The 144,179-nt window shown below is 28.1% G+C and overlaps 6 protein-coding genes and 1 long non-coding RNA gene across 8 annotated transcripts; 6 read left to right on the top strand and 1 right to left on the bottom strand.

Moving 5' to 3' along the window:
- Positions 1 to 723: 723 nt before the first annotated feature.
- On the top strand, positions 724 to 1,116 carry LOC136088383 (jerky protein-like). The gene has a single exon (XM_065812089.1). It carries the CDS (start codon positions 724 to 726, stop codon positions 1,114 to 1,116), a length of 393 nt encoding a protein of 130 aa, XP_065668161.1.
- A 5,459-nt stretch (positions 1,117 to 6,575) lies between these two features.
- Positions 6,576 to 7,441, top strand: LOC136088382 (uncharacterized). The gene is made up of 3 exons (XM_065812088.1): positions 6,576 to 6,792; positions 6,872 to 7,144; positions 7,194 to 7,441. The coding sequence occupies exons 1-3, from the start codon at positions 6,576 to 6,578 to the stop codon at positions 7,439 to 7,441; spliced, it is 738 nt and encodes a 245-aa protein (XP_065668160.1).
- An 8,000-nt stretch (positions 7,442 to 15,441) lies between these two features.
- LOC124805922 (histone-lysine N-methyltransferase SETMAR-like) lies at positions 15,442 to 15,864 on the top strand. Its single transcript, XM_065812087.1, has one exon. It carries the CDS (start codon positions 15,442 to 15,444, stop codon positions 15,862 to 15,864), a length of 423 nt encoding a protein of 140 aa, XP_065668159.1.
- Positions 15,865 to 20,354: 4,490 nt separating this feature from the next.
- On the top strand, positions 20,355 to 41,799 carry LOC100206042 (mitochondrial carnitine/acylcarnitine carrier protein). The gene is made up of 11 exons (XM_065814566.1): positions 20,355 to 20,532; positions 26,033 to 26,113; positions 26,279 to 26,406; positions 27,355 to 27,445; positions 27,596 to 27,719; positions 30,654 to 30,726; positions 31,573 to 31,610; positions 40,136 to 40,204; positions 40,435 to 40,481; positions 41,332 to 41,406; positions 41,493 to 41,799. Exons 1-11 carry the CDS (start codon positions 20,413 to 20,415, stop codon positions 41,553 to 41,555), a joined length of 909 nt encoding a protein of 302 aa, XP_065670638.1. The 5' UTR covers positions 20,355 to 20,412; the 3' UTR covers positions 41,556 to 41,799.
- Positions 41,800 to 50,461: 8,662 nt separating this feature from the next.
- Positions 50,462 to 106,994, bottom strand: LOC100201160 (plasma membrane calcium-transporting ATPase 3). Its single transcript, XM_065814565.1, has 9 exons — positions 106,858 to 106,994; positions 82,648 to 84,068; positions 80,700 to 81,123; positions 67,355 to 67,443; positions 64,588 to 64,767; positions 64,175 to 64,369; positions 52,512 to 52,703; positions 52,005 to 52,421; positions 50,462 to 50,992 (listed from the first exon to the last, which is right to left on the bottom strand). Exons 2-9 carry the CDS (start codon positions 84,055 to 84,057, stop codon positions 50,819 to 50,821), a joined length of 3,081 nt encoding a protein of 1,026 aa, XP_065670637.1. The 5' UTR covers positions 84,058 to 84,068; positions 106,858 to 106,994; the 3' UTR covers positions 50,462 to 50,818.
- Positions 106,995 to 112,972: 5,978 nt separating this feature from the next.
- On the top strand, positions 112,973 to 116,472 carry LOC136089040 (uncharacterized). 2 transcript variants are annotated; one of them, XR_010642735.1, is made up of 6 exons: positions 112,973 to 113,130; positions 113,843 to 113,900; positions 114,817 to 114,915; positions 115,568 to 115,724; positions 116,030 to 116,092; positions 116,178 to 116,472. It is a non-coding gene; the product is annotated as an uncharacterized LOC136089040 (long non-coding RNA). The 2 variants fall into 2 exon arrangements; XR_010642734.1 differs by having other exon boundaries at positions 113,843 to 114,115.
- Positions 116,473 to 123,601: 7,129 nt separating this feature from the next.
- On the top strand, positions 123,602 to 125,451 carry LOC124808092 (putative ascorbate peroxidase). The gene is made up of 2 exons (XM_065812387.1): positions 123,602 to 123,735; positions 124,246 to 125,451. Exon 2 carries the CDS (start codon positions 124,266 to 124,268, stop codon positions 125,319 to 125,321), a length of 1,056 nt encoding a protein of 351 aa, XP_065668459.1. The 5' UTR covers positions 123,602 to 123,735; positions 124,246 to 124,265; the 3' UTR covers positions 125,322 to 125,451.
- The last annotated feature ends 18,728 nt before the right edge of the window (positions 125,452 to 144,179 follow it).

The following is a 144,179-nucleotide window of genomic DNA, read 5'->3' as shown; positions in this document are numbered from 1 at the left end:
AAAAAAAGTTGTCTGAAACTTATTTAAGAAAGGACTTAAGGCAGTCCTGCTACTCCAGAAGGTGCTGCTGTGGTGGCAAAAAAATAAAGCCCGCAACTAAAAAAAAAGTTTAAAACTTTATTTTGACAATTAAAAGTTTTTTTGCTACAGTAGTCTCTCGCTTAATTGCGCACCCAATTAGTTGCGCATCCCAGTTAATTGCGCGTTTAGGCCCAAAATATTTCTGTTTCAATTTTTTACTGAGTTTTTTGTTGAAAGTGTAATTAGATTAGAAAACGTAATTATTATTTTTCTGTGTTAAGTTAAAAACTAGTTTTATCATAAATATTTTGAGATAATGATTTTATCAGAATGTAAATAGATAAATAATTCGAATTCGAATTCGAATCGTAAAAAATGATAAACCTTGTTTTAAAAAGATAATAATAAGTTTTCACGATTTATCAGTCAAGTCTCATTGAAAAAACTTTAATAAAAAAACTTCATTTTAAATTTAGCCGCCTATTCACAGTTCTCTTATTCCAACTTTTTTATCCTTACTTCTTACGACTAAAGGCAAAGGAAAAAGATTATCAGAAGATCAACGAGTCAAAATTATAGCTAAACTTAAAAAAAAGTGATGCGCTAAGCAAACGAGCGATTGCAAGAGAATATAATGTAACTGAAAATTCAATTCGATCTCTCTGGAATAATCGAGATTAAATAGAAAAAAGAAGTTTACTAATGACAGAAGAAGCCAGAAAAAAAATGTTTCGATTATCGTCTGTAAAATTTGAAGCAATAGAAAATGAGCTATATATTTGGATTGATGCATTGCGTCGTTCGAAGATTGAAGTGCCTCCATCGTTAGCAATTATGAAAGCAAAAGAAATAGCTCAAAAATTAAATATAAAAGAAGAAGAATTTAAAGCTTCTTGGCAATGGCTCGCAAGCTTTCGTCGGCGTCGAGGCTTAAAATCAATGCATCTCTTTGGTGAAGTTGACAAAGATGATCCTGTTCTTCTTCAGCAACTCGAGGACCTTTACTCAGTTATTAAAATGTACAGACCCGAAAATGTATATAATATGGACGAAACTGGACTTTGTTTCGCTTACTGCCTAGATATTCTCTGTTAATGCCTACTGAAAGCTTAGTAACTACAAGAGGTAAAAAAAAAATCTAAAGAAAGAGTGACTTTATTTGTTTGCTCCAACGCAACAGGATCTCACAAAATACCCTGTTCTATGATTGGAAAAGAAAAATGCATGGATGGATGTCTCTATATGTTGGAAATGGTTCAATGAAGTCTTTTATCCTGAAGTTAAATGCAAAACTGGCTTGCCTGTTCTTTTATTATTAGGCAATGCACCTGGACATTTTGAGACGTTTGAGCAAAATCTTTAAAAGTTGTTTTCTTCCCTCCAAATTGCACAAGTTCGAAGCAACCATATGATATGGGGATTATTGCGGCTCTCAAGAAGCGATATAAATATCTATATCTCTCAGACGTATTGTCATATTACAGCCTCGATGTAAACACAAAGGAATGTCTGAAAGAAAGTAGCCTTTGTGCAAAAGAGGTGCAGCAGGAGTTGAATACGGGAAGCCCGCATTTGGCTTGGAAATCAATTCAACCTTCATCTTTCAAAAATTGCTTCGACAAGGCAGTATTATTTCAGATTTCCAGTCCCGTTAACACTGAACTATGCTTTGAGGAGGCTGACTTTGCATCTTTTAATATGCTCTTGCTGCTGAACGAAATTGAAGGAATAGGGTATGTGATCAGTTTGGAAGATATCAGCAATTTTGAATCAATTGACTGTGAAGGTTCTCCAACGTATATTGAAGCAATCAAGGAAGATGTTGAAGATTGTTTGTCTCTTGAAGAAAATAATGATAATGCAGTTGCCATGGATAACAATTCTGATGAAGAAGAAGCTAATAATGATGAGATAGACGATGGTACAGACTTCTTAGGTGTTGAACTTATACATTTATCTCTGATCGATAATGGCAAGCAATTAAAATGTCAAAAAGCTAAAGCAATTTTAAAAGACGACAACGATAAATTAATGAATAGCTACGAACAACTATCATCAAACACACGGTCAGTAATTATGAAAATTAAACGAGAAAAGCTGCAGAATGTATATCAGCCTACAATTCATGACTTTTTCCGTCACGCATAATATATTTCTTAAAAAAGATTTGTTTATATAGTTAATAATTTTCTTCTTTGCACACACCTAGTTAATTGCGCACCGCAGTGCCTGTTTTAATTTGCGCAATTAAGCGAGAGACTACTGTACTTTTATTTTTTACTATAAATATATCATATATTTATAGTAAAAAACGGCTGCAGCATATATTATATGCTGCAGCCGTTTTTCAAAACACCTTAAATGCTTATTACGTATTTCGAGAAAAACGCAATTAAAAAAATATATTTTATGAGAAACTCTTGGTAAAACGTGTTTTGAAACGAATAAGTTTTATGAATTTTTTTAGAACTCTTTGAAAATATGTATTCATTGACGTTTGTAGACATCTAAACTGGCTTATTTTGTAAAAAAGTCAAAATTGATTTTTTTTACCCACAGGCGTTTTGAGGAAGGGCTGCAGTATGGATGATAGTACAAATACGTTGAAATGAGATAATTTGACGCAAAATTAAAAAACTCTTAACAAAAGCCACTAAACCAAAAAATAAAAAGTTATTGCACTAAGTATAGTGTATTGGTGTTTGAGAAGAAACACTACATAAATCATTTTTTAATTTTAATATGAACTAATTTTTGCGTATGTGACGTCACTTTGTTGCAAAAAACTAAAAAAACAAACTAGAAATAAGATTTTATTAAAATTTTAAAAAAAAACTCTTTCTATTAAAGATATGGAATGTATTTTTATGGGATATATTCTAATAAAGACAAAAACTATTTATTTATTAATAATTAAACATTAATAAAAATGTAATATTACATTGTCTTATCCTGATATATATCTGTACCAGTTTTATTAAAATTAATCAAAAAATGTAAGGTAAATGCAAAAGGAAACTTGACGCATAAAGGTTTATTTTGCCACAAACCGACGTCAATACGCAAAATTTTTTGGCTTAACTCTTAGATTAGCGTTTAACATTATTCTTTAGTTTTAATCATTATCATAAGAATGAACTTTTTTTTATGACTATGTTTTAGTGGTCTAAGATCTTCTTAGTTTTATTTGTATAGTGTTACGTACAAAGGTCTGTAAGTGTAAACGTCTTTAGCATATGTTGAGTTTGCAGGCATTATATGGAATAATTGCGTATCTATAAAATGAGAAAACTTTAAAATTTTATTTTAAATTTTAGAAATCTTTTTTGCTATTTTATTATATTTTTGCTATAAATATATAAGCAAGGTCTTAAACCCCCAAAACAACCCTGATGACAGCGCACTTAACCGCTGATCTATAATGAAATCCATTTAGCAGAAAAACAAACCTAATTATGAGCGGAAAAGGTGCGCAAGTTAATTTTTTTGCTCTTAAAGTTTTTTATCAGAACAAAATTATTATTGAAGTAAATAAGAAATAGGTATAGAAATAATATTTTTTTTTATTTTAAAAACCACAAACAAAAATATAATGACAGTATAAAGAATGCATTTTGTTTTAGAAAATGCTTGGTTTACTAACTTGTATGTATATTTTATATATTTTATATTTACTTGTTTTGCCTTATTTATTATATTTCATTTATGATGTTTGATATTTTATCTAATATAAACTATATTTATTATATTTTATTTATGATGTTTGATATTTTATCTAATATAAACTATATTTATTATATTTCATTTATGATGTTTGATATTTTATATAAACTATATTTATTATATTTCATTTATGATGTTTGATATTTTATATAAACTATATTTATTATATTTCATTTATGATGTTTGATATTTTATATAAACTATATTTATTAAATTTCATTTATGATGTTTGATATTTTATATAAACTATATTTATTATATTTCATTTATGATGTTTGATATTTTATATAAACTATATTTATTATATTTCATTTATGATGTTTGATATTTTATATAAACTATATTTATTATATTTCATTTATGATGTTTGATATTTTATCTAATATAAACTATATTTATTATATTTTATTTATGATGTTTGATATTTTATCTTATATAAACTATATTTATTATATTTTATTTATGATGTTTGATATTTTATCTAATATAAACTATATTTTTTATATTTCATTTATGATGTTTGATATTTTATATAAACTATATTTATTATATTTCATTTATGATGTTTGATATTTTATATAAACTATATTTATTATATTTCATTTATGATGTTTGATATTTTATCTAATATAAACTATATTTATTATATTTTATTTATGATGTTTGATATTTTATCTAATATAAACTATATTTTTTATATTTCATTTATGATGTTTGATATTTTATATAAACTATATTTATTATATTTCATTTATGATGTTTGATATTTTATATAAACTTTATTTATTATATTTCATTTATGATGTTTGATATTTTATATAAACTATATTTATTATATTTCATTTATGATGTTTAATATTTTATATAAACTATATTCATTATATTTCATTTATGATGTTTGATATTTTATATAAACTTTATTTATTATATTTCATTTATGATGTTTGATATTTTATATAAACTATATTTATTATATTTCATTTATGATGTTTGATATTTTATATAAACTATATTTATTATATTTCATTTATGATGTTTGATATTTTATATAAACTATATTTTAGATATTATTTTATATTTTTTAATAAAACTGTTTAATAAATTATCTGCATATTTATTTCAATAAAATAAAACTCTTATGATAAATTTACAATTTTAATGTCTTATTGTTTTTTAAACAATAAGACATTAAAAATGTAAATTTATCATAAAATTTTAAAGTATGGTAGTTAAAAAAACAGTTTCCCTTATGAAGAGGCGCTTCACAAAACTGGCACACATGGCAGGTTAAAGTTTTTTTCTAATGCGCAGCACATACACGGCACTGTCGTTGAGGTTTTACTTTTATGCCACCTGTAAAGATGTTGACTACTTAATATTTCTTTACATCCTTTGACAATCTTTTCTTAAAATAAATTCTTCTGGATGTAGCTGATGTACTTGATACAGAACGATTTTCATTATCCGGAGTAAATTCGCTTATCCATTTCTTTGTTATATCATGTAAAAAAATTTGAAGCAATAGAAAATCACCCTTGGCTTTCTACAATATCGGCAGAATGTATTATCGAAATCATTCGGACAGGTCTTTTTGATTACCAACATTGTAATAAAACTTGATATTTGCGATAAATTATCGGTAAAGACATCACTGTAATTATTCTTATAATAATTACTGCTTTATTGCAAATTTTTATTGTCATTTTGTGTAATTGTATAAATACTCAGATATTTTTTGTAAATATATTTATTTGTTACATTGGCCGATTATTCAGTGAGTTTATCTGAACAAACGTAATCTTTGTTGATTTCTCTACAAAGCTTTATTTTACGATAGATTCCGATATCGAGTGATATCGTGATATTTTACGATGGATTCCGATATATAGTGATATCGGAATCCATCGTAATTTATACAATTAAGGAAAATGACAATAAAAATTTGCAATAAAGCAGTAATTATTATAAGAATAATTACTATGTGGTTGTTTACGTGTTTCGTAATGTATAGCGTGGTGTCTGTTTAAAACAATTTTCAGAAGAATTATGTAACCTTGTATAAATCAGACAATAAAAAAACAAAACAAAAAAAAAAGGTGTATTCTTTGTCGAGTTAACATGCAACAGGCGCTAGAGCTTTATTCCTTTCTATAGTGGGTACAAGTTAGCCGATAAAAGTTCAAACTCATTGTTTTCACAAAGTTTAACTTCACTCTTTTTACAAAACTCAATCTCACTGAGGGAAGTTGAACTCACTTTTAACAGTGAAGTTGACTTTAGTTCAAAAGGTGGTGGCTGTACTTGTTGTGCACCAAAAAACTGTTTTAATAATTCTAAGCGTAATAAAAACTTATCATTTTATGTTATACCCGAGGAAAAAGTTTTAAGAAAGTTACGGTTAGCCAAAATTAGCAGAAAGACTTTATTCCTTCTTCGTCACACAGAGTTTGTTCAGCACACTTTCAAGAAAACAAAAAAACTTACATGAACAATGTTCCAACAATTATTCCAAAAGCAATTAAACTAACTGCTCCTGGAACCAAGGAAAAATTTTTCTTGGTTCATGCATAAAACTACACAAATACCTTATAGAAAAGAATTATCAACTCCTGTTTTGAGCTACAAAGAGAAATTAAAACAAGAAAATAAAATTCTTAAAGATCAAGTTGAGGACATTATAAAAGAAAAAGAGCAGTTAGTAAACACTCAAAAAGAAACTATATATAAGCTCGATGAAAAAATATCACAATTTGCAGTTGAAAGGTTTCAACATAACAAAGAACATTAAATTTTACACAGGTTTTGAAAATTATGAACTATTTAAAGTAGTCATGAAGTTTTTAGAACCAGAAATATATTCGCTTAATTATTGGGGTTCAATTTCTATTATCAGTGATGATTTAAGTGAAACTTCTTCATCTAAAACAAGAGGAAGATCACGTATATTAAATACTGAAGAGGAATTTTTCATGGTGCTAGTTCGACTACGTTGCGCCTTTCCAATAGAAGATTTAGCAATACGGTTTAATATTTCATTAAGTACTACCAGTAGGATATTAATTACTTGGTATGATTTTTTGCACATAAAGTTTAGATCAATTCCAATATGGCTAACAAAAAAATTTAGTTAGTGAAACAATGCCTAGTTGCTTTAAAAATGTATACCCTAATACTCGGGCAATTATAGACTGTACAGAGATTTTTACTGTGATGCTAACTAGTTATCGCACTCAATCAGCAATTTTCTCAAAATATAAACGTCATCACACAGCAAAGGGTTTGATTGGTATTGCTCCAAGTGGTGCAACTACATTCGTTTCTGATTTATATGCAGGAAGATCAAACGATAAACAGATAACAAATCACAGTGGCATACTAAAATTATTAGAAAAAGATGATAGTATGATTGGCAGATTGAGGTTTTGATATTGTAAATGACTTACCAAAAGGAATAAGTCTCAACATACCACCATTTCTTGAAGGCGATTTCCAACTTACATTGGAAAAAGAATTAGAAACAAGAAGAATTGTATCTGTACGAATTCATATTGAACGTGAAATTGCAAGTATCAAAAACTACAAAATATTACTATACACATTTCCACTTTCAATGGCTGCTGACATAAACAAAATATGGGTCATAGTTTGTTATTTAGTTACTTTTCTACAATCTCTAATAAAAGCTGATAGCAAATAATGTAACAAGACAAAATAAGAAAAGTTTTATAAATATTTTGTAAATTTTATTTTACTTTAAATATTTCTGTTGACATAAATTCGAAATAAAAATTTGTTAACTCTGGAAAAATAATTGTATTCCATAGTTCCGCATCATAATCTATTGTTTCGATGTGTAATGATTTTTCTGTCTACACAATAAAATCAATTGTTTTAGTTTCTGTTAGTGCCATAACGCCTTGACATTGATAATAATAGGGTTGCTTTATATTTAATTTTGGAGCACCATTGTTAAACTTCATATAAAAGTTTTTATCTTGACACGCTTCATCAATTATTAAATATTTTTTTGAAGAAGGACATTTCATTTCAAGTACTTTTTCAGTGTTAACTTCTCCATCAGGGCTACAACCCAACCAAGGGCATTTTGGGTTTATAAAAAACCCACATCGAGTAACACTTGACTTCGTTATGCTTTCATATAGTTTTATTGCTGTTTCTTAATTATCCTTTCCCCACATACAGCTTTCTCCTACTTTGATATTTTGAGTTTGTAAAGCTTTTTTTTAAATGGATGTTAGGTAAATTTTTTTTAATCTATTTATTACATTACCAAAATTTAAAGATATCAACCGTTTGCATATTTCTTGATACCATAATGTACTTTCAGATTGTTTAACTGTATTGACTTCAATATTTTCAGCTTCCTCAATGTTAACAATTAAATGCCACAAATGCTTTTTGTTCAGAGGTCAAACAACTAAAATCAATCATATTTTTTAACTTGTCAAATAGAGAAATAATAATCAATTTGTCATCTTTTTTACTTGAACGTTCTGAAATAACATTTTCTACAAATGTTAACTGAGACGAATTATAAAAGGAACATGCCTGAAAGTTATTATCACGAATTATTGAGGATATATATGTCCCCTGGCAGAGATTTTCTAAACCTTCACAGAGTGTTTGAAGTTGTAAAGTTGAAGTTTTGTAACAACTTGGTAATAAATGGTATTTACGTGTTCCTGAAACTAAAGGTCTTTTTTGGGTACTATTTTTGTCTTTAAAAGCATCAGCTTTTTCAAAATTTAAGTTTGAAGTTAAAATTGCTTCAGAGTTGGATGATTCACCTGGCACATGCCATATCTGTAAAACATCAGTACATGTTTCGATTTCTGGGACCACTTTAATGTCTAACTCTTTATAGTCAACTAGTTGATATAGTGATGCAGCAACATGCTTACAACAGCCCCCTCACCAGCTTTACAATGGCATTTAGCATAAAGTATTTCACCAGTAGACTGGCACAAGTGTATAAAAACTTTGTATTGTTTACCTTTCATAGAAGCAGCAACATTAGACTTTACAATAAATAAATTTATGGAAGCTTTTATATTTGCTTTAACACATACATTTTGACGTAATTTTCTTTACATAAACGATAGTCAAGAGTTTGGTGCTTATTGGCTCCTCTTTTACAATTATCAATATATATAGTATCATTAACAAGATATTTCTTGATAAAATTGTGAGATATATTTGGTATAAGTGAAATGTCTCTTGACCAAGTTGATATACTCTTGTTTATAGATTCTTCTTCGTCGACAGCAATAAGTTCATCATGCTTAAGTTCCCGAAAAACAGCTTTAGATGCCTGACAAGAGTTCTGAAATTAGCAGTAAAAGAACTCATCATTAAAATAATATTTAATTCCAAATGCTTTAATTGGATTGTTTTAGTTTAAATGAATACAACTAACACAATGCATTGTGCATTCACCAATTTATGGGAAAGGTCAATTTGAGTACCCGCAAAAAAAGTGTTAATAGTAGTATCCCTTCAAGCGTAAGCGACACGGAACCCTTGGCGGCCATAACAACCGAGGTAATGGCGAGAAAGAGCCGCGGCACTTTTTTAATAAGAAAATATGAACAAAAGCGTATGTAAATATCAAAAAAGCAAATATCTTTAAATTATGTAATGTTAAATCATAATAAAACTATAAGTTTTACAGTTTTACTTTCACTTGAAAATTGCGGTGAGGCAATATCTCCTTAATTTTGATCTTATTTTATAATCTCCTTAGTTTTAATCTATATTTCCGTTGTGTAAAGTTTTTTATTTCTTAAACAGTTTTAAAACTATTGTCAAATAATACGCCTGAGTGGGCGAGTGACTAGCTTGCAGAGTTTCTTAAGCAAAACGCTGTCGTACGAACCAACCACTTGAACCTTTTTTTTTCTTCTTTTTTTTTACCTTTTTTGATTTTTCTAAATACAAATTAAAACACTTTTGAATTTTTATAGATATTATATACATAACTATGTAAAGATCTTTTAACTATAACAAACGAAAAATAGAGAATTTTTAAAAATTAAACACCGAAAGAAATTTGTTGCACATGTCATGATAGAAATACTTATGTTATTAATGTGCTCAGGTAATTAGTTCTAATAAGCTGCGGATGGTCTGAAGAAATATTTTGGTCTGAAACTTAATAAAGAAAAATTTAATAATCCAGTTTTACTCCAGAAGGTGCTGCTGTAGAGACAAAAAACAAAAAAACGTAGCTAGAAAAAACTTTAAAATTTCAATTTAAACAATTAAAAATTATTTTTGCTATGCGTAAATCAATACTTATTTTTTTGCAATGTGTATATTTGGCCAGATTGAAAAAAATGAAAATGATTGTGTTAAGGGTCAAATTTTAACCCTCGCAAAACGACATTCAGTGTTTTAGTACGCTGTTATCAGCGTACTAAACCACTGAGCAATTGAAGTTATGAATATAAGAGAAAAACAAGCAATTTTTTAAACTTTTATACCGATTGCAATTAATCAACAATTTTCAAGCGGGTTCTCTTAATAAGCGCAGCTTTATTGCATAGCATCCAATATAACACAACATAGCAATAAACAAATGTGTTATAAACAAATGTAAAAAATCCACTTATATAACGTTTTATACAAGATCTTGAGTAATATAAGACAACTTTTCTATTAGTTACAAGTCTTTTTTGCCTAAACTGTTTTCTTTTGAATTTTTGTATTTATGTTATTGTATTTAAAAATATTGACAAGATTGAAAAAACACGAAACAAAATGTTTCTTTCAAGTGGATTATTTGAAACTTCGATTTTAGATTTGCCACTCTCTTGATAATTTTTAATTGCTAAAGTTACGCCATCTTCTTAGCTCCGCCATTTTAATAGCGTTACGTACAAACGTCTGTAAGTGTAAAAATCTTTAGCAAATGTTGAGTTTGCATGCGGTTTATAGACAATCGTGTATAATATATTAGAGGTGCACTAATGCCTACTTCGGGCCAATGCCGATTCGTACAGGCCAATATTGATACATCGGCATCAGCCATAAATTCAATTTTGTACTCTTTTCTTTACTACTGTCAATTTTAATGCTTGCTTATTTGCTAAAGTTTGCATAATGCTTAGTTGCTTTGGTCATTAATATTAATTTATTTTTAATTTTATTTCTAAGTTTAATTCCTAGAATATAGTTAGAAATTAATATATATATATATATATATATATATATATATATATATATATATATATATATATATATATATATATATAAAATGTTTAAAACCTTTCATTAGAGTCTTTCATAGGCCTCTAGGTATTACTAAAAAACTTAAACTTGAAAATGGTCCCCTAAATTCTCAAATAGGGTGTGAGGTAATCTAATCCAAGATTAAGATTTCCATGAGCGAAGAATGACCAGTAAAGAAACCTAGGATTTTCATTTTAAATTACTCTGAGCACTTTTAGTATCATCAAAATCCTCAAGACACCCCCCTTACAAAAAATCAGTTAGTGTGCAATTGTCACTAAAAAGTTTATTTTACTATCAAAACTTCTAACTTTTTTCACGATTTGTAACAGTTGCATAAATAGTGTACGTATTTTACTTTATGTATTTTAGGGGCTGCATAAATGAAACTTGTTTTTTAGTTAAGAATGGAACAAAACAATTTTTTTGAAAACTGTTGTTGCTTTTCCAAAGTAAGTTGTGGATAATTCAAAAAACATAAAGTTATAAACAATATGCTCTATACTCGTCAGTTAGGAGATGTTGATATCAAAAAACACCTTATCAACCTTAGGGTAATTATGTTTTTAAAAAGTACGCACACTGAAATACAATTTATATGATGACATACTTTATTAGGGGCCATCCATATATTACGTACGTCAAAATCTCCAGATTTTGACCCCCTCCTCCCCCTGTTGTAACTTAAACATTTTTCCATACATACATCCCCCCCTCTTGTGCGTATGTGCGCTTGATGGTCTTCCCCCCACCCCTCCCTACGGTGGCTCTCACCCCTCCCCCTTATATAAGTTTTATATGCTTGGTGGTCTAACCCTTCTCCCCAATTCCTTCACGTACGCAAATGTGATCACTTTTTTTTTGCTTTCATGGCCTTAACAGGCCATGAAACGCATTTGTTAAACCCTCCTATCCCCCCTTCCCATACACACTCGTACGTAAATTATCCAACTCTCTCTGCTCTCCCCCTCGGTGCATACATAATAATGGATAGCCCCTAACTAGTAACACTTTGAGATAAATCTGATTCAACAAAATAATAACTAAATTATTTCTACTTATTCAATTGTAATATTAATACTAACAACAATATATTTCAAACTTGTGAACATTTTTTTGTGAATAACAAGAACGACTTTATAAACAATGCTTTAAATGACACACTTTTAAGTGCTTTTTAAAGCATTACCTCAAAATAATTTTTTTTAAAGTTATCAAAATAATTGTTTAAAAAATTGTTTTTAGGTAATGCGACCTAGTGATAATAAAGTTTGGGGAGAAAATGGACTTTTTTCAAACAGGCTTAAAAGAAGTTTTGAAAAGGAAGAACAAATATGTGCTTTTTACTGGTATACCTTTGGTATTTATGGAGTTTTCTAAAATTATACTTTCATTCTTATCACCTTAATACAAAAAGGACAAAAATCTCCTACTTTAAGAGCATCACCAAAACATGTCGTCTTATCAAATGTATGTCAAAGCGATACAATGAAGTATTATCAATTGTTGAAACGCTGTGATTTACTCGTTTAAAACAAGAAAATGTTTTATCCAAAGTTGATGAAAACTACAATCTATGTACATAAACACAAACACAATGCAAACACATATATGCGATACCTGCTACTCCAGAGAAAGAATTTAAACCCAGGCGAAATTAATGTTTCGCATGAGGTTTTGAACTCTTGGAAGCAGTGAGAGTGTAATCGAAGTTTTTAATGCAAGTCCAATAAAATATAGATTAAAAAGGAAGTTCAAATATCTGAAAAGTGTTACCCAAAATAAATTAAAAAAGAACTATGTTTTCTTATAAAACTTTTTAAGAAAAAGTTTGCGGAAGCTGTGGCTCTTGGATAAGAGGAAGTACTTATCAACTTTCCTAACTGTAAAAATGGTGTTGAAATAAATAATCATCTCCAAGATAAAATTATTCGCGCTTAGAGAGTATATAAACAAATTGATTCCATGGGAAAGTTAGTTATCCTCTCATTATTATATCATACTAAGTATACCAAAAAGTATATAATGAATGCATTTGTTTGTACCAAACATCGTGTAGAAATAGTCAGAAAATGGAATGCATCTAATGAAGGGTTGGGAATTCCACATAAGAAAGTATTCATTTTTTCTAGACTTGATCAAACATGATGTGATACAATTTTATATTTACTTATAATTACAACTTCATATTTTCTTGAATTTTATATTTACAAGCAGTATTTTCCATGTTGCATGAAAAGATCAGCGGCAAAGAGAAAAAAATGGCGCATGCAACGTTGACGAAAATATTATGCTGATTCCATTTATGACTTGGAAATTGATGTAAAGGATGTATTTAACTATATAAAACATCAGATGAGAGATTCTAAACAGAAAAAGATAAAGGTTAAAGCTTTTAAGCAATTAAACAATAAAACTGCATTCAGGCTTAAAGATTTTGGTCAAAAAATTCATCCGGTTTGGTAGAAAGAGTTTCATTACTTCAAAGAGAGTACTTTGACAAGAAAGAAATGACTTTAGATGTGAATATATCATTTATGAAAATCGTGTTTACTTTAATGTATATGTGTGATCAGGGAAAAGGTGATGCTGTTTCATTAGCCACTGCAATTTTAGACCGATTCAAAATCGATCAACCATATATCAAGAAAGTATTTACAAAACCTGATAATTTCAGCTGCTTTCACGGAGATTATTTAGCTGAAGAAATGTAAAATATATGTAAAGATGGAGATATAGATTTGCTAAAAATATATATATTTATTAAACTTTATAACTTTTACTGAGAATTATATATATATATATATATATATATATATATATATATATATATATATATATATATATATATATATATATATATATATATATATATATATATATATATATATATATATATATATATATATATGTGTGTATACATATATATTATCTTTCACAACATTATTTTACAAAGTAATTCATTTAACAAAAGTATTTACAAGTATTTTTTATTGATTTTTTAAGAAATTGTGTATCAAAATATATTATATCGTTTTACGATTTAAAAGAAACATCCTTTTCTTTAAAGGATATTGCATTGATTTATTAAAGCGCCTCTCAGAAAGACTAAATATCATATATAGCTTACATTTAGTTGATGATGGAAACTTTGGTTCACTAATTTGTGTAAGATTTTTTTTTCAGGTTTAACTTGTTTTTAATAATTTTTTTTTGAAAATAGTTAGAATTTTGAAGTGTTATGTTTGAAGTGTCATTTGAAATATATTTAATATAATAATAATTAATATATGCATGTTAGCATTATAACGCTGAAACGACAACAAAGAAATAAACTGATTTGGAGTAAAGCTAAGTTTTCTCTTTAATCGTGGAAAATATTAAAACACTTAGAAATTCAAGAAGACGTTTTAAAGTGAAATATTTAACATTAAAAAGGTAAAACGAATTCTCAAAGTATAACTGCGGGTATCGACAACTTACTTATGGCCAATATACAATTAAATATTCTTTGCTTACTTCTTAGCATTGCTAACTTAAAAATTAATCAAACATATTTGTTATTAAGTTTAATAAGTTGTATCATTTATTTGATTATTTGTTTTTGTAGCTTCAAATTGACGATGCCAAACAAAAAGTCATATGAAAACTGTCGTATCAGGCAACCAAAAAAGTTCGTGCGGTTTATCCTAATTTCCTATTTCTAAGAAATGTATTAAGAAAACTGGTTGTGGTGGGGGATGATTTTGCATATAAATTAAAGCTTGTTTTATGGAGAATCAATCAGTGTGTTTCATAAGTTTTATTAGTGCGTTTTAAATTCAAAAGTCTTAAGTGGAGTATGGCTGTGTCAGATGCGATAATTCGCGCCTGTTTCTTTTATGAGTTCAAACTTGGAACCAAAGCTGCAGAAGCTTGTCGTAAGATAAGCGCTGCTTTTGGGGAAGGTACCATAGCAGAACGGACGGGTCAAAAGTGGTTTAAAAAGTTTTCTTCTGGAAATGAAAACCTTGAAGATGAATCACGATCTGGAAGACCATCCATTGTAAACAACGAGGATATCAAGCTGGCAATCGAGCAGGACTCCAGTCAAACATGTCAGGACCTTGCTTAAGATTTAATGTGAGTGATGAAACTATTCGTTTACATTTGCACCAACTTGGAAAACGTTGGAAGTTGAGCAAATGGGTACCTTATGAGTTGAGTGAAACAAATAAGCTACAGCGCTTAACCATTTGTTCTTTATTGCTTTCCCGCCACAATTTAGTGCCATTTTTTTTGACCGGATGTTGACGTGTGACGAAAAATGGATTATGTACTGCAACAAAAAACGAACATATCATTGGCTAGCAAGTAACAATCCAGTACCGATGACTCCTTAACCAAGCATTCACCAACAAGAGGTTTTACTGCGTGTATGGTGGACTATAGCAGGTATCGTTCACTATGAGTTGGACAAGTGGACAAACCATTACTGCTGAGATATACTCAGCCCAATTGGACAGAGTTTCGGTTGCTCTTTACCAAAAACAAGCAGCTTTGGCAAACAGAAAAGGTGTTGTATTCCACCAGGACAACGCCAGACCGCACACCGCAAAAGTTGCGCGGGAAACTCTAGCACGTTTACAATGGGATATTCTACATCACCCTCCGTATTCACCAGACCTTGCACCAAGCGACTATTACCTGTTTTTGGCCCTGAATAATCATATGAGGAATCGACAGTTTCGAAATAGAGAAGTACTCGAAAATGAGTTAATTCAATTTTTTAGCTACCAAACTCAAGACTTTTATAAAAATGGAATATACCAGCTTGTTTCACGATGGGAGAAAGTTATTCTTGCTGAAGGTGACTATTTTTCAGAATAAACTTTATTAAAACTGTTTTTATGTGTATTTATTTATGGATCTGCAAAACCGCACGAACTTTTTTGGTTGCCTGATAATTATCAAAGTGTTTGAGGAAAAAAACTTGCCTGAATAAAAAAAAAAGCTATGATGCATCAGAACAAGCTTTTTGTTACCTCTGCCGCACTAATATACGCACATAATGGTAGCCCAGAGTAAAATTAAAACAACAGCCCCTCTAATTAAAAGAGAAAAAATTTGAATCCATTTAAAAAAAAAAAGTTTTCCAGGTCATATAAACAATAAAAAAGCTATGTATCTGTTTTCACTCAGCAACTTTAATTTCTCATTAAAGTGTTAAATTTACATTCAAGAGCGATCTCCAAATGCAAAACTGAATGCTGAGGAACCAGTCGAAAAGGTGAAAATTCGCTGTCATGATTTTCTTCAAAGGGCAATAACCGAGCTTGAAAGAAAGTCGTTCAGAGAACAGATCAATTCACGACTTTTCGATTCCAGGTCCCATATTCAAAGCTACCTTTACTTCACCTAATGGGTACAAAAAGTCAAGAAATTTAAAACAAATACAAATAAGTTCGCATCATTGAATGGACTGAGTCTGAAATTTTTAAAGAAAAAGAAGTTTCTTAAAATAACGCTAAATTCTGGACAGCTTTCAAGGACTATGTGAAGATTTTGGACATCTCGCTTTCCACAACATTTCCTAATACTGTTTTGCCTGTCTATGTGTTCCTATTTTTAAATGTTTTGTTGAAAGGTTCTAATCACAGTCACCCATCCAGTCATGTCAAACTAAGTGCAAGGTGCTGTCATTCGTATAAAATCATATTTAATGGGTCGAATGATTTGTTGCAAAACCTTTAATATTGCTGAGTCTAGTGCCGAGGCTAGTAAGTCTGCAGCACCCCCTAAAACCTTCCATTAGGTATTACTAAAAAAAAAAAAAAAAAGCTCCTATAGTTTCCAAAAGGGACCCTAAATTTGCTGAGCGTTCTCCCTCACTTTCCCCCATTGGGGTGAGTGGGGTAGTCTAGCCACGGCTTTGTCTGAGTCAATGATCGCAAAAGTTGGAAATGATATATATGCAACTGATGCATGCAAGGTAGAAGATGATCTTCACTTGCTTACGCAACCTTGTTAAATTTATCAAAAAAGTTACTTTTTTAAAAGTATAAACTATTTAAATAGAGACTGTCCATTAATTACTTTGACAAAATAGGGGAGGGGGATAGGGTCTGAAATATTTTTGACAATTCGCGACGTTAGAATTATCTCGTTCTATTTTTGAGTTATGAAATAAAACACTTTAAAACAGAAAGACTTGTCACCGAAAAACCTAGCAGGAATGCTCCCTGCTTATCGTATATATCCTTATCATAGCGCGAAACCTAAAAATGGATAAGCGTTGTTCAAATTTGATAAATAAAGGGCAAAGTTTAATCTACTTTAATACGTGTAAATAGCAGCTTTAAAATATATTGAAATAAAGCGAGTATCTATATAACATTAATTTATTAATCTTTTGTTCGTTAAAATTCATAAAGTCAGTAAATAAGTTTTAATTTTTGCAACGTTATAATTTATAAAACTGTAACAATAATCTTACCTAAAAACTTTCAATAGATAAAATAATTCAATGTGATTTTGATTATTGTCTTTAAAAAAAATTAACAGCATAAGACCTATCCTTTTTCTCACACCTATCATAGGTGTGAGAAAAAGTATATTTCCAGATAGGAAACAGTGATTTTAAAAAGGAGAGTTAAAACATTTGTTAAGATGTGTAAGATTTTTGTTCTAATTTTAAATGCTTACTCGTCCTTATACTTAAGTGTCATTAGTTAGACGAAGTATTATGAACAAGTGGGTGCAGTAATATTATAAATTAATTTTAGAAGTTATGAATTTATTTTAAATATATACATATAATTTTATATACAAATCAATAAGTTTAAATTAGTTAAATCATATTAAAATTGATTTTAAATTTGTAACTAAGATTTAATCCAATTCTGTGAAAAAAGTTTTTCAACATGTGTTATATAATGATAAATCGAAATTTTGTATTAAATGAGGAAGTTCATTTTTAATAAAAATGCATATAAATATTTGTTTTTTATATTAACTTTTATATAATAAATGCATTTTATCATTTGAAAATTAACGATTTTGTTGTTTAATTATAATTTTGTATAATATACTTGTAGAATATACTTATGTAGAATATGTAAAATATACTTATGTAGAATATGTAGACTATATTTATAACAATCCCAGACTTTTTTAATTGTTCTTAGATTTTATTAATTTTCCCAGAATTGAAATTGATCATAATCATCATTACAATCATGATGGTGATGATGATGATCATGATCATGATCAGGATCATGTTTGCTATTTATTTAGATGATGATGATCATCATCATCAACAGGCTTTAGCTTTCCTCTTTTATGCTGTTTCTCTAATATAAACAATCTAGAGCATTTTTTTTCTTAACTAAAGTTCATTCATACAATATTAAGGCACTCTCGTTAAGTTTTCTTACTTCTACTACTACCATTTTCTCCTGAAGCTTCTAACTCTTGACATGCTGATACAAAATCATTTTAATCTTTTCTAATAAACATTGCTTGATACTACATTTATTTCTAATCTGTCTAAGAGTATACCTCCTTTTCTTGTCTTGCTAAAGTCACACCACACATCAATCTAGTCATCTTCTTTTTCAGCAAATACTACACCATGTAAATACTAAAGTTTATATAAATATGGAAGGATTTTGTATGCTAAATAAATAGTAAACATATGTTTATATCCATAATATGTATGCATAAAGCGCATCTTAAAAGCTTTTATTCCTTCTCTTCAATTTTAAGTGAAGCCTCGTTCTACTCCACCTTTTTCACCATCTTGAGCAATTGCTTTATTAAATATTAATCATTATTTTCATCTTTTTCTACAAGAACATCTCTCTTAAGAACAAATGCTCTTTTATTATTCCAAGAAGCCAATGTAAGGTTCTGTTGGATGTTAAGCTCTGTTATTCTAAGTTTACTAAATCTTATATCTTACCTCAGATATTAAGTTCTAGAGATTTTGGTAAGTTTTCAACAATGTCAATAACTAAAGTAAGTCATAACATTTAATCTCTAATTTATGACTTTTTACTTCTCCCCAAAATAAAGTAGAGTTATTTGCAAAGAAACCTTATTATAATTAAACTCTTGAATCTAATGGCTTTTCCTGCCTGTTAAACAGATTAACCCATTGTTAAACATCCAAATCACTCTGGCTTCCAATGTAAGAATACATCTTAAGTGAAAAAGATAATTTGGAGAATCGAAAGCTCTTGCCAATCGTCCATTATCTTTTGTGGCCCACATGACATTGCTCTTTAGAGATAATAATTATCTGTTTCAATTTAGATTGGGAGCTGATAACAAAGATATAGAAATGCATCTATAGACTTCAACTAGAGTTGCATGTTAAATCAAATAGGACCCAGAAATATCTGATAGAAATTTGCCAGTAGTTGATACAGACACAAATTAAGTCTTAGTAGATGAAATGTCTGATATAACAGGAGCAGAACAATCATGTTTTGAGGTACGTTTTGTAGGAGGTTCTGGTAGTAAAGTTAAATTCTGTTAAAAATTTCTGAGATTTTGTCCACTGGAACAAATGCTGGCTTCTGCAGATACTAATTTGAATTTTTGCAATGAATCCAGACTGGACATGACAGAATTACTCTGAAAAGTATACGGTGGCATTCAAGCAATGGTCGGTAAGCAAGGCAGGGTTCAGGGTAAAACACACAGTTTTTTTTCAAGCACAGCTTTTGTTAACTGCCTGTGCATCTTCTCAATATAATCATTAATGATCTCATTAATTGCAAAAAGTATAGTCGAATTTACTAAGTGCTCAGAAACTAGTTGACATGTTGACAATTTTCTTCAACCAAGATATATATATTATATATATATATATATATATATATATATATATATATATATATATATATATATATATATATATAAGTAAAAACACTTATCTAGGTTTATCTTCAACAAATATTTTCTCCATCAGTAGGTTCATCAGGAAGCTGAAAATATGTCCATTTCTACAAATTTAAAAATATATATATATATATTATATATATATATATATATATATATATATATATATATATATATATATATATATATATATATATATATATATATAGTAGTTTTAAAGTTGTGGAGACCTCTACTAAATTTTGAAACTATACTCTCTTACGTTAATGGAGTAGGTTAATTGTCTTATATATATAAATAACTTATACTATTAGTTATAGGATTTAATAACTATAAGAATGCAGAACATAAAAGTCCAAATTAATTTAATGCAATTGTTTTAATAAATAGTTTATTTTGACGTACCTCCTTTGATTAATTATTGTTAAGTATTAATAATAATTATAAAAAAATAATAATATATAAAAAAGGCAAATTTTGTAAATAAATGCTTTTAATATAGTTTTGTAGTGATACTGTTTAAATAATAGCATGGATAATGAAAAAATAAAGGAAGCTAAAGCTCCACCATCTGCCATTAAAAACTTTATAGCAGGTGGGGCTGGGGGAGTATGTTTGGTGATTACAGGTCAGCCATTGGACACAATAAAGGTATGAAAAAATTATTTTTTCTAGGTAATGATAATATTTATTCAAGATTATATTTGTTTAGTTGTTGTTTTTTTTACAATATTTAATTTATAAGAGTTTTTTTAAATATACAAATTTTATCTACAACTACGTTGAGAGTATTAAGAAAACAAAAATTAAAATAAATATTATTGATAGGATGAAACTTTAAGTAATCTCTTTAGGCTACAAAGGATTTTTAACTTTTTTTTTATAACAATCAATTGCTTCAAGCGGAAGTACCTTAATTAGACCATAAAACTATAATGTGCAAAGTTTGAAAGTTGCAATTCTTCTCGATTCTATCTTATCTTAATTTAATTTAATTACATATATTTTTTTATGAAACAAACTAGAATAAGTTATAAAAGTGTTCAATTAACCGAAAACTTATTTGTAAAATGTAAATGTTGAAAGCATTCAGTTAGGGGAACACTTTTTATTTTGGAATATTTAAATTATCTTTTAATGTCGTTTATGTGATGTTTATTCAGAAAATATTAGGTCATAAAAAAAAAAGCATTTAACCACAACTGAGAATTTTTTAAAGAAACAAATCGTTTTTAAAAGCAGTTTTAATTTTAAAATTGAATTAAATATGGCTTTGAATTAAATATGATTTTTAAAATTTAAATTCGGTTTTGAAGAAATATAAAATAGTAAAATGTTGAATGTAAAATTTAGTTTCAAATGAATGTAAAATAGTTTTGCAATTTTTATTAAAGAAGTTTTTTTCTAATCGTCTGCTAACGAAATAAAAAACTTTTTTTTTTTACAAAAAGAGAGAAAGAGCTTTTGTTTAAGAGAATTCTTTTCTCAAATATATTTTTTGTTTCTTATTAATTCAATATCGTGTAAAGTTCTTTTGATGTAATATGTTTAATATCTTATTGGTAACTGATAAAATTTATCTATAAATTGTTTAAAATCTTTATTAAAAGTACTACATTAAATACTAGGACTGTTCGCTTTTGCTTTCTTTCCAAAAAAGTGGAAATTTTTTAAATAATCCATGTTTTTATAATGAAAAATAAATTATTTCAATTATACAATTTATGTGACATAAAAAAAAGTTAAGTTTAATGAGTTTCCAACTTTCCAGGAAGTGGAAATAGATTGAATTTAATCTATTTCCAATTTCCGGAAATTGGAAATAGATCATTTTTTTTAAGTTTTTACACTGTAATAAAATTATAATTTTACTATTAATTAAATTCGACCTACTTCCCTACACTGTCCAATCACTTTCCATTGGAAAGTCATTAAAAAAAATTTATTTAATTCATACCTATTTTATCAATTTCTGACCACCCTGAGCTTATTAAGACCTGTCCCAGTTTATTAATTTCAAAAAAAAAAAAAACTTTAATTTAAAATTAAGAACTGTTTGTTAAATGAGCTGCCTTGGTTACGCAAAGACATTACCCAAGGATAAGTATCTATTATAACTAGGACATATAAATAGAAGGACTTTTAACGCACTGATCAAAGTAATTGGTGCCTTTGATCTTTAGGTCAAAGGCACCAATTACTGAAAATCTATGCAGGTTTGAATTTTTAGCATCATTTTTTGAAATAATTTTCAAGTAAACTGACATTTAGCCAACATTTTTGCTTCGCAAACTTCTTTTAGTAAACATTTTATTACCCGTAAAGCACTAACTTTTATAAAATATAAATGCATTTTATGTAATTAAGAATGTCTTGTGAATATTTTAATTGATTTGAAAGCTTTGTTTAATAATAAGTTATTTGTAAAAAAAACTTAGGCGTCAAAAATAAAATTTTTTTAAAAATGCAATATGTAATATACTAAAATGAATATTGTAAAGTAAAAAGAATTTTCTACGTGTTGTAGGTCATATCATAGATCATTTATAGATTGAAATAGAAATTTTTAGCAACTATTACTCCCTACATTCATATTTTGTTAATCTCTTAAGGATTAAAACTTCACTTTTTTGATGGAAATCAAATAGTTTTTTGTCTCACAACTTTATTTTGATATTTTTCGGTATTTGAATTTAATTTACAAGTAGAGTTCTAGAATAATCATATGATTTAAAAACTTTTTGTTGTATAGTTGTAGAAGAGTTATACAAGTGTGATTGAATATATTAACCACAATACTTTACATAATAAAGTTTTATTTAATTGGATAGATGAGACAGTTATCATTTCGATGTATAATTGTATAAAAATATTTCCACCGGACTCAAATAATTCTTATTGTTTGGCTATTATAATTTATAACAATTGCTAGCGCGCATATCTTGACTTTTAAACAATCAATTAAACATCCATCTATTAATACGTCCTTGATTATACTTATAACGGAACTATTTGCACACTTAAAGCTAAAAATGGTTTATTGTTAATTTTAAAAAATAAATATTTTTATTACCGTTGATGAATTAAAATATTTTTTTTATTATTTAATTAAATAAAATTTAATTATTTATTTAATTTTAAAGAATTCTTATTTTAATGCCAAAAATTATAAAATAAACTGGTATTTTGAAAATACAAGCATTTTTTTTTTTTTTACCATTTTCTCTTTTTAAATCAAATTCAAAATAAATATACTTCAGATGCCAGTTAAACTATGATCTCACTTTCTAGAATTTATTAGAGTAATAGAATAAAATAGTGAAACCTTAGTTAAACAATAGTCAATAGAAGTTATCTCGGGATAACTTCTATTAACTAAGGAATAACTTCTATTGACTATGCTTCAATCAGTAAATTTTTTTGTACTTACTTTGATTATGTGGTTATGATATTTTTAAACAATAAGATCGTTTTGTCTAAATATTTTATTTCCCAACCAGGGAAAACTTTTATTGCCTATATTATAATAAACTATTTTTTAAAAAGTAATCTTATAAGTAAAGAAAATAAAAAAAGATCATTTAAATTTTTTTTTAACTTTTCAATGAGAAGTGATTGGAAAGTGAAGGGAAGTAAGGTCAAACTTAATTAATAGTGATATTATAAATATAATTTATTATGTAAAAATCTAAAAAAAGTGATTAATTTTTAAATACTTTCCACTTTCCACTGGAAATTGGAAATAGAATTCAATCCATTTCCACATCCTGGAAAGTTAGAAGTTTTTTTTTTGTTTTTTTTTTGTCTTCAAACAATAAAGTATAGTTAAATAAATATTATCCTATATAAATACATTTAATTTACGAACACTTTCCAAATCAGAGGAAACTACTTTCCGAAACTGGTTAAAAAGCGAAATCGAACACCCCTATTAAATATGTAAAAATTAAAATAAATAAATAAATTGTGATAAACAAACAAAAGATTTTGTTAAGTATAAGATTGTTTTAAGAAATAAATTATAAGGAAATATAATCTTTTTCAAATACCAAATTTAAATTCTAATAATAATTTTTGTTAAATTAGTTTAAATAATTTTTAGCACAGTTTAAAGTCAAATTTAATTACAACGCAATACTTAAAAATACTTTCAAAATATCATCAGTTTTCAGGTTCATGTAACAAATAAGATCTTAATTTGAAAGATTTGAAAAATAAAATAAAAGAAATAACGTAAAATAATTAAAATATTAAAGATTGAAAATTGAAGAAAAACATCAAATAAACAGAAGAACTAATCGCAAAGTTAAAAGAATAAAAATGTTTGTGATTAATTCGAAAATAAAAAACTTTAATTCATTAAAAGATACAAAAAATTTTTTTTAAGTTTTAATAATTTATGTTGTATGGATTGTTTAGACAGTCGTGTATTTTTGTGTATTGTTTATAATGTCGTGTGTTTTTGTGTATTTTTTTATATTGTTGTGTATTTTTATGTTTTGTTTATACTGTTGGGTAATCTTGTGCATCGTTTATATTGACGTGTACACTTGTGTTTTGTTTATGTTGACGTGTATTTTTTTGTCGACTTGTTGCTAATTATTTTTATTATTGTTGCTTTTTATGTTTGTTGCTATTATTCAAAGTTATTTCTTATTTTTTGTCTCATCATAATATTTAAAAATATCCTTTTTTTTTTTTTCTTTCTTCTCCATTATTTTTATCATCCTTTTGATCTATCATGTCAGTTTATTCACTTATGCCATTTTTTTGTGTTATTTGTCTTGCTTTTTAACATTTTTTTCTTTTTATTTTGTTTAATTTTATTTTGGTCGCTATCTATACTACTTTTTTTTTGCTTTATTTGTTTATTTTATTAAGGTGTCACTCCAATGACTAGTTTTTAACTATATGAGTGACACCAAACCTAATTTTGTGAAATTATAAATCACTTTGTAATTATTTCAATCTTATGGTTAAATAAATGGATTAAAAAAAAAAAGATAATTACAACACATTAAAGGAAAAGGATTTTAAAGTAATTGTAAATTGCTTTTTTTTATTTTTCAATACTTTGTTGTTGCAAAAATGAGCGCGTATTTTTTGATAAAAGTAAGCGCTCAATTTAAGTGAAAAACCTAATTGCAATATCTAATTAAAAACATGTTGATATATAATATATATCAACATGTTCTTAATCTGAAGGTAGAAAAGTAAATGTTATCAATAGCTACAATACTACTTTTACTTACGCAAATTATTTCTAGTCTACATTTAGCCCTATTATGAAAAATGACTAGAATATGGGTGAAATCCCCCGAATGCGAAAATTTTTATAAAATATATCGTAAAATACAGCGACATCATAAAATTCTCTTTATTTTTTGTTTTTTAAAGACATTAACTTTTTTTTATTACTGCAATAATATTAATTACCGCAATAAATCATTACAATAAAATAAAAATAAATTTTTAATTTTATTTGAGTTTGTTTCATTAGTAAATAGCACTTATATTGATGTATTCGTGTACCCTTATCAAGCACCATATTTTTGCCACTCATCTAGATAAATTTAATGAGAACACAGAAAACATTTTTAATTTAACACTTAAAAGAACAACAGAATACAGAAGCTTACTTATGAACATAATTGTCATTTAAACTTTTGTAACAAATATTTTTACATAATCGTTATTGAAAAGTTGATGTGGTTTTTTTGAAAATTAATGACTTCTTTTATCTTACCACTTATAGAATATTTTCATAGTCCAAAAATGATAAAACATCGCTTAACCAAAATTGCTTACTGCTTACATAAATCGCTCCACGCATAACACTTTAAAACAAAGCCTGATATATATATATATATATATATATATATATATATATATATATATATATATATATATATATATATATATGAGACTTGGTCAGGAAGACTTTTAACATGTTTTCAAAATTTAAAAGAATTTTAAAAAGAAAAGAAATTTTCATGAAAAAGAAAATAAAACGAACTTAACTAAAACATAGAAAATAAGAAATTTAAATTAAAATTCTTTGGATAGATTTGATAAAATTGATCAGATGAACTAAGTAATTTTTAATTTTGTATATTAGTTTTTTTTTTTTTTTTTTCTTATTATGAATTAGGTGAGGTTGCAGACACAAGTTAAAGGTTCAAATGTATACACTGGGACATGGGACTGTGCTAAAAAAACCATTCAAAAAGAGGTAATTATAACCCATTTAAAAAAAGAAATATTTTAAATTTATTCATTGTAATTAATTTTTATTAAGTTAAGTTTATTAAGTTTTTATATATATATATAAGTTTTTTAAATTTTTATTAAGTTAAGTTTATTAAGTTTTATTAAATTAAGTTAAAAAACTATATAGGGATTTCGGGGCTTATACAAAGGCATGGCTACACCACTTATTGGAGTTACTCCAATTTATGCAATTTGCTTTTTCGGATTTGGCATTGGTAAAAAGTTACAAACAACTGACCCTAACCAAGAATTGAGGTAAGATTTTGTGGTATTCTTTGTAACATTTTTAATGCTTTAAATCAGGGATGCGGAGTCCCAAAAAGGACTCCGGATTTGAAAGTCACAAAAAGGTTACTTCATACTAGTTTTTGGTATCCAGGAGCTCTAAAAATATAAATAAGTTTATGAACTACTGTTGGGAAAAAAATTAAGACTTTTAGGTTAGAGGAACAATCATTTTTTGAACCCGGAGTCCGTAGGTATAATGGCAGCAAGGACTCCGGGACTTCATGAATTCCGGGCTTAAAAACAATAAGTTTCAAGTCATTAAATCTCATGAATTTTTTTCTTATAGCAGATCATAAGTCAACAAACATGTTTAGAGCTTCTGGACACTACAGACTTGGAAAAAGTAGAGATATAAAGCTGGAGTCCTTTTGGGACTCCGCATCCCTGGTTTAAATATTTTATCATAATGACCATAATTATTATAATGATAATCATAATCAAGGAGATTAAACTTCCCTTAGTAGCTTATTAAGTAACTTGTTTTTATTTCTTATATTAATTTTTATTTCTGTTTTAAGCTGTAACCCTGTATATTTGACTTGAAATTTACTTTCTTAAAAACAAGCTGATGTTTATTTAAAAATTATTTTTATTTATTTTTAATTGATGCTAATCTTTTTTGTTAGGTGGTGTTTTATGTTTTGTTTTTGTCTTTATCTTTTTTTGCAAAATTGCTTATATTAAACCTCTTAGACCACCCATTAAATGAGTGTTTTAGGCCATCTAGTGCAGTTAGAAAAATAGAAATACTTTATATAATATAAATAAACAGTTGAATGCAGTTAAAAATAACAATAAACCTATTCAAATAGTTTGTCATTTTTAGCAATGACTCTCTTATTCAAATTATATAAAACTTTATTTATATTTTAAAAGTTTTAAAAATATTTTAGATTTGTATATTTTTTAATTTAGCCTTCTGCAAATATTTAATGCTGGTTTACTGTCAGGTGTTTTCACCACAGTTATAATGACACCAGGAGAAAGGATAAAATGTCTATTACAGGTGGATTTAATTATTTTTTTAAAATGTAATATTTAATATCAAATTCAAAAAATAGAGTGAAATAATGAACATTAGCAATTGTTAATGAATCAATAATTAGATATGAAGGAATTATGTTGTTTTAATACATACCAGCTGTTTTACTTATAGATTCAATCTGGAGATCCTAAAAATTCAAAGTACAATGGAGCTTGGGACTGTGCAAAAAAAGTTTATAAAGAAGAGGGTCTGTTTCGCGGAATTTACAGGGGAACTGGTGCTACATTACTGCGAGGTAATATTCACACAGGCACACACACATATATATACACACATATGAATGCAATATAAGATACACACGGTTGTCATCATTCTGAAATAGGTAGCTGCAGAGCTTTAAGACAAGCATCGACTTGAGGCCATAAACAGGCAAAGGAGTGCTGCTACATTAACTGAGGGTTTGGGTTAAGGCATCAATAAATTATTTCATGGTTCTTCACAATTTTATAAATATTTCAAAAGTAATAACTATTTGAAAGAATAAGATTAACAAAAAATAGAAAACAAAAACTACTTACTCAAAATAAATTACTAAAAACACTTTTAAAAGTTTCAAAATGATTTTTTATGTTTCGCTGAAATATAGTTTAATAGAATATATATAACTATTATGTTTATTATAGTTTTCATTTTTTTTATTGTGCCTTTAACAACACCAATAATATGATATTTTTTATTATTAAATGCTTAATATTAATAGTATAATAATATCATATTATTGGTCCTAAACTCTGAAATGCAAACCTTGTTAAACAAGGTCACATAATTAAATTTTAGCTAATTATAAATTTGCAATAATATAAGATATAGGATTTAGAAAAAAGTTTTAAAATCATTTTGTTGGAAAATACAAAAAAGATGTGTAGTTTGCAAAAAGACACATTAGTCGTATGTTTTAGTGCGATAGTACAATGCAATGTTTATTGAACAATGTTTATTAAACAACTATTTAAAAGTGTTTCAAATTTCAATTGCTTATGTCTAAAAACTGAAAAAAAGACAATTAAATAGATATAGACAGAAAAAAATCAAAAAGCTTCAGAAATTAGTTGATTTTCCAGATTTATGAGTATACTGTAAATCTTTTTCACCTCAGTCCCCCCCCCCCCCCATCATGCTTTAATAGTAAGAGACTATCCTTGGGGGCATGCCCTTGATGGCATCATTCAAAGTCCAATATATCTTGATGGAAACTCTTGCCTTGTTCTTCTAAGTAAGCTTCTGTATTCTGTTGTTCTTTTAAGTGTTAAATTAAAAATATTTTCTGTGTTTTCATTGAATTTATCTAGATGAATCACAAAAATATAGTGCTTGATAAGGGTACACCAATGCATCAGCATCAAAATCAATGCTGATTGTTTTGAGAATGTCTTTTTTTTTACTTAGGTATTTGAATTTCCTATTTAAACATAAAATAGTGCCATAAATAACTTAAATGCAATGTATAAGCCTTAATTATTATGTAGACATATGTGCAGCCACTACATCTGATAATGTCGTATGGGCTTTACTGTCATAGTAATTTTAATCATATGATTGACATACCAGTAGACTTACCATTAAGTTGAACACAGCTGTTTGATCTTATTTTTTAAAGTCATTTCCTTGTCATAAAGAAGAGGTTCCTTTTAAAATTCATAAAGAAGGTACAGTTTCCTTTACAAATTTAAATTAAACAAAGCACAGTACAAAGTAGATGATGGTTTAGAATTTCTGAAAAGATTAATCTTTTTATCATTGACTATAGATAAGAACTCTTAAGGCACAAAGCATGTAATAATAGGTGACTTTTCACTCTTCATTACATGCTTTTTTTATAGATACTCTATCTATTTGAACCATAAAAACCAGTTAAGTATATTTGAGTTACTCTATTATACTCATTGGCATTTACAACAATACTCTGTGCCTCCAAAAGTCTTGTAGTATGATCCAGTAAAAAGTGTAGTCAGTTTGTTTATAGGATAGTATTATTTATAGGATAGCATTGTAGTCAGTTAGTTTATAGGATGGCAATGTTTATAAGATAGCATTGATCTTTTGCCACTCAAACATTGTTGTATGCTGGGTAATGATTGTATTCCTTTTCATCAACTTTGTTTTTCATTACTTGAAAAAATGTCTTTGTCAAATTACAATCCAAAATAAGTGCTAAATCTTAATCAGTAGACATATAAGATGGAGATATAGTATCCATCAATTTTTCTGCTATTTTGACTTTTTTAGATTAATTTTTTTTTCACAAATTTGATTTTAGTTGCAAAAAATTGATGTTTATCTGAGTATTGATTCATTATTGATCCATTTCAGCAACTTTTCTATACTTAAATCTCAAAGGAAGAATAATTAAATTCTAAAGTAGGGCTATTAAGAAGAGTGCTAAATGTTGTTGGAGTAGCAAGTGGAACATATGCAGAAGGTAATCAGAATCAAACTATTTTCTACTATTTTCTGTTTTTTAGTTGAAGCTGAAACAGACAGCTTAAGCAAGGAATTCTTTTTCAACTTTATCTTTATAAATTGTCCATACACATAACCAAATGCATATGTTGGATGAAACAACCTTTTGATGCCATTTGATGTAATAATAGCTCTTTGAATACAGTTATTCCTTAATTTTTAAATTGAAGTACATTATTCCTTAATTTACCGCTAACAAAAACTAAAATATTGATTCAAATGACTTGTGATTGGTTCAAATGACCTGTGATTGGTTTAAATGACCTCTGATTGGTTTAAATGACCTCTGATTGTTTGTGATTGGTTCAAATGGCCTGTGCTTTTATATTTGTATCACTACTTTTAATCAGTTCAGTTTTATATTTGTATCACTACTTTTAATCAGTTGTGATTGTTTTAAACATGTTTTCTTTTTTTATGATACTTATATTATGATAATTATGTACCTATTTTTATAAAAGCACTGCATAATATGTTTTTATGAAAGCACTGTATAATATGTTTTTATGAAAGCAATATATAATATGTTTTTATGAAAGCGCTGTATAATATGTTTTTATGAAAGCGCTGTATAATATGTTATAATTAAAGCACTGTATAATATGTTTTTAATTAATTTTTATGGGCTTACTGCAGAACTGTTTGGATATAATTTTAATGTTTCAAAATCAAATTTTTAAATTATTTTTTCTTTCTTTTATTTTTCCAGATGTACCTGCAAGTGGTGCTTATTTTATGGGATATGAAATGCTATTACGATATCTTGCTCCTGAAGGAGAAAGGTAATTTTTTTTCTTTTAATCGTGTTTACCTTAAATGTTTTAATTTTCTGAATTTCAAATTTTAAATTACTTGCTATAGTAAATTTTCTTACACCAATTAGCAAATAGCAAATAAAATTTCTAAGCAGTATCTAATCAGAAAGAATTTTTTTTTAATTTAATATTAATGGTTTTATAATTGTGCAGCTTTGACTTTAGCATAAGCTTTCCTAATGTTGTTTTTTAATTAAAATATGGCATGAACCAGTTGAAGAAATTTTTTATGCTTTTCTTGATGTTAATCTGTTTTGCAGATCAGGATTGAGAATTTTTTTATTGGCATGACATAAATATTTACTTGAATGATTTTAAAAGTTTAGAAAATCTTCTTACTAGTTCCCACTATTATCAGATTTTTTTTTTCTTAAGTTGCTTTCACTACAGCTAAGGAATCTCACCTGCCTCTCCCCTGTTTCTGTTTTTTTTTTGTTTAAAGTATACTTTTTTTAAAAAAAAACAAGAATAAACTTTTTTTTAATTGCTATTTTTAAAATTCATTTAAAAGAGAAACCAAAATTATCATTCATTCTGTAAAGAAAAAAATATATGTATGTATATATATATAAACTATGTCAAAATTTACCTGTATGCTTATGATGTAAATAAAGAGTCCTATCATTTTAGTGCACCTTATTAATAGGGGTGCTTATAGGGGTGCTTTAGTTGTAATAAGGGTGTTTGTTGAAATAGTAAAAGCTCTTTTTAAATATACATATTTAAAGTTTTTTTTATATACATATTTAAATATTTTTTCATAAACATTTACATATACAAATGCTTTTTTTTGAATCAGTATTTTTTTTATAGAGATAAACTAAGTGTATTACGCACACTAGCAGCTGGAGGTACGTAGGTCCTTTTTTGTAAATAGTTTAGTATGTATATTATATATATTTATAAATAGATATATATATATATATATATCAGGCCTTGTTACGAGATTTCGCTGCGTAGCGAAAACGCGTAACGCATTTTTAAGTAACTCAACTTAGCAAATATATTTTGCATCGCTAGAAGATATATTGCGTCACTAGCGTCTTTTCAAGTACATTGTAATTAAAGTTATTTTATTAACGCGTTAAAAATCATACAAACAGTTTTTTTTTTTTCTCACTATAACAAAAGTTACAAATAAAATCTAAGTTCTTATTTAAAAAATCATTTTTATTATTTTTTTCAAATATGAACTAAATTTTATTTTGAAAAAAAATACTTTTTTCATGAAACGTAAAATAATGTTTGTTTATTTTCTTATGATTTTACAGTTGGTTTTTGGTTATTTTATTAACTGTTAATAAATTTTGCCTTATTTAATTTGTGAACTCTTTTTAATAACGTTTTTAAACAATAAAGAGTTGTTTTTTTGTTATTTATCAGTTACCGATAACATATTCGTAATCATAATTTATTTCCATAAATTAAACGAACGTCTTTTAAACTTTACGTTATTGAATTAACAATAAAAAAATATCTTATTAATAAAATATTTACATCAAAATAAATCGTGCATTTTTTAAACTATTATGACTAAAAATAATTTTTATATTTAAAAGGAATTTATATATTTAATTCCTTAAGATAAAACTTAAAACACTTTATTTTTTTTAACTAATTTTTAACAACAACAAAAAAAATTATGAAACAAACTGTTTTTTTAACAAAAAATCTATTACTTTACAATTGCGGTTAAACGGTTTTACTAACGACTTTATTTCTTCTGAATAAACATTACGTTACGTCACCTTAACGACAATCAAAAGATAATTTAAATATTCTAAAAAATATAAGTTTTTGCGTAGCGCAAAACTGCTGAACGCGTAGGCAAATCGCCTTTTCGCAAGCAAAATGCGAGGTGCTGAACGCTTCTTAACAGGGCCTGATATATGTATATGTGTATATATATATATATATATATATATATATATATATATATATATATATATATATATATATATATATATATATATATATATATATATATACATACAAATATATTAGGATAGCCAGTCTTCCTTGTTAAGGCAGCACTTTTGTGCTCAAGTCTTTTTGCGCTCGCTTACACATCCAAAAAAACTTTAGCGAGCGCATAAAAAAGCGCTAGCCAAAAAAAGGGTTTTGTTTTTAGTTGCAACCGAACTTTTTTCTTTTTCAACTTTTATGAAAAATTGCTTTTTTAATAGTTTTTTTTTTAAATTATTTTATCTAGTATTTATTCAAAGCATTCTTTTTGCTGTTTTTATTTTAATTTAAATAGCTGAATAAAATGAGTTTTTTAAATCACTCAGGCTAACTTAAAAATGACCATCCTGTTAGCGCTTTTTCATGTGCTGGCATTAAATTCAAATGTAGAAGACTGGGGTAGCCTAGAATTTTTGAATTTGATATCACACACCCTTTTATTTCTAGCAGAAGCCAACTCTGACTTAAATCACCTTTGCCTTAGGGCTCTTGGTCGGGTAAAAGCTAGAGATGGTGTCTCAATAAAAATACTCATTTTAGGCAGGCATTAAATGTATCCAGCTACTATTTTGTGGGCAAAGACTTTATGGGTAAACAGATTCTATCTGTTGACCAGTTACACACCCCTTCTTCATCTATTAGGCTGGTATAAATGTATTTATAATACATTGTTTCCAGTTTAGGATGTAGAATGCTGGATCTTCTTGACTCATTGTATGGGTTTTGCATGTGTCTCTGTTTTTTATGACAAGTCATTCTATTATTTCCTAATGAGGGTACAGTTCTAAAAACTCAGTTTTATGGTTCTGAGGCTGGCTGGTAGTCAGGTTTCCTGAACTCTATTAGCTCTCAGAGAGGCTGGTTCCAATAACATCTATAAAGTATCAGAGTACTAACAGTGCCATGTTGCGCACGGATGGTGTTGCTGTTCATATTTTTGGTATGCATTGTCGAGGCTACATTCGGATTTTTTTACGGCTTAGGGTTTATTAATAGTTATAAGGCAATTGCTTGGACTATTAAATACTGTACTAAGTACTATTTGTGATTTGAGTCAAGTTCTTTAACAAATCCAAAAATGACTATTAAGTACCAAAAACTATAAAACACAAAAAACCATTGTCATCACCAAGTTCTCTAAATCTAACATTTACTAATATTCGTTGTCTTCAAAGTAACTTTTCTTCTGTTGAGTCTTCTCTTGCAAAGTTCACCAGATCTACTTGCACTTTGTAAAAATAATTTGAGTTCAGCTGTCTTATTTTGTCATATTTTTGTTTTAGTGTTGATGTTTTTTTTGTCTTATTTTTGGTCTGTCTTATTTTTGCTGTCTTATATTTGCTGTCTTATTTTTGGTCTTAGTGTTGATGGTTATCTTCCTTTAATTTTTAAAGACTCCAATAGTCACATGCTTGGCCTGGACATTTATATTTGCAAGTATTCACCCATTTGTCAAGAAACTAGGTTTGAATCCCTAGACTATCCTTTTATGTGCTTTATTATGTACACCACTTCACACTATCATCTTTCTCTTTGTTCTATATTGCTCTCCTTCATCTCAAGGTTGCACTCTTTGTGATGTTATTTCTGATCAACTTGACCAAGCCCTTTCTCTTTCTCCTTCAACCAGTATCATTGTTGTTGGTGACTTTAATGCTCATCATCACAGAATGGCCTGGCTCTAGTGCCAGTGACTCTTTTGTCTTTCTCAATCTCTAACTCAAATAGTCAACTCACTTTCCAGACAATCCGAATCATTGACCTTCTTTACTCGACCTATGTTTTGTTTCTGATCCTAGTCAGTACTCAGTTTCTCCACATTCATCTTTAGGTGTTTCTGACTAAGGTTTTATCTCTCTTAAACTATTATCTCATCTTTCTTCATCATTAAGATCCCCTTATCATTATACCTCTTACAACTACCTTAAAGGTGACTGGGACTCATTCCGTGATTTTCTTCATGATGGCCCTTGGGTAGAAATCTTTTGTCATCCAGCTGACAAATTGTGCTTATGTAACTTCTTGGATAGACTGACATGAAATCCAAGAAAAACCTTGGAAACCATTCTCCATGGGATTTATTTTCTCATTTTTCTGCTGCAATTTTGGTCAAAACCATTTATTCCATATCTATCCCCATAACAGATCATTTTCTTCAGAAAATAGATGTCTGTTTACTATTGCTAGAAACCATTGGAAAAAGGTTTTGTCTAATGTCAAAGCCCACTGTTTTCAGGTCACAAAGCCTTGTATTTCATCTCAAAAATTTGGCGCCAGAGAATTCTGAAGAATCTTTAACAGTGTTTATAATAAGAGAAAATCTGTTATTCCTCCTCTCTTGCATAGTTCAGATTTTGCTACCTCACCTAAAGACATTGTCGAATTGTTTGCTAAAAACTTTTCATCAATATCATCTTTTGATTCCACTAATCATATCTACTTGATATAGCTGACAAACAGGTTGATCCATTGCTTGACATTCATATCACTCCAGATTCTGTATGTAGAGTGATTTCTTGCTTAGACACTTCTACAGCTTTTGGTCTGAACAACATACCTGTTATAGTCTTGCAGAAGTGTTCTCCGGAGCTGTTGTCTATACTTTCAAAATTATTTAATTAGTGCTTATCAGTCTTGTTTTCCATCCTGCTGGAAAGCGACATCTGTTATCCCTATTTTCTAATGTAATAATGGTTGAAGGCTACCTGCTCTTGCAGCCAGTCTTCAACCATTATTACATCGTCGTAAATATTATAATGGGCGCCGCTTTAAAGAGTTAGCATCTCTTGTGCAATTTTCTAAATTTTTTACTTGTTACTTGTCATTTAATTAAGTCTCGTCCTTTTACTAAGTGCTCCAAAAATTCTTTTTCGGTTAGTTTTTTCCTTGAACATCAGTTCTTTGGAATTTGCTCCCTTCATCTTGTTTTACTGATTCATATAATTTGCTATCTTCTAAGTTGTCTGTTAATTGTTATCTTGCTTTATAAACTTTATCTTTTCTCTTCCAGTAACTTCCAACTCTAATAGTGATTAGTTGTAGCCCTGTTGGAAGATTAACTTGTTACTTCGCGCAGCAGCCTAGTTTGTCAAAGTTTGTGTTTCGGAGTTATAAAGAATTGTAACCTCATCTAAAGTCGCCTCCTCAACTGTAGTGGCCTTCTCAGTCTTGGAGAGATGAATATTTAAAAAAAAAAGAAGAGTTTTTTTGTTAATAACAACAGTTGCTATGAAAACATGAAAAAACTGTTTTTCATGGTTACAGGACCTAGGAGTCAAGGAAATTTAAAATGATTTGCTCAAATCAATTTATTTGACCCTTAAAATATCCTGACAAAGTTTCAACATCTTTTGAAAAAGATATCTCAAGATATTGTTTCTCAAAGATAAAAATAAAAAACAGTAAAACTCAGCTCTCAAACTTTACATATTGGTTTTACAATTTAAAAAAAAGTTCTATTTTTTTTAGCATTAAAATACAACTTTTTTTTATAAAGTTTGGTTTAATAATAGGTTTTAAGTTAGTTGCAAAACAATTTTAGACTAAATTTTGGACCAAAATGTTCTATTACAATGTTGAAATTATCGTTGCTAAGGTCATTGCTAAGATAGATAATTTGATTAGGGGGTTTATTAAAAAGAAGTAAAATAAATATATAAAAGTATAGAGTGTTCCCGTAGACATGTGACTTTGAAGATTTTGCCATTGTGAGAGGAAAAAACATAAACAAAGGCGATATAAAAAAAATTATTTGTGTAGTATTTTAAATAGATTTTAATTGCGAGCGTTTTTTTATTTATAAAACATAAAATATTATTTTTATTACATAATAATAATAATTTATATTACATAATATATGTTAAATATTGATATGGTTTCTTCTTGTGGAGTGTTTGGTTGCTCATTAACTAAAAAAAAAGCAACCAGATATCAGATTTTCCAGGCATCTTGGATTATCACCATTATTTTTTATAAATTATTTATTATACCATTATTAATTATGGCGAAGAGTTGCGGTCCCTTTCAAAGGAATGTAAAAGGAAATGGTTAGCTTCATTAAACAGAACTGAAGTATCTTAAAAACAGTTGTCAACAATTCGTTCAACTTTACTAGTTTTTGGAAAACACTTTACCAATGGTGAGTTACTGTATATACTGTGTATATAAGTCTTGAAAATAGGTTGTAGTTTAAGTTTACAATAAAATTACAAAACCTGCTCTTGTTACTTCTATATCTTTTATGTTGTGTTATTTACGTATTTTGTATTTTAGGAAAACCAGCAAAACTATTTGAAAAAGATTTTTCCAACACTTTATATGAGTAGAGAAGGAGGTTTAATGTCAATAAAACTAAAAGATGATTTAGAATTAAAAGTAGATAGATTAAAGTGATGTAAAAAAAGAAAAGCAATACAAAGTCCTCAAGTTATTGGTAATACAAAAAGTAAATTTGACAAAAGTACTTTTTCATTAATGAGTTATTAAGGGAACTGATATATTAAATTTCATTTTGTTTTACTTTAAAAAGTACGTATATCTTTTTTGTTTGTTATTGTTTTAGATATTGAAGAAGTTGAAATCAATTTATGCCAAGAAAGTTCATCAGAAGTCAGTAAAGAAAACATAGTTGATAGATTGAATGATGAAATCAGGATGTTTAATGAGAAATATGAATCTTATAATACTCGATCAAAATTAAAAAATTTTAAATGATGCAACAGAAGCATTGATTTATAAACAACTTTTTAAAAATAGTTCTAAAGCAGTCATATACTTCACTGGTTTACCAGATTATAACACCTTATGTGCTGTGGTTGAACTTGTGAAAGATAGTGCAATTATTCCATGTGCTCTAAATATTTTTGTCAGGTAGTTTTGTGTCTAATGAAACTTCGTTTGGGATCTGGAACATTTGATCTTGCACACCGTTTTTGTGTTTCAAAAACAACTGTCTCAAGATTGTTTCTTCACATGATCAATGTATTTTTTATTAAACTATCACCAATCCTTATATGGTCTGAACGGTCAGAAATAATAAAGACTAAACGGTCAGAAATAATAGAGATAAAATTACAAGTATTATTGATTGCTTTGAGTTATTTATTGATAAACCTAGTAACCTAACAGCAAGATGCTTAACATGGTCATCTTATAAACACAACATTGCAAAATATTTGATTAGTATAACTCCACAAGGTACAATAAGTTTTATTTCAAAAGGATGAAGAGGTCGATTAAGTGACAAAGTAATTACTGAAAATTGTGTTATTTGAATAAGCTGGTTTAGAATACATGTTGAGCGCGTTATTGGTACTTTGAGACAAAGTTTTTCAATTCTCAACAACAAAATACCAATTGACTATTTGTTTACTAAAGACAGAGAATCTCATACAACATTAGACAAAATTGTTCATTCTGCCTGTGCTTTATTTAACTTATGTCCATCTTTAGTAGCACTTAATTAGCATTTACTTTGAATAATAATTTGACTATATGTTATCATATTAATTTAATAAAGATATTTTTCTTAAAATGAATGTAAAACAACTCTATATAACTAAATATAATAAATACAAAAAAATAGAATATATATGTATAGTATATATATTTATGTAAAACTGTTAATGAAGTATAGAATTGTTGGCTTTCGTAGCATGTTTTTTTTTTTACTTTTAAAATGTTTATTTTTCATCTGCATTCTGGACAAAACCAATTGCCTTTTGGTATTTTTTTAATTTTCATACATTTCACATGGAGGCATCTGATTTTACAATGTTTATCAGTACAACTAATCGTATCATCGTCTTTTGAACTCATGTGACAGTAGCAAATCTTATCTTGAAATGATAAAACATTACTTTCAATGTGTTCAGGTTTACTATAAATCTTTGAAGTTAGTTCAGGAAGGATAACCCTTTTAAAAAACTCCTTCGATACATTAAGAATTTTTTCTATCAAATTTTCATTGTGAGGAATTCTAAGAATTAAAAAGTCCTTCACTGTCCATACAAAAGAATCACAGAGTTCATATTCAGTAACAAGAAGTTGAGTTTGAACTTAATAGTAATATGCATGGTGTTTTTTAAGTGATAGTTTGACCACTTTTTTAAGTGATAGTTCGACCACTTTTTTCTAAATAAAGATAACTAGTTTTTTTCATTTTCAACTGTATCTTGTACGTTGTTTTTAAGGTTGTATGGACATTTAATTTCTAGACAGATTTTTCCACAACAAGAACACTTAACAACACCATCTGGTGATGCACCCATATAACTAAAATCTGTATTAATAAATAAACCTGAGTCAAGAACTTTAAAGTTTTTGTGACATGCAGTCATAAGATTTATATATTTTTTATAGCAGTTTTTTTGTGAGAAATTCCCCAATCAATTGTGATGCTTCAAAATTTTTCAGAATAACATATCTTTTTAATAACAGACAGCGAAGGATTCTCAATATCAGAATGACACACATCTTTTATGACAGATGCAGTTGCTCGACCACACCAAATTTGGTGCCAACAACTAGAACTTGATTGTAATCATGTTAAGCTTTCTATTTTAACTACTTGCTCAATTGTTTAAGTTAAACTAGGATAAATAAATTCACAATAAGATTGCAACTCAATGTAATTAAGAAAAGAATATAAATCGCTCATTAAAGGTACTTTAAGATGATCAGATTTTGTAGAGTATGCATGAGCATATTCAGAGATTAGTTTTAAGATAGCTGCCTTTGATTTTGATTTATTAAGTTTATTAAAAATACACTTAGTTCTTGATGTGTTGGCTTTTCAACAGATTTCTTAATGGTAGAACAAACTAATGCAGAAGTGCTGCAATCATTTGGGTCATCTTCCAAACTTTTGTCTAATATTCGTTTTTTGGTTATGCTTGATCAAAAATCGATTTTACATAATCGTCTTGGTGTTAACTGTGCTGGAGAGTTTGGTGGTAGCCAATAAGATTTATAATCAGTTACTGTTTTAGATTCTCGCAAACAGTTTGTTTACATTTTTATCCTCTCATAATGGCAAAATTTTCAAATTCACGTGTCAATGGCAACACTCTATATATTTTTTAAAAGTACAGAAATTTCTCTTTAAAATTTAAAAAAAGTTTAATATTTTTCAAAAATTTTGGTTAACGCCCACTTAAGATATTATGAACGCCCACCTTATATATTATAAACAATTTCAATATCTGCAACTGTGTTGCTGGGTATTGAAATAGTTATATTTTTATACTTTTTTAATATAATAAATTTAATTTATTAAATATAAAGTGCTCAAGCCAATAAAATAACCTTTTGTTAATTTAGTTTTTACTTGATTAAATGATAATATAAAAATTATTATTGAATTATTTAAATAAACAAAATCATAGTTAAATATATTTTTATATTTACGTAGGTAGTGCTGGTATATTAAATTGGATTGTTGCAATTGGTCCTGATACATTAAAATCTCGTTTTCAAACAGGTTTTCGGTTTTTTACTTGTCAAATCTTAAATTAGATTTTAAACTATATTGATATAAAGATAAATTATTTTTTATTTTGCTTGCATTTATTAATAAAAATATATTTTTACAAAATATGCTTTTTTGCATCTACAAAACGTCAGTAGTAATAATTCTCTGAGAATAATTTAATTTTTAACTGTTGTGTGACCATGCTGTATATATAACTGAATATTTAATTGTTATTTTAGCTCCAGTAGGCCAATACACTGGAGTAGTTGATGTTTTTACGCAAATGGTATTTTTTTTTTTTTTTTTTTGAAATAAGATTTTTTTTACCAAACAAATGACAAAAAATATATATATATATATAAATTTGATAAATATAGTTTCATAATTTATACTTATAAATTTTTATTCTATATTAAATTATAATTATTAAATTTTAAACAAATTTATTCTTAACATGAATATTATCATTAAATGAAGCGATTTTGGATTATAAGATGACTCTTTAAAAAAATATTTTAGAGTTTAAAAGCTAAGGTTTTTATTTACGTAAATTCAAATTAATTTTAAATGATTTTAAGATTATAATGAAAAGTTTTTTTATTATATTTTGAATCTAACAAAGTTTTTTTTATTCCTTTGTCGTTAAGATTAAAACTTTTTTTCTGACCGATTAGTAGACACTAAATTTCTTGTCCTTTTATAAAGTCATCCATTTTTTCACGATAATTCACTTTGCTTCTGTTATCAGTTTTAAGGAATCTCTAAATGAAGAAACAAGTTGTGTTTGTTTCATAAATAAACTTTAGAAAATAAGTTTTGAGTAAATTAAACCTAACAAAACAAGTTTTTAAACCATGAAAATTAAATAAGGCATGACTTCTTTCATAGTTCTTAAGCCAATCCTTTACCAATAATTTTTTTTCTCTCCAAATTTTCGGGTTTTTTTTTCATAGATCTTTATGCACATCTTTTACAATTAATATTTTCTTAATAATGATGTTTTATACAACTAAATGATGGTTATTGAAATCAAATTCACTTTACGGTGTATGTAATAATATATTTGTTTTAATAAATGTGTGTGTTGGCTTTAAAACTTTTAATTAAAAAATGAAAAAAAATTATTTTTGTTATAGGTTCGTAAAGAAGGTTTTTCATCTCTGTTTAAAGGCTTGACACCAGTAATGCTAAGAGCTTTTCCGGCTAATGCGGTAATTTCTGTTGAATAAGCGTTTTTCTATTTTAATTTAATGATACAGCAAAGCATTTTAGGATTTATTTGTTCCGTTTTATTTAGGCTTGTTTTCTCGGGTACGAGGTTGCAATGAATGCGTTAAACAAAATTGTACCAAATTGGTAAAACTTTTTGATAAAAGTTTTTGTTCAGATCGTAGCCAAATTTTTTATTTTGATTCTATTATTATATTTATTATAAAATAAAATTTTCGAAACAAAATACATGAAGATGCAATCTAGTTTGGTAGATATGTTAAAATAAATTTCGATGTCACGTGCTACAGTAAAACCAAAGTTTTAGTAACTTTTTGTATTAAAACTGTTTAAATGTATTTTGAATAGTTCGAGTTAAAGTAATCATTTTTTATTCCTTGAGTTTATTTTGAATAATTTTTTTTTTACTATAGGTTTATTTATTTTTTGCAATTAAATTGACCAAATAAAGAATTAAATTAAGCTTTATACTGAAATTTGTTTATTTTGACTGTAAAAACTAATAGAAAAAAAATGCAATGCTTTCTGTTTAATGATTAATTTAATACTCTTTTCAGCTTTGTCTTGGTAATTACTTAATGATAATTACATACGCAACAAATTACTGATTTTTGGTTGTTGCTATGCATTTCCAGGGCTTAAAAACCTGTAATTATATTTTTCTTGAAACTGCAACATAAAAAAAAAAAAAAGCTTATAACCGCTGATAACCATCTTAATCGCTTAGGGTTTATAGAAAGGTTTTTAAAATCCATTTATTTATGTAGAAGAACGCGGCACAAATCTTAATTAAAAATAAGTTTTCCACTGTGCTCTCCTTTATAAATCACCGGGTCTTGACATGCGTGAATTCCAAGCAACAATTAAGTTTTAATTGTAGTTATCTAGTTCACATGCTCTTAGCGACCAAATGAAAATTAACATGCTTTCATATAGAGTTTGTGAATACTACCTAAAGTGTATGATGAATTATTAAGGGGGCTCACCCCCCTCAAAAATATTTCGACAACTTCCAAGATCATAAGATTTTTAGGGTATTCATTGGAAAGGATATTATAATAGTGTTTAAAAAAATATGTTATCATTTTTAAAAAATGTCAGCTGTTGCCATGGTTACAAATTCAAAATGGCGAAAGTCATAAATTCTTGAAATTTGGAAAGCTAATTTCCTTGGGTTGGTACACTATTTTTCAATGAAACTTTCTAACATTATTTATTTACATTAGATGCATGCAATAAACCAAAAAAAAGTGAAATATTATTTCGGGAAGAATGACTTTTTGAGTTTTTAAAAAATTAACAATATTTTTCTATATTTTCAACATAAAATTTAACTTTTGACAAGTTAATCACAGACTATATAAAATATTTAAACCATTCTTTTGGTTTATTGCATGAAACAATCTATTATGTGTGTTATGTGAAAATATCAGCTCAAAAGCTATAACAGAACCAAAGTTACCACATTTCCAAATTCTATTAAATTCGGAAAAAATGCAATCTGAGAAAATAAGCAAAACGTAAAACATTTTGAAAAAAGAGTTATAGTAAGATATTATATTTTAAAGCTTTTCAATTCTAAGCATAATAAAATTATTTGAAAAGGTGTTTTGATAATGGAAATTTATGCAGCATCTACATTAACTATAATTTTATATAAAAAGACTATATCACAAGAAAAACATTTTTTATCAAAAAAACGATATATAACTAAAAATAAGAAAACAGCATACCCAGAATAAAAAAACTAAATAAAATAAAAAACAACATCTTTAAAATTAACTTTAAAATAATCCTGCATTATAGGTTTTTCCTTCATTTTGCTTTTTTTTATCATCCTTTTTGTTTTTTTTGTCCTCTAATTTGACGACGACGGAGAACATTTTTAACTTTATTATGTTTTATTGAATTTTTAATCCTTTTGGTATTGATTTTATCACACCCAAGATTGGTATAAAATCCTGGAACAATATTTAGTCTTTCATACAAATTAATAACAGCTTTAGCTCCAATGTTAAAGTTAAAATGAAACAGTAAGTTGAAATGCAACTTACTGCTCCATTTAGCGATGAAAATCCTCGTCTTTGTCAGGTGCCTTCACATGATACAGGTATATCAAAAAAATTATTCTGTGGTTGATTTTTGGATAACTCTTTTAGTTCTTGAACTGCATCATCCATAGTTTGAGTGGCAATAAACTTAACACTTTTTTTTAACTTAAAAACAATCTTGTTATAGTTATTTGATGTAAATCGTGGTGGAAAATTCATAAGTGCATTAAAGCGATTAATACCAGCAAAGCCTTGCCCACTTCTACGCATTGAGTATACTATTCTGTAGTTTATATCAAACCCCTGTGACATAAATGGCAGTTTTTTTGATGTCCAAAATGAATGCTCCCATTAGCAAAAACATTTTACAGTCATTTTACTTGCTTATCCATGTTTTAAACTTTCACTTAGCTTTAAACATGAACTTTATTTACATTGAGGACAACCAAGAACTGAAATTAGGTTTGATAAATTAAACATATCCAAAATTCTATCTCCAGTAATACCATCATTTAAAGGCTGAGAAATAGCATGGCTTGACAGCTTAGTAAACGATCTTGTCTTTGGTAACTGGAGTACTTGGAATATAATTTAATAGTTCAGATTGCATGGACACGAACTGTTTTTTGCTTGTGTATTGATTTCCTTTAAATTTTCTTTTTTCTTTGAAAAATTAATACTTCACAGACTCAGATTAATCATATAAGATTAACTTTTAAGAAAAAGGTGTTGTAGATAAGTGAAAAAGAGAAAACAAAATTGTTGCTATGGACGTTGCTAAGAAGGTTATTTTTGACTATGACCAAATAATCAAGAAATAGACATACTTATGTGCTTTTTTTTGAAAATTTTAATTCAGAATCAGATTCCTCGTTAATTTTTACTCTTGAAACATGAAAAATCAAAAAATTCAAAAAAATTTTTTTTTTTGCTATTTTGACAGGGGTGAGCCCCCTTAATACAAATAATTTATAAAATAAAAAATTTGTATATTTACAAGAAACATTCACATAAATAATATACACTAAATAAAATACTAAACACAATCTTTAACATCATTTTTCTAAAGAAAAATGGTGTGTTCTTACACTACTCATCAAAGAGTCAGAAGTACACATTAATCGTCTTAATAAATATTAAAACGTTAACACTTAATATAATCTATGAAATAATTCACAAAACTTCCAAAAGTTTTTATTTTATGCTTCTTGCGCATTTGTACCAATAGAAAAATCCTTTCTATCTATAACTTGCCAACCATGGATCATAATGACATGCAGATTCTATAGCACATGATGCAAAAGATATATTTTACATACTTTTCAGCAGTCTTGTAACTGTTCTGTATGTTTTAATCGCTGTATATATTGCATGAATCAATCTGAAAGCTAGATGACAATGTACATAAAATAACAATTTTAATCCTTTATTCAAAACAAGTCTAAACTAAAAAATATTTGTATACACTTAAATAAAAATTGAACTGAGTTGTTTGAGTGTATTTCACATCTAGTATAAAGCTGATGACAAGACTGATTTCAGACTTCTGCAAACATCCTGCGACTACATATAATTCAATTGTTTACATCAAAAGAAAGTGAGAAAACAATTACATTAAGCACAAAACTTGCTTTTACGACCTAAGTACAAAGAATTTTTTTTTATTGATGCAGAACGATAAAAACTCCCCATATTTTCGCTCATTCGGCTTGGTAAAACCAAAATGCGTCTAAAATGAGATTTATGATCATAAATGAGCATACTATAAATCACAATCACAAAGTAGCCCTGAAATGCAGTGCTGTGTCATTTTTTGATATACTGCCTTTGAAAACGACGTTTAAAGCCCAATCCTGATAAAAACGCTATACTTGTTCCTCTGAGTAAGCTCTTATATTCTCCTTAAATTTATCAAGACAAGTGTCATGATGTGGACTTGAAGTGACACTTTGCATCCCGTTACATAGTGGATCATGAAGTGACACTTTGCATCCCGTTACATAGTTTTTTATGAGATTCTGAACCAAAGTAATATAGTTTTCAGCCTTATGATTACCCAGGAAGACGTGAACCTCTGCAAGAAAACTATTCTAGCCACGCTCTCCGTCCTGGTCTGGAGCTTGGCAAACTCGTCTCATTAGTCTGCATGCAAAAATGTTAGCTCTAATCTTAGTCTTAACAGCTTATAAAAAAAGTCTGAAGGAGGTAAAATGTCCCGACTCTTCAACAGCAAGTTGATGTGCAATGGATGATATGATGCATAAGCGCAATCTGAGGCTCAGTCAGCGGCTTTCACTTCAAATTGGTTATGCCAACAGAATTCCACACAATGTGGCTAGTCTTTTCTGTGATAGTGCAACTTAGTATAAAATAAACATTTTAGTTTAATAATATATCATATTATTCAAATGCTGTTGAGATAGAGCAACAGGCAATATCTATGACAGCCAATACAACAATTGTCTAATAATTTAATTGTAATTTTTTTTGTTATTTTTGTTTAATATTGTTTGAAAGTCAATCAGTTTAAGGTTGAATTTAAATTTTTTGACTGATGTAGACTCCAATACCGATTGCGGTAAAGTATTCCATCCAAAGACAACCCTGTTTGTAAAGAAGTGTCATCTTAAATAATTTTTCACAAACTCTGATTTAACACGATGTTTGTAACCTCTAATATTGGATGGTGGATCTGGTGTATTAATTGAATGCATTTGTATCTTGATTTTCTTCATATCAATAGATTCAAAACCTTTATATAACTTAAATTGTTGTATGTGGTATGTTAGATCACCTCCTAGTTTTCGAACTTCTAAAGTTGTTAAATCTGATATTTTTAATCTTTGATTATATCCCAGATGTCTTAATTCTGGTATCAATTTAGTGGCTCTTTTTTGAACTTTTTTAAGTTCTTTGATACCTTTTTAATAATAGGGATTCCAAGCTTGATTCCCAAATTCCAAATGAGGTCTAACGTACGTGCAACAAATCATTTTCATGAGGTATTTATCTTTATACCTAAAAGCATTATTTAATATTGCGAGCATATTGTTTGTCTTACTGGCAGCATTCCTTACTTTTCTTGCCCATATCAAATTCTTGGATATGTAAATACCTAAATCTTTTTCGTGAGTAGATTTTTCAATTTCTTTTAGTTCGCCATCATTTTTCATGAAATAAGAATATTTTTTATTACTTGCACCAAAATGGATTATTTTATATTTCTCAAAATTTGGACCCAGTTTCCATTTAACCGACCATTCATCAAATTTTCTTTATGTCATTTTAAAATGATTTTTAATTAACCTCGGTATAAATAGAAGCAATTATTTTATTATCATTGGCATACAAACGATATTTATGAAGAAGTAAATCTTGGTAAATCATTTATGAATACCAAGAAAAGAAGTGGGCTAAGTACAGAACCCTGCGGTACTCCACTTAACACATCAACCCATTTTGCCTTGCATTTTCCCATCACTACTTGTTGTTTCCTATTCGATAAAAATGATTCAATATATTTAAGAGGCATACCAGCAATGCCAGAAGCATAAACCTTTGCACAGAGTTTTATGTGCGATGCTTTGTCGATTTTTTTTCGAAAGCCGGTATACAAACCATCTATTGGAATACCGTTTATCAATCGCATCAAGAAATTCTACTCCTATCAATTGACGTCAGAGATACTGGTCTGTAATTTGTTGGTTTCAATTTACTCTCTTGTTTAAACATAGGCGTTACATTAGCTTTCTTCCAAATATCAGGTATAGTAATAAAGAGGATATGAAATTGATGAACTGCATTGTTTTAAAACAAAAGGATGTACTATATCAACTTGATTTTGAAATATCAAATGCCTTTAATCTTTTTCTATACCATTTTGTGTTATCTAGACAGCTTCTTATATCGTGTTTAATTGATATAACAATATTTCTGTTTACATCTTTATCTTCTATATATACAGAATGAAAATATTTATTAAACTCTTCAGCAATAGCTATTTGTTCTGTGACAATTTTTCTGTCACTGTTCTTTATCGATGTAATTTGGTTTTTTACCGATTTTTTTCTCATTAATATACGTTTAAAGTAACTTTGGATTTATTTTACAACTACTAATAATCTCCCTCTCAAATGACTTAATGCTTTCTTTTATCTTATTTGTGATTTCATTCTGTAAACAACTATATTGAGTTTTATTTGAATCATGTTCCTAATTTGTTGATTTATTCACCAACCATATTTTATTTTTAAACTTTATTTTTGATTTTAGAGCAGGAGTCACATTCTCTTCTTTTTTTTTTTTTTTTAGTTTTTAATTACAGGAGTTTTTAATTATAGGATTTTTAATTATAGGATAATTTTGAGTTTTTAATTATGGGAATAAATTCTTGTGACGCTTAATTGTAATTAAACAGAAACAAATCCTACTGTTCATTGATTAATTTGTCGTTAAATTCCTTAACCCAATCGACGTTGTCAGTATACTTTGAAAGTAATTTTTAATTACCTTTATGATACAATATTATAGAGTTCAAAAGGTCATTACCCTGATTAGATTCTTTTAGCATATACTTGCATTTAAATAAATGATGACCTTGTTTTGCATTACCTAAAGGAGATGAGTGAACAATAGAACAAACTTTTTCTTTATTATTAGTAGTAAGAAAATCAAAAATATTTTTTGATTCAAAGTTTGCTTTTTGTTAAGTTAGATTACTAACGCATTGATATAAGAAGCATTTTTCGAGACACTATCAATTTATTAGCTTGAGAATCACTCTCAGTAGGAGAGAATGGATAATTAATATCGGACCAATCAACCGTGTTATAGTTAAAATCACCGTTAAAATGAACGTCACAGTTTAATAATATGATTTGTTCTGATCGTTTATTGGCAATTTTTCTTAATTATAAGCTCTTTCTTGGTCGAAATTCTATTATTTTTTGTGAAAATTGATAGAAATGTTGTGTTTTGACCATTAATATGCACTAGAACAGGTTAGACCTAGGATCTATAGTAAATCAAGGCACTTTCTTAAAAACGTTTTAATTAAAATTAAGTTTACGTTGTTAAGCAGAATTGATCGAAAAGCTCTAAAATGGTGTTCTTTAGATTCACAATTAGTGGTTATAAAAAGTTTTGAAAATTATGTAAAAACGAAAAAAGTTGCTTTAAACATTATAAAAACTTGAAGCAAGAATAATTAAGGTCTCGTTTGACATAATTCACTGATAAAATAATCCAAATTCTATATATAACTACACCAAATAGTTAGTCGACGAAAAAGATACATCATTCCGACCATATTAAACCATCAGCTTTAGATTTATCGTTTATTTTAGTTAGTTGCACATCTACGAGCTACAAAGCTGCGATGTCTAGCCATCGAAATAGCAACAGACTTGTCCTTATGCTGTAGCTAGCTAAATAGCTATAATAGGTAACTAACGATATATCGTAGGAATATCAATAGCCACAAAACTGCCTTATCTAGATAGCAATACATCAGAATAAAATCGCAATGATATAAGATTAATTATTATCATAAGTATATTCATCCAATCCTAATAATCGAATTTTATTTAAGAAAAAGAAAACAACGCAAGAAAAATTATATAAAGCTAGCTATTCGCTAGCTCATTTCCCACCGGGTCTTCTAATATCAACTTATCATTTCCCACCGGGTTTTCTAATATCAACTTATCATTTCCCACCGGGTCTTCTAATATCAACTTATCATTTCCCACCGGGTCTTCTAATATCAACTTATCATTGAAATGTCATTACAAATGCATTTTAGAGAACTTTTCAGTTATTTTTTGACACATAGCTTTAATAAATTAGCGCGTACACAATGAGTATTAAAGTTATTTTCACTTATATGTTAACTACTTTGACTTTATTTAAGCTCATATGGTTGAATTTGTTCTGAATTACAACAGTTGTTTTATATCGTACACCTATTTTGCCACATAAATAGTCCTCTCAAAAGTATACGTTACAATGTATCATATACACATGTACATGATACATTCTAACATTGTAATAGAATTAATATAAATATAGTATCCCTTCTTTTTTATATGTAAACAATATGTAAAGAGACAATGCTATGAACCTTCTAAAATTATACATTTTGCAAAAATAAAATAAAAAATAACAATAATAAATAAATAAAAAAATGACAACAATAAAAAAATAATAATTACATACATCTGTATAATAGTATGAAATAACGTCAATAACTGTTATTGACGTTACTTAAAAATGATGTTTTTGAGTAACGTCAACTGTTGAATATAAACAGTCTGTTGACGTTATTCAAATTTTACCATAGATGCCTACACAGTTATTTTTTTATTGGACTAAATAATACCAACGCCGACAGAAGTGTTGTAAAACTGTAGCGTATCCTTTCTTTTTTTTTAATATGTAGAAAAATACATTAAAAAAAAAAATGTTTGTAAACAAATTTCTATTTGTTTACATACATTTTTTTTTTAAATCTATGTAAACAAATAGAAATTTCTATTATTTATATTCATTTAGATATAATATTTATTCAAATGATAAAATGACTTAAATATATAAAAATGCAATGTTCTTTTCTTTTTAATCTAATCTAAAAAATTTTCTTTTCAAAAAATTCAACCAAGACATTAAAGCAAAAAACAAAATCAATAATAATAATAATAACAATAATAACTTTAATAATATTAATAATAATAATAAACTGTAAACACCAACTGTTAACAAAGTAAAATACAAGTACAAAGTAAACATTTCAATAAAGTACAGAATACCAATCCGAATACAACAAATAGAACAATAAACACTTGAAACCTATCAAAATTTTAGCATAAAAAACAAATAAAAACTCGCCTAGTTAATGAATTCAAAAGTTGCCATCTAAAAAAAAACCTCATCCCATAAGCTCTTACTAAAATCGTAACCATCGTTTTTAAAAAAAAAACCCTAAACGTTTTTCTAACAAAAATATTCTTCACAAAACTCTAATTAATTTTCTAAAATATGTCCTCTATATAAAGTACATTAAACTGAAATAAATAATCTTATATACAAAATCATGTCAGTATAAATAATCATACTTCTGTATAAATAAAATGTCCAAATGTTAACAATGCGTATATTTCTATTGATATTTGAGTAAAAATATTATATGCATAAAAATATGTGAATAAATAAGTGCTTTTTAAAAACTTACGGATTTAAATAATATGCACGTGTAGATACCAAATGCGTATAAAAATATACGAGTACAAGTACACGTTCAATGATTCCCTATTAAAAAAGTTAAAAAAAAAGAAGAAGCATTGTATTACTTATGAAAAATTATTTTCTTTCTCTCTTTGAATTTTATCGCAGTTGGTATTGTCACAATTATCTGCCCCCACAGCAACTCACAAACACCAATAAATATACAACACACCCATTGATTCAAACTCAACGGTGAAGCTGAAAATGCCTGACCGCCAAATTGAACAATGAAGATCTAAACATTTTAAAATTTAATATAATTTTATATAATCAAATTCAAAATTATAAATCAAGTAAAACAAAAAAACAGCTTAATACGAATTTTCTTTAGTTGCAACTATGACACATATAAAAATGTTTGAGCCGTAAAAAAACGAATATAAAAATGTAAGTACGTAGAAACACGTAGAAATTAAAGAAATTCGTTGGATTGCAATATGGTTATTAACAATTGATATATAATACTATTTTTCACGTATAGACATTCCGTATACAGAATCTACTCTGAACAGCATTCAAAGTAACCCTGCAACATAAATTGTGAAAAATAAAACGATTTATTTTTTATTGCCATATCTCTATGACAGTATTATATTTTTAAACATATATACGTATAAACAGAAATACATTTATCACAGCAAAAAAAAGGAAAAAAAAAAACTGATATCAGACAGTACACAGATATACCAAATGTTAACTTCAAGTACTATAACAAACTATCAATAGCAGTTTAAGACAAAAAAAAATCAGAAGTTAAAGGTGCCAATCTTACCTACAATACTTTAGTTATTTAAAACATTTACAATGCTTACTTACAATGCTTGCTTACAATGCTTTTGTCATTTAAAACATTTACAATGCTTACTTAGCAAATAAATATTCTTATGTATCAATTTTAAATAAAATATGTTAAAAAAAAACACACACAAACAGACAATTCGAAAATAAAAATACATCCTTCTTTATTAAAAACTTATATTTATGCAAAAAACTTATATTTAAGCAAAAGTTTAGAAGTTAGCTTAAAAATGTACTTTAATTAAATGGTAATAAGAATAATTAAATAGTTTAAAACAATTAACAAGCTAATTAACTAATTATTCATTAAACTCTATGTTACATTTTTAGATTTATGCAATATTATGTAGGTTGCATATATGAAAAATATCTCAAAAACGTGTAAAGTAATTCTAATTTAGAGTATTGAATGCATTACTTATGATTAGTCATTAAAAAAAACAACTTACTTGAGCAATGAAAGTACCGACAACAATGAAAATAAACAGCTTGCTAGATAATATGTTTTTGAAAACATTGCGTTCACCATGAACCATCCTGGCATTGATCTCATTGAATATTTGCATCATAACAAAAACATTAAACAAAATAGTCAAATGTTGTGATGGGTACTTATTTTTGAAACCATTTGGAATTTCGAACAACACATGACCATAAAATATTAACACCAATATGACAATAAGCTGGTATAAACCATGACCAAGTATGAATCGAAACATAGAGCGAGAAATTAAAGGTTTAGTGCGACCGTAAGGTTTTCTTTCCAAAAGAGCATCTGTTGGATCTTCAGTTGCAAGAGCCAATGAAGCAAAAGAGTCCATAATCAAATTTACCCAAAGTAGTTGTATTGCACTGAGCGGACTTACCTTAAATAATACAATTTAACAAAAATTAATAATTTTATGAGAAACAAATATAACACAGAGAAATAAAAATGTAGGTAAATAAAAGCTTACAGAGAGCATTGTAGATCCAATAATAGAAACAAATATAGCAGTAAAATTTACAGTCAACTGAAACTGAATGAACTTGGAAATGCTATCATATACATTTCTTCCCCACATTACTGCCTTGACAATACTTTGAAAATTATCATCTGTAAGTATAATGTCAGAAGCTTCCTTTGCAACTTCTGTACCTTGAATTCCCTAGAACAAAGTAATCAAATTTATCTGTCCATGAATTCCCTGGAACAAAATAATCAATTTTATCTGTCCATGAATTCATTACACATTCCCAAAAAATCAGAAAATATATAAAAAAAACTTGTATACTATTTTGCATTTATTATATATATTTAATATATATGGATGGTTAAGCGCCAAACTAGCCTATACAACAAAGTTGAAAAAAATTGGTTTATATTAAAAAATGATTTCTTTGCAAACGCCAAAATACTATAATTAAATTTTTTAAGTGCACTGAACTGCAATTACTTTTAATTTTTTCAGTTTAGTTGCTTTTGTTAAAGGCTTTTAAACTTTGCGTCAAATTATCTCATTTCGTTGTATAGGCTGGTTTGGCGCTTAACCATCCATATATTCTTATATATATATACTTATATTTATTGTATTTAGTATATTATAAGTATTATAATTATAATATATTACAGGTATGTATTATATATATATATATATATGTATATATATATATATATATATATATATATATATATATATATATATATATATATATATATATATATATATATATATATGTATATATATATATATGTATATATATATATATATGTTTATATATATATATATATATATATATATATATGTATATATATATATATATATATATATATATATATATATATATATATATATATATATATATATATATATATATATATATATATGTATAATACATACCTGTAATATATATATATATATATATATATATATTATAATATATATATATATATATATGTATATATATATATGTATATATATATATATATATATGTATATATATATGTATGTATGTATGTATGTATGTATATATATATATATATATATATATATATATATATATATATATATATATATATATATATATATATATAGGCGATTCCGCAAGAAAGAGGAAAAAAAAAATATTATAGTGCATTTTTTTAACATTATATGCATGGTTGTTAATAATCATTTATACTTTTTTTCTTACATCATTGATTACGCTGTTTTATTTGTTGTTTTTAAGCATTAGATTTTTTGTTACGCCGTCAAAAAAAAAGAATTTTTTTTTGCATAAATTATGCGTAATCTTTTCCTTATTTTGAGCAACACTCATGAAAAAACCAGGATACACAACAATCTAAATAAAAAATTAGGACCATTACGATCACATTAGAAAAAAAAAATTTGAGTGATTAAAATTTTGAGATTTACCTTGTGCTCAAAGCCAAATAGTTTAGGAACAATTTGGGCATTTTTTTTGGGTATTTTGCCATTTGAGCACAAGGTAAACGTCAATATTTTTGTAATTTTTTTTGTAATCACATTTTTTTATATTTGCCCCAAATTTGGCTTGTGATTCACAATTTTTAGAGAATGCGTTGCAATGGGTGAAAGCCACTAATGACTGGTTGTCCAGTTTGCAAATTAGGACTCACATCTTAGTTAGTTAGTTAGAAGTTATCCAGCCCCAACAAAGCATTTATTGCTTTGTTGGGGCTGGATAACTTCGCCCAGAATTTTAGAGAAAAAGTTCATTTCTCCCCACTATCAATGAAGCATCTCAATGATTTAAATAAAAAGCTGTCAATAAGCATTCTCTACCATTGTCCTAACTTGACAGTTACCCTTGCCTCTTGACAACTACTTGTAGTTTTAAAAAAACTCTCCGACTCCAGTCTAAGTGTGCCAGTACGATGTCATTGATTAAATTTTGGCACACTCTATGCACAACTGAAAATTCCAGTTCTTTTAGAGACAGTTTGATAATATTTGGTGAGGTCTTCTGTTGAGTAGTGAGCGTCCTAAAACTTTATATAGATAGTTGTGGCAATAACTATCTACATCAAATTTTTCAATTTTGAGCACCTGTAGGCAGTTTCTTTTTGAGCAGCCATTTCAATCATTTGTTGACTACATGATTTTTGGACAGATTCTCTCAGTTCCTTAGAGATAACTATAGATTCTGGATTTAAGTAAAGAGCTTTCATATGGTCACACGCAATTGGCTGACTTATTAATAATTTACTTATTAAATTAAGTTGTAACATATTCTTGTTAATGTTAAACCCTCTTTCAACCACTGCTTGACCATGAAAAAGAGCCAACATCATTTTGATTAATTTGGACAGTGCCGGATAATCATCTAAACCACCAACCTTAGAAAAAAAGAACTCATCCAATCTATCATAAACTTTGTTGAAATTCATGAAAAGTTCCCTGTTTTTAGAGACAATCTTTTCTAAATATCTCTTGAATTTGGTATTTACCTCATCCCCACCTTTTGGGGTAACCCAATGCAATTGAATCAAGCTATCAACCAAATCACTTATCCTTTCTTATGCAATTTTTTCATTGCACATTATTTCTGGGTCAAAACATTTTACATACTGCACAATGACATATTTTAAAGGCAATTTTTCCACAAACTTACATGTCAACAACTGTAGAAAACATATGCAACTGTAGTTGAAAGCATAAACATCTTTTGAAGTGATTTCATCATTTGTTTTTTTTATTCTTTAGAGCAGTGCTGGTACCACACCCAATATCTGGCTTTTTTAAATAGTTTTTTCCTGTTGTAAAATGCAATTTGCAGAGGCTTTTTGCAGTTTTACATTGATCTAGAATATTAGCTATAATGAACTCTGACATTATGTCTTTTAATATTCGATAAAAGGTCGTCATATAAAAATGACATCGTAGGTTTAGCATATTGATATATGGTTAAAAAAGATTGCATACTATGAGTTATATGAGCAAAGAAACAAAACTTTGCTAAAATTAGAGGATCCTTAGTAGCAGATAAAACAATTTGGTAGCTCATGTACAAAGGCTGCTTACTCTTTGGTAGAGATTCCCAAAACCTACATATTTAACAAATGCTCTTCCAAATATTAATAGCTCTTAGCCACCTTTTCATCATCAACCACCTTTTCATCATCAAACAAACTTTCATCATCAAACTTTTCATCAACAGCCACCTTTTCATCATCAACCCATCGAGTACCACAAAAAGGAAGAGGAAATTGATTACTTTCAGTTAACAGTTAAGTCTTCCCGTCTGATAAGAGAATCATGGAGAAGTTTGTAAAGAGCCTGTAAAATCTTTTTAACACCCCAGTCTGTTTTATTTTCCCCAGTTTTGAATGATAGATGAAACGAATGAAAACCACAAGATCCAGTTGGAATTAGTTTGGTAATGTCATTTTCAGCATGATAGTTTTGTAACTCAGAGTAGAAGGCCCAATTTGCATTTGGGCCATCCATAGATACTTGAATAAGTTTGGTTTTATTCAAAGATTTTAAACCCAATAAAAAGTTATGCAAAAGATCCCTACTTCGACTATGTCCAATAAAGGTTGATTCTAGGTAACAAGTACAAACACTGTTTAAAACACTGCAGTAACAACTGAGTCAAGACTTTCATCAAAAGAAACAGCATAAAGTTTGACATCTATATCTCTAATAAGAACAGATTGAGAATGTGGAGCTATTCCAAAATTTATATAATATGAGCACTTGTCTTTTTGAAGAGAGAACTTTTCAGTTATAGCACTTTCAGGAAGCGTTGATTTAAACAAAATCGAAAGTCCATCACTAGAACGAAAAGAAAATGATGATAAAACATTTTCAAGTGTCCATCTGATCTCTGCATCAATAACCGAATCTGACACAACATACAAGTGAAAAGTGGAAACTTGAACTGTGTTTTCTGACAAAGTGGTTGCTACAATGTATATTTGACACATTGGTAAATGGTATACGTGTCATTTTTAAGTGAAGAAACAAACATTCACAATGCTTCTTTCCTGTTGAATGACTTTTTAACGCTCTCTGGCCCATATTAGACAATTCAATTATATTTCTTGGATGTGGAAAAATTACATTTTGCAGAGGTATTTGTATCCCCACACATTAACCAAGCTTTATATTCTGATATTAGTAACCACTGATCATCACTTTATTATTGTTGACACATTTTGATGAACTTTTTCTTAAGCCGCAAAGCTCTGGTAAGTTCCTCTTTTTTTTTTGTATTGTTAAATTTAAATTTTATATTAAAAAACATTTTTCTTACTTTACAGGAGGTTGCACCCCAAAATCTATGCGAAAGGAGGGTCTAGAATCATTTTAATATTAATTTTAAGTTACCACTTAACTGTAACTCGAAAAACATGTTTGGTTATATCCAGTCGATGGAAATAGAAGGCATTTAAATAAGTGTTTTTTTTTATCAAAGCTAAGAAATTTTTCTATATTTATTTAATATTATTCTCTATATATTGTCATTTCTTAAAAGTATTGAATACTGAAGCATGACATCATCACTTGGCGTTGCAGATATAATCTTTAAACTGATAAGAAAATGTAACAACCTTTTTAGTTTATTTTGAATTCAATTGTTGATGTTTTGAGTTTAATTAGTTCAAAAACTGCATTCGATTGAGGAGTGGGATGTGTTTAAAACATTCCATGGGTCTTGTGAAAAAATTTTTACATTAAGAGTGATTTTATCTTTAATAGACTGAGAATAAAGGTTTAATGGATAGAGCAAAAATGTTTATTATAAATTCCCTAAGACCATTATATATGCATGGAATCATTGGTTAATTGGTCTGATAGAGCGTCAAACTTTTGAACAAGTTTGCAACATAACTGAAAAATTGTAATTTTGGAACCGTCAGGAAGTCATTTGATGCTCTTAGAACAATAAAAAAACTTTTTGAGAATGGCTGTTTGCACTATTTAAATCTAATAAAGTTTAAGTTGTTCCATGTTTCAATTAATCAATCTGCAACAATTTAGTCTTCAATCTATCAAGTTGAACAAAAACTTAATGGATACCAATTTGACACTCAGTGACACTGTTATAGTCATCTCTTCTAGCCAGAGTATGTAATATTTGGTATGCTACCTTAAAATACTTTTTAAAATCCATGACATAGACAAACTTAAAAGCTTCATTTATTACATACAACCTACAACTCACTGATAAGTAAAAAATTTAATTTACACTTATTTTAGGATATGAAAATTTTAAAAAAACTTTCAATTTGTATTAGGGCCATTCATAGATACTTAGATCATTTTTGATAAGCCAAGACTTCCTATTTTTTTATTGAATTTTTTTAGTATATGGGCTGCGTAAGATGGGCTAAGAAAAATTGAATTTAAATTTATTTGAACTCAGTTTTTCTTATTATCTCAGACACATTAACCTGGTTTTCTAAAGTATTCCAAAATCTAACAATAATACCCATTGAACACTTTTGTATAACTTTGTTCAGACATTCTACAAACAAGACAACATAACATGGCTAATTCTTGATACTTTCAAGAAGTAATGAATTAAAATATGGGGCTAACCCATAATTAATCATATATATCCTTTCAATATTTCCTATTCTTCCTAATCTGAATCCTTTAGCCACTTTACTATCTGAAAACATATTAGTAATTCATTCATTCATATTAGCAGATGCATTGTTTGACAATCCTTACAAAACAGTTGCGTGAACCCACTTAATTTCAGATCTTGTTTGTCTTCATTGGAATTGACAACAAGTTCTAAAGTTTTTTGACCTACTGCCAGGGGTAGCATTGGTACGTGCCAGGGGTAGCATTGGTGTGTGCTAAGGTTAGCATTGGTGTAGTAGTAGAATTTTTATAAAAGGTTTGAAAAAGTGACTTTTAAATTTAACTAAGACATTCATTATGACTCTTAACTGCCTGAACTCCCATTTTTGACAAATTAAAAGTTTTACAACAGCTGCTACAACTAGCAACTTTATTGTTGTCTTAAAAGCACACCATAGTAGAGATATTTAAAAACTTATTTAAAAAAAAAAAGTCCATTAGAAATGGCTTGCATTTTCAAAACCAAGATACTTTGTACAATTGAATCAATGAAAAGAAGAACAGTACTAGTCTAATATTTTCATTTCAAGATAATCAATGTTTAAGCTTTAAACAGTTATAGTTTGGCAAAAATATATAGCAAAAATTAATGAAAGAAAGATGGACTAGTATTATTTTTGTAGTACATAGAGAGATCGACATAGGTTAAATGAAATTATGAAAAAAAGTGCAAATAACAAAAAATGGACTAGTACTATTCTTCTTCTCACCAATTTAATTTAAATCTAAATTTTGAAAACACCTTTAACAAAAAAACACCTTTCAACACCTTTCGAAAAAAAAAAAAAAATGAGGAAGGGGGTTTAACAGGCAGGTCATGGACTTTTGGTGTTCAAGAAAGATAACTTCCAGAGATGGTGCAAACTTTAAATTTTGTAATACTGATGCTGGTATGAAATAAGAATGTTTTATAAAAAATTACAGTGCTTGGATCCTTGGAACAGTATACACCTGAAGAAAAAACTTTTTTTTTGTAGTTTTTTTTGTATCATAAAATAGATTGAAATTCATCAGAAAAATAATTTATTTAAAAAAAATTTCTTATTATTTAAAAATGGCAATCAAGGAAAGTTTGAAGCCACTTCCATTTGAGGAGGCTGTCAACTTTACAAAATCATAACTTTTGAACTTTATATTTTTTTCCTAAATGAGAGCTTTACAGGTGAATTTTAGTCACGCTCATAATGGTTTTTGAGTTTTATTTTTTTAAATGTTATTAATGTCCCTTTCCATAACAAATATTTGAACATTGGGGCCTTAATTTTATGACAAATTTTAAATAATACCTTAATTACAATAAATAATGTTTATATTATAGGTTAAATATATCATTCTACTGTTTTGCATACTTCCTTGTGGTATACCGCAAAAAGATTTATTAATAGATAGTATGAACTTTTTTTTAAATCAGTAGTTAAAAAAATATTTTAAAAATTGATTAGTATTGCTCATATTGTTTCAAAATGCCAAACATTAGAAAACCTCATAATAGATAAATAGAGCCTAAGCCTACCTAATTTGTTTTTCAAAAAGATCAGGAATGACTGAAGTTAAAGAAGGAAGTGTGACATTGAACAGAATACATAAGTTCTTTTTAAAATCATTTGATTTGAACAATGAAAACTTTCTTAATGGCATATGTACTAAATATAACATTTGTGAAATTGCTCAAACTACAATTACTCCAGGATCAACATCTAAAAATAGAGGGAGAATCAAGTTGGGAAGAGTAAAGGTATCATAATCTGGAACAACAAAAATATCAAGTGCATAATTGTCATTGAATGAGGATTAACCTACCTTTGCACTCTCAAAACAAGAACATAAAATTTAACAGAAGAACTTGATAAAGATAAGGAGAACCTTTTATTCTTGATTTAATATTTCAAACTTGAAATTTAGAAATGTATATAAAATATTTGAAATATAAAAACTGAAAACATGAAAATATCTTTTGATGTTAAGATAGACGAGGTACCTAACTTCAATGCTCAAAAGTATTGAAAAGAAAATTTGAGGATTAGGGAACTAAAATCAAGGTCACAGCCTAAGGTAAAGCAATTCCTGTTAAACAGTCAAAAAAACTCTGCGCTTTTTCCAGTTAAAAAATCCTGATTTTCATAATAAATTCAAAAACACTTGTGAACTTAGTAATAGACAAGGAGCGAAAGTCTTTAGGGAAAGAGACATATTTTAAAGTAATGTAAGAGAGAAATAAAGTTAAAAGATTTTACTTAATTTCTTAGTTTTTAAATGATTATTTTGATGTTAAAGAAATAACTTTTGAAAAAGATAATTGATTTATTGTAAAAATATTAAAGGACTTGTTGTGACAGTAATAAAGGAGAAAGAATTTAAAAAAAAATACATTCTAAAGACAGGCATTGATGTTGAAAACGGATTTTTAAAAGTTTATTTAAATAAAGCGTGTACACGAAATAAATGTGAAAGTAGAAGAACTACTAAAAAAAGGTGCTCGATAATTTTTATTTAGTAAGTAATAATATTAATACACTAATATAAGAAAATAAAATGTTTAAGAAAATTAACTTATTCCTGTAAGCATTTAAATTTCAAACTTTTGCTTTGGTAGTACCCATAAGCTTGCGCACAGAACAACAATTAAAGCTACTTGATGCTTTTTTAAATGACATTTCTGCATATTTTTTATCTTTTTTATTTTCCATTTAATAATTGTGCATTACTTTTTTTACTCTCAATTCTGGGTAGCTTGGAGGATTTACTGTTTTGTGCACAACTTTTGCATCATTTTATTTATACTATTTAAAAGCTAGTTTACTATAATGAATTAAATGATGTCTACTATCATGTGATCTATCATGTGATCTATCATGTGGTCTATCATGTGATTTAATAAGAGGTAATGAATTAAATGATGTCTACTATCATGTGATCTATCATGTGATCTATCATGTGATCTATCATGTGATTTAATAAGAGGTAATGAATTAAATGATGTCTACTATCATGTGATTTAATAAGAGGTAATGAATTAAATGATGTCTACTATCATGTGATTTAATAAGAGGTAATGAATTAAATGATGTCTACTATCATGTGATTTAATAAGAGGTAATAATTAAATGATGTCTACTATCATGTGATTTAATAAGAGGTAATGAATTAAATGATGTCTACTATCATGTGATTTAATAAGAGGTAATGAATTAAATGATGTCTACTATCATGTGATTTAATAAGAGGTAATGAATTAAATGATGTCTACTATCATGTGATTTAATAAGAGGCAATGAATTAAATGATGTCTACTATCGTGTGATTTAATAAGAGGTAAAAGACACACTCTTTAACATATATTTTACCAGAAAGTTAGAATATATGATGCTGATTTTTTGTCACATATGCAAATAACTTGCCAAATCAAGGCTTTTTTTAGCTAACTTATTATGTTTTGTATATTTAGATGTATATACAGTGGTGGAAAAAATAATAAATACATTATCTAAACATTTAGAAAAATGCTTTTTATTCACAGCAAATGATGTTAACTGATATTAATTTTTATGTTTTTTATAAACTTTATTGTTAAAAATTACATTTTTTTTTTAAATTATAAAGTTTTTTTCAATTTTTCTCATGTTACTAACAATTTTGTTTAAAGTAGCCAGAAATTTACTGGAAAAAATAATAAATACGGTAATGATTAATCTTTTTGTTTTCTTTAATTTTCAACTGTTATTACTTTTCAAATATGTGTTTGACTTTAGTTATTATTAATACCTTGTAGGAAGAGGATTTGGAAGAGGTAATAGCCTCTTCCCCCATATTTATTTAAGAGGAGGGACACTTCTCTTGCCCTTCCCCTTCAAATTTCTAACCCTGACTGTTTAAGTCACTCCCCCCTCAAACGGATATGACCTTTCTACGCAACTCAATAATATTTTACTTTATATTTTGAAACATAGCATGTTTAATAAGTTTTCTTTGTATGTTCAGTTAATTATTTACAGTTTACTAATATATTATAATAATATCATTTCAGTTAATTAATTACAATTAGAGTAAAAAACATTGCTGAAGTTGAAGGTATTGCTTTTTACTATTAACCTGTAAGTATTTTAAATATTTAAGAATATGATATGGTGGTATTAGTATGTATATTAGTAAATTAATTCATAAAACAGTTTTAAGTTAGGATATTATGAATAGAAAGTCAATGTGACTTTCTATTCATAATATCCATAATGTCGTAAATATTCTGCATGAACAAATAAGAAATGGAGCACAGTTTAGTGGACAGATGAATCTAAATTTAATATCTTTGGATCACATAGTAAACAGTTTGTCCGCAGACCACTAAATAAAGAGTTTGACCCACTTTACACTAAAAAAACAGTTTAATTTGGTGGTGGAAGCATTATGGTGTGGGGATGTTTCTCGTCATCCGGTATTGGTCCTATCGATTTAATAACAGACACTACGAAAGCTAATATTTATACTAATATACTTGAAGAAATTATGCTTCCTTATGCTGAGGCTAACATGTCGCTACTCTGAATATTTCAACAAGATAACGATCCAAAACATACAGCTTCTATCACAAAGAGATGGTTCCAAAATAATGGTATGAGACAATTGGACTGGCCAGCATAATTGCCAGATTTAAATCCAATAGACAATTTATGGAAAATTGTAAAGAATGAGGTAGGAAAACAAAAGCCTTGGAACAAAAGGGATCTGTGGAAGGCTGTGAAGACATCATGGTACGCTATTCCAATATCAACATGCCATAAATTGGTCAACAGCATGCCCAAAAGACCAATCAAAGTGAAAAAAAATAAAGGACATGCAACAAAATATTAGGCAATTTTTGAAATATTGTATGAAGTGATTGATAAACCTTTTTCAGAAAAAAAGAAAAGTTTGTTTTTGTTCTTAATTGATTTTAATTATTTTTGTTGATTATTTATTTTATAACTATTGAATTTTCTTGATTTTTTCAAATATAGAATCAAATTAACCATTTCTGTATTTATTATTTTTTCCAGTAAATTTCCGGCTACTTTAAACAAAATTGTTAGTAACATGAGAAAAATTGAAAAAAACTATAATTTTTTTAAAAATATAACTTTTAACAATAAAGTTTCTAAAAACATAAAAATTAATATCAGTTAACATCAATTGCTGTGAATAAAACGCATTTTTCTAAATGTTTAGTGTACTTACTATTTTTTCCACCACTGTTTATAAAAGTATATTAAAAGTATATATATAAAATCTGCTTTTCCTCTATATTTGACAATATAATAGACATCACCAGGAATTCGCTGATGATCATACTACATGATGATCGTAAATATTGCTGATGATCCATATAAGTTTTATCACCTACTTTTGATTATTATTGAAATAACACATAAATTTTTTGAAATATAGCTGTCATACAACTTTCTGCAGCGAGTTTTTGCACCTTTTTTTCCAATATCAGCATGGCTGGGCACTTTTTGTGATTTGAAAGAATAAAGTTTATGCTTATTTCAAACTTTTAAAACAAAACTATGATAAAATCTGTATCTTTTTGTGCATTTCCTTAGTGAGAGAATTGGGTTAATCTTAAAAATGTTGGGCAGTTTTCCAAGTTAACCAGGTTATATCTTGAAAACCCTCCTTTCTTCAACTACCAGGTTTGCATTTGATCGATTATGTTTAAGAAACCATTGAAAAACACAACTTACAGTGTAAAGATGTATTTACAACTCTTTTGCCATTGAATTGTAGCCTCTGTTTGGATTTTCCAAATTATAAAAATACTTGTGCATAATTTTTTTATATCATAACAAGTATAACAAGTTTCCAAACCCTAACACAAAGTCTTAACTTATTTAAACCTGACTTAATTTTTTATGAAACTGCTGGTTACTTGAAATGTATCAATAAAAAAAGTTTCTAGTTTATTTAGAATTGAATCCACATAAAACTTTAACTAAAACAACATAAAAAAATTTTAAAAATATTTTATATTAAAACAAATGTACCATTGCAAATCCTACATCAGCTATTTTAAGAGCTGGAGCATCATTAGTACCATCCCCAGTAACAGCAACAACCTCACCAAAGTTGTTTAACTTACTATCAATCATTCCTTTTACTAAGTTGTATTTATCTTCTGGCGATGACCTTGCCATTACCCGAATTCTGGGCCATAAATCATCAATCAATTTTTGTTGAATCTATGGGTACAAACCAATGATTATGTGTTAGTACATATTTTATATAAAATCATTATTCATTTATCTGAAACAGAATAATTTTTTTCAATTCTGTTTTATAAATTTTTATAAATATTAAATTTTTATAAATATCTTTTTTTTTATAATATCTTTATAAGCTATTCATGCTATCTGATCGATTATTAAATTAGGCCAACTAATTAGTTCAATAGAATAACCTGTCCTTTTTCATCACGAATTTTTGAATTAAATTCTCTTCCTTCGATGACCAAAAAAGTGCTGTTTGGTTCGAGAATACCACATTTTAGTGCTATTGATTGAGCTGTACTTATGTTATCTCCTGTTATCATTCGAACAGTTATTCCTGCCTTTTGACATTTTTTGATAGCTGATGGAACCTTAAAAACAAATAAATATGAAAAGTTTTATTTTATTTTCCATTAAAAAAACTTGTACATAACCACATTATAATGTGATTATGATTTTTGCAGATTTATACAAAACTACTTTTAAATGTGATTATTTTTTTTAGCAGATATGTGTATTTATCTACATTATAATGTGATTATGTTTCGTTGCAGATTCATACATATCTGTTTACATTTTAACATAATTACATTTTTTTTGTAGATACCTACTTAACTGCCTACATTTTAATGTTATTATATTTTGTAGCACATTTGTACATACTGTCTGTATTTTAATATGATTTTTTATTTTGCAGATTTGTACATCACAGTTCAGAAATTTAAGCTTTAAGTTTAATCTCAGAGTAACCTGAGTTAATAAAAATAATAGGAGAGGCATATAGACACCTCATTTCTATACCTTAGAAAAATCTGGGAGATATCATGTTTTGAGGAAGTTAATATTGAATGTCTGCCAAAAGTCCTTTTTTCATATTTAAAAAAACTAAATATATAGACAGAAAAGTAAAGTATTTATCAAATGATAACCGTAAATTTATTAGCTTTCAAGGTTTGTGCTACATTTTGTACTCTAGAAAGTCATCAGAGAATGATTCTTTATAATGGGTTAGAAGCTTTGGTGAATACCTAAAAACTTGGTTCGGGTCTAATGAAATATTAAAAACTAGAAGAAGTGGTGTCAAGTTTGAGTCAAACATGAAGAAAGCCATTTACGAAAAAATTAAACTTCTTTTCCAACTTTTATGTTACTGAACCATTAAACTTTCAAGAAAAAAGACAAAGGTAATATCTATGTCACAGTGAGGAGCAATATTTTTTAAACTATATTTAAAAATATAAACATTTTGCTTTAAAAATTGTCTTTTTGAAAACATAAATATTATTATTATAAAACATAATATTATTATTATAAAATAGTATTTTCAATTATAAATATATGCATGTATATATAAATTGAATATTTATTTAGAATTTTTATTTAGATTTACTTATGTAGGCTCATGGAAAAAAAATATTCCTATGTATGGTATAACAGATCTTTTGAACTGCTTTTCGAAAAGCCAAGAGTATTTCAACCTTTGAATGATCACTATGAACTGTATTCATTTCTTGGACTTCTGGGAAAAAGATTGAAAAAATACAAAGGTTACCACGAAAAAACATTGGAAGAAAAAACCTATAGAGAAACTAAAGATTTTTTTTAAAGTTTTGGCAAATTTAAGTTGATAAAGTATTTTGAACTATACCCTCTCTTGAAAACAATGAGAAAGTCTCATAAGTTTGTTCATAGTTTATTATGGCCTTTAGCTATAAGTATGAACCAAACTATTGAGTTTTGATTCAAAGTTTCTTCAAAGTAACAAGGATATGCAAGACTATTACAGAGCCGCAATAATTGTATTCTTTAAACATTTTAAACAAAATTATTGATAAATATATTAACAACAAGTTAATATAGCTTTTATGTAAACAGCTCACAGTTACATAGAAGGTAAATGCTGTAACTGCACATCTGGAAGCATTTGGTAATGTGATTGAGCTCTTCCTTGGACAGGTTGATGAGCAGACATATGAATCTTCCCCTTACAATATGAAAAGTATAGTAAACAGGTTTGAAGTCTTGCAGTACAGCAAAAAATATAAGTAAAGAAGCAAAAGTGTTGCATAAGTCCTCAGTTCAAAGAATTTAAAAGCCATTGAACACAAATAATGTTAAAATATTACATCAAAAAAACTTGCAAAGTCGTTGAAACAATAAAATAAAGACAGTAAAAAAATACTGTTATATTAAATATGTTTTTAAAATACTTTATTTTGTATTTATTATGTAAAATTATTAAGCAACTATGCTTACAGTAGCTTACTATTACTCTACTGATTTATTATGTTCTACTAAACTATCACTATGTTTTTCTTTGTTTTTTTTTCATCTTCGCTTCTAACAAGGCTGCAAGCAACCACTATTAGAGTTGCGAGTTACTGGAAGAGAAAAGATTAAGATTGTAGAGCAAGATAACGATTGACAGATGACTTAAAAGATTGCAAATTATATGAATCAGGAAAGCAAGATGAAGGAAGCAAATTCCAAAGAATTATTGATTGAGGAAAAATACTAGAGGAATAAGAGTTTTTGGAGCATTTAGGAACAGTCACAGAAAAAAAATGAGACTTAATTGAATGATAAGAATGAATTTTAGCAGATGGCACAAGAGACGCTAGCTCTTTCAAGCAGTTCCCATTATAGTATTTGCAGAAAAGAGAAAGAGAAGCAACATTACAACGATGTGATAATGGTTGGAGGTTATATGGCAACCCCCATATAACCCCAGATATGGCAACAGTATTCATACAAAGCCGAATTTGAGATTTATAAAGATAGAGAATAGAATTCGAAGTAAGAAAGTGTCAAGCTCAATAAAGAGATGCAACCTTAGCAGATGCTAATTTTGCAACACAATTGATATGTGGTTTCGGTAAAAATGCGTATTTTAAATGAAATGATTTATTTTGAACAAACTCTGTTAAAGTTATACAATTACAACAGTTATATCAATACCTCTTTTCTAATAGGGTCCTCAATTCCAACAATTGCCATACATATCAAATCTGATAAAACACTTTCTTCATTTTTCCAATCTGGATTAACTAAAGTCAAAACAAAATAAACACAGATCATTTAAATGACTTTTTTACTGTATTGAAGAAAAATCACACAAAAATGTTGCTCTAAGTTTTTTTTTTTTTTTTAATGAAGAATTTTGTGTACTCTTTTTATTTACTTATTATAGGATTTATGAACAGTTGATATATTTTTATAAAAATTTTGAAAAAAATTAAAATTTTTACATCAACTTTATTTTTAAGACTTAAAAAAAACTTTGAACATTTAATTTTTTTTAAACAACTAGTTTTTAGAATAATACTAATAAAAATTTTAGGTGGATCATCATAAGTTTTTTTTAATAACAATGAAAAAATGTTGCATTAAATATTTTTTCCTTTGAAAAGATTTTTTATTTAAAAATGATATAAAAAGTTCATAAAACTAAAACTAAAGTTAAAAATATAAATACTGTGAAAATAACAACAATAAATAGATAACCAATTAAAACTTATTTTACCAACAGCTCTGTTTCACTTTATTTCACACTTGATAATCGTTGATTTAAAGTATGATTTAAATAAATTAAATAAACTTGGTTTTTTATTGTTATTTGAAGATTGTGATTCTGAATTCAATATTAACCACAGGCTGTTAATAAGATTTAAAAGCTGCAGATAAATCTTGTTGAAAATAACTTTTCATGAAAAGTAATGTAGATTATTGAAAGGTATTCAAATGAAAGAGGAACACTTTGCTTATTGTTTCAATAAAAAATTCAACTCTTTAACTCTGAAGCATGAGCCTTGATGAAGGCCATTGAGCAGCTCACATTTTACCTATGAAATAGCATATGTGTTCAGCAATTTTAAGATAAGCAAAAACTTGTTTTTTTTGGAACTTTTAAATTATCTTCTTTTAATATCGTTTGTGTGACATTTATTCAGAAAATATTATGTCGAAAAAAAATCCATATAACCGCCAATGTGATTTTTTTTGTAAAAGAAACAAATTATTATTATTTTGTTTTAAATTAAAATTAAGACTTTACATTAAATATAATTTTAAAAATTAAAAATATAAATTGCTGCTAAGATTAAACTTTATGGAGAAGGTGCTAAGATATTTCACCACCAAAAACTGAAATAAACAATAGGTCCATTGAAATGAAAAGCAGGAAAAATAAATTGCCTAAAATTGAGACAATTAATTTAAATATATTTTAGAATAGAATAAACTTTGTTTTTATTTGTAAATTTTTTTTGTATTCAATAAAATGATTGCGTTCAGCTTTATCAGTTCCAAAATAAACTAACTGCTCATATCCTGATATGTGGAATGATTGTTAGCAACTATCAAACAAAATATATCCTGATATGATTGTTGAATGATTGTCACCAACTATCAAACATAAAATAAACCCTGCAGATTTAAAATCTGATCAACTTTATTTCCAGGAATATCATATCTAGTCAAAGCTTTATGAGATAAGAGACAATAAAAACATGGATACTTTTTAAAAATTTAAAAATTATTATTTAAACCACATATCTACCACTACTATAACTACAACACTTCTTTAAGAACATTTCATTCAACATAAAATTCTGAATTAACTTTTTCTTCCTCCAAAAGAAATTTAATAGCTTTTAAGGACTCAATGGCTCCAACTGCTAAAAAAATACAATATTGTAGAGATACTATTTCTTGTAAAATAATCTATGCTTGCTGTTTAGTCTAGCATTGCAATAATTGATTTGTATGATTTTTAACTCGTTAATAAAATAACTTTAATTACAATGCGGTACTTGAAAAGATGCTAGTGACGCAATATAACTTCTAACAATACAAAATATATTTGCTGAGTTGAGTTTCTTAGAAATGCGTTATGTGTTTTCATTACGCAGCGAAATCTCATAACAAGGCCTGATATATATATATATATATATATATATATATATATATATATATATATATATATATATATATATATATATATATATATATATGTATATATATATGCATACATGCATATACACACACGCACAAATATATATATATATATTCAAATTTATTTAGTACCAAGATAATAAAGATGCATTTTATTGTCAATAGTTTTCAAATGAATATATCAGATTTTAAGAAATGTATTATAAGGTTCTCACTTAAATAGAGTTTATCTCATTAGCCAAAATGGCTAATGAGATAAACTCTTTAAGTGACTTTTAATAGACTTTTTAAGAATAATCTTATTGATTAAAATTATATCATGTTTCAAAGCATGACTAGAGCATAAGTCAAGTCAATTCTGGAGATCTTTATTTATGGTGCATATGACAATATCATCAGCATATAAAATATATATAGTGTGTGTATATATATATATATATATATATATATATATATATATATATATATATATATATATATGTATATATATATACATATATACACACACACACCTATAGTATCACTTACAGACATTTTAGTGTACCCGTTAATTTTTTGTCCCTGTAAGCATAGTTTTTTTGTAAAAAAAAAATGTCCCTGTAAGCAACTTTTATAAAGAACAAAAAGTACATACATCGACTATCAATTAGCCTGACTCGCAGCAGAGTGCTGCTACATTGACTGAGGGTTTGGTTTGGGTCAGCATCAAGGTCAGGCTTAGGGTTACGGCAAGGTTTAAATATAGTTATATTACTGTAATTAATCGTTTTTGTAAATAGATGAAAATAAAAATGAAATATAATATATAATAAATAAATAAAAATAACAAAAATGAATATAAAAAACACATTTTTATGATAAAAAAATAAATTTAAATATGTGTAAATAAAAATAAAATAATGATAAAAATTTAAAATAATTATACTTATGATAAAAATAGTATAGAAAAAGGAAAAACAAAAAAACAAAATGGGAACAAAAAAACATATCCCCGTAAGCGCCGACTAGGAATGGGTATAAATATATATATATATATATATATATATATATATATATATATATATATATATGAATATATATATATATATATATATATATATATATATATATATATATATATATATATATATATATGTATATATATATATATATATAGAACCCTTAGATGTTGTCCGAAAGTTTTTTCCATATCTTGTTGACAAAAAGTAAAAATTAAAATGCAAGACCGGAATTTTTTTTTTTTAATAATGATAGACTGCCTGCCCCAACCAAACCCTCAGTCGATGTAGCAGCACTCCCTTGCGAGTCAGGCTATTTGTCAGTCGATGTAGCAGCACTCCCTTGCGAGTCAGGCTATTTGTCAGTCGATGTAGCAGCACTCCCTTGCGAGTCAGGCTATAAGATAGTCGATGTAGCAACACTCCGCGCATGATTTACAGTAAAAAAAATAAAAATAAAAACATTTTATTAAAAAAAATAAAAATAAAAACATTTTATTAAAAAAAATAAAAATAAAAACATTTTATTAAAAAAAATAAAAATAAAAACATTGTTTATATTGTTAAAAACATTCAAAATGTTTTAAAAACATTCAGAATGTTTTTAAAAACATTCTGGTCAATTAAATTTGCGTTTTTGTGGTTTTTTTATATAACAATTAATTTGTAATTAAATTAATGGTTTTGACTTTCGTCCAACACGAAAATGTTATATATATATATATATATATATATATATATATATATATATATATATATATATATATATATATATATATATATATATATAAATATATATATTCATTATCTTAGTCAATTTTAGAAACTCTTGGATAGTAATGACTAAAAAGCTGAATTTTTCTTTTGAAATATTTTTTAGCTTTATAAGTTCCCATTTAGTTTTATAATAAATGATATAAGCTGAACACATATAATTTTTTTTAGCTTGTATATGAATTCTATAAAAAAATTAACAATATTAACTTTATAACAGACATGTCGTCAGCCGAGAACCAAGAGGCCGTATGTCCACTTTTCGTTTTTTTTGTGTTTATTATTAAAATATGCTCTTCAAGATAAAATCTGTGTTTGGGCTGATTCTAGACTCAAAAGTCATAAAAATTAGGTCTATATTAAAAGAACCAGAAGGCTGTATGTCCAAAAAATAAATAACTGTTATTATCAACTGGCCGTATATCCTTTGACCAATCATAAGACAAAACATGAGTTCTTTTCAGCTAAGAATTTGTTTTTGCCGCTAAAACTTCACTTATTAAATCAAAATTTGATGAAACTACTGAGGAAGTCTTTCAAAGGTACGAATATAACTTTTGAATACTCTAAGTTATGAAATTATGAATAGTTCAGACTGCTCCTTTCTTATGACTATTATATATTTAATATATTATTATTATTATTATTGTTGCTAAATAAATATATATATATATACACATATATATATAATATATATATATATATATATATATAAATATATATTTATATATGTATATATAAATATATATATGTATATATAAATATATACTTATATATGTATATATAAATATATACATATATATATATATATATATATATATATATAAATATATATAAATATATACTTATATATGTATATATAAATATATACATATATATATATATATATATATATATATATATATATATATATATATATATATATATATATATATATATATATATATATAATATATATATATATATATATATATATATATATATATATATATATATATATATATATATATATATATATATATATATATATATGTATATTAATTTTTATAATATTAATTTAGAAACTCAAAGGAACAAGATGTTGCAGACATTCAATTAAAACCTGCTATTCAGATCAACTTCTCTGAACCTCTCTCTGGGATTCAATCACAAAATTCTGATAAAAATGATGATTTACTTGTTCATACCACTTCAAAGGAAAATCCCAGAGAAAGTGTCAGAAAGCACAGAAGAACTGGAAAGGATCTTACACGCAAACGAAAACGAGACCCTAGCTCCTGGAAAAAAGAAATAAGAAAGACACTTAGATAGAGTGGTCAGCAGTACGTAGGCTCAAACAATAAAATACAAAGGGGGAAATTTATTAAAGATTGTAAGAGAGATCACAAAGTGTGTCGTTTCAAATGTAAAATAAAAATTAGTGTTACTGATCAAGAAACTTTGCACAAACAACACTGGATTTTGAATGATCAAGAAAAGCGTCTTTTCTACTCCCAAACTACAATCGTAGAAAACAAAAAAAGATGTCGTTTGGCTGAAAATCCAAAATTGAAAAAAAAAAGTTATTCATATTACTTTATTGTTTCTGACAAACTCATACGTGTTTGCAAAGAGTTTTATCTATGTACACTAGATATTGATGAAAAAAGAATTCGAAATCACCACTCAACAAAAAATAAAACAACAGGAACACCTCAACAGTATAAACGAGGTAAAGTACCTAGTCGAACTGTCCCAAATAGTATTAAAGATTCTGTAAGTAAACATATTCAAAGCATTCCCAGAATTGACAGTCACTACTGTCGCAAAAGTACAAACAAAGAGTACATTCAAGAAAATCTGAATATGACCATTTTGTATGAGAAATATTGTGAAAAATGTGTTTTAGACAATGTTGTTCCTGCAAAAAAAAGTATGTATAGAACAATATTTAACACAGAGTTTAATATTGAAGTTCATACATTAAAAAAAGATAGATGTGACAAATGTAAAAGTATGAAAATGAATCCTTCACCTAACTTAAATGAAAGAGCATTACATGAAATCCACACAAAAAACAAAGTTGAGACTAATGAAGAACGTAATCGTGATCGACTTGATAAAAGCAAATGTATTGTTTGCTTTGATATGGAAAAAGTGTTCAGCCTACCAACAGCAAATGTTTCTAACTTTTTTTACAAACGAAAGTTGACTGTTTTTCATTTGACTGCACAGTGCTCAATATCCAAAAAAAATTACGGTGCACTCTGGTCAGAGCTTACAAGTGGTCGTTCAGGAAATGATATAGCTAGTGCTGTTCTTGTTATACTAGATCAAATAGTTGCGGATGAACCTCTTGTTACTGAAATTTGCTTATGGAGCGACTCTTGTGTACCACAGAACCGAAATAGTTTTATGACGATTGCTTTAAAAATTTTCTTACAAAATCATCCACAAATTAAAACAGTCATTCAGAAATTTTGTGAGCCAGGACATAGTGTGATACAGGAAATAGACAGTTTGCATAGTATTATTGAAAGAAATATGGCAGTAGCTGAAGTGTACAGTCTGATTGGCCTTGTCAGAATACTAAAATACATTCCTCGAAAGAATCCAATCATGTTGATTCAAATTAAAGAAGAGCAGATGATGGACTTTCAATCTATTGCAAAGAATTATTCGTTGCTTAAAAATATTCCATATGCTAAAGTAAAGGTACTTAAATACTCAGCAGATAAGCCATTGAGTGTGGAATACAAGAATACGTTTGATTGTGAATATAAGGTGGAAAATATTGTCAACTTTAAAACACGAAACCAAAGTTCAGGTAACAAAATAATAAGAAATCATGAAACATTTTTGCAACCAAAGGTGCTTCCAAAAAAAATATATATATTGAAGGAAAAGGTAGAAGATCTAAAATCGATGATAAAGTTCATGCCTCTTCAAGACAATGAATATATGACATTAGTATTGCAATCATTTGGCTAGTGTTTTACTTTAACTATTGGACAATGTTCTTTGCTGCAATTTGCAGCTCTATTGACTTCTTTATTTTATGAACTTTTTATTATCTTTTTAATTTTGATCATATTGTATAAATTTTAATTTGAGGGTCGTTGTACTTAATTTTTAACTGTAACAGATTGTTTGGATCAGTCTTTAATTCATAGTAACTATTGCTACCACCTTAAAACATTTAAACAATTTTTTTTTTAATTTAAAATTCTGTAACTTTTATTGTACTATTAATCATTTGTGTTTGTGCCAATGTAACTGACCCTCATTAGCAAAATAAAATATGTTTGCAGTATTATTCAATTTTATGATCTCTAAAACTACATTATAGTTTTATAAATACTTTAAAGGGCTAACAAAGAGGTTAACTAAAAAAGCTAGTAAAGTAAGGTACGAAGTAGTAAAGTAAGGTACGAACCAGTAAAGAGGTTAAAAATAGAACCAGCAAAAGTCCCACCGAAAATTATAAACAATTTTTTTATATTTCACATTTAATGTCATCAAATAAAGCGCTTTCGGAAAGAAAAAAAAAGCATTTAAATTTTATAAACTTAATAAAAATGAAAACCAACAGGCTGCATGTCCATAACCAGGTTCAGTTTGCAACGTTTTTATTGTTAAACGACCCTTTCAAACAAGATTTTATCACTTCTATAGAAAATTAGACTTAATTTACTATTAGATCTAAAAATAGGAATAGTTTACATAAAGTACAACAGTCAGTATTTGTGCCCCAAAATTTGAATTTCGGATTACTTGGAACCACAAAAAGTGGACATATGGCCTCTTGGTTCTCGGCTGACGATGTGCTAAGGGGTGTTTTATAACAAGCACACAGTAAAATCTCTATAATGCAGCCAAGGTAGCAGCATAGATTTTTTGCCTACTGCTATTTGATAATTATTTTACAAAAAGGTGTCTTACAAAATTAAATTTTTAGTTAAATACATCAAGTGCTACTTAAAAGAAACAACTTTGATATTTCAAATTTGTTTTTGCCTTTCCAATCCATATTTTTGAATTACGTAATTACACACTGTATGATTGTATCATATCATTGTATGGTATGTACACAGTCCTGTATTACATGACTATAGCAACATAATATTTATTGGATGGGCAATAAAGCTTTCTATATGCTCTAATACAAAACCCTAAAGAGGTTACATGAAACTTTTTCTGTTGAAACATTTTTTTACAAAAATATCCTTGGTTTTTTGTGTGTAGCACTTTATATTAAATATTATTTACGAGTTATTTTAACATGTCTTTGAAATATTGCTAATTTTTTGTTCATTTTTAAAGATTATTAAAATATTATAAATAAAAACTTGAATAACATTTTTTGTATGTTTTCTACTAGAGATTTATTGTAGCCTAAGAAAAATTCATTTTTAAAAAGAGAAGTTTATTTTAGCCTAAAAAAAGTTCTTTAACCTAAGAAAAATTTTTTAACCTTTTTTTTTAACTTAAACCTTTAATCTTCTTCTTTAATCTAAGAAAAGTTTATTTTAGCCTATAAAAAATTTATTTTATAAGCTCATTTTAAAATATTTTTTGAATAATTAGTAGTCAATTTCTTAAACAGAAAGAACACAGTACACAGTACACAGTGACATAACTTATTTTGGAGTTAATATATAGTTTAAACACTAGGAAAATAAAACCTCCACTTTGGTGTGATAAAGAAGATCGCGAATTCTTGAAATGTGTCTCACAATGAAATTATTTGGTTTTAATAAAGAAAATAGAGTTATGAGAAAATGTATAACCTATAATAGTTAAAGAGGCATAAAAATAAAATTTTAAAAAATGAAACTAAGTGTTAAGCAGATACAAACTCTTTGAATTTTTTGTATTTTAGTTTTAATTATATCTAAAGTACTCAGAAACCAATATTTAAAAAATCACTGGCTGCGATTTACCAAATAAACAAAATCAGCGTCTGTTGGAATTGCAATATTTAGATGGGGTGACAAAAACAGCATGAAAACTAGTTAATGGAGCTGGCTAACAGAGGAATTTTAACAGTAAAAATTATTGGAGTGGTTAATAAACAGAGCCTAAACGGAAGGATTAGAATACAATTTACTTTCCTCTGTTTTATAACTGGCCATTAAGAGTTTTTTTCTTAATGGTCAAATTCTACGTTAATTTAACGGAGAGATGTGAATACGGCTGTTGAGAAATTTTAACAGACTGACACCTTAAGATTGGATACCTTTTAATACCTCTTTTTCTTCAACCATTTGACCACAAATAAAATATTTTCCCATTCACAAATCCTCCAATACAAATTCACCTTTTGCTATGTTCCACTCATAGTATCCATGGCCATTTTACATGGTTGAAAAGTAGAAAGGTGGATTTCATGATCATAGCAAACATTAAGTTGTTGTGAGAGACAGCAACTAAATGTTTCTTGTGCAAACACTTTCCCCATCCATAGTTAGACCAATGCAATCTCGGTCAATGCAAATCAGGATCAATGCTGAAGATCATTAATTGATGGTTTTGCAACCTCAAGACAGCTTAGGCATAACATTCATTGCCCATTTTGATCACACCATGATTTTGATTGTAAATGTTAAGTCCAAAAATATGGATGTTTATAACTTTAATTTTTTTAAATCTCACCTTAACACTAACAAAGGAAAACTTTCCTCTATTGAACTTTATTAGTGTTATTTCTTCATCACTTTGTCATTCACATATGCTGCTGATCTATAAACTGTTTGATACATTTTTTTGACATTTTTGGGAGCTTCAACCTTGGTGAAACTTTCAATCAGCTTTTGCACCAATAGATTTGCAATGTGGTTGAAATTTGGTTGCAATTGGTTGAAATTTGGTTGCAATTTGGTTGAAAGTCCAAGATTTGATGCTAGCTTGGCAACAATTTCCTAAGTCAATGCAAGTTTCACTTAAAAAACAAGTCAATCATTCTTGAGTGAGATTGAAGTTGCATAGATTTTATCATTTTAATATTTGAATCCTTTCAAATTTGAAAATCATATAGGTTGCAATTGCTATGCCAAATGTTGTAAATTAAAATATACTTCTTTTTTAGTTTATTATAGTACTCTTTTTGTTATTTTTCATTTATTTATTTTTACACTTTTATGTGACAAATCACATTATCAACATTATAAAAAATGAGCAAATATGTTGCATTGCAATTGCAACTTATAAAATTACTGAAAAATATTTAAAATCTTCAAAACTGGTGCTTTCAATTTTTTTATGTATTTCTATTAAAGAAATATGTGAAAATGGATCCTTGTTAGACAATTTATGCTGAGCACTCTCCTTTAATCAAAAAAATTTTTCTCTCATTCAAAAAAAAAGAACTAATTTTGAAGGTTTTCAATATATATCAGTAATTTCAGTTTTAATATTTTTCATATTCATTTCAGATCTCCGAAGATTTCGGGGATCTAAAAGTATAACTTATTACTAGAAAACATTTTAATTCAAAAACAACACACATATTAACATACAAAATTAAAGAATAAAGAAGTCACAGCACAAAACATGCTTTAATACTTTGTATGGACTCCTTAAACTTTAAGAACAATCTCTATTCTTGGTACAATGAGGTTCAAATCCATCCAATGCCTCTGAAAATACAGGGCTTTATGTTCTAGAGTTTAAGATTGAGTGAACTACAAATAAAATTAAATAAAAAAAAGTTACCTCCTCAACTGTAGTGGAGATTTTGAAGATTAAACTCAATTAAAAACAAACCGAAAATGCAGTAAACAATTGATTGTCATATGCAATACTTGCAGGAAAAAATCTCCACTCATAGTGGCACATTTACATATATCTTAGAATAAAAAGAAATGAGTAGTAGATCAATCAGATGCACAACAGTATAGAATAATTGTATAAAATTCGCTACATTTTAAAGGCTACAAAAATAACATTAGTAAGTAACATGGTAAGCAACATAGAGTTTAAAATATGCTAATGATGCTATTTTACTTTGAACAATGTAAATATCAAAGCTGTGTTAAAATTACATTTATTAGCGTTAAGTGTTTTTGTTACACAATAAAATCTCATAACATCGTCTGGTATTTCAGTACTTTAACTGTTGATTTTTAATCAATATTTTAAAATAACATTTGTATCCATTTAATTTTAATTTATCTTTACTAAGAATGTAAGAAAAGATAAATATAGAATTTAATATGTTTAACCATTATTAAACTCTTTTAAAATATTTGGGAGGTGCATTAAACATGGATTTTATTTGCAAATGAGCATTTTTCCGAACAATGTGCTGAACAGTCTTTAACTTTTTTGTACTAAAGTCCTGTTCATGCATGCATGAGTCACTTTATTGCAAGGAACCCAACTTAATTTCTACCGATACAACAACTAATTTGCTTTTTGACAGTAAAATTAGGTCATCAACGAGTAAAAAAAAACCTCTTAGTGTGTTTAAAAATTATATCATTTCAAGGAGAACAGAGTTTGATCAAATTTGTTATCTGCATAAAGCTTTTGAAGATAATACTAGAAGTAAAAAGAAATTTTAATTCTCCATGTATATTAAAAAAATTATTAATGGTGTACAACAAGGCTCTGTTATTGGACCAATTTAGGTTTGAATTTATATCAATGATCTTCCAGATAAATTAAAAAATAGCAAAGCTCTATGCTAATAATTGCAGACTTTTCCAGATAATCCGTAATAACAGTTATAACGATCTAGGTATGACATAAATCAGGATGACATAAATTTCATTTTAAACTGGTGCAATGTCTGGAGTGTGCAACTAAATATAGAAAAATGCAAAAATATGCATGTATTACACAAAATGTAACAAAAATATTTAAAAATATTACATCTCTGATTATCAATTGAGTACTGTAGAATATGAAAACAACCTTGGTGCCAAGTTGATAAATAATCTGAAATATGATTATCATATATCTGCATGTGTTTCTGAAGCAAATATAATCTTAGGTCCAATCAAACACACATTTTCATTTTTAAACACTGGTATGGTTAAATTTTTATATGTTTTTCTAGTACACCCTTATCTTGAATATGTGTCTTTTATTTGGAATTCATTTTTTTTTTAAAAGATTGAAAAAGTACAATATAAAGAAACAAGACTAATAACCAGGATACTCAGAGCTACTTTATGAGGAAGAATTAAAAAGAAGCGATTCTATTACTTTTTTGAAAATTTGTTAGTAATTTCTATCAGGTTAACATGGTATCTTCCTTAAGGAACTTTCAACGATCAACAGGACCAGCTGGAAGTGTCAATGAATATATCCATAATAAAAGATACATTTCCGAAAACAGTAGACACTATTAAAAGATATTGTTTTACCAATTAGGTCGTCCCAATTACATTACCCTTGGGTATAGTAAATCAAAAAGGACTTTAAACTCAAAGCACAGATTTTGAGGAAACAAATTCATGAAATTCTCAATTTTGAGATTAGTGAAGTTAAGATTAATATTCAGTTAAGATTAATATTCAGCAAAAGTCATTTATAAGCAAATAAACTATAAGATTGACAGAAAACAACCAGAATATGCTGGTAATATAATCCAGTATTACAATCCAGAAAATAAGAGCATTTGAAAATAAAAGTATATAAACAATATCACTCACAGGTTTATGATTTTCTTTCAACAGTTCACTCAACTTAATTGTGGTGTATTATCAACAACTCTAGTTGTTATACTTTTTAAAAAGCTACTTAAATGGAATTAGAGAAGAGAACCCTACCAAGCAGACAAAAAAAGTTGAGTAACTTTAAAGTTTTTTGTCATCTGTAATTCTTATTTACTTTTATTATTTTTTGTTTTTATAGAACATCACTATTTTAATGTTTTTGCTTTGAATTTACATTTTATTTACATGTAACCTAGCATTTTCTTGAGTATTTTCTAACAGTTTTAATACCTATATTTTCTATTATATTTCTCTAACGCCAAAGTTTCGTTACTGATTTTCAATTTAGTACTGAACAGCCAAATACTTTTGTTTACTAGTAGTATATAAGTCCAAAACTAGTCACCAAATCTTCTAATATGATACAATTTTAATATTTATATCTTATAAGCTTTTATAAAAATAAGACAAAATTTTTTTAACAAATAATCAAATCCTATCCTTAGAATGCCATTTGTGGACTTTTTAAACAAAGTAGTTATTAGCCTTAATAACAAAGTAGTTATTAGCCTTAAAAACAAAGTAGTTATTAGCCTTAATAAGATTATTTAAACTAAGATTAAAGTATTAAATTTTTGTTGTTGACTTTTCATATTTTTACAAAAATGTGAATCAGCAAAACTTAATGATGATATTTAAAAAATGCCAGTGTATTTTAAGTTCAAATTTTTGAAATTATTTATTGAGATAATTTCAAAAATTTTATTTCTTTTTACCTTATGCTATAAGATAAAAATTATAAAAAAGATATTGGTGATATGGTCTGGGCAATTACATAAGGAATGATCCTAATTTCAATCATAGAAGATATAAGAAAAACATCAAATATGGTTTATTTTTATATACATTTTATATAGCTTCAATTAAAATTCTTACCACCAATGGCAAAATCCCGATATGCAATGCAAATTATTCTCAATCCATTTGAAGCCATGGGTTCAATAACTGATTGGTTTAACTTATCAATATCAGCTTGACATAGAGCTTTTACATTTCCATCTTTATTAATTATTTGTGTACATTTTGCTAAGAGTATTTCAGCTGCTCCTTTTGAAAACAATCGCAAACCACCTCCTGGTTTTTCTATTACTGTTGACATTGATTTGCGATTCGAATTAAAAGTGTATACATGGACAAAATTATTCTCAGGAATTTGGTTACGATATTGTTCATATGTTTTACCAAGCTTCAAAACAAAACCAAGTAAGGCACATTCTGTTTTGTTTCCGATTTGCTCATGAAAACTGTCATCAGCAAAAGATAGTGCCACAGAAGAGGCAGTAGATGAAGTATTAGGTGGCTAAATTTAAAACAACTTGTGAATAAAAATTATGTGTGACACAATGTAAATATAGATGTAAAAATAAAAATGCTACCAAATATATTATTTCATTAATCACTGGGGATAAAACCAGCTATAACAATATTTTTAACTATTGATTGGTGTCACAGGCATAAAATGGGTGGACAGAGGTGACTTTAAAAAAAAAATTTTTTAAACATTTTAGTAGTAAAAAGTAATGAAATCTTACACTCAAGAATACAGAAAATATTAATAAACATGATCAAATTCATTCATTAAATTTTTCAAGCCTGTGATAACTTCATTTACGTTGTTTCCTGATTAGGATGACAAATACAGATTCTTGTTTGTGTCACTTTATGATGATAGTAATGGTTATGTGTTTAGTTGATTCATTCTTGTTAATAAACCACATTTTGGGTTTATTAAAAAGAATGAATCATTTGCATAGTTTACCATTCAAAACCTTAATTAGTAAGCTATGATAGAATACTGTCCATTTTTAACTCCAGTAATCTCACTTCAATAATGACTACATAACAAAAAAAAATACTAAACATAAAAACATCATTGTAATTTTGAAACAGATATAGATAATGCAGTTATGTTTATGTATTTTAAAAGGATACTAGATTAGCTATTTTAAGTCTAGATATTATGTTTCTAGTCTCTTACTGCTTAAAGATTGAACAGTGAAACAGACAAGAAACATACTAAATTTTAAAAATTTAGGGTACAAATTATTAAATACAACTACTTTAAAAATTAGAAAAAAATTTATTTAGTCTATTCTTATTTCTCTGACAGAGCTGATGAAAACTAGGTCAACAGCAATGAGTCAACAGTTTGACTTCTATGTCTTATAAAAAGTTAATTGTTACTAATTTTAATGAACAAAAAAAAGGTTTCAACAAAAGAAAACACTGAAACTATCATTAAAACTTATTAAGACAATAAATCAAGAGACAAAAAAAAACTACAATACTGAATAAATTATTTAGCTTCAAGGAAACAGATTCCTACAAAAAAGTGCTATTGATACTAACCAGACAAGTGGTTATGATAAGCAGTTTGAAATTATGTAAAGAATTATTTCTTGAATAAAATAAAACTTGAAAAAAACTTAAACAACTTTCAACTATTCAAATATTTAATTTCATTAGTGAACTATTAATGTTTGAACTTAATAACTTGATAACTATTTTAAAAATTAAACTTTATAAGTTTGGAATTTATCATTTAATATTTTCATACTTTTTTTATGCAACAATTACTAGCATGTCAGTATAAACGTCTCAGCTTATTTTAACCCTAGCCCCAGTTAAATTATAAAATTAGTCAAGGTTATTAGACAGGGATATCTGCCTTTTTGTGAAAGGATTTTAATGCTTTAAATGCATTAAAATCCTTTCACAAAAAGTTACTATTTATGATTTAAATTCAGCATGAGTTCACATTTCTGTAGAAAATAAAATTGAAAAGCTATACTTCTACAATAAAAAACAAAAATTAAGAAAATACCTTAATCCTTGATTCATAATTACTGTTTAATGAAACACACTGACAAAAGAGATCCAGAAATTCTTCTTTCAATATTTCGTGTTTTGGTATTTGTTTATAGTAAAAACCCTGGATATAACATTCTACAACAGTCATTCGGTTTGTTGTCAGTGTACCTGTTTTATCAGAACAAATTGTTGTAGCTCTTCCCATTGTTTCACATGCATTCAAATGACGGACCAAATTATTATCAACCAACATTTTTTTGACTGAATATGCTAGAGAAATAGTAACAGCAAGCGGCAAACCTTCAGGTATTGCAACTATCATTATGGTTACACCAAGAATAATAAAATGTAAGTAACTCATTAAATGGTTGTTACTCCAGTGTTCTTTTTTCTCATAATAGGTTTCGATACAAAAATGCAATATAAGAACACAGACTGTAACTATAGCAGCACAAATTCCGACCCAGCCTACCATAATAGTCAATTTTGCTAACTTATTTTGTAAAATAGACTTATCTTTTTCTCTATTATCTTTTTTCTGTTTATTATAATCTTTTTTACTCAATTGTTTTTCACTAGATTCCTGTTCTTTGGTAGCTCCTAGCAGAAGCATAATGCTACCTGATTTAGAGTTTACACCAACTGCAGTAATAATATACTTTCCAGTACCTTCCATGAGCCGTGTACCAGATAATAATGCTGGATTTTTTACACTTTTAGAAACCATTTGTGACTCACCTGTCAAAGAACTTTCATCAACTTTTAGATCATTTCCTTCCAACAAAATACCATCAGCAGGAACTATATCTCCATTATTTACTAAACATACATCTCCTACTAATAATTCTGAAAGTGAAAGCTTTACAACATTACCATCTCGAACAACACTAACAACATGTTCATTGTTTATCTTTTTATGTAGCTGCATAAACTGTTTTTCTTTCTGCCAATTATTTAATGCAGTTACAATTGTAACTATAGCAACAGCAAATAAAATTGCAAATCCTTCGATACATTCTTCCCTTAAATCTTTTATCGCAAAACTTATTATAAGGGAAATTAAAGCACAAAAAATCAAAATCTGTAAAACTTTGTCACTTAGTGCTTCCCATATATGTTTATATATAGACTTAAGTGGTTTTTGTTCAATTATATTTTTTCCAAACATTTTTTTACGTGTATTTAACTCTTCAGAGTTACTTATAATTCCATTAGTAGTAGAACTTTTTAAAGCTTTAACTAGGCCAAAATTGTCATTAAATCTTTCTCTAATGGCATCAAATACATCATTTTTGTTCATAAGATCCACCAATTCTTTACAGGTCACCTGATAATCAATTGATTCTTGAATGCTAACTTTATCATCATCATTATCGTTATCATCAATTCCATTTATTAAAGAAGTAAGTTCTTCATTAGCCATTTATTAAAAAACTAAAAATAGTATTCTAAATTTAATTCATTTCTTTTAAAACATAACTAAAAATATTAAAAAAACACATTAAAAAAATAATACAAACAAAAAATCAATTTAACAAAAAACATTCTTTTATAATATGAACAAGTAGATGATTATAAAAAAAAATGTAGTTTGTAAATGAAAATAATAGTTTAAAAAAAGTTTTTGTATGTTAACAATAAAAATACCTTTGTTGTAAATAATCTAAAAAAATGTGGAAAGCCAATTCCATAAATTTTATTATAATCCACTCACTACAAAGTAGATGTTTGAGAAAAGTATCACTTTTCTCTTGCCTTACAGTATAATTTACTGTAAACAAATTTTAAAAAAGAGAGTGATCTGTCAAAAATTATGGTCAATTACTATAAATTTTATTAGATCACTCAAACAAATTCTACATAAAATTTTTATTATTATCAAGGTAAAGGTCAGGCTTATACAAATGTTTTCTAGGTTATACTGATACTAAGTTAATGCTAAATGAAAATAGTGTTATGGGATTATTATTTAAAAGCCATTGTTAAAAGTCAATAAATAACACAATATATTTTGGCATATTTAACAGGGTATTTTAGAAGAAGACAAATTATTTAGAGCAAATAATAACAAACAATATTATAAATTACTTATGTTAATCTTCAGCTATTAAAAAAAAAAGACAACACTTTTGTACATTGTTTAAAATAATTGTAAAAGAAATGAGTAATATTTTAGTGGCAGAGTACTTATTTACTTTATTATACAAGGTCAACATTTTAGAGGTATAATAGTTCTTTACAAGCTCTACCAAGTGGTCTTGTCTATCATCTTTGTGTTTTAAAGTTATAAAAAGAAATTAACAACTATTTGATTTAAATGTTTACATTTGAAAAATTTGTATTTGCATAAAAAAATAAAGAAAACATAAAACAACAATACCAAAAAACAAGTTTTGTACATAAAACCTTTTCTGAGGTTGGCAAAGTTACAGAAAAGTTAATTAGACAACTACAAAACAAATGGATATTAAAAAATTGGAAAATTAACAAAAAGCAACAAAATTAGTACCACAATAAAAATAAAACAACAAATTAAATTGAATAATCTCAATTAGAACCATCTAATTGCTAAAACGAAAATGTAATATATGTGGTGTTAAACATTGAGTCACAAGAGTAATTACTAAAAATTCATATAGATTAAACTATTTTTATTTTTTTACATAAGTCTATTATCAAAAATGTTATTGAGTTTAAAAAAAAAAGATATAAAATCTCTCATTTTATATATAAAAAATCAAATCAAATTTTTTTACAGGATGAAGGCCCAAATCGATAAAAATATATATCATACTTCAAAGCAAAACTAAACCATAAGTCACATAGGTTCTGGAAACCTTTGACAGAGGGTGCACATAAGATAATATCATAAGGACTTAAAGAGCATCTTATGGGAGTTGTGTTAAGCTGAACACTAAGATTTTTAATACATATCTAAATAGCAGGGAAGATAGAACACCATCTTGTCATACTTCATTACCAATAGTAAATGTATTGGATAGTAAGCCAGCCCAAGAAATTTGAGCTGTTTGACCAATATACCAGACAATGAATAAGCATAAAGTCACATTACAGACAATTTCAGAGAGTTTCATAAACAATGTGTCAAAGCAAACTCTATCAAAAGCCTTATTGATACTTTTGCGTAAATTGCTCCCATTAACCATTTTAGAAAAGTATGGGCAAGAGCTAAAGCTTTCGTTTCCCGCTGAGGCCTGTTTATATATGTGCATTATATATATATCTATATATATATATATATATATATATATATATATATATATATATATATATATATATATATATATATATATATATATATATATATATATATATATATATATATATATATATATATATATATATATATATATATATATATATATATATATATATATATATGTATATATATATCAGGGATGCGGAGTCCCAAAAAGACTCCAGCTTTATATCTCTACTTTTTCCAAGTCTGTAGTGTCCAGAAGCTCTAAACATGTTTGTTGACTTATTATCTGCTATAATAAAAAAATTCATAAGATTTAATGACTTGAAACTTAATGTTTTTAGGCCCGGAGTCCTGGAGTCTTGGAGTCCTTGCCGCTATTATACCTAAGGACTTCGGGCTTAAAAAACGATTGTTCCAATAACCTAAAAGTCTTAATTTTTTTTCTATTAGTAGTACATAAAATTATTTATATTTTCAGAGCTCCTGGATACCAAAAACTAGAATATATATATATATATATATATATATATATATATATATATATATATATATATATATATATATATATATACATATATATATACATACATACATATATATATATATAAAAGAAACCAGTCTATATTACAAAAAGAATGTTCAAAAAATGAAGCAATAATATATAAGTATAAAAACTTATCATTTAGTTGTTAGTAAGGTGAAAAAAAAATTGTACTATATTTATATAATTACAATAGGTGATTAATTAATATACCTTTCAAAAAATAATTAATCTAAATTAACTTGTTTTTTAACTTTGCTTTTTCATATGGTGAAATTGTTTTAATAATTTAATTTTTTATTGAACAATTTTTTTCAATAAGTTATCTTACTGATCTTGAATTGTATTATTAATTTCCTTATTATATTTAGTTAATTTGATTAACATTCTTATTGTCACTATAACATCACTATAATTATTGTTAATATCATTAATATTTTTATATATTATTACATTTATTACTATTTACTAATACTATTATTAAAAACATTAGCGTTGTTATTTTGATTATTGATGTTGATATTGTTGTTGTTATTTTTATTGCTATTATTATTCAATAATCTATTGACTGTAATAATAATAACATTACAAAAATTTAATAAAAGTTTTATTAACACACTGTTGTTATTTCATTTTAATTATTTGATTTAATTATTTAATATTATGCCAAATTAATAATATTTTTTTCAGATTATATTTTAATAAATTTGCTGGTAATATTAGCAATTTTCAATGATATTAAAATTACAAAAAAACTAAACAAGAGTTAATATTAGATAAGTTAATAACAATTAAATTAATAAACTCTTGTTTAGTTTCTATTGTTATTATGTTATATTATTGTGAATTGCATAATTTACAATTATATAATTTGGCATATTTTATAATCGTAAAAATATTAGAACAACAAGTCCATGTTAAATTTTTAACTTTTTAATTTGAATATTAGAAAATTATGTTTATAAAAAAATCATTAGCAAGCACATATGTACTTACTAATGATTTTTTAAATCATTAGTAATTTTTCTAATATTCAAATTAAAAAACTGAAAAATTAAAATAGACTTGTTGTTCTATTATTTTCACGATGATTAAATATTATATAATTGTAAATTATGCAATTCAATTTTTTTAGTTTTATGTTTAGCGTAAGACCAATCACCGTTTATTTTTATTTAAAAAAAGCAACTAAACTGTACATATAAACAACTTTATATAAAGAATATAAAACAAATTAAAAATTTTGTTTAAACTGATACTCGAAATCAAACTGAAGTTTTTTTTAGGCATTGTTCGCTGTTATTTTTCTAATAAAAATAAAGTAAGAATATTGGTCTTATGTCAAACATAAAACTAATTATCTAGTTTTTTAAAAAAGTACACAAAAAACTAATACTGCGAATATCATTTTAATTATGTATAAAATTAATCGTTTAAAAATTCATTAGTAAAATAGTTTTGCTTTATTTTACTAGTTTTTTCGACTGCTAGGTCACCATTTTGAATCGCATAATTTTTAATTCTATAACTTCAATAGTTTGTGGTTGTCATAGTATTAAACTCAATACGATGACTGTGGTTCACTTAAGAATGTATCATTACAATATAATTGTCATATTATACATACTGTGCACTATGAAGCAAAAAGCTCAAAAAGTGACCATAAGTGGAATTTTTTTAATACACCATTTTCATTTTTTTTTTTTACAACTTATTAGAAAAAATATCAAATGATAAGAAAAATATATACTTTGGTTCTCTCATGTCCACTATCATAGTCAGAGAAGCATTTTTTTCTACGTAGTAGAAGGTAAAAAAAGTTCGCTAAAATTCGTGAACTTTTTATACTTTTCTAATTTTTTTTTTTTTTACTCATTTAGATGATTTTTTTATTTTTTTTTATCATGAAGCTTTATTTAGGCGTTCTTTTATCTTTTTCAAAAGTAAAAAACTTAAAATATTGAATATAGCTTTTGCCAAATGAGTAATTAAAAAATTAGGTGAAAATATAAATTTTCCGACAAATTTTGTTTTTGAAAATAATATATCTCAAAAGTTCCGCAGAGTTCCACCCTGAAATGACTTTTTATTCTAGTGGATGTTATCATGGATAACTAAAAAAAAAATCAGCTACCCCAAATTGCCCAAAATGGATTTACGGGCATAAGTATAAAAAATAATAATCTGTGTAAAATATTTTTCCTCCCACGATGAGGGGGTTGTAAACTGTGCGTGGTCATTACTTCTGAACGCCAAAAGATTTTTTTATGAAATTTGAATTCCATGGATAAAATTAAATTTTATTTTAAGTTTTGAAAACAATTATGTTTAAAATACTGTTCCCCCTCTCAAAGGGTTGGAGGGGGCCGTTATTTGGGTTCTTCATGTTCCCAAGCTCCAATAACCGTAATACTTTGTAACACATCCTCATTTGACAATAGTATTAAAATAAAAAAGTGGTTTATAACTAAAGTGGATAATTGTTGTTAATGTGTTTGTCCGCGTACATTCTTGATAAAGTGTGCACACTTTATCAAGAATGTTTATCTATATCTATAACTCAAATCGAATTTAGTAAATATCAAAAATCTATAGATGAATGCAAAAAACAATAGATGGGACATTTTACATTGAAAAAAAACTACAGATAAGAAAATTAATGTTTTTATAAATGTTGTTTAATTTTACTTGAAAAAGATTTGAATAAATAAACTTATATATTCAAACTTTTAAATTCTTTATTTTTCTTAATTTTTTTTCTTCTTTCTTCAAAAACTTATTATCCTCTTTAAACTTAAATTTGAAGAATTGCGTTCATCAAAACAATTTAATCAACATGTCGGAGAAAATGAATTCAAGATCAAAATCAAGAGTTGAATTTAAGACAAAATTTTCAATGAGAAAACATCTGACGTGTCCACTGACGTGTTTAAATGATGTAAGGCAGCACAAATAAAGATAATCCTAACTCTAATGCTGGCAGATTTGCAATTATTTTGACTTGTATTATATTTACAACCTTTGATAAATGCTTAAGATTTATATTTACATAAAACTACATAAAACCGTTGATAAATACTTAAGATACTTATATTTACAACATTTGATAAATACTCGAGAATAGTCTTAAAATATCGTAGAGCCGAGTTCAGTTTTAAAACAAGCAAAGACAAAGTTTTGATTGATTACTATATACGAGGTTATATATGATATTGTAGGCAAATGGTGCATGTGACTTCTTATACTTAGGTCATTAGAGAAGTTCAGTAGTTCATACAGCTGAGAATATTGAACGTGTGCAAGCCATTGTTGAAGAAAATCCGCATGCAACAAATGATATAATTGAAGCCTTGACATCGATTAATCGTTTTACAATCAACGAAATCATTCACGACGCACTTAAAAAAAGAAAATCAACATCACATTGGATACCCCACGAGTTAACCAATCAAAATCGCAAGAATAGAGCTGAGGCATGTAAGGAAAATTTAGCTCTTTTCAGAAACGGCCCATGTGACATTATTACAGGGGATGAGTTGTGGTTTTATTTGAGATAAGTTGGACACAAATCGGCTAACGCTAGTTGGGTCGGTGAAGGTGAAAGTCCAAGAACAATAGTAAGATGTGACAGTGTTCAGCTAGGAACACATGGAACAGTAGTTCCCTACCCGCCATACTCACCAGACTTAGCTCCATCCGATTATTGGCTATTCGACCTGATAAAAAAGTCTTGATGACAATACTGACGTCGAAAGTCAAAAAACTCGCACAGCGAAGCTATTTAAAAGTATACACGGCGATTTTTTTTGCCTTAAAAACTCCTAAGCCTTTATTTAAAGAAGTTTTTTTTTTCATCTGCGGCATGGTAAGAGCAAGACGTGTTTATCATAAAAATTTACAATATGGAAGTTACAATGATAAATGTTGAAAAACTAATAACCACCAAACTGGAAGAACAAAAAATAAGTATTCTTTGTGAAACTATCAACCTTTTAAAAAGACAGGAAAAGATATTTAGCGATATTGTGGCTGGATAGCTCAGTTGGTTAGAGCGTTAAACGGAAAGTTAAGACCCGGACTGTTGCACGATACGGGTTCAAATCCTGCCACCGCCAACTCAGGGCTTGAGTAGTACTTCTGTAGGCAAAAATGTTGGTCAATAACGGACGCTACTTTTGTATTAGTCTTAATGACTATTTGTGGCTGTTCCTATGCTAAGCCAACAATATCTTCGGATAAAAACATTGTATAGAAAAATATAGCATGAAAAATTCAAATAAAAAAAATAAAAATAATAAAAAAAAATAAGTGCTTATCTAGAAATAATAACAGATCGGCTTGACAAACTTGAAAACGAGTTCAATAAAAGCAAATTGAAGGTTATAATAATTGAAAAAGACATTAATGATATAAAGAAAAGTATCAACTTTCAGGAAGAAAATTTCTTTAAAAAAATTTCGGAGACTAACAGTCTGATGGCCATGGAAATTAACAATTTAAAAAAAAATATATTGACCTTGAAAATCGTTCACGCCGTAAAAACCTAAGGATTAATGGCTTAACTGAGCTGCCCATGGAATCTTGGAATGACTGTGCAAAGAAAGTTAAAGATCTATTTAGAAACAAACGGGGAATCTCTGAAGACGTAATCATTGAAAGAGCTCACCGCATTGGGAAAACTAATGAAGATAAATCTCCAAGAACTATAATTATTAAACTACTAGACTTTCAAAATAAAAATAAAACGCTATCTAAAAAACTCAAAGGAACCGAAATATTCATTAATGAAGACTATGCGAACAAAACGATGGAAATAAGAAAAAAGCTTTGGGAAGATGTTAAAAGATTTCGAAAGGAAGGTAAATTTGATATTATCAAATATGATAAAATATTCGTCAGAGATTTTCGTAAATAATTTTAATTTTAACTAAGTCGAGATATGTGAAATAGTTCTGTACATTTTTCCATGCTTTCTCTCTCTCTCTCTCTCTCTCTCTCTCTCTCTCTCTCTCTCTCTCTCTCTCTCTCTCTCTCTCTCTCTCTCTCTCTATATATATATATATATATATATATATATATATATATATATATATATATATATATATATATATATATATATATATATATATATATATATATATATATATATATATATATATATATATATATATATATATATATATTTATATATATATATATATATATATATATATATATATATATATATATATATATATATATATATATATATATATATATATATATATATATATATATATATATATATATATATATATATATATATATATATATATATATATATATATATATATGTTTGTGTGCCACAAAATTTGAAATCAATTTTTGAAAGCTTTTTTCTCAACCAATTTTGCTCAAATTTTGCACACTTAATCATTTTCGATGACAATACAAGGAAATGGAAAAATTTGACCAAAAAAAGTTAATTAAGTTAACAAAAATTTAATTTGTATTTCCCCATACATTTTATTTATTTGATATGAATTGCGTATTACGTCACAAAAATCATTGATTTGCAAATTATTTGCAGTTTCGAAGACATTATAGCGCAGCGATTCAAAACCTTTTGTTTTAAGTTATTAAGTAATAAGTCTTAAGTTATTAAGTTAAAAACCTATTGTTTTAAGTTATTAAGTTAATAAGTCTTAAGTTATTAAGTTAAAAAAGAAAAATTTAGTAAAAACAGTAATTTTTAAATTTAAAAAAAAAAAACAGTAATTTTTCCTTCTACAAAAGATAACAAAAAAAGAATTTCTAGGCCCAATAGAATTCTGCTTGCATAAAGACAATAAAACAAACAAAAGGGGAGGAGGGATCGCAACGTATATCCAAGATCATCATGTGTTTAAAGTAAGACAAGACCTCTCCATCTCTGACACTGATAGCGAAGTCTTTACTATTGAGATAACGGGTAATAAATCAAAAAGTATTATAATTTCCACTTGCTATAGACCTCCAGAAGGTGATATAACTAAATTTTCAAATTTTTTTAATGAAATCTTTCTTAAAATAAATGAACAGGGGAAAAAAATATTTTCTTTTTAAGGGATTTAAATATTAACAGTCTAAACCAGGGACGTGGTGGCCCAGTACGAGGGTACAAGGACTTGTACTATGCCCTTAATCTGGCTCAGGAAACTGGGCCCCCAATCCTCAAACAGAAAAAATTTATTTCAGTTCTATAAGTTTCTATCAGGGCATTTTTTACAACATTCAATTTAACTTGCTTTCACGTCGGTTTGTTTGTTTGTTTGCTTGTTCGTTTATTTGGTGTCCTCTCAAAACAAATAGTAGGTCAGCGGTAATAATAAAAGAAAGACCCTAAACTTTAGTTTAGCGTAAATAAAAGAAATCGTTAAAGAAAAGTAATTAAAAGTAACGTTTTAATACTTTACTTATAAATAGTAATTAAAAATAATAATTAATGTTTCTAAAGTAAATAAATAAAAAAAATATCTTATAAACGAAGAAATATAAAGAAGAAAGCTAAATATAAAAAAGAATCTGGAAACTGAATATGATCGATTGTCTTGCTCGAGAAAGAGAACGGAAATTTCGAGCAATGAATCAGCTGAACAACGAACATCTAGGCTAAAAAAAAGAAGAGAACGATATGTATGGCGGCTAAAACAAAAGAAGGTAGAGGCAGATGTATTGTTAAACTAAAAGAATACCGAAAACAACCATTTTAGTGAGGAACGATTAAACAATGTCTCCTCTTTATCTGAAATTAACCATCCCATCAATAAAAAAAGAGAAAATTGTTATTGAAAAGTTCAAAACAATAAATATATAAAGTCCATGAATTCATTTGCTTTACATTGATAAATATGCAGCGGACGACCAATAAAGATTATTCAGTGGCCCTACCAATGAAGATTATTTAGAAGTAACCAGATAGTTACTTCTAAATGATCTTCAAGGTAACGTTGTAAATGTCACTGAAAATGATCCAGCAAAATTTTTAGAGCTGAAAAATGCATAGACGATTGATAAAAAGCAATTTAATGTATTAGGGCCAAATCAGCCAACAAAACATTCAAGGTTATCTAAGTATCGCACTGAATCAGTTAAAATTAATGACATTGAAGTTGTGCAGAAAAAGTCATGGCTAACTTACTCTCTACTATTGCTTGTTTAAGCTTTGGATCAAGAGAGGACAGAATTTTTTTACGTGATGGGTTTGATAATTGGTCAAACTTACGTCACATCATAACAAAGCATTGCACCCAGAAAAACTATCAAAATGCTGCTGAAGCTATGGTCCATGCATTATCAGACTCCACAATTGATAAAATATTAAATATTGAAACCACGAGACATCTGAACAAGAAACGTAAAGAAGCGGAGAAACTACATCAATACCTAATACGAGTTATTGATGCTATTTGGTATTTGATCGCAGAGAGTATTTCTTTACGTAGAAATGAGGAATCCAATATTTATAATGACTCTGAAAAAAGTGAAATCTTTCAATGTGGCGCGGTTAAATTTCTTAAGTTTTTAAATTTACTCAGTCAGTATGATGAGGTGCTGAATGAAAAACTTTCAAATGTTCACAGTACTCAAAAACAATCTGCTGGAAGGGTTGCTAGAATTACGCCTCTTTCTAATATACACAAAACAAGCTAATTCATGCTATGACACAGATAGTCAAGAAGGGTATTTCAGAAGAGGTAAATAATTCAGTATTCTTTTCAACATCAGCTGATGGCAACAATGGTATTACACTATACAAGCAAACTTCTATTGTATTACGTTATGTTACGCTTGCTGCAGAAGAGGAACGTTTTAAAGGAACATCTGATTTCAATGGTTGAAACTGGAACAACAACTGGTCAAGGAAAAAAAGAAAAAATCAAAGATGAAATCAAATCAGTTAACGTAGATATTTAAAACTGTATAGGTATGTGTTTTGATGGTACAAGTAATATGCAAGGAATAAACAAAGGAGTTGTAACACATTTGAAGCAGTATTCTTTCATGGCAACAAATATTTATTGTGGATCTCATGGAACAAATCTGGTTATGAAAGTTTGTGCAAAATCTTCTGTTGTTTCTGTTCACTTTTTTGGAACAGAAAACAAGCCTGGTAATGTGCAGAAACTAAAGACTTTCTATACGGAAGCTCAAGGAAACGAAATAATATTTTTGAGAAGTGCAAATCTCTTCTTGAGGATGTGAATCAATCTATTGAACTGGCTGCTACCCAAAGGGTTCGTTTCAGTGCCTTACAAAAAATACTACCGACCAACTGCTGACACTATACCAGGCAGTAATCGATTGCCTCAAACAAATTTCAAATGACATGGAACTTAAAATGTATATTCGAAGTGAAGCACAAGGTCTTTTATCCCAATTTCAGTCATACGAAACAATTGTGACTTTATGTCTCTTCAAAGAAATTTTTACTATCTTGGGTCCCCTAAATAAAATTCTTCAAGAAACACTTGATTTTTTGTTTGCTATAATGTTTGTCGATGTATCACTGGAAAAGCTTCAAGTATCAAGAGACAGTGCTGACCAAAATGCTATTATATCTACTGTTAAAGTTGCAACTGAAGCTCAGCTTGAACAGCAAATATTTGATGAGAATAGGACTGGCAGAAAGAAACGACTGGACTTCGATGAAACAGAAGTTGAGCGACTTACTCAGGCTAAAGATCGGTGGTTGGCAGAAGTGTTTTATACTCTAGTGGATTCAGCACCTGCAATTCTTGTTGACAAATTTTCTTTACAGCTGAAATTTTTAGAAAGCATAGTTATCTTTTATTGAAGAATATGAGTGAAGATATTAGTCATAATTTTTATGACTCTAATTCACAAGAAAAAATTCAATCAGTGCTTGAAAAGTTCAAAATTGGTATCGGTTTAAATGAATTCACTACTGAAATGGTTGATTTTGTTAAAAGTACTTCACACTCGCCCCTCTTCTTGAAATTCGTACCTGCTTTTTAGGTGCCACCACGTCTCTGGTCTAAACTAAAAAGAAAATGCGGCTACTAAGCTCTTTTTTGATAATCTGTTTCAATTATGTATTCTTCCAATCATCAACAAACCTACTCGGATAACCCCAACCTCCGTCTCTGCTATAGACAATATATTAACAATTACATTTCTAGAAACTTCTTTAAAAGCAGGAATTATCAAAACCGATTTATCAGACCATTTTGCTATTTATTTTTCATTATCTCAAGATTTAAGAACCTATAACAATCTTAAAACTAAAATCTATAAAAGAAAAACCAATCAGTTCTCTATTAAAAATTTTAAAGACTCGCTATCGGTAGTAAATTGGGATGAAGTGTATCAAGAATTTAACCTTGGACTCACAAATTCCGCATACAATTTATTTATAAATATTTTTCTAGATCACTACAATAAACATTTCCCTGTTGAAGAGAAAGAAATAAACTTAAAGTATTTAAACTGCCCATGGATAACTAATGGGATTAGAAAATCATCAAAAACAAAGCAAAAACTCTATATCAAGTATTTAAAAACAGAAACGAAACTAACTTAACTACATACAAGGAATACAAAAATCTATTTGAAAAAATTAAAAAGAATTCAAAAAAAGTATATTATTCAAAACAACTACAAAAAAGCAAAAGTAATATCAAAAAAAGCTGGAACAAATTGAAAGAAATAATAGGTAAAAACTATACTAAATCAAATAATTTACCCGATAAAATTATCATTAATAAAACTGAATATATCGACAAAACTTCTATCGCTGAAAACTTCAATAGCTTTTTCGCAAACATAGGCCCTAATATGGCTTCAAAAATTCAATGCCCTGATATCTCCTTCGAAACTTATATCATAAACCAACATTTCTGTTTAAATATTTTCTCTGGACTAAACCATGAAGAACTATAAATTGCAAAAAACTCGCTTAAGACGAATAAGGCCCCTGGGATAGACAACATTTGTAGCTATATAGTTGTAAATGTGTTTCCGGAGATAAAACAACCAATCTTTGAAATATCTAAATCTTCAATTATTACAGGATCCGAACCGAATAAATTAAAAACAGCTAAGATAATACCAATATTAAAAACCGGTGATGCATTTACACTAAATAACTACAGACCTATCTCAGTGCTACCTGTATTTTCAAAACTTTTGGAGAGAGTAATATACAATAAACTGTATAAATATCAACCGAACCAAACATTCAACCGAACACCAATTCAACCGAATTTTTTCCAAAATAGCAAAAATAGATACCATACCAGAGGAACGGGAAACTTCAACGTACCTTTTAAAAAAACTAATCTCTCGCACTTTTCCATTTCGTACCGTGGTCCTTATCTAGATAACAAACTAATATAAAAAAATGCTCAACTAGAAAAATCGAATAACTTAAATACTCTGAAAACGTTATTAAAAGATCTTATTTTAAACACTAACAACTTTATGAATTTTTATTAACCCAATAACACTTAAAACTATGTATATAAACTAACTTTGCTCCGTAACCAATGTAAACTCTAATAACTTTAAAATAAATAAATAAATAATAGGCTTATTTATCAACACGTGAACGACTATATATTACCTATTTAGCAAATCGTGTACCTACTTATATTTATGAGTATTGAAATAAAATTAAAAAAATTAAAAACTTCTTTGTGTCTGCATTCTTTGTTTTTTGCATTTTGCATTTTTATTTTCATTCTGCCAAAACTGATAACATTTTTTTTTTTTTTTTTTTTAAATATCAACTTATTTTTTTGTATAGCGTAACTTTGTAATCTTTTTTTCTTTTTAAATTTTACTTACTCTGTAAAGATTCTATTATACTTTACGAATTTGTAACGATTAAAGAACAAAAAAATTAAAAAAAAAAAAAAAGAAATACGAAATTTGGTCCGAAACGTCCGCAATTTTTAATTTTTATGAAAAAAATTACCATCTTTAGCATTGAATTAGGGCTATAAATATAAACTTATGTATTTTTTTTTTTAATTTTTATTAAAGTGTAAATATATACCATGTGTTTTTTTTATAAAATTTGCTCTTTAAAAGTTATATAGATATTAGAATTTAATTTATTAAAAAAAAGTAATACAAAAACTAGAAATAATCAGCTGGATAGACTAAATGACGGTTTCTTTAACTATCAATGTTATTACTTATAAACAGTGGCGGATCAAGGGGGCGGGGCGGTTTAGGGGGACTATAGCCCCGGGCCCCACAATTTTAGGGGCCCATATTCAAAATAAATAATTTTTTATTAACTCTGAAAATTAAATCTTTTATTAACTTAAAAGAGCCAAAGTTAAATTTACTAAATTGTCTGAAAACAAAAGCACAAAAATAATATAACTGTCAACAAAAACGTTGCATTATATATTTTTTCCGTCTTTGACAACGATGGAGCGCAACTACTTCTACAAAAAAAATATTACTAGTTTGGTAGCAGCGCCTTATAGCAATAATTGAATGTAACTTTTGTACAAATTGCTACAAAAACAATTCCCTTCGGAAAATTATTAATGAATTGAATAATTATATTGTTATTGAAAATGCATTAACGATAGCAATTCTACAATTCTTTTGTACTTCCGCACAAAAGAGTTCTTGCGTGAATGCATTTAATAGCTGAAGCGCTAAATTCGTGAAAGAGAAAAAAAGAACAGTTTAACACTTTTCAGGTTATACAGTTACAATTAAAATGCTAAGAAAATATGAACGTGGAGCTTGTAAAAGAAGATTGAAGAAAGAGAGAGAGGAAATGGTAGCTAAACTTCCGAAAATGACAGATTTTTTTTCATCAAACCAAACTATTATGCAATTTCCACAAATTGTAGATAATAATAAAAACAATGAAAGAAAAGATAAAAACAATAACACGGAAAATGAGGTAGCCTACCAAGGTCCTTCGAATGAAATTCAAGAAGTTGAAAGTGTTGAATCTACAATGCATAACAATGAGCTTGACTCAGGTACTCCAATTTTTACTATCTTTAATGACATCTCTAACATCTGCTAAACAAACAATTTACTTTTTAGGCAGTTAATATTTTTATTCTATAAATTGTCACTTATTATTTTTTTATTAGGCTTATTTATTATGATTTTTTTTCCTAGCTACCATTCTACGCGAACACCCTGCTTTATGGCCATTACAATTAAAGGAAAATGAACGAATGAAGTATTTAAACAAGGGGTATATTTTTTTTGAAAATAAAGACTCTAATTTCGAATCTTCGAAGCGGATGTTCAAAAACCAGTACAGATATTATTCGGTTAAATATTTTCAAAAAGTGATGAATCTGAGACTGAAAACACATTGATTCCTCTGCATGTTTTAAATTGGATTGTTGAAACCGATATTATTGATGTATTTCCAAATGTTTATATAGCATATCGCTTGTTTCTAACTATTCCCATAACAAATTGCGAGGCTGAGAGATCATTCTCTACTCTTAAAAGAGTTAAGAACATGCACCGATCAACAATGGTCCATAGTCGTTTAAGTAATATAGCAAGATTAACTATTGAGTCAAAATTATTAGAAACTTTGGATTTCAGCGATGTGATTGCAGAGTTTGCGGGGAAGAAAAGCAGAAAAAAATCACTCAACTTAATTCAATAAAATAAATATAAAATTTGTATATAAATAAATATCAGTGATAGCGTTTTCAAGAAAATCCTTGTTTTACTCATTTTTGTCGTTGTTAATGGAACGGGGCCTCCTACTTTTAAATAGCCCCGGGCCCCGAAAAGTCTTAATCCGCCACTGCTTATAAAGATAAATTTCAATTGGATCTCAAATTCCAGTTTACAACTACATGTCTAAATTACAGTTAAATAGTAGTTTTAAGCATAGAAATCAATGTTTTTTTAATAAAATACATATATATTTACGACATCAGAAGGTATATGTTGTAAACTGGAATCCTAGATATACACATTATGAACCCATGTGTGAATTTTTAGATTATAAGATGCATCATGGATCGAGTCTATCCACGAGTTTGATAGTAGATTACTTTATCGCTAAAATGAGGGTTCAGAAACCATTTTGAACTTTTATTTTGAGAAAATTTGTCTACTTGGCGCGTAAAAATAAAATAAACTGTTTTCGTTACGTCCGTTTCCAAAAATCTCGTGAACTGTCACGGAGAAAACTGTCCGCTAAAGTAAACTGTCCGAGCGGACATTTTACTCCGGAGTAGAATGGAGTAAGTTGTCCGACCTAGAGAATAGTGTAATTTTATGAATTGCGGCTGAGCTTGTACCATCATTTTAAAAATTAATTTTAAAAATGGATGAACAGAATAATGCTGAAGAAAGAATGCTTGCTGACGTTAGTAACTATATATCTACATCTGTTTATCGCTATGACTGCACACCGAATGAAAAGCGGGCTATTCGACGAAGAGCAAGCAGGCATAGATTATAAACATTATGCATAGATTATATCATTTTGTATCTATGTTACTAGTAACATAGTTACAATATGATATATACTTTTATACACTGTTAAGAAAGTTACAAATATAGTCATTATGACAAATTATTTGTAACATTTGTGACACTGTATGTAAATTACAAATATAGTCGATATGACAAATAGAATATATGATAATTTTATATTCTATTTGTCAAATAGAATATATAATTATCATATATTCTATTTGACATATCGACTATATTTGTTATTATATTATATACAGTGTCAGTGTTACAGATCACTAAAGTATATAATATAATATATGTTAGTGATCTATTTTGCAGTGCACATATAACATTTTGTAATATATGATGGCATTATTGCTACCATTTTACATTACATGTTTTGTTATGTATTAGAGTATGTATGTCCCTAGTATATTAGCAATCAACAAAGTATGTCCACTGAATATTTGTATTAAGTTTACCTAGGTATACTAGGTTTCACACAAGTATATACCTAGTATACACACAGTACTTTCAAACTAAACATAGTAGATTCTTTTTACACAAAGTAAATACTTTGCTCACATTTACTAATACTTACAAGGATATTCAAAAAAGTTATAGCCCAAAAAGTTTATTTATGTATTATTGGAAGCAGTTCCAATAATGTAATGTAAAATGGTAGCAATAATGCCATCATATATTACAAAATGTTATACGTTCACTTCAATATAGATCACTAACATATATTATATTATATACTTTAGTGATCTGTAACACTGACACTGTATATAATATAATAACAAATATAGTCAATATGTCAAATAGAATAAATGATAATTATATATTGTATTTGACAAATAGAATATAATAAATAATATATACCATATGCTAGAATTTGTAATTTGCAAGTTACGCATAACATAGGTTAAAAGCTGTGAACATTGTCAGCACACAAATATGCGAAAATTCGAAAAAACTAGTCCAGAGCTTCATCCTATTAAAGTACAGTCACCATGGTTTCATATTGGAATTGATTTAGTAGGACAACTTCCTGAAACATCTGATGGAAATAAATATATTCTTACTATCTCTGATTATTGCACAAAGTGGGTAGCAGCATTTCCCCTAAAATCAAAATTAGCAAGCGGCGTTGCAATAGAATTGTATAAGGTAAATTTAAATATTATTATCTGATTGCATTTAAATAATTTTTTTGAAGATATAAGAATTTTTTAAATATTTCAGTTGTTCATGCAAATGGGTATACCAAAAGTTGTTACCTCTGACCAAGGCACAGAGTTTTACAACCAAATAAACAAGGAACTAATGTCTTTGTTAAATACGAAACATCATTTTACTACAGCCTATCATCTACAGGTTTAAAAATTTGAATTCAGTTTGTGTATAAGAGCTGTCTAGTTTTAAAATCTTGGATTTAATCATCTTGTGTTTTAGGCTAATGGTTTAGATGAGCGGTTCAATCAAACCATCCAGTTAGTGCTTGTAAAATTTTGCAATGATCACCACATTACATGGGATACTCATTTGGATGCTTGTATTTTTGCATACAATACATCAAGGCAAGAGTCTACAAAATACGCTCCCTTTGAGTTAATGTTCGGAAGGAAGCCTTACTGGTTTGTTAAAATATGATTATAGAACATTACTGTAACAGATTGATTTTTTTCAAGGTTTTTTCTTTCTTTTTTTATTTATTTCCGGCATGTTTAATAGAGTGTTGATATGCAAAATATTCTTTTTTCTTTCATCATAAATATATTTTGAAGTTTTACAATAATTGTTTATACTTTAGATCAAATCTGCTGCAAAAAGCTAAACAAAACATTGAAACGGCTCAAAAAAAGCAGAAAGAAAATTATAACAAGAAGCATGCAAATCCATTTGTTTATGCCATCGGGTCCAAAGTCCTTATCAAGGATTTTACGCAGAAAAAAAGGAAAGAAAGCAAATTAGATTTCAGATGGCTTGGACCTTTCTGTATCGTGAAAAATTTAGGGAAAGGATCATATCTCTTACAAGAGATAGCCACCTTGAAGGAGAAGAAAGTTAATGGTTCCCACATCAAACCATATAGAAGTGGAAGCAAAACCTTAACGCCAGAGGCTGATTCTTTTCAAAAATATCTACTTTTTTTTTTGTTTTTTTGTTATTCACCTCCTTAAGGCCGCGAAGGCCACTACAGATGAGGAGGCTACTTAATAGTGGTTATAACCCCCTCTCAACTTTATAACTCCGAAACACGAACCTTGACGAACAAGGCCACTGCGCGGAGAAACAAATTGAGCGTGGTACTACCAGGGACGTGGTGGGGATCGAACTCGGAACCTCTCGCTTATGAAGCGAGCGCTTTACCACTACACCACTACCGCATTATACTTACTTGTAGTAAGGTAAGTAGTACGATTGATAGTAGACATACAACTTCTGTTAATGTTCCATCAAATACTTATTCAGTTTCAACCATAAGCTCTTCTACAAGCAACGACAACAACCAAAATAAAACATCTCATGCATTTTTAACACCTAGTATCAAATCTATTCCAATTACAATGTCAATGCAACCCTCAAAATGCTTCTATGATGAGCATGATTATTGTAAACCAGCAAAGCAAAAATGTTATGAAACAAATGAATCCAATGATGATCACAACATTGAGATAAATTCAATTGAAGTAGAATCCTTCAAAATTGCATCCAAAGAAGGAGAGAACAAAGTATTGTGGATAAAAAATAGTTTATTTGAGTTGACGTTAGTGGAAAAAAATATTCTTCGGAGTGAGAACTCCGTAAGCTTATAAAGCTCTTGCTTTATAAGCAGGAGATCCAGGTTCGAAACGACCTCTGGACAAATTTTCGCGTCACGGTAAGGAAGGAGGCGTGAACTTCCTGGTTAAATGCACTTCCGCGGTGCTCTGTGATAAGACCGTTAGGACTTCTTGGGGCACCTAAAATAAAAATTTAAAAAAAAAAAAAAAAAAAAAAAGAACAAGTAGCTAACAGATAACATAATTTTTGCCTCACAAAATATTTTAAAGGCACAATCATTAATTTCTGGTTTTCAAGATCCAATCTTAGGATTAAATATGTCATTTGTTACTATAAGAAGTCCTTTTATCCAGATACTTCACGATGGATATGGGCACTGGTTTGCAATTAGCAATATAGGAACACGAAAATTAAATTAAGTTCATGGATATGACAGCTTGTTGCACTCATTGAGTTATCAAGGAGTGCAACAGGCTGTCATAAACACGAACTTCACAAGTGGCTGCTCTTTTAACATGTCCTGAAAAAAACATTGCCATAATTCTGCTGTTGAACATCCATAATAATGGATGTTCAACAGCAGAAAGGAGGGAATAATTGTGGCTTATTTGCTGTTGCTTTTGCTACAGCTTTAACTAAGCAGATACAACCAGAACATTGTTTGTTTAAGCAAAGTATAATGCGGGATTATTTATTAAAAAGCCTTTAAGAACAGGTTCTTCCCATGTTCCCAACTGTTAGTGTAAATGTATGAAGAGGCTGTGTTATTCGTATTGAGGTCATAGAAATTTTCTGTTCTTGTCGGATGCTTGCTGAAGGCAAAACGTCCTAGTTTGTCCTATCCGTCTGTCTAGGACAATTTACTCCGGAGTCAACTGTCCTGCGTTGGAGTAAACTATCCTACTTTTTTGCGGATTATTTACTTCGGACCACTCGAGCGATGTGTTTTAGCGTTTGTTCAAACGATGGTTTGAGAACTCGCGCATTATTCTGCGGCATAAAGAAAACTTTAACACTTTATATACTAAGCATAATATTATTATAATTAATATAGTAATATTATGCGTCATGTAACTTATACAAATAAACCTGAAGCTTGATAGTTCACAAGGTCATTTTTTTACCGGTTTATAAGTTTAATAGATAATTATGGGCATTATTTTGAACATTTATTAAAATTAAATTTAAAAAACTCATTTTTTTTTTTTTTTATAAAGAGGAAGTTCTACGAACTTTAATAACGACCTAAGTAACAGTTGACAAAAAATTCATGAATTTTGCTTTAACAATAATGCATTAGGTCATGAAAGATTAAATTTATTCAGTTTTGATAAGACCCAGCCGTAGACCCAGCATTGCTCTGTTTAAAAAGTTTCAAAAAAATTGGCTGACTATCAATGAAGCCAACTTTGCACCATGGATAGTTATTGGCTGACAAAACCATTTCGGCAACTGTTTAAAACATAGGTTGGTTCCTTCTTAATGTCTTTAGTGATGATTGCCTAGTTTCCGAAATTATCTACTGCTTAAAAATTCATTTATTAAGAAATCAGTTCAAGCTGAGGGTGAGCCAGAGGAAGTCTTGACTGAACTTTGTACTTTTGCTACTAACGTGTATGTACTATTATGGGTTGGATTCCCCGTGGCTTGCGATGCTCAGCAAATGAGCTTTTTTTATGTGATATTTAGATTCAGTATTAGTACCAATTTCACTGTTTTTGAACAAAGTTTCTAATAAGCTTACCGTTGCTGGGGCTCAGTCCCACCCAGTAAGACTTATTAAGCATTTAAAAATTAATAAAAATAAAAATCATAATATACTTAAACTTAAGCAAAAAGAATAATTTTAAAAACAATAAAATATTTCCGCAAATGAAAGAAAATTTCAACAAAGCTGAAAAGGAAAGAATAAAATCGATTTTACATGAATACGAGAAAGACAAAGTGTTTTGTTCAATCTGCGTCTAAGCTACCCTTATGAAAATGGGTCTCCAAAACGCCTGTTTCAATGAGTTTCGCATTGTAGAGGATGTAAAAATCTCAACATCACTGTGGCTATTTTGCCCCGCTCAATGGATCCTAAAAAAACCATTTATTATATCTATTACCAGTAACTATTCTGCCATAATCAACAGGCTATAGGACTTTGAAAATCAATTATTCAGCCAAGAATAAGTCAGAAGCAGCAAGTTATCTTGAACCCTTCCGTAAGTTCGACGAATTTTTTTAATTGTAAATTTTGCGCATGATCTTCACGAAAATTGAGGATGTTAATACAGCACTCCGAGGTAAATATTGTTTTTCTTTAATAGCGATTTTTTCAAAATTTGCTACAACTCCAGTGGATTACTAGCACCAGTTTTACTATGTATCTCTGGATTGTACTATAAAGAGATTTGAGACCCAATTTGAACCTACAGAATCCACCGAACATTTAATAAATGTTAAAAAAATTTATCATTGGTCAGTGCTTGGATGTAGGATTTGTTAAGACTATTTACAAAGATGACTTTAACGATTATGGAAGGCTAAAACTCCATTGGAAAATATTTGTGGATCATCTCAAACTATAGAATATTTAACTAAACGAATTTAAATCAGCATGCTGGTAAACCACGATGGTGTTCTTTTTTAATTAATTTCACTGATTCGAGTTTGTAAAGTTGGTAAAAATTTTGTTTTTATGCCTGTCATCTCATGTGCGCGTAAGTGCTCTTTTTCTCGTCTTCGTAGGCTAAAGATCTTTTTTGCGTTCTACGATACCTTATTGCAATGATTGCAAATGAATTTTGAAAGTTTTTATGTCTATTAAAAAGACTTGATACATATTATTATAGATTTTCAACTCCCACCAAATTTTTCCATCCGGAAAAAGTAAAACTCTATGCCAATGATTAAAGCCTTATTTCTCAGTAGGGTATATTAAATATTCATTGTGTAGTGTTACAGTTATAAAGTGCCCAGTTGTGAAACCATAGTTAGAGAGAAACCAGATCAGTTAAACACCAGACTGCTCAATTAACTTAACATTAGTTAGGCAGTACTAGCTCAAGGAACAGAGTTTAGACCGGCAGAAAAACCGGCAGAAAGACCGGCAGAGTTTAGTTTTAGAGTTTAGACCGGCAGAAAAAAGCGTAGAAGTTCTCTTGCATTGATATCACTTGAACTTGCTGTTGCCATCAAGTCTATGTTTTTTAAACACAAACGCCGTCATGAGTACTTTTAATCAATCTATTGCAAAAAATAAATCTGAAATGCAGAAACTGATTATTGAGCACAATAGGAAGCGCATTCGAGAAAAAAAATTATGGTCGCATAGGTAACTTGTTGACTCTGTTGAACTTTTATAAATTAAATTTGATCATATTTAAATTGCTTCAAAGACATATCACACCATAAAAGATGGTTGTGATTTTATTATGAATATACTTTCTACGTTGTTGTAATTTTATAACAAAAATACTTTTAAAGTGTGCGATGTATTGCAGGAGTTTGAAAAATGTTCAAAAGTGTTCAAAAATCCACACAACTGGATTTTCAAATATTTTTTTTAATCTTTTCGGTAGATGTTTATAAATGCATATAAAAATTTTAAATCAAAATGTTTTTCAAAAATCTATTTAGGTTGAACAATGCGCATTTTGTTTTTAGTCATATTCTTTTTTACAATCTTAATCCAATTTTTTGTTGCTTCATTTTTTTAGTTTGTTTAGAGAAGCTTAAAAATCTTAGTGAATTAAATTAAAAAGCTTAAAAACCTTCTGACTGAAATTTTTTAATACTTAAGTAGCCAAGTTTATTTTGATGTATGGTTTAGTCGCCTGTATTTAAAGCGAAACTTGTTAAATCAATTTCGTTAAGTAGACTGACCACTTCTTAAGTGGTTTGACCACTACCTAAGTAGTCTGACTATAATCTAGTATAAAAATATTTATAAATTTTTAAATATAATAAAAATAATTAAAAATAAGATAACTTTTAAAATTCATTCAGCATTCAGAATTAATTTAGTAAAAGTAATTAAAAATATAAAGTAGTAGTAGTAGTAGTAGTAGTAGTAGTAGTAGTAGTAGTAGTAGTAGTAGTAGTAGTAGTAGTAGTAGTAGTAGTAGTAGTAGTAGTAGTAGTAGTAGTAGTAGTAGTAGTAGTAGTAGTAGTAGTAGTTTTTATTAAAGTTTTTTTTTGATTATAACTTGCAAATAATATATATTAACCTTTTATCAATTGAATTGTTTTATGTCTTTCCAACAAATTAAGCGTACAACTTTAAAATGTAATGAAACACAATTTTTTTAATAAAATAAAAATTGTCTGTAAATTCTTCATTAGCTCACTAAAGCTTGAAACTATTAGTATTAATAGTTAGCATTATCATTATTATTAAGTATTTTTCAAGCTTAATGTTCAAACTTAATTTTTTTTTTTTTTGCCTAATACCCCACTGTTATCACCTGCTGTTCAACTTATTTTCTATGCTTGCTTTTGTTCTTTTATTGTATATACATTTTTGAGTTCAAATCAGAAAAGCGTCAGAATTAGACTTTATGTTTGATGTCTTATCCTGTCGTTATTTAATTTACGAAAAAAAAAGGAATAAATGCAGGCGGTCACTTTATTCTTAATTTTATACAATGTTTTTTTTGTTTTTATTGTCATTAAGAGGGCATTTGATACTAAATAAGCATTTGATATTTGAAACTAATTTTTTGCATACTTTGTTAAAAATTGCTTACGTTTATCACTTATCAAGTTTTATTTATTTTACATTGTGCTTCATCTGCAAAAACTCATCAGAAATGATGAAATTATGGTAATTTCAGAAATGATGGTAATTTCTGATAAGTCTTTATAGATGAAGCACAGGGTAAAATAAATAAAATTTGATAAGTGATTTTTTACTCTATATATAGATATAGAATAGAATTGGAGAGGATAAAGAAACATTTTGTACAAATTTTTAAAAATAACAATCTTCTTATCTCTATTAAATGTAATTTGAAAATAGTTAACTATCTCGATTTAACGCTAAACCTTAACTATGGTTCTTTTTAGCCATATCGCAAACCAGATAATATACTGAATTATATACATATTAGTTCTAATCATCCGCTGAATGTAATAAAAGGTATTCCTAAGACTATTGAATTAAGATTATCAGCAGCATCGTCAAGTGAATCGATTTTTAAAGAAAGTATTCCTCCTTATCAAGAAGCCTTGAAAAAATCGGGTTACAATTGCGAACTTGCATGCCATCCAAGTATAAAATCATCAAACGGCAACCATAAACGCAAGATAATTTGGTATAATCCTCCTTTCAGTGCAACTGTTGTTACAAAAATAGGTAAATGTTTTTTGAACCACATTGACCTCCACTTTCCAGTTAACCACAGACTTCGTAAAATATTTAATAAAAACACAATCAAAATAAGTTATTTCTGCATGCCAAACATAAAATCCATTATCAACTCTCACAATAAAGCATTATACATAAGAAGGCAAAAACTAATGAAATAAAATGCAACTGCATTGACAAAACCAAATGCCCAATAAACAACCATTGCCTTTCCAACAACATTGTTTATCAGGCCACCATCTATTCAAACAATCCGGAATAAAAAAAAAAAAGTGTATTTTGGACTTAACGAAACACCTTTTAAAGTTCAACATCAAGAGTTTGTAACCTTTGTTTGAACGAGAAGTTCCAAATTTTGATGTATAAAGAAGAAAACCTATTAAATACAAGGAGTGAAAGTGCAGGCACAAAAATAAGTTCCTTATTTCCTCCTTTGATACCGAAGATTGATCCTGGTTGGTTTACGTCACGTTCCATTGAGTCATTAGAACTTACGCCACCGTAATTCTAATTGTAATTTTAACGTTTAATTTTTAATTTTGTAATATATGGCTGATGATTGCCGTTAGGCATGAAACTTAAAGTTCCATAATATAAGTTTTTTCTTTATCGTTTATAATTATAATTATAAATCGCTCTGTTTTGAAATTTATATATAATCAAAATAAATTTCCTAAATATTGAGCACTTTTCAACGAACAAGAATTTTGTATTATTTTATTACAACACTAAATCAAACGATATATATATATATATATATATATATATATATATATATATATATATATATATATATATATATATATATATATATATATATATATATATATATATATATTGTTGTTGTGTGATTTAGTATTAAAAATACTAAACTTGATCGTTGTAGAGTGCTCAATATTTAAGAAAATATATATTTTTTCAAAAACAGAGCGTTCTATACTTAAAGTTTAGAAAAAACAACTTTTAATGAAACTTAAAGTTTCATGCCTATCATCAGCCATGAAGTACAAAATCAAAAATAAAAAAAAACCGTTTAAAAATTACAAACTACGGTAAAATGAGTTCTAACGTTAAGTACAAGAAGACGTAATGGAAAAACTAATCTCCGCTATCAAATAATAAAAGGAGAAATTTTTTTTGTGTGTGCATTTAGAGACTAATTCGCCTTTTTTGTTTAGCAGATTGTTTCCTTTGTAAAATAATATTTTGACTTTCTTATTTAAACAAAGCTTACAAATTTTTGACGCAGGATTGTCTGATTTACAGCGAATTAGAGGCGAATTAGTCTCTAAATGCAGACACAAAAATAAGTTTCTCCTTTCATTATTTGATAGCGGAGATTAGTTTTCCATTACGTCTTCTTGTACTATAACGTCAGAACTCATTCTACCGTAGTTTGTAATTTTTAAACGGTTTTTTATATTTTTGATTTTGTATTAAGTGGCTGATGATTCCCAATAGGCATGAAACTTTTAGTTCCATTAAAAGTTGTTTTTTCTAAAATTTAAGTATATATATATATATATATATATATATATATATATATATATATATATATATATATATATATATATATATATATATATATATATATATATATATATATATATATATATATATATATATATATATACTATATATATATATATATATATATATATATATATATATATATATATATATATATATATATATATATATATATATTATATATTTATTTATATAAAATGAATAAAAACAACAAGTTCCATCAAAAGTTGTTTTTATTCATTTTATATACATAAATAAATATTGCTCTATTATTTAATAATATTGAGCACTCTTAAACGCACAAGAGTATTTGTATTATTACTATTATTATACCATAATAATACATTATCTATTTTGTATATATATATATATATATATATATATATATATATATATATATATATATATATATATATATATATATATATATTATATATATATATATATATATATATGCAAGTATATACATTTAAGTTTTGCACCCATTGCCCCCTGTCGCTATGCCAGTGTGTATATATATCAATATATTTCAAGTACCAACTTTAGGTTACTTGTTGACTATGGCTTTGCAGAAATGGACATTTACTATTTATACTTTCATACATAAAAATCCAAAACATTATTTGGTTCCATTAAAAAATTATTTGGTTCCATTAAAAAATTATTTGGTTCCATTAAAAAATTATTTGGTTCCATTACAAAGTTTAATTTAACTTTACGTGTTGTTTGCTCGTTGTTAGTTCTTATTGAATCTTGCAACTAATTTATCACTACCTTTCAGACTAGCTACAGCTCTGAAACTTTTAGGGCTTATATAGTCTTGGTGAGCTTCTATTTTAAAATTGTTTCCGAGGGCGAAAACCCGGGAAAGGATCGTATTGTACTTGCTCGCTTTTTTGCTACAAAATATTGCAATTAATTTTTCACTACCCTCCAAAATAGCTAGATCTTTAAAACTTTAAGTAGTTGTATAGTCCCAATAACGTTGGGATGTTGCATATTAAAACATTTTCCAGGGCCAACGATACAATGGGGAACAAGTGCCCTTCTCATTTTTCCACCCTAACTTTTTTTTTTCTATAAAGGAAAACATTTTAGAAACAACCTTTGAATAGGATGCCTTTAAATTTTTTATTTAATTTACTTCTTGTTATTAAGGTAATAAAAGCTAAAGGTCATATAACAAAGCACCTCAAAAATAAAAAAAGTAAAACTGACTAAACATAAAATCAGTCTATTTGAAAACAAGTGAGAGCTATTTTAAAGCATTTTTAATATATAATTAAGTTTTTGCATTCATTACTTAAATTACTGAAATCGGAAAATATTTTTATTATGCCGAAGAGATCCATTAATGAACTGATACAATTTAAAAAGTTATATAAAGAAAAGAAAAAATATGAATACTTGTATATGTTAAACAAGACCTACAAAGTAAGATAGTTTTTGATTTTAGCTTTATTGAAAACATTGAAGGCTTATATATTGAAGTTAATTTAAGGCAATCAAAATGGTTAATATAAGCAACATACCACCCTCCAAGCCAAAATGATAGTTATTATTTACTAAACATTGGTCTTTCACTTGATTTTTATTATCTAAAATACGATAAACTTATACTTGTTGGTGTTAAAACTTGTCTCAAAAACATAAATAAATCGAGCTGTATAGACTTGATCTTCACTCAACTTATTTTCATAGTACTGCAGCATTTTTAATTGGCCAATCGGATTTTCATAAAACTGTCGTAACAATTTTAAAATGTTCTTTTACACGAAAAAAACCTTAAAAAATACTATAGAGAGATTACAAACAATTCGATAATTTCCTTTTTGAACAAGAACTCGAAAATGAGTTAAAATGCAACCAGTATTTAAACTATAAAAATTTTGAGCAATCATTTCTTAAAATTATAAAAACATGCTCCGATAAAATAAAAAATGCTTCAAGCAAATCAAGCACTATACATAACCAACACTCTTCGAAAAGCAATCATGAAACGATTAGAGTTGGAAATAAAGTATCACTAAACGAAGCAAGATATTGATAAGTTACTTTTCATAAAAGTAAATATTTTTGCAGTAACTTGTATAAAAAAGAGCGAAAATTGTTTTTCAGTAATCTTGAAGTAAATAACATTACTGATAACAAACTATTCTGGAAAACTATAAAACCATTTCTTTCTTTTTTATCAACACACGATTCTACAATCTCCATACAAGTCCAAGGAAATATTATTTCAGATGATCAAATGGTTGCCGAAAATATCAAAAAATTATTAAAAAGCTTAGAAATTTTACCTAAAGAATCTGATACTGATCTTAAAATCATTGAAGACGTATTGGAAAAAAATGAATATAACCAAAGTGTTCTTTCGATAAAACAAAATTGCGAAATCAATAACTCTTTTAAAGTAAGAAAACATGATAATAAATCTTTAACAAAGAATGAAATCAACAAACTTAATCCAAGGAAAAGTAATACTATTGATGGAATTCCTGTAAATGCAATAAAACTAAGTGAAAATACATGCTCAAAATACTTTTTAAACGTATGGAATAATGGTGTTGTAATAAACAACATTTATCCCAAAGAATTTAAAAAAGCAGACATAACGCCAATTTTTAAGAAAAATGATCCAATGCTATGCTAGAACTATAGACCTATCAGTGTTTTACCCTGTGTTTTAAAGTTATTTGAGAGGTTATTACAATCTCAAATTCTTAAGCACATATCAATTTATTTATCTCCATTTCTTTGCGGCTATCGAAAGGTTTTTAGCACACAAAATGCTCTTATTAGGCTAACTGAGAAATGGAAAATTTCCCTTGATAATAAAGGTTTTGTTGCTGGTATTCTTATTTACTTACCTGATGCTTTTGGTTCATTAAATCATGACTTACTAATAGCTAAAATTAATGCTTATGGTTTTAATCTAAATGCTTTGAAACTTGTTGAAAGCTATTAGATGATCAATACCAAAGAAAAAAAATAAACGCATCATATTGCTCTTGTTCAAAAGTTTTATATAAAATCCTGACCCAAATATAATAAGTGCTTAAATATCAAATTCATTTTTAATAATGTATAAGTTATAAAAAATTTTGCTATAATATATTCAAAATAATTATTTAATATAATAAACCTATTAAATTATCTATCTCCCAGTAGGCACGCAACGTTTTATTCACGTTTCAATCACGTGTATTTTAGGTGACTTCGTCCAGGTTACTATTTTACGTGAAAGTCACGTGAAAGTTACGTGCCAAAATATCTCGTCTTTCGGAACTTTTTTCATTTTAAAAAAAAACTGGCATAAGAAATGTGAAATAATATTTTTTATTATATTAATTATTTTTTTATAGTATAGTTTTTGTATTCATTATATTAGTTATAATTATTTACTTCTATGATAATATAATTAATTTTTATTGTAGTATTATCATAATTAAAAAAAAAAAATTGGTCTATATAATATCTTTTAACGCGATGCATTTAAGTTGTAATATCTAATATCTAAATTATATCAAATTAAGTTAAATAAATTAGTACCCTATTTGCCGTCCCTATTTGCCACACAAATAAGATTAAACTCAAATACAAGGTATGCTTTTTTTCTACTTTATGATATAATATTTTAGACTGGCGAATTTGTCCATTTTCCTTACTTAATTTAGTACGAAATAAGTTATGTTATAACGAATTTAATATCAAATTAAGTAAGCTACATGGACAAATTATAAGTTCTAGCAGAACTTATTCTTGATTCTTGAGCAATAATAATGTCTCTAGAACTTCTGCATTATTACTCAAGAGTCGTTTAGATAAAAACCCAAAATAGATTTTCTTTCTTTATTTGGGTTTTATCAACAAGGTTAAAGAATTTATCCAAGATAATATCAATAAATAAATGTGTTATGTTATTTATTATTGATATATGTATATATTATTATTAAATACTTTATCTTTTTATAATATATGACATCTTGATCTCGTGCTTTACTTGTTAAAAAGGGTTAATACTTATTTATTTCTTTTTTTTATATTATTTGAATATTATATGATTAATATATATATTCGAGTTATATGAAATTATTATTATATATATTATATGACTTTTATTGTTATTATGTACAATATAAAACAGGTTATTAACGCGGATTTGTTCGATGTTTTCCCCACAAAAAGATGATTATGATGCTATTGTATTTGAAACTGCATTATACTTATCTTTCAATGTTGACGACCTTCCAATATGTAAAGCAAGTTTCTCTCAAATATAGCATTGCATTTTTAAAAATTGTTTCATGATTTAGATCAAAGAAATAGCAACACCAGAAAATCTTGTTGCCAAAACAGTTGGTGACTCACCATGTAAGATTTGTCTTAAAAATTTGTGATTTAAGATGATTATTTAATATTAATATTATTATTTAAGTTTTTATTTGTTTCTTTTGAGCTAAATTTGGTGTTGTGAGCTATTATTGGAGAAAATATTGACTTATTCATCAGATAAAGTTTGATGCCTGCTCTTACCCCGTTTCCTTCTTCATGTTTCAATCATGTATATTTTAGGTGACCTTGTCCAGGTGACAATTTTACTTGATTAAAACGTGAATGTTACGTTGCCAAAATATTGTGTATTTTGGAACTTTTTTTATTCATAATAAAAACCTGTGATTAGAAACTTGGAAAGATATTCTTTATTTACTATTTTTTTATAATTTAGTTTCAGGGATTATCTTATTCGGGATATTCCCGGAATACCAGATATTTTTCTGAAATTTATCTTTTTCCAAATATCCGAAAAGTTTTCTATACATACAACTTATATTACAAGTTCCATACATACAACTTATATTACAACATATAACAAGTATATATTATTCATCTATTTGTTTTTATGTTGTTTTAGTCATCATTCATACAAAAATTAAGAAAATTTTTAAAAAAATTGAGAAACAACTTGGCTGAATGCAAAATTAAGGGAAAAATGAGGGGGGAAATATTCTGAATTTTTTCAGGATATTTTCCGTAAATTTTTTCAGGATATTTTAAATATAATGATTACATGAAATATGTAGTTTATATATTCATTATTGTAATTACTTTTTATTTTACTTTTACAATAATGTAATTATTTTGCATTGTAATTTTATAATAATTAGTTTAAAAAGTAGGGCGTAAGATATCTTATAACTTCGCAATGCATTTTTGACAAAAATAAAATGTCACATATATAATATTTTATCCAAACATATTATCTTATAACTAAGTTTTATCAATTTAGGTTTAATAAATATATTATAAAGCTTAGTTCAAAATTGTGTAACGTTATGGCAGATAATTATCATATTGCAATACGCAAAAGATCAAACCCTACTACGAGGTATACTTTTTTTTCTACCATATTGTATATTATTTTAGACTGTCAAATTTGTCAATGTAATTAATTTGATAATAAATAAGTTATTATAACTTATTTAATATTAAATTTATTAGGCTACATGACAAATGATAAGTTCTGCATAAAATATTATTGACTAGGAAGACCCAATGGTATTATGTTATTGCCTAGGAATATCATTCTGTAGTAAGACCCAATAACCTTTTAACTTTTAAAGTTTGACTTTAAATTTCACTTTTCCCTCTCTTTGTCTACTATTGTGATCGCACTCTGTAGTAAGAATTTGATTTAATTCATATCTTGTTGGAGAATGCAACTTGATTCTGAGTTGAATTTTCAGCACTCTGTATTTATTGGTGACCTAATTTGACAATACTTTATTATACATATTTTTAGTATTATACTTAATATATTATATATAATTAGGGGTAGATGAGGCTCCTTAGCCGTGGTGAATGTTTCCACAGCAAAAGGCGCCTCAAGGTGAAAATCTGACCATGGATAAGGAAAATCATGATATAAAATCCCCACTATAATGCTTTGTGGTTATGTGATAACTATTACATTTATATAAATTGTTTTAACTTTTGTGTGCATTCTAAAATGACATTTAATGCTGTTCAAAACTTTGTAGATTACTCATTTAAAGCAACTTTGTGGGCTGTCACCTTTGCATCTAGTGAGTTAATGTATGAACAAGTTAATGCAGAAACAGATGCAAATATAAGAAGATGGAAAACAAAGAAAACAAATTATCATGTTATCACAGTACACAGATGTTATCACATAAGGTGAGTACAGGTCTTTTTCTAATCACGCCTATCAGTTATTAACTTTATATAGATATAGATATAGATAAATCTATAGATAGATATTAGATATAGATATATATAGATAAAAAAATTTTTTTTAAACTTGTATTTTTTATTATGTACTTCTTTTTTTTTAATCATCTGTCGACTTTTTTGTTACATCTTTTTTTATTAAATACTTATTTACTTTTTTAGCAATCAGAGTATAAAATTAGAAGGCAAATGACTTTTATTTTTTTACACTTTATGTAGTATTGTTTTCTTAAAATTATTTAATGATTTAGATAAAAGAAAACAAATAACACACTAGAAAATCTTGTTGCCAAAAGTAGTTAGCAACTCTCAAAGTAAGATTTGTTTTAAAAGTTTGTGATTTAAGATAATTATTAAATAATCATATTATTATTTAAGATTTTATTCGTTTCTTTTCAGCTAAATCTGATTCATTAGATGAAGTTTGATGCGTGCTCTTATAGAAGAAAATATCGACTGATTCGTTAGATTATGTTTGAAGCGTGCTTTTATGGGAGAATAGATATATAAGTTTGAAGCGTGCTCTTCGTAAGTTGCAGATCTACGACTTCGTACTTATTTCTTATTGGATATAAGGAGGATATTTTAACAAAAGTGCAGCTTTTATTACAAATTAAAAAATTTTATGTCAAGAACTAATATACTGACTAATAAAACCATGTATTTTAATACGTATTAAATATTTCCTCGACGATGAGTTTTTTTTCTTTACACGAATCCAAACACTTATAATTGTAATTATAAAGCATAGTTATTGCTTAAATATTACGTGCCAAAATTAACATAAAAAGCACGTCTTTTAGACAGTTTAAGGGGACCAAAAAGTCACCTAAATATCACGTGCCAAAAGTAACGTGAAAAACACGTCCATAAATCACGTGAATTGGTCATTTCATGAGGACCAAAAAGTCACCTAAATATCACGTGCCAAAAGTAACGTGAAAAACACGTCCATAAATCACGTGAATTGGTCATTTCATGGGGACCAAAAAGTCACCTAATTGTCACGTGCCAAAATAACGTGAAATTCACGTTTTTGTCACGTCGCTGTGCCTACTGGGCTATCGCAAGTTATTATAAGAAAATGAGTATAAACGGTTTAAATAAACTTAAATAATTCGTGTTTTGATTTTACAAAAAACACAAAACCTGGATTTGCTCACTGGAAAAAAATATCAACCTGATCCAAAAAAAATTTTTTTTCTTTTATTGATTTTTAATTTACAAAATGTATCATTTATTTGAGAATATGCAAAAAATTTGAGCAAATTTGGAAATTATTGTATGTAGTATAAAGATTTAGTGAAAACTCGGGTTTTTTACCCATGAAAATCCCACACTTAAAAAAGCAAATTTCAAAAAATTATAAATAAACATTTTTTTATTAACTAATGCTAACATGTTTCGGTTAAAAAATGTTTGATATATTAAAATTGAACATTTTTTTCAGAAAAGTAAGTAAAATTCAATTTCCGCCTCGCGACGCATAGTTCTAAATTTACCTGTAATATCAGTGAAGGACCTTTTGTTTTTAAGTGCATTCTTTAGTATTTATTGTTATTTTATGTATAAAAAATAAAATTTTAAACTTTCCAGCCTAAGTATTGATAAAAAATAAATTTTTCTAAAACACTCCTGTAAGTTGGAGTTTATTAAATAGTAGACAATAATCACTATTCACTATTGACTAGTATAGCAACTTTTTCATAGTTTGACTAGTCAATGCCAAAACATAAATGGTTGCATTGTTAATAATTCTTGGAAGAAGGTCCTATCCACAAGATATCAGCATGAATTATTGTAAACTTGACTAGCTCATCAAATTTCTTAATTTGTTCAAAATATATTTCAATTTCGAGAATGACCTTTTACAAGCAACTTGTGATGAGGATAATGTCAACACAAATTTGTAATCTAGAAACAAATTTGAATACGCAAGACTATGCAAAATGAACTTCTAGAAAACAAGTTAACAGTAAATAATACAATTTTTGAAGGATTTGCATTTATTTCTGTGGCTGTCGCTGTTTTCTACTGCTAGGATTGTAAAGATAGTTTCAAATTATACGGATTTAGATTGTAGGATGTTGTCCAAGACAGATTCAGATACTTCCATGTCAAATAGCAAATATATTTATCTTCAATAATTATTTCGAAACTTTCCCATTTCCTTGCAAAGCCCAATTATTCCGTTTGAAGCTAATTTTGTTTGAATATGACGCCAACTTTCCAGTATGTGAAAAATTTATATAAAACATAAAACATTTAATAGTCCTTGCATTACAAAAGGCTTAAAAAAATCTTCGAATATAAAGCAAAAGTTGTATATAAAATAATTAAAGACTAAATCTTCTGTAAATGAAAAAATATATAAAAATTATAAAAATTTATTTGAAAAAATTTGTAAAAATCTAAAAAAAAATATTGTTCTAATCGGATCAATAGGTTTAAAACCAACTCAACGCGCACCCTGCAAATAATAAAAGAAATCTTGATGATAAGACCTTTTGGTCTTCTGCAAGTTTCCCGCGTTCTTCTTACAGTTCGTATTACAGAAGTTTGTTTATTATTTATGTTTGTGATTTTTTTAAATATTTATATGTATATTCAATCTTAACGAACCTTTATTATGTAATCACGAATATGTATACTATGGAACAAAAATTAATTAAAAAATAAAAAATAAATAAATAAATAAATGAATAAAAATAATAGGAAAATCAAAAAATCAATTAAGTTCTTTAACTACAAACTATAAAATTTGAAGATGTAAATATATGTGAACCGAGCAAAATTGCAAACATATTTAACAAACTTTTTACTGAAATTGGAACCAATCTCTCTAAAAAAATTCCTATGACCGAGAGTTCATTTGAAGACTACTTGTGTCCTATAAATAAATCTCATTATAACAATGAGTATTCTTCTGGATTATACCACAACGAGCTTGACAGAGCCTTTAAATCTCTAAAAAGAAATAAAGCTATTAGTGCTGATGAAGTAAGTAGTAACATAGTTGTAGATTGTTATGAAAGTCTGAAAGATATTCTTTATAAAGTATTTAATGCATCTAAAAAACAAGGAGTTTTCCCGGATCAATTGAAAATTGCGAAAGTTATACCAACTTACAAACAAGGCATTAAAACAAATATTAACAACTATCGTCCAATATCAGTTCTTTCAACTTTTTCAAAATTATTAGAAAGAATAATATATAATAGAGTATTTAAATACTTTGACCAAAATAATATACCATATACCAAATAGTTTGGGTTTTAAAAAAATATTTCAACTGAGCTCGCAATTATTCAATTTGTCAGAGAAATCTCAGAATCTTTTGAAAAAAAAAACAATATACCCAAGGACTCTTTATTGATCTTTCGAAGGCTTTCGATACCGTTGACCATAAAATATTCCTTAAAATGCTCGAATACTATTTGGAATCAATAACAATATGCTAAAATCGTTTCATAGTTACTTATCAAATAGAAAGCAATTTGTTACCTCTAATGATGGCCTTCAAAGTGGCTGTATCGAAATAACCTGTGGTGATTCACAAGGCTCTATTCTAGGTCCTCTTATATTTTTAATCTATATTAATGATTTAAGTTAAGCAGCTAATCTTCGGAGTATTATGTTTGCTGGTGATACGAATTTGTTCTTATCAAACAGTAATCTTAATGAGCTGTTTTCTGATATGAACAAAGAACTCAAATGCGTATCTGAGTGGTTTAAATGTAGCAAATTGACCTTAAACCTTGATAAAACTTAATACATTCTGTTTTACCCTATATCTAAAAAACGTTTTTCACCAACAACTATGCTAAAAGTTCTTATTGATGAACTTGAAATAAAAAAGAAAACTTTTATTAGTTTTCTCGGCATTTATCTTGATGAGAATGTTACATTGAAACCGCATATTGACTACATTTGCACTAAAGTTTCTAAAAATATAGGAGTCCTCTAAAAGTCAAGAAATTATTTAAACAAAGCCATTTTAATCCAACTCTATTACTCATTTATACATAGTTATATTAACTATGCAAATATTGATTGGGAAAGTACAAACAGAAGTAAGTTGCGTACTCTTTATCATTGTCAGAAACACGCAATACACTTAGTTTGTTTTGAAAATGGACTTAAGCATTCAAAGTTTTTATTTAAAAATAATAAAGTACCTAATATTTATGAAGAGAATGTATATAAAATATAATGTTTTATGTTTAAATGTAAAATCAATCCGTCATTACACATTTTTAAAGATTTTATTACCCTAAAAACAAAAATTAAGTAAACACTACGAAATGATAACTCACTCTATGAACCCTTTTGTTGAACAAAATTCAATCAGTAATGTATAGCTTATCGTGCACCTAATCTCTGAAACAAAATTGTTTTACCTAATTTTGATCTATCGATTACCTTCCCAGTCTTTAAAAAGAGATTAAAAAAACTCATTCTTTTTAATGACAATATTTAGAAATACTTTTAAAAATACGAAATTTATATAAACATGCTTTTTTGTTTTTGTATTTTGTCATCTTTATTTGTTTATATTTATTAATGGCTTAAGTTATATTTTATTATAACGTTTTATGGTTCTGGTAGCAAGATCATTAGATCTTCTATCAGGTACCAAGTTTTTATTTAAACTTTCTTTTTGTTATTTTATTTTTAATCTTATTGATGTGGTGATTATATTCTCTATAATAATTTATTAAAAGTATAAAAGTTCCTATATTTGTAAATGTAAAACTGAATATTAAAAAAAAAAAAGAAAAATCTATATATTCAAAATGTATGTTTGTGTGTAAGTGTGTGTATTTATATATGTAACACATCGCTCAATAAGTCCGTAGGATAGCTAGTAAAACAACAACATTTTGACATAATTTGATTTTATTCATCAACATAGTCTCCTTTTAAGGCGATACAGTCATTCCAGCGCTTCTCTAACTTTTCGATACCATGTTTGTAGAACGATTTATCTTTTCCTTCGAAATATGCTTCAGTTTCGGCGATGACCTCCTCATTCGATCCAAATCTCTTTCCCTGGAGCATCCTTTTGAGATCTGAGAACAGCCAATAATCGCTGGGGGCCAAATCAGGCAAGTATGGTGGATGGGGCAACAATTCGAAGTGTAATTCATTCATTTTTACCATTGTTTTCATTGACTTGTGACACGGTGCATTGTCTTGATGAAAGAGAATTTCTTTCTTCTTCATGTGCGGTCGCTTTTCGTCAATTACAGCCTTCAATCGTTCCAATAATGCCATGTAATATTCGCTGTTGATCATTTTACCTTTCTCAAGATAATCAATGAACAATATACCATGGGTATCCCAAAATATGGAGGCCATAACCTTGCCAGCAGAAGTTTGAGCCTTTGGGCGCTTTGGGCGGCTTTCACCCGCTAGTGTCCACTCAGCCGACTGTCGATTTGACTCAGGAGTGAAATGGTGGATCCATATTTCATCCATTGTGACGTAGCGACGCAAAAAATCCTTTTTATCTCGGTGAAATAGTGCCAGACATGCTTCAGAATCATCGATTCGTTATTGTTTTTGGTCCGGTGTTAGCAAACGCGGCACCCATTTCGAACAAAGCTTTCTCATACCCAAATGTTCGTGTAATATTGTAAACACACTGCCTTCTGATATCTTTATGGCCTCGGCAATCTCCTTCAATTTCAATTTGCGCTCGGATAAGACGATTTTATGGATTTTTTTGATGTTTTCCTCAGTAACTGCCGAATTTGGGCGACCGGAGCGTTCAGCATCATCGGTGTTTGTACGACCACGTTTAAAGTCAGCAAACCACTTTTCAACCATTTGCCTCGATGGAGAGGAGTCCGAATAACACTTATCAAGCCATTGTTTGGTCTGCACCGTGTTTTTTCCCATCAAAAAGCAATGCTTAATGAGCACACGAAATTCTGATTTTTCCATTTTTTTCAATTCACAAAAGTTGATTCAATCGTTCACACACTAACTTGGTAAATAATGGTCCGATTGTCATGAAACTTTGACAGATATCGTTTGAAGGTTGGTACTTTCTAAAAACAATACGGATTCGGTATTTGTGTTGCCATCTATATGTCATCCTACGGACTTATTGAGCGATGTGTTATGTGTATACATATAAATAAAAATGAATAAATAAATTATCAGACATGAACACAAGAATTTGAGACGATCTAAAAGAAGAAAATAAAAGTGTTAATCTATTAAAACTGAAGAACGAACTTTGAGATGTTTTAAAAGGAAAAAAATAGTATTATTTAAAAAAAAAAAATTTGGATGCTTAACAACTAAAAATAAATGAAAATTTGAACAAATTTATAACCGGATATGAGAACTGAAAATGCAATTACACATAATACTCGAAAAAAAGCAACAGAAAGTTGATTAAATGGATCCTCTTACCGAAATAAATAATTACCAAATAAACAAGTTCTGTTAATTAATTTTAACGATATGATCACAATTTTTTTGCTTCTGATAAAATTTAAAAGATTAATTTCAAAAAATTTGCTGGCGGTTACCAAAATTAGTTAATAATGTTTTGAGCTTCTTCACTTGGTTCGCGTTGATTACTGTTCAATTTATATTAAATGTCAGAGTTAGGGTAAGAGGTTGAATTAACAGTATTGTCATCGAAAATATCCGCCGTTTCAATTTTAGAATCATGTGCTTCTGCCTCATTAGGTGATAATAATAAAAACCCCTTTAGCAGCATTAGCAGCAAATTATTTCTTATGATTTTAGTTACATTTGAATTTACCGTTGATTGTCAATAATCAACGGAAAACAAAATGTATCTTGACTAAAACTATAATTCATTTTATGGCAACCGGCCCAGCGGGAATCTCCCGGTATCCCGGCAGCCCAGTTTAAGCCTGTATGCATTTTTACAATAACAGCAAATTTTATAAAATTTTTGTTTCACTTAAGTACCATCAAGACGATTAGTTTTTAAAACAGATAAAATTAATCTATAAAATTTTATTTATAACAACAAATAATAAAAAAGTGAAACTTTAATTTATACATTATATCAATTTTCTTATCAAAAAACCGGTGGGAAATCAGCTAGTGACTAGCTAGCAATAATTTTGGCGATAAAGACAGCGATTTGACCTAGATGGTCGCTAGCTACATAAACTAGAAGCTACATAGTAAAAACTTGTAACGATAAAGACAGCAATTTGGCCAATAGAACTTTTGGTTTATGAAACTAACATACTGCCTATTCATTGAAAAAAGTTCAATTGTGACGTTGATTTTTGTGACGAAAACAATTGTGACGTTGATTTTTGTGACGAAAACGTTGATTTAACAAACAAAAACAAACTAGGAATTAGACTAAAATAAAAGAGCACAGTAAGTTGTCAAATTTTATCTTTGGCGGATAGACAAGATCAAAACGTTCTAAAACGTCTTCATGAAACTTTCAGAAATCGTCGTTTTTGCCTTCACATATAGAACATAGGTACAAACAGGGTGGTAAAAAATATTTATAAATGTTTTATCAGAACAAAATACAAACGTTATTACTGGAAATCTAGGTACACATAAAAAACTCAAACAACAAACGCATAAACCTCTAACATTAAAGGCGTAAAAATGAATTTATTATCAACTTCCTTAATTAAATCAAAAAAACTGTAGAAGATTATTTTATCTAACGTGCCAATACTTCCTCAATTATGAGTAATACTTCCTCAATTATTACTTATACTTCCTCAATTTGTCTGGAAATCATTACCAATTTTCTTTGTTAATGAACTTGTGTTTTTTATAAATAGCATCCAAATCGAAATCTAAATACAACGCTACATAAAAAATAAAATTTTTTTTTAATTATAAAACTATACTTTTAAACTTTTTTAAATACTATTTAGTAAGTTCAACAAATAATATAAGCCAATAAAAAGATAAAGAATCAAGGTTGACGGTAAGATTATCAAAGTTTCAATATATATTATTATCAAAATTGTGATATAGATATTAAATATTCATTATAAATTTATATAAGTATAATTCTCATATATTTATTCCCAACGAAAAATTTTATGGGATGGTGTAAATGTGGACCATATGTGGTAATGGTACTTATACCGCTTAGGTGGTAACTACATATGTGTCAAATATACATATGTGTCAAATATATATATGGTATAAGTATTACAGTCAAATGTGACTGTAATACTTATACCAATTATATACTAATATATAATAATATAAGTATATAAATGCCATAACCATACATGTCCCACATCTGCGCCATCCGATAAATTGAGTGTGGCTATATATACATGTATATATATACATGTAGCGCGGATCAAATTTTCTTGTCCGGTTTATATAATTTTAGCTTAAAAGTATACTAAAATAAATGATACGATATTTCTTCATAATAATTGTTTACACAATTATTTTATCTAATTAATATTGTTGTCTTTAGCCGTATTTTGTATTATAAACATGCTCATCGCAACTGGATTTTGGTGTGTTACACTGCTTTTAACATATATCGAAACAATTCAAATTATACCGACATTTGAAGATTTCAAAAAAGCGAAAACCGATCTTTTAACTTTAATCGAGTCTGTTAAGGTAAACAGAGACTTGCCAATGATTGCTGGATGCGTTCGTTTAGCTTTTCACGATTGTATTGGCAAAAACAATTGTGATGGATGCATCGATCATACAAACAGGGGAAATGCAGGCTTAAAAGATACAACTGATCGTCTTGATTCTTTATACGATTTATCTTATAAAGGAAAAATTTCCAGAGCAGATTTCTACGCTTTAGCCGCTGTGGTTGCCCTAACTAGGTCGACTGTTGACGCTCCAGTAAAATACTTAGGATTAAAGTACTTTAAGGTTGGCAGAGAAGATTGTGAAACCTCTCCTAACCAAGTTCAAAGCGTTGAACCACCATTTGGCACCGACGGTACGCATAAAACTTTTAAATTTTTTAAAGACGAATTTGAATTTAACGTTAGAGAAGCCGTAGCCCTTTTAGGAGCACACACTTTAGGAAGATGTAGGTTAGAAAACACTGGTTTTGAAGGAGCTTTTGTTGATGAAACATTTTCAACAGTCACTCAGGGTCCATACACGTTAGCTCCAACAAGCGTTCTTGACAATGCTTATTATAGAATGATTATTGATATTGTACCGTGGATACAAGTAACCATCAATGGAACAAGAAGACAGTGGCAGCTACCAAGTCACCCAATACCAAATGATAAACTGCCTGAGTCTGAAAGGACAACGTTGCTTTTGAATTCAGATATGGCGAACTCATGGATTATCATGCCAACCGATGAAAACGGAGCGGTATCTTGTACTCCAACTTCCGAAACAACTCGGTGTCAACATTCGTTTGCTCATCGACACGCTCTTCAATTTGCACATGACAATAGATTGTGGGTAAAAGAATTTACAAAAGTTTTCGGTCGGATGATTGAGTTGAACAGAAACATATTAGTCGATGCTCCAAAAGCACCTCATGCTACCAACTATTATAAGTAAATCAAAATAACAAAAACGAAACTATAACTTGTATTTTTTGATAATTTTTAATTTGAACGTAGATTTTATTGAAAGCTGGACTTTAATAAAATGGTTTAACCTTTTAAATATATGTTTAAAGGATTTTTTCTGGCAAAAAATTTCTTATCACTTTTAATATTTATGAATAAGTTAAATTTTGTTTTTCTTTTATCAAAGCGTTGCAAATTCATTATTGCAAGTATAAAATGATTCCTTTACTATGTATAAAATAAAATATCGTGTATATAAAATACTCAGTATAAATAACAAAAATATTTAGTACAAATAATACAAACCAAAGTATCGCTGTTACAGAAAGAACGCGGGAAACTTGCGTCAATGAAACTCTTTATTTTAATTGTGAATCGGAGTTGATAACAATGCCAAAAGTAGCAAGACCAAGGTCAAGACCAAGGCTACACGTTACAAGGCCAAGGAAAAGGCCAATGTCAAGATTTTTAAGGTCAAGGCCAAGATTCTGAGTTTCAAGGCCAAGACCTACGCAAACATTTTTTCAAGACCAATTTTTTCCTTACGTTACGGCCAATTATTAACAAAACTGGAAGTAGCAAGTGCTGTGTCAATAATTTAATTTATTATAAATTTAAATTTATAGTAAATTAAATTTATTTAGTTTATTTGAGTTAACTGAAACAAACTGTTTTAACTGAAATTAGTTTGTAATAAATTCGAAACGTATTTATAATTTTTTTTATTATTATTTATATTATTCAGTGATCAAATACAAATACAATAATCTATTTATAATTTGATTAAGAGGTGCTACACCAGGCCCCCCTATGCTGACGAACATGGAGATACAGAAGCTACAGACAAAGCAGCAATTGTAAAATATATAATATTTTGGATATAAAGTTACTTTCTTATGCTGTTTTTGAAAGCGTTGTTTTTAATTTAAAAATATTTATTAATTTATAGAAACTTTCTATTCCAAAATAAAATGAATATGCAATATTTCAAAAAAAAAAAAAAAGGCTATACCTATGAAAGTTTGGGAATTAGTTCGTAGAAAAAGAAAATGCCGATATGCAAGTATATCGATATTTTCTTCTTCGCCAAAACCGTATTAACGATGCAAAGAAAATTGTATTTAACACCTTTTAAGATGTATTTTAAATAAAAAGACTTAATTTTGAACAAAAGATTCTACTAGTGAACGGAAATTTTCGGCTTCGGCCGAAACCGAAATTTCTGCTTCAACAATTTTTTTACTTTTCCTGTTTCGGCCGAAATTTCGGTTCAAACCGCAACCGAAATAAACCGAAACTTTTATAAGATTTTTTTTAAGTTTTAATTTAGAGAAGGTCATGACGGTTTCCTAATTGTAATTGTTTGTTAGTAAATTAATTTTTAATTATAACAATTGTAGAAATTTTAATTGAAATCACGTTACATAATAGTTTTAAGTTACTATTCTCAAATCATTCTTAAAATGAATTAACATTTAAGTAAAGCAACCCAAAACAATAGTTTCATCAAAAGTTTCTCTGTGCTAAATTTTACGATCAAAAATAATCGATAAAAAACTGGTTTATAGAATCATTTTACCGTGACAGCTAGTGATTTCAAATACGGAACTTGCAATATCTGCAATTTGAAAATATCTCGTGGATCGCACAGTCCAAAACTTCAATCACTTAGCGGACTTTCATCACATCACATTTCATCACATTTAAGAAGTCGTTTACTCTAAACAATCTCCTAACTGAAAATGCAATATTCAGTAATCAAGACATTCTTTCAAATGAAAGAAACAGACTTTTGCCAGAAAACATGAAAAAAAAGTATTCCGCAAAGAAAATACTTCAATTATTACCTTTAATTATTAAAGTGATCATAAAAGGCTCAGGGATTTTAAACATTCTTTCTCAAATTTCGGCCGAAATTTCGGTTTCGGTTTCGGCCGAAATTTCGATTTCGGTTTTCGGCTACGGCTTCACTGAATCGAAATTTCGGTACTTTCGGTTTCCGTTCAAATTTCGGTTTCGGTCGATCACTACTTTAAACTACCGTTTTTAGGAAAAATATCTGATTTAACAAAAAAAAGATTGAATTCAATTGTTAAAAGATATTGCTGTTCTGTAAATTTTAAACTAGTTTTTGTCTCACTAAAAGTTTCAAAATTTTTCTCCTCTAAAGATCCTATTCCTCTAGAGTTCAAATCGTTCGTGGTCTACAAATTGGTATGTGCAGGATGTAACTCCTGTTATATAGGCAAAACTACTCGCCATCTCAAGACACGGATAACTAAACATTATAAGAGAGACAAAAAATCACATATCTATAAACATCTCCATGGTAATGAAAATTGTTTTATGCAATTAAATGAAAAGTGTTTTTTCGTTTTAGATTTAGCATCTAATAAGTTCGAATTAAAACTTAAAGAAAGCATGTTTATAGAATGGTTAAAACCTGGTATGAACAAACAGGTCAACCATGTCCAATTGACACTTTCTGTTTAGTTATTACTTTCTATGTATTTTTTTTTTTTTTATTAACCTATTCTTTCGTCACTTCCTATTTGTTTTTTTAATATGACTTGTTATTCTTATAACAGTTTTTGTTGTATTTTTGTAATTAAATTAATAGTTTGTCGCAGATAATTACATTTTGTATTGGTATTGAAAAAATCACTTATATAGGTATTTAAACAAATTTAAAAATTAAACTTCAACAGAAGATGACTACTGATAGTCGAAACATGTATTTTTTAGAATTAATAAAATGGTTTTATTAATTAAAAAGTTTGTCTTGTTTATTAAAATACGTATATATATATATATATATATATATATATATATATATATATATATATATATATATATATATATATATATATATATATATATACAAAAATAACTACAGAAATAAAAAACAAAGGATATAAGAATCCATGGATGACAATAACTTTAATTAAAGCATCAAAAAAGAAAACAGAAACTTTACGTAAAATTTTTGAATTCATAAAAAAAGATGATGATAAAATCTACAAAAATTATAAAACGTTTTTCAACATAGTATAAAAGAAGCAAAAATAAGATATTTTTCTAATCAGCTTGATAAGCATAAATTCGAGAAAAAAAGAAGCATACTTGCTTACCACAAAAATTAATTTCCGATAAAAAAATTATAACAAGTGAAACAAATATATGTCAAGAATTTAACAAATATTTTGTTAATGTAGGCCCCTCTCTTGCTTCTAACATTGCGCAACCAAATAAAATATTTAATAATTTTTTGAGAGAAAAACCCAACACTAGTATAAATAATGAAAAGATAACTAAACATGAATTTAATAAAGCAATTATTGAACTTAAACGCAACAAGTCATGTGGATATGATGGTATTTCCAGTAATGTAGCTATTTATGTTATGGACAGCAATTGTAAACCATTATTTTATTTAATATCATCTTCATTTGAAAATAGTATATTCCCTGACAAACTTAAATTAGCCAAAATTAATCCCATTCTTAAAAAAGGTGATTGCAATAATATTTCTAACTACCGACCTATTTCTCTACTCCCAGTTTTTTCAAAAGTATATGAGAGAGTAATTTATAATAGAGTTAATAAGTACTTTACATTAAACAATTTATTATACAAAAATCAGTTTGGATTTCAAAGCAATTGCTCTACTGAACATGCTATTATTAAACTTGCTGACAAAATATATAAGTCGTTTGATTGTGATGAACTGGTATTAGGAGTTTTAATTAATCTTTCCAAGGCCTTTGATACAGTTGATCACAGTATTTTACTTTCCAAGCTAAAATATTACGGCATAATAGGCTCAACATTTAAGTGGATTCAGAGCTATTTGTCTAACAGAAAGCAATTTGTACTACTAGAAAAGTCAGGAGCCCTTGATACTACGTGTGGAGTTCCTCAGGGTTCAATCCTAGGTCCATTATTGTTTTTAATATATATTAACGATATGCATAAAGCCTCCCAAAAAATATCTACTATTATGTATGCTGACGATACAAATTTATTTTTTAATCATCCTGATGCAAAAACTTTGCTTGAAACTATGAATATTGAACTCGAAAATTTCAACCTCTGGTTCATAGCAAATAAATTATCCCTAAATTGTAAAAAAACTAGCTTTACTCTATTTCATAAAAAAAAAACAATCAATTAATCTTCCGTTAAAGCTGCCTAAACTGTTTATTAATAAAAATCAAATTAAACGTGACAAATGCACAAAATTTTTGGGAGTACTCTTTGATGAAAATTTGTCATGGAGAAACAATATTGGTCTTCTTGAAACAAAGGTGTCCTCTGTAATAGGTGTTTTGTATAAGTCAAGACCTTTTCTCGATAGTAAATCACGTAATATGCTTTACTTTAGTCTTGTACATAGTCAGCTTTTGTACGCAAATATTGTATGGGCCAGCACCCATAAAACCAAATTGCTAAAATTGCAAAGTCTGCAAAACCATGCATGCAAAGTAATTAATTATTTAAATAGGTTAGTAAACCCGGCCCCAGTGATGAAAAGCATGATGGTTCTAGATATTGAAAAACTTAACACATTACAGATATTAATTTTTATGTATAAATATAAAAACAATCTTCTACCAAGCATTTTTTCAGATAACTTTCTTATATCATTTTCTGAAAAATATAATCTGCGTTCAAATACCAGGAACGACTATCAACTAGGAAAAATTAAATCACAGCAGTCAAGTTTTCTAATTACAAACTGAGGTCCATCAATATGGAATCGTTTCCAAAATAAAAATATTAAAGACCTAAAAAGCATTTCATCGTTTAAACAACAAACTAAAATGCATCTCCTTAATTCCTGACATATATATTATAGTTTACAGTATTTGTTTTCAGATTTTTTTGTATTTTTTCTTTTTATTTATTTTTTCTTTTTTTCTTTTTATGTGTTTTAATTTTATTAAATTTTTCATTTTTCTTTAAAAATTAAAGTGTTTTTTTATTTTTATTTCAATAGTGACTAAAGGGGCTCTATGAAAAGGTTGTGATGATAAACGCATCATCCTTACCTTCTTTGAGTGCCTGACTGATTATAACAGTATATATATATTCTATAAATTAAAAAGATTAAAAACGTTTTTTATAAAGGTTTTTTTATGTTTACGATGTTATTTATTTTATATGAAAAATTGTAATAATGTTAAATCAGCGAAATAAAAGTTAAATAAATATATATATATATATATATATATATATATATATATATATATATATATATATATATATATATATATATATATTGTTGTCAGGTCAGGTTATCCAGCTACTGGTAACATGTAACCCAGTACAATCTGCTTCATATCCTGTTGCTTTGTAGGATACGCATTTTTAGACAAAGGCTAGGAGATGTCAACTCCGACTTAAAACACCCCTGCCTTGGGGCTCTTGGTTGAGTAAAAGCTAGAGATGATGCCTCGATAAAAAACTCATCCTTAGCAGATATTAAATGCATCCGGCTACTTGTTAAAGGCCTCCTAGGCAAAGACTTAAGAGGTAAACAGATTCTATCTGTTGATTAGCCTCGCACCCCTTCTTCATCTATTAGGCTGACGCAGATATATTTTTAATACATTGTTTCCAGTTAAGGATGTTGAATGCTGGATCTTCTTGACTCAATGCATGGGTTTTGCATGTGTCTCTGTTTTTATGAATAGGCAGCCCATTCTATTATCTCCTAATGAGGGTACAGCTCTAAAACTCAGTTTTATGCTGTTAATACTTTGATATTTTTCATCTGTTGATGGAATCAACCTCAGAGAGGCTAATTCCATCAACAGCTGAAAAATATCAAAGTATTAACAGTGCCATGTTGCGCATGGATGGTGTCCCTGTTTGTACTTTTGGTGTGCATTGCCGAGGTCACATTTGGAGCCCGTTAATACGGATTTGGGTTTGTTAATAGTAATGTGGCAATTGCTTGGGTTATTAAACGGTGTTCTGAGTACTATCTATGCTTTGAGTCAAGTTCTTCAACAAATTTAAAAATGAATAAAGTACCAAAAACTATAAAACACAAAAAACCATCATCATCACCAAGTTCTCTAAACCTATCATTCACCAATATTCGTGATCTTCGAAGTAACTTTGCTTCTGTTGAGTCTTATCTTTCGCAAAGTTCACCAGATCTACTTGCTCTTTGTGATACTAATTTGAATTCAGCTGTCTCATCTTGCAATCTTAGTGTTGATGGTTATCTTCCTTTAATTCTTAAAGACTCCAATTATCACATGCTTGGCCTGGGCATTTACTTTTGTAAGAATTCACCAATTTGTCGTGAAACTAGGTTTGAATCATCAGACTATTCTTTCATGTGCTTTCATTTAGCACCACTTTACTCTATCTTCTTTCTCTTTGTTCTATATTGCTCTCCTTCATCTGAAGAATGCATTCTTTTTGATGTTATTTCTGATCATATTGACCAAGCCCTCTATCTTTATCCATCAGTCTATATTGTTGTTGTCAGTGACTTTAATGCTCATCACACTGAATGGCTTGGCTCTAGTGTCAGTGATTCTTCAGACATCAAAGTTTACAGCTTTTGCCTTTCTCAATCTGTAACTCAAATAGTAAACTTTCCAACTCGCTTTCCAGACAACCCAAAATTTTTACCTTTTCTACACGACTTATGTATTGTTTCTAATCCTAGTCAGTGCTCAGATTCTCCACATTCACCCTTAAGTGCTTCTGATCACAGTTTGATCTCTCTAAAACTAATATCTCCTTCTTCTTTATCACCTGAATCCCCCTATTATTGTACCTCTCACAACTACCTTAAAGCTGACTGGGACTCTTTCCGTGATTTTCTTCGTGATAGCCCTTGGGTAGAAATCTTTCGTCTTCCTGTCGACAAATGTGCTTCTTACATAACTTCATGGATTCAGACTGGCATGGAATCTTTTATTCCATCTCGACGATTCCAGGTCAAACCTCACTCTCCTCCATGGTTTTCCTCACACTGTGCTGCTGAGATTGCCAATTGAAATCATTACTTCCATATTTATCAGCAAAAAAATTCTCCAGAAAACAGACGTCTATTTATTACTGCTAGAAACCATTGTAAAAACGTTTTGTCTAATGCCAAAACCCGCTTTTCTTACGTCATGAAATCTAGTATCTCATCTCAAAAATTAGGTTTTCGTGACTTATGGAGAACTTTTAATAGTATTAATAATAAGGGTAAATTTGTAATTCCACCTCTCTTGTATGGTTCAGACTTTATCCCCTACCTAAAGATTAAGCTGAATCGTTTGCTAAAAACTTTTCATCAATATCATCTCTTGATTCCACTAGTTGCATTTTACCTGATTTTGCCAACAAACAGGTTGATCTATTGCTTCACATTTGTATCGCTCCAGCTTCTGTATCTTAAGTGATTTCCTGCTAAGACTCTTCTACAGCTTGTGGCCCGGACGACATACCTGTTATTGACTTGCAGAAGTGTTCTCCGGAGCTGTCGTCTGTACTCTCAAAACTATTCAACAAGTGCTTAACAGATTCTTGTTTTCCAGCCTGCTGGAAAGCAGCATCTGTTATCCCTATCTTCAAAAGTTCTGGAGAGCAATCTGATTCGTCTAACTACCGTCCCATTAGTCTTCTTCCTATCATAAGCAAGGTTTTGAATCTTTAATTAACAAACACTTAATTTCTTATCTTGAATCTAATAACTTACTTTCTGACAATCAATATGGATTTCGATCTTCTCGTTCTACAGATGATTTGCTAACAGCAATAACCGATAGGTTTTATCGTGCATTAAATAAAGATGGAGAGGTTAAGGCCATCGCTCTTGACATTTCAAAAGTTTTTGATAAAGTTTGGCATGCTGGTCTTCTCCATAAGCTTTCTTCTTACGGTGTATCTGGCAATATCTTTAAGATTATTGAATCCTTTCTTTCTAATTGTAGTGAAAAAGTTGTCCTCAATGGACAGCACTCTTCTGCTTATTCTGTATCTTCAGGGGTTCCTCAAGGTCCTCAAGGTTCTATCCTTGGCCCTATACTATTTTTAATTTACATTAACGATCTTCCAGATATTCTCACATCTAAAGTGGCGTTGTTTGCTGATGATTCTACCATTTATTCTTGTCGTGATAAGAAACCAACACTCTCTGATTGCTTGGAGGGGAAATTTGAGCTTGAAAAGGATCTCACTTCTGCTACAGCATGGGGCTTACAGTGGCTGGTGAACTCAATACAGATAAAACTCAACTTTTTTCAGCCAATCGTTATCGCAATAGTTTAGATCTTCCTATATTTATGAAAGGTAATGTACCCGATGAGTCATCCACTCTTCATCTTCTAGGATTAACTCTTACTTCCAATTTTTCTTGGAAACCATATATCAAATCTGTTGCAAAATTAGCATCTGCTAAGGTTGCATCTCTTTATTGAGCTCAAAACTTTCTTGCTTTGATTTTATTCTCTATCTCTATAAATATCAAATCCAGCCATGTATGGAATACTGTTGCCATATCTAAAGTGGATCTTCTAATGACGCTCTTTCTTTTTTAGACAAGGTGCAAAAACGCATTGTAAACATAGTTGAATCTGCTCTTGCAGCCAATCTCCAACCATTATCACATCATCGTAACGTTGCTTCTCTTTCTCTTTTCTACAAATACTACAATGGGCACTGCTCTAAAGAGCTAGCGTCTTTTGTGCTATCTATTAAAATTCATTCTCGTGTTACTCGTCATTCAATTAAGTCTCATACTTTTACTGTGACTGTTCTTAAGTGCTTCAAAAACTTCTATTTGTCTAGTTTTTTACTTCAAACATCAGTTCATTGGAATTCGCTTCCTTCATCTTGCTTTCCTGATTCAAATAATTTACAATCCTTTAAGCCGTCTGTCAATCGTTATCTTGCTCTACAATCTTCATCTTTTCTCTTACAGTAACTTCCAACTTTAATTAGTGGTTCATTGCAGCCTTGTTGGAAGCAAAGATATTAAAAAAAAAAATTTCATTCCAAGATTTTCTGATATGAGTTTTCAGCTTCAATGTGGATTCATATTGCTTACCATTTTCATAAACCTATCTAGAAATATTTCAAATAGATTTCCAATTGGGTTAAAATCTGGACTGCACGCGGGCCATCTCACTACGTAAATATTTTTTTCTCTAAACCAAGCTTTTGTTAGCTTTGAATTAAGGATAGCTGCATTTATTTTGTTAGCTTTAAATTAAAGATAGCAGCACTGTCTTGTTGAAAAATGAAATTTTCACTCATCAATTCTTCACCATGTTCAAGCAAACTAATTCCTAATAAGTAAATGTAGTTCTGTGAATTCATTTTTGTTGAAATCCATGCCCGTGGAAGTTTTCCAGCAAAGGAAAAAGCCCCCCGAACCATAACAGTTCCGCCAAAGTTACGACTCATCCGAGTTTCTTTTTTTTTTCAAAGATTGTGACAGAAATATTGATAGCCATCAGGACCATCTAGATTGAACTTTTTTTCATCACTAAAAAGAACTTGATGCCACTCTTCCTGCCAAGACATGTGTTCTTTTGCAAATTGAATTCTAACTTCTTTATGACGAACAGTAAGTTTTGGTTTTGGTTTATGCTTTTTCCAAACTGTGTTTGGATCTTCATGTAAGATTTGTCTTACACGTTGAACAGTTACAGTAAATCAGCACGAATTTGAGATGCAGTCATCTGCTGAGCAGCAGCACGACGTACAATAACTCGTTTAGTACTCGACGTACAATAACTCGTTTAGTACACAACGTACAATAACTGGGTTATCAATTTTACGTTTGCCACCACTTTCCTTATAAGCTCCATAATTAAACTCAATTTTAGTAATTACTAACCACTTTTGGAGATCTTTTAATTTTCTTTGCAATTTCCCGATTAGATAAACATGTACCGTTGTATGCTTTGAGTACTGCTTATTCTTCATTTGTTAAACGCTTACCACGTCCCATTTCAAATTAAGGTATCAAAAATCAAATGCTAAAAACTTTACAAGCACTGATTTAATAGTCTTTGTTTAACTTACAAATAATAATAAAAAAACTATGTCACAAATGCGTATTACCAGATCAAAATATACAAGCAAATTTAAAATAAATATTGATGAGGCTAATTCTATTTTTTTACCGCAAATATCAAGTATTATACATTTTATGGTTTTATCAAATGTACCGCAATTTAATTATGTTAAACTATAATCTAAAAAGTTGTTGTTTGTAACAATAGTTATATGTGTATGGATACTAGGCTATCCCATTTTGACCCTCATGAACGAACTTTATTTCACGGAGTACCTCAAAATGTTCCTAACGTATTGGTTTGTTAATGAATTTTTTTTTCTTTTTCTGGATGAGTATTTATACTCGCGCCATTCGTTTAAAGTTTAAGTTTTTTACATTTTTTGAGTTTTTATGGGCATTTTCAAATGATCAGCGCGAATAGAAATTTATAAACCTTTAACAATTTAATTCCGTCAATACAAAGAATGGAAGGTTTTTTATCCATACCGGTTGTGCGCATTTTTATTATTATCATATTTGTAACCAGGTGGTGCTTTAGAAACGCAAAAATCGGGTAATATTTCAAAAAAGCGCAGTTTAAAAAACAATTGTTTATCGAGCTACTTAACAATTTTTAATTTTAAAAAATCTATTATTTCCACCTCAAGTAAGTTTATTATATCAATTTAACATAATAATGTATGCTATATTTTATAATTATAGTTAAATAAATTAGGTTATTTAAGCATTTATAATATTTTAAATAAACTTTTACAAAATTTTAAACTTCATACAAATTATGAAAATGTTTGTAGTGTTATAAAACAATGATTAACATTATAAAGATTTGTTTTAAAGCTAGCTATGACAACAAAAGTATCTGAGGTGTATCCCTGTCCCAAGAAGAGGTTTAAAAAAAAGAAGATCGAGTCGCAAGAACATGCTTCTAGTTAACGTCACTCTGGATAGAATGGAAACAAACCAGCTGCCCCTACGGATTCAGGTTATCCAACGCTACTAATTTTTAAGAGAACAATTTCCAAAGAAGGCACTAAAGGATCTCGTCGCTTGTCCTTTAATGTCCAAAACTTTCCAGTAAACTTTTAGCTTTAGAAATCAATAGATAAGAACATTATTTCATGTTTTACGTCAAATATAGTAAAGACAATTTAATAAGTTATGTTTTTAATTTACGTAAGTTTCTTCATAGATTAAAATGCATAACAAGCAATGAATTTTGCAATGTCAGTTGTATCCCTTCCGGAATCTTAGTTCCTTGGAGAAAGACTGGGTTCAAAGTCATCAGTGACAAAAGGATGATGTATCGTGTCAAGAAATATGTAGAAACGTACATAGTATTGAAGAAATCCCAGAAAAAAAATAGAATTGGTTATCTTGAGACAAGAAATAAATTTGAGAAATCAATGAAAGGTAGGGGATAAATATTTAACTTTAACATTTTCTAGTCAAACAGACAGTACTAAGCTAATTTATCGTGAAGTAAATAGTTTACTTTTTCTTGTTCTTACCTAATAAAATTAAATTTAAAGGATTATTTTGGGCTGGAGAAGACATTACGCTTCTTGAACGTAGTTTAAAGACTGATAGGCTAAGACTGGTAGCAGATAAGTTGAAGATTTAACCTTCATACGGGACCAACTAAATTGCAGAAAGATGGTGATTGGAGCGTTGGACGGTCGGTTTGTAGATGTTAGTAATAGATCTGCATCAAGAAATAACTCTAAAACCCCTGGTATAGTTAAAAAAACTTTCCATGATTTATCCGAATTTTCCTCTGAAAGTGAAATGATTACTGATGACTCTAATGATGCATGTTCCGAAGATGATTTTAGATTGGTAACGTATCAAAGAAGAAGACAGTTAAAAATATGACTCTAAAGGTACCAAAAGGCATTTTTTCAAAAAAAACAACTGCCAGAACTACTATTGGGATGGGAATATCTACTAACCAGGCAACAGCACTTATCTCTTCTTTTCTTTGCAATGCCGGTTTAAATATAGAAAACGTAACATTATCCCACAGCTCAACTCACAGGATTTTTGATACAATAATAAGAAAAGATGCTGGTGTTCTTAGAGCAAACATAACCACTATGATTAAAGAAGAGCGACAAACCCATCATTGTGCATTTTGATGGCAAAATTATCAAAGATTATACAGGTAGCATAGATGAGACAAAAGACCGAATTTGTGTGCTTATAAGACATGACAATCAGTCCCATCTGTTAGGCGCTCTAGGGTTGGAACACGGCAGCGGTGAGGCTCAGTTCACAGCAATTCAAAATCTAATAGATTCTTTTGATCTAGGGCAGTTCATCCACGGAGTTTGTTTTGATACCACTGCTTCAAACACTGGCTATTTAAAAGGAGCTTGTGCAAGATTAACTAATTTTCATGGCCGACTATTTCTCTTGTTAGTCTGCCGCCATCATGTAGGAGAGCTCCATTTAAAACACTTTTGCTATGAAGTTGCAGTAAACAAATCTGTTGGACCGGAGAATCAACTATTTAAATCTCTAAAGCAGAACTGCCATGGTATTGATGCAAACAACGAAAAGATGCAGTTGAAATTTAATCACCAGTATGTTAAAGGTACCTGGTTGGAGAAGCAGGCTCTATTGGCGCTCAAAACTTGCAAGGACCTGATAGATAACAACAAGTTAAGAAATAGTCAGGTAAGGTTAAAACAAAGAAATATATTACTTTAAAACAACTTTATACAAAAATAGAAAGAAGAAACATAAAAGTTTTTAATTAAATTATAAATTATATAGATTTAGACTTTTGAGAAGCGCAAAGATTATTGTGAACTGGCAGAACTTGTAGTTATGTTCCTTGAAGAAGATCAGACAGTTAGGTATAAAACTCACAAAACCGGAGCTATTTCAAACGCCAGATTCATGGCAAAGACATTGTACTATATGAAGTTCAATTTGCTTCTCCCTAAGATCAGATAGGTTCTTTTTCTGAGTGATGAATTTGTCAAAGAGATCAACAGAATGGCTGACTACAGTTCTTTTTTCTGGGCATCGTGGTTTTTGACCTGCGAGTTTTCTGATTCTGTAGCTTTTGAAGTAAAACTTAATTTCCTAAATATTTATATATTAGTCTCATATTTTAAGAATAACTTGTTTCAAAAAAAGACCTACTAAATTATTTTAGAATAATGACATAAATATATGACACTTATTACATTAGATGTTAGACGTGTCACTATCAACCTTACTTACTATCTATATTGCATTATTTTTAACTCACATTCTTAGGATCAACGAAACTATTGGCAGATGTGCCATTACAATGCGAATGAGCCTGCCGCAGAAGTGGTATTAAAATCATGGCGAAACCATATGTGGTATTTGGATCCAACCGTGGTGCTGGCGCTAGCATTTTCTAATAAAGATCACTACATCGAAATAGAAAAGATGTCAAAAGTTCTTTATTCAACCCAACGGAGTGGCATTAAAAATGTAAGAACGGGTAGAACCAAAGCTAAAATCCCTTCTGAAAGCAGTTTTCTGTTTAATATAGATCAACCACCAGGTCTTGCATCATATATTTCGCCAGATTCCAGGTTAATATTTGATATCCAAGGTCATACTTCTGAAAAATGTCTATGGATGAAACTCCCTCAGATTTTTTGGAAAGAATTTCTAAGATACAATGAGTTTCAAAGCTTCGTAAAATCTGTCAAAGTTGTTAACGACTCATCAGAACGTGCAGTAAAACTCATTCAAGATAATGTAGAGCGTGCGAAGAGCGTGGAAAAACTTCAGAACCTTCTCCAAATGAAAAACTCTTGGAAAAAGCCATTTAAAAAGACGAAGAATGGATACAAAGATCAGTTACAACGCCTGCTCCCTCGCTACTGGCTGTGAGTTAATAATTCAAAACCTTTCCAATATTTCTAATAATTTGAATTACCTTACTGTAGACTCTAAACCTTGAAAATATATTTTAAAGAAATTTAAATTATGTATTTTCTAGAGATATTTGTCTTAAAGGAAAGAATTTATTATATATATATAATAAATATAATAGCAGTTATGGCAGTACTTAGAGTTCTTACTTTAATATCGGAGGTCCGAGGATTGATGCCGATTTAGTCATATAAACGACATTTACTAGTAAAAAAAATTTCCGCAGTGCTCTGTGATGAGCACTTAGAATTTAATGAGAATTTAAAATAACACACACAAAATCTAAGTAGATATTTTTTGAAATATATCAACACATTTTGATCTAGTTAAATCTACAGCAAAGTATTTAAAGTCCTATAACAAATCTTTTGGGTAACCATTTTGAGTTTGGCTTTGTTTGATCTTAGGTTCCAATAAAAGTAATTTTTTTTTAAAACATTATCATTTGATACCAATAAGAAGTAAAAAAAATGAATATTGCACTATGAATGAAAATGACCTCATAGATCAACAAAAAGGCACTTTGAAATAACACAAATGTTGATTTTTCTATCAAAATCAGTGAACGGTAGGCATTATATATTTCTTAACTCGAAAAGCACAGTATTTTTTTTGGTATAGGAACACATGAAGAGAATATAAATGAAAAAATTAACTGGATTCGACATCAGAATCGATTCGCGCCGTTGTGATGAAAACTGCTCAATTTTGGTCAAAAATTGCCTAGTGCTTAACTTCGAACGACCGGCGCGAATACTTCTAACAGGAAAAAATAAAAAATAAAAAAACTTGATATATAAATATTACCTCTACGCCACTCATTAGCGACTCCGCATGTAATTTGGTTGTCAAAAAAAAATTATGGGATGGCCTAATATAATATAATATATATATATATATATATATATATATATATATATATATATATATATATATATATAAATTTACACCTTATTTTGTTGTAATTGTTATTAAAAACTTGCTGTCCCGAAATATAACGTCAACTCTGTTATAACTTTCTAAAATAGTCACTTGTAGTTTTTATTTACTCACTAATTAAGCTTTAAAAAAAAAAGTCTAGTTGTATGGTATTTACTTTCATTTACTTTCAAGCGATTGTAAAAAATTAAGTAATTTTTTTTATTGTGAGTACTTAAGTATTTTAGTAAGTTGAGTAGCAATAACGAATGCAAACAAAGAGGTAGAGCAAATGTTGCTTACCGAAAAACAAAGGCTTATAAACAAACAAAAAAAACATTGACGGACGAGTCGGAAACGGTTTAATGTTCAGCAAAAAAATGCAAAAAAAGTTGGTTGAGGCTTAAATTTTTTTTGCCTGGTTCACAAGCAAACTCACCTATAACCACTGGTAGATCTTCTACTTCTTCTGTAAAATACGATTCTCTTACAAACGAAACAAGCAGGAAATTTAGTCAGAAGATAATAAAACCTCTGACTCTTCTTCGTCGTCAAAAATTTTAGCTCCAAACAGCGATTGTTATCGTGGTAATGCATCGCTAATTCTGAAACAAAGGATTTGATCAAGGAGTTTCTTACACATGTTTACAATTTTAGAATAGTTACAGGAAAAAACAGACTGTACCAAAAAATAAAGATAAAAAACGAAAAAGTTTTAAGAGACAACAATAATTTTTAGACTAGTACTAACATGATGTATCCAAGTGTTTCTCCTCTCTTTGCATGATGGTCACCTCTTTTTTCAGGGTATCCTTTGTCATTATTACAGACAAGCGCCACACATATTATATACTAGGTATTACTTACTAGATGTTTTTATTCTAAAAAAAAAGCAACAAAAGTATACTAACTAATTTCAAACTTTTAACTGATTTTTTAAACTGAATTTTTAAAATGAGATCAAACAAATCACTATAATAAAGTGTATGTACTACCTTGAGTTGTTAATTTCAAGTTATGGTGCAGTCTGTACAGTGTAAAATACTAAACTACACTCTAAAAACGATGTTTAGATTTTAAACACTAAATAAACGCAAACGTTGTAATTGTGTTTAATTTTTACCTTTTTTCTTAATTTGTGTGTTTATTTTTTTAACGCGTTTAGATTTTAAACATAAATTAAAAAAAAAAAATTTGTAACTAAACTTGTGTTTAGAAACTAAACATGTTTAGAAATAATTAGTTTATGCAAAATATTTTTGTAACAGATAAGGGGCCATCCATAAATTACGTACCCACCGAGGACGGAGGGGGTGTCTCAAATTAAGTAATTTGCGTGGGACTGGGTTGTTTTTTTTTTGTTTTTTTTTTGTGGGGGGGGGGGGGGGTGTAACAAAAGTTTGTTATTAATAAAAGGTAAACGCACGTTCATGGCCTGTTAAGGATATAAAGGTTGAACAGCGCAAAAAAGAAAAAGTAATCACGTTTGTGAAAAATTTAACGTTTCAAAGTTTAACGTTTCGTATCACCAAAATCTGGCTATACAATCGATCTATTGCCTAGCTATATCGGAAATTCTTCAAGTTTAAGGTTTTATTTCTCAAAATTGTTTTTGGTATTAGTTTTGTCTTTAGACATTATGATAGCAACTAAAGTTAAGGGAGAAGGCGGGTATGACCTCTATTCTTATGTACGCATTAATGTGTGTGTAGGCGGGAGAAGGGGGTTTAAGATGTATGTGGTACAACAGGGGGAAAAGGGATCGAAATCCTAAGGTTTTTGCGTATATCTGGATGGCTTCTAACGGGTAAGAAGAAGTTAGTATGGCTCAAAATGAGGTTTTTTAGCTTTCAAAAAACGCAGACCAGACATTATATTGATACAATGAGAACTTGTAAGAACATGCAAGGGCATGCTGCTACATTGACTGAGGTTTGGAGTCGAGACAGGTATAAATCAATTAATGTAACAGCACTCTCATATTTCTCATAAAAACAGTATGATATCTGGTCTGCGTTTTTTTTTAAATTCAAAACCGCATTTTGAGCCCTACTATCTTCTGCTTACCCTTTTAACGTGAGTATTTTTTACGGCGGGAAAACTATTTTCTTAATATATTTCCATGATATATCAGACATAATTTAGTTTTGTATATTATGGATGGATATAGATAAAAATTTCCTTAAGGAAAATGATACAGTCGATGATGTAAAATTGTGGCTTCAACACTATGGTTTTTCTGAAGCTGTTATTCAGATTTTTTATGGTATGATTTAAATAATTATATTTTAAACTATTTTAGTTACCATTAAAACAATAATGATGCATCATTGCAATATGTGCCCTTATTTTACCAACACACATCAGTAGTTACTTACACATGTGATAAGGCGTCTCCAAGATGCAAAAAAATTTCAACTATGCTGTAATGTTGTTAGACGTGTGCTTTGTTTAAATTTTTTTTTTCTTTCAAAGGTCACTGCGAAAGAAATCATGTTTCAGTGCTTGAAATGGAAAAACTTCGTATTGAAAGTTTCTGCTCCCCAGAAATTATTGAAAATGATTGTGGGGATAAACTATTGGACAAAAGAAAATTCGAAGGAGCCATATTGATTAAATTAAAATGTTGTCGCAGGTTGACATCCTCAGCCCTCAATGACATTGTTATGTTAACTAATGAGCTGTGGCATAATAAAATTTCAAATTTAAAGCAAAAGTTGGAAACAGAAATATGTGGAATAAGTGAGGAACTACGAAGTTGTTTTAATGAAAACGTTTTTGATGGCCTGCACACAACTTACTTGCAAGAAGCATTTTTTGCTAAAGAGTTTGGCTATATTAGACCTGAATCTGTAAAAATTGGTGTTTATGATTCAGAAAAAGAAGCTCTTAGGTATTTTGTGCCTTTTATAAATCAGTTACAAATGCTTTTAAAATTGCCAGAAATGGAATGTATATTTGATAAAAATAACAAAAAGTTACATCAAAGAGTTACTATGACTGATGATATTTATAGCTCGTATGTCAGAGACCATGAGTCTCTGCAATTACACCCAGATAGTTTATTGTTTGCCTTTTTTACTGATGATTTTGAAGTTGTCAATCCCATTGGAAGTCACAAAAAGAAAAACAAAATAACAGCTTTTTATTGGATGTTGCTAAATATTCCAGCAACATATAGAAGTAGTTTACAAGCTATACATCTGTTATGTTTGGCTAAGTCATGTGAAATCCATAAATTGGTGTCACATTTTTATTAGAAGATATAAAAAGTGCTATGAATATTCTGAAAAATGGTGTGGTTATGAAAACCTCAAAGGGGGAAAAATTGATTTATGGTTCATTGTTATTTGTTTTAGCAGATACTCTTGCTGCGCAGAATGAGGGGAGATTTAAAGAAGATGTCAGTTTTGCTCAAAAGCCTTGTCGTACTTGAGAAATAGAAAAAAATCAGCTGAACACTAGTTACACAAGTTTTCAATTTCTATTGCGAGATGAACAAGACAGAGTTCTTGTTCATCTCGCAAGGTGAACAAGAACTAGTTAGGTAAATTTGCTAGTTGGATAAATTTCATTAATCTTCTTAAAATTACATTGCTTTGTTTGTCACTAATGGCAAATGAGAATACTGCAAACTCCTTAAGATGTTTAATAGCCACCTATAACAAAAACTTTGTTCAGATTTATCCCAAAGAATCTTTTATTCTATAGATGCATTATCTTGTACCAGATCAATTGCTTATGTTTGGGCCATTACAAAATCATTGGTGTATGCATTTTGAAGGAAAACATGCACAATTTAAGCAGCAGCTATTTTTTAATTTTAAGAAATTACCATAATCACTAGCATTCCATCGTCAACGATGGATGTGTATGCAAATGTTATCTAGAAACACTGGTACCTACCTATATAAAGAAGACAGTAAACAAAGGTTATCAAATGACTTTAAACCAAATTCATTGTGACAA

The sequence above is a fragment of the Hydra vulgaris genome, chromosome 12 (assembly GCF_038396675.1).
Source record: "Hydra vulgaris chromosome 12, alternate assembly HydraT2T_AEP".
NCBI lineage: Eukaryota > Metazoa > Cnidaria > Hydrozoa > Anthoathecata > Hydridae > Hydra > Hydra vulgaris.
Note: the sequence above shows the minus strand (reverse complement) of the source record. Positions and strands in the feature narration are given on the sequence as shown.

Coding starts and splice junctions, on each gene's coding strand:
- LOC136088383 (XM_065812089.1), top strand. CDS start 724: ATGACAGAAGAAGCCAGAAAAAAAATGTTTCGATTATCGTCTGTAAAA.
- LOC124805922 (XM_065812087.1), top strand. CDS start 15,442: ATGAGTTGGACAAGTGGACAAACCATTACTGCTGAGATATACTCAGCC.
- LOC100201160 (XM_065814565.1), bottom strand. CDS start 84,057: ATGGCTAATGAAGAACTTACTTCTTTAATAAATGGAATTGATGATAAC. Junction 64,370..64,587: donor TTCGTGATGAAAAAGGACAG/GTTATTCTATTG, acceptor TTGTACCCATAG/ATTCAACAAAAATTGATTGA. Junction 52,704..64,174: donor CTGATGTAGGATTTGCAATG/GTACATTTGTTT, acceptor ACTTTGTTCTAG/GGAATTCAAGGTACAGAAGT.
- LOC136088382 (XM_065812088.1), top strand. CDS start 6,576: ATGAAGTTTTTAGAACCAGAAATATATTCGCTTAATTATTGGGGTTCA. Junction 6,793..6,871: donor TATTTCATTAAGTACTACCA/GTAGGATATTAA, acceptor AAAAAAATTTAG/TTAGTGAAACAATGCCTAGT. Junction 7,145..7,193: donor ATTATTAGAAAAAGATGATA/GTATGATTGGCA, acceptor ACTTACCAAAAG/GAATAAGTCTCAACATACCA.
- LOC100206042 (XM_065814566.1), top strand. CDS start 20,413: ATGGATAATGAAAAAATAAAGGAAGCTAAAGCTCCACCATCTGCCATT. Junction 20,533..26,032: donor AGCCATTGGACACAATAAAG/GTATGAAAAAAT, acceptor ATTATGAATTAG/GTGAGGTTGCAGACACAAGT. Junction 40,205..40,434: donor AAAATCTCGTTTTCAAACAG/GTTTTCGGTTTT, acceptor TTGTTATTTTAG/CTCCAGTAGGCCAATACACT.
- LOC124808092 (XM_065812387.1), top strand. CDS start 124,266: ATGCTCATCGCAACTGGATTTTGGTGTGTTACACTGCTTTTAACATAT.